This window comes from Sinohyriopsis cumingii, chromosome 3 (assembly GCF_028554795.1).
Source record: "Sinohyriopsis cumingii isolate HCF-2022 chromosome 3, ASM2855479v2, whole genome shotgun sequence".
Taxonomy (NCBI): domain Eukaryota; kingdom Metazoa; phylum Mollusca; class Bivalvia; order Unionida; family Unionidae; genus Sinohyriopsis; species Sinohyriopsis cumingii.
In genome coordinates this window covers 145152523-145293574 of record NC_142963.1, presented here as the reverse complement: position 1 = coordinate 145293574, position 141052 = coordinate 145152523, and the positions used below count along the sequence as shown (strand labels likewise).

The following is a 141052-nucleotide window of genomic DNA, read 5'->3' as shown; positions in this document are numbered from 1 at the left end:
TTTTTAACATAGCTTTAACAACTTTTCAGTCATATCACTACAATGTCTGCAATGTAGCAGTTTATAGTGATGTCTAGCACTGGGGCATCATGCCACAGACATGTAGTATGATGTCCCACCTAGTCACATTATCCTGACACCTGGCCGACCAGTTCTAACACTAACCTCATAATGCTGAGTGCCAAGCGAGGCAGCTGTTAGTACCATTTTTGTAAGTCTTTGGTATGACGTGGCCAGGGATTGAACCCACGACCTCCTACATCCGAGGTGGACATTCTATACACTAGCCCACCGGAGCAGTCGAATGACAAAACTGGACTGTTGAGAGAAACTGGTCCTCTATTATTTTCAGTGATGAGACAATGGTTTTGTAAGATCAGGAAAGGAAGATATTTGTGTGGTGAAAACCTTCAAGGAATGGAAACCAGAATGCTTTGGAATATACAGTAGTCTTTTTTCCAGCATAATCATCTCTTACATGGTTTGGGGTTATATGATGTTTAATGGAGTCAGCCTACTGACACTTTTAAAAGGTATCATCAACTCAGAAAGGTTAATAAATATACTGGATCAGAATCACTGACCTGGTGTTCCAAAAAAGAAAATTCAAATGTGGGTGGGGTGGGGTGGGTTCTTGAATAATGTAATTGTCATCCATGTGCATGTTTCAACGAGAGAAACTCAACTGTTGTAATAGACATTTGGCAGTCAGTAGATCTCACTCGTATAAGACAACTTATAAGTCTTATAAAAGTCTTTACCAATGTACAGGCTGCCATAAAGCAAAGGGAGCAATTACAAAATACCAGATTTTGTATCATTTTCTTATAAATTCCATTGATACATGCTTTTACATGAAAACAACATGAAAATTACGTTAACAACGTCATGTGAAGCAGCTATTTACTGATGATCCTCTACTGTGCGTAAACTCTCCTCCTACCCACCCACCCCCACCCCCACCCCCCTTACGCCCCTAAGATTTTTCAAATAAATGACCATCTGCAGACGTTAAATGGGTAATTCAAATGTAATTTTAAGAGTTTACTCAGCAGGTTTAAAGCCCATAAAACGACCATGAATGAGCTGACAAAATAATGTCATGAAATACACATGGCAGAAAAGTCATCGTACATCAGAGTGAACACCCACCCATCTATAACTTTCAGGCACATATTTGTATATTTAAGTAAGATTTTGATACCTGGAATTGCTAATTCATTCAGTGGCTTATTTCTGAGATTCTCTGGTAATGTACCCATCCAATTTTCGAAGTTTTTACACTCAGCGGAGGCCATTCCTTTCTTAGTGACCGTGCAAGTTTTCTCTCTGACACAACATGGCAAAATGCAAGCCATTGTTTATGAAAGAGTGACAGGCCTTCAAACCATAAGGGGAATAAATCTATAAAAACTGCAAGTTTATTTGAGTGTATTATTTCCCTTTGACCACAAACGGTTAATATCTACTTTCGCAAAATATTAGTATTGTCATCATATTTTTTATTTTATTTTACTGTGACTAATTTTGTGTCTCACTGATTACAAGATGCATATTCCAACATAAACGTATTTAATCTGCAATTAACATTGCTTCTCGCCGATCAATTATGGAAAATCATGCTATCTTTGTCCATAAAAAAAATCTGTGACAAAATAATGGCATCTACATTACGAGCTGAGCTTGAACATTCAATTTTTATATTAAAACTAATATACGGAAATATTTTTTTCTTCACTACTGCCACTGCAGAAGCCTAAAATCAGGCCGAATAACATTTAAATACTTGACCAGTCCTTACTAATCCATAGGTATAGTGTTACGACTGTAGGGTCTTAAACTATGAAACAGAAAGAAGCAAAACCAGCAAGTTTAGTAAAATCATCTAACAATTTAAATCTCTATGTTACCTAATGAAAATGTAGGATTATCATACAGCATTGTGAATTAAATCGAAAATTATCATAAATGTTCTATCACAAGTCCAAAAGTACAGAATGTTTCGAATGAATTCCAAGAGTCTTGAAAGTCTCCATCTTTCGCAATGTTATAATCCAGAATGTCTTTGAATGAATCCTCAATAATCCCAAAGAAGTGTTTTAGTTCGAAATGCCAATGAGCACTTTGTAATTCCAATTAATAATTTAAATAAAAGGTTGCTCTCAAATTATAACTGAACACAACAATAAATTCGGATCATAGATTCACAAAGACTGATATTAGAACAGGAATGCAGACTTGTGTACATAACCTTCATTTGTAGACAAATTGTCACACGACCTATGATGCAACAGAATGCCACGTAATTCCCATGGATGTGGGTCATTTCTAGAAGAAAATTCCATCAAAATGTCAACAAGTTCGCTTCCAGAACATTCTGAGGTGAAAGAGCTATATCGACATGTTGTTTACAAACGATTATTTTCTTCATGTAGAATCTGCAAGCATTGACAAAAGTTAGTTATGTTAATATGTTTACGAATGACCCTATCATAAAGTACACTCTAAAATCATGGATATACATAACAATATACCCAATCATCAATTAATTCTTTGTTTAAACAGAGGTACCCCCCCCCCCAAAAAAAAAAGAAACACACACACACATGCATACATACACACACAACCACTGCGAGTTCGTGTATTTGTCGCCGATGTTGTGCCAATAGTATTCGCACACTCTCCCATTTGTTTGTACTTCACTATGGATTTGAAAAACATCAAGAAATTTCTTTTAAAAATGCACAGAACGTAGTAATTTCGTCCATCAATTTATCATTTCTAACCTGATTATCGCCAGGGGGTCCTAGATGCTGTTAAATTGTTGGCGTTTCGAATTAAACTGGATTTTCTTTAGTATTACGATCGCCATATTTGCATGGGCGAGTCTATGTTTTCAAACAACAGATGTGAACAAATTCAAAGTCTTTGATAATAACAATAATTTAGTAAATTTGGGGTTACTTCTCTTTGAACACGTGTATATGAAAAGTTCATCATTTTTATCTGTTCAATTTTGTTTTGAAATACTAAAACTATTCATTTACTTCGGGAGATTCCATTCGTTTTGAAACACCAATAATTTCACAAAGTTAGGGACCCCGTGGCAACAATCAGGTTATAAATTATAAATTGATGAATGATTGACTAAGTTTTGTGCATTTTTATATCTTTAAGTAGTGGTGGGGGTTTACAGCAAGAAGTGGAGGGGGGCTGAACTAGTTATGGTGTTATGGTGGTGGTGGGGAGAGATTTCTGTATCAATATATTTGGGAACGTGCCGCCGATTTGGGTGCATTTTTCCAGCCTGATGGAACATCAACAGTGTCGTTTGCTTTAATTAAGTGCATGACTGGGTCATCTTCTGAGTTGAATAGGGTAATTACTTCCTTGGGGTTTATCACCTACTAATGTGTGATATAATAAAACAGTAAGGTCACAATTGTAAGGTTACCTTCAAAAATCTGCAGGTCAAGGAATTTAACATAAAAGTAGTACGTAACTGGGTAAATTGTGTAGTTCATGGACAGCAAGCCAAAATCCAAATTTCGGTGATATTTCTTCTGGCGTGGCTATGTCCGTGTGTACGTTTTCATTTTGTATTAGCAATGATAGGTTCATAACGGGTCGCTGTAGAAACGATAGCCAGGATAATATTTTTAAAATCATAATCATTTAGCAATATGTGATACCAAAATAAAAACAAATCAAATCCTTTCCTGGATTTGTGTAATTGAAGTTGTGAATGTCTTCCCTAAATTTACACTACAAACACCGATTACTAAACGTAAGATAAGTTTTATGTTTTTGATGATATCGTCAGAATATAATTATATCATCATCGTCATCTTTTTAGTCGTTGTTTATCATCATCACGCTCGCAATCAAGATCACATGATGACTATCACGACCATACGATTCCCACCAGGATCACATGACCACTAACACAATGACATGATAACTTTACGATTATATGATGACCACCGTGATCACATGATCACCCTTGATTACACTATCACCATCACAGTCACCGTTTCATCAGTAGAAACTTGTATAGACTCTATTCGCTCTTTGAAATGTATAGGAAAACAATACGTTTTGCACACACTCTTGTTTATCAGTGCCAGACAGAAGTGCGCGGTTATATCGGCATTCCGGTTTACAGAGAAATATTTTCCGGTGGTAGTTTTTCACCGTACCGGTACTTCGGTAGTTCCCATCAACAAGGAATGTACGGAAATTGACGAGTAATCTTGTTGCTAATTTAATGACATCAACAGCATGTTTAAATTTTTCATGCCCGATTAAACAAAATTTAATATTATATTTTTATTTTTTTGCAAAACAGTTTAATTTGTCATAAATTCATTTTTGAATATTACAGCTATAATTATATTTTTAATTTTTTTTATCACATGTATGACACGTGGCACACATGACAGCGTCTTAGCCAAATGGGATGTTGTGAAAGATATTCGAGTCAAATCCTTGTGGAAAAATTTTGGACTAAAATCTTTTAATTTTTAGATATTTACGAGCGCATGTTAATGTCTGAAGTACATGCATTCCTTTGTAAGACGGCAAATCAACCATAAATTTTCATGAGAGAAGTTATTTTCTCTTTGAGGTTTACATAATTTGCGTATAATTTGTTTTCTAGCCCTCTCAGACAAATATCTTGCCCGTGTGTTGGCATCCCACTCAAAGTTTCCCTGCCTGTTGTATTATATGATGTCAGCACACTGTCTTTTACAGGATGTCAGCTATAGTTTAAGCTGAATCTTCTCACCTTAGTTACAGTTTTTAGATTATAACTCATGCAATAATCATCATATACATATCAAATTCATCTATTATAACGTACTGACCATTCAGTTTTCGAAGGGAGGGGGCTACGATTTTCCTTTGAGTTGAGATATTTTCTTTTCTTTTATCTCAGTATAATTCGTTATTTTACGGTGATATTTTGCTATAAATGACAGCAATATATTTTTCCATTTATTGACAGACGATTTTTTTTAAAGTGCCAGGCCCCTGCCGCAAACATTAAATTGGTAATGCCACTCAAACCCCACACGCCTATTTACTCGTGGATTTAAAACATACTACCCCTCGATTATTTGCGATTTTGTTCGTACCTATTTGTTTCACCACTGGTGCCAAGACGGAGGACCTGTCGTGTACACGTCCCCTTCGTCGACTTAACAACAAAAATAAACAAAAAAATCTATAAAAACCTCAGACACGTTGGGTCTGTCTCATACAGCGTCAACATGACGTCCCTTCAGTCTCATCTTCCCGTCAAATTGATTCGTGCCTTGTACGGCATCGGTCGCGAAAAAAATCCACAAATATGTGCTCGTGTCTTAGAAGCTAGTCTCAGAGAAGTCTTACGATGGTTTACCGTGGCAGCACGTCAATTACTGCAAGGCATCATTCACATTCCTCATCAAACCAAACGCTTTTTTGAGAGTAACAAAGTAGCCTTGACGCAACTGGCCGATCCCCGCATCAACACTCAAACCAAAAAACAAATCATTTTGAAACCTGGAGGTAGCTGTTCTCTAGGAGGTGTCACCATTCGTTCCCTCTTAAAATGAGATCCCAATGCCCCCAACGTCCTTCCCAAGAAACAATGCCACTCCCAAGAAAGCCAAGCAGACCCAGAAGAAGAAAAAGAGCAGTGGTATCAAGACCAGGTGACAGCAACAGAAAAAGAAAACCCTATAGAAAACGAAAAGCCCACAGAAAAAACCCAGGAAACAGTTTCTTCCCGCAACAGGCCACGACCAAAATCGATATTGACCGAGTCTTCAGTAGCCTCATGTTCGTCCACTTCTCCGTTGCTAGTGATGCCAGCCAAGCCCAATTTGACAACCCGTTCTTCCTCATTTGATGAAACAATGGAAACCCGCGTCTCTAAGAACTTCTCCTTCAGCCGTGACACCCTCCTCCTTTTTAGCTGCAGTGGCAACTCCTCACAAAGTACCTGCCCCCAAAATCAACGTCCAAAAGAGATCATTCATGCTGCAGGGTTTATTGGATTTGTCCAAGCAAGAACTGTCCCGATTTAGTCCGTTGCGAACCCCTGTCATCAAGTTGATACGACGCAAAGACAATCAGTGGCGACGCATTCCAGTATAATAAAAGACCTGCGGTAAAGGACAGGGATCAGTGGTTTTGTGATCCTGAACGTCCAGAGAAGTCCGCTAAAAGTAGTGCACACCACTCTCTGGCTAAAAAAGGAAAGAAAAGGAAAGGACTGCCTCCAAGTTTAGCCAAACATTGGGACATGTTGTCTGTCCTGTCCAAAGCTCCTTCACCCATGCAAAAAAAAAAAACCCTCATTCAAACAGCCTCCAAACACGTCACCGATATCATGTTTGAATGTTGCCTGAATGTCTTGAGAGGCACGATACCTTTGTCTCCACATCAGAAAGAATGCTTAGCCAAGCATCGACACGTTCTTTGCAAAATAGTCCAAAAGAAAATATCCATCCCTCAAAAGAAGAAGTTGTTGGTACAACGCGAAGGAATTTTGCCCATGTTGTTAGGACCCTTGCTGAAAGGAGCATTGGGGACAATGCTGAGAGGACGCATAGGAGCAAGATAATAAAGGACCAAGAAGATAAAAGGGACCGCTGGAGTTAAACTATCTCAAACGTGACCATCGAAATCCGATGTAAGGACGAAAACTGGCCCTAGTGCCTTACAAACGATGGATGGAATACCATCGTTGGCAAGAATAACGGACCCCGCATTTGCCTCTCAATCCTCATTTGACCGAAATGTCTCAGTTGCAACACGAATTGCAATCGTTGATGGATCTCAACGATTTCTTCGTAACAGAAAAACCGCAAAGGTACGGTCAACTGTTGAAACGACTGCAACTCTTTCACCAGATATATATAGACGAAACAGCTCTGACAAATCTGAAAGATTTTAAGACCCTGATGAAAAGTCCATCACCACCACCACCACAAACCTCAGCGGTCAAAACAGCGCCACGAATGCCTGAGGAAGAAGAGGTACGAGAAGTCTTTCAAACACCCTCATCAACTCCCATTCCTAGTAAGACTGAAGCCTCCTTGTTGACCCCTTCTCCCCACTCCCCAACGAGAAGAACTTAAAGCTTGGGTTAAAAGATGATTTTCACTCTTCCTTCGACAGAAGTCAAAAAGAAAGAAGAGAAACCAGAAGTGAAAAAAGAAAGGAAGAACAAAGCCATCCCATTACCAACGACACCACTGCCACCACTACCTTAGACTTCTACTCCCGTGGCACATCGGACACTTAAAGCCGTTTACAAACCACCATTTCGCCCCATCCAAAGTAGTATCAGCGAAGAGTGGGTGACTTATTAAAAAATGGAGAACGTGTTAGCCAGCATCCCATCATGCAAGTAACGGAGGAGTTCAGAAATTGTATCGTGCTGACAAAACTCGTCTGAAAAGTCTCCGTTTACCTCAAGTGCAACGATTGTTACAAGAACAAGCCACGTACACCTTACACAAACCCATTCGACGAAAATTTTCCAGAAGTCGCACCCGAGTGGAGGTCACATATCATCTATGGCAAGCCGATTTAGCCGATGTCTCTCATTTGGCCTACAATCGTGGCTACAAATATTTATTCTGTGTCATCGACGTCTTTTCCAAATTTGCCTGGGTCATACCATTGACTTCCAAAGCGAGCAGTGAGTTAGTGCGAGCCCTCAAACTGGTGTCGAAACAAAGTGGTCATCACTATCTTCGATGGCAAACCGACAAAGGCACATAATTTCAGAACCAAGCTTTCCAAAAGGAATTAAAGAAACGAGACATTCATTTTTTCACCATCGAGAATCCCGAAACCAAAGCCAGCACCGTGGAACGCTTTTCAACGCACCTTGAAAGAAGGCATGTGGAAATATTTTACCCATCAACACGCTCTCAAACACATCAACGTCTAACCGTAACTAATCCAAGCGTACAACCAATCTTTCCATCGGAACATCGGATATGCCCCCAAAGAAGTGACTCCCGACAACGAAGTGACTATTTCTGAGCGCCTGTTTGGTACGTCCCTGACGGTGGCTGTCCCCAAGAACGGTGAAGTGTTGTCAGCAGGAGACTGGGTGCGCAGTGTACGTTATCGAACGCATTCTCGAACGAAGAGCCCGTAAAGTGGGAAAACGCCGTGTCAAAGAAGCCAAAGTGCATTTGAAAGGATGTTCTCCCAGTTTTGATTCTTGGATAGACGCTTCGCAAGCCATCGACTATAAAAAAGTGACCATCATGCCCTTCAACATAGCCTCAACCGCTACCACCGCAGTGACCATTCCTTCACCCAGTTCTTTTCTGCAAGAACTACAAAAGCAACCCTTTGGGTGTGGTGTGGAGGACGTGTGCCTAAAACACAAATCGTCTTTTTCTGCCAAATCTTTGTGTATTGTATCATTGGTGCAGCCATTGCCAGTTTGAGTTTGCAGCAAGAAGACAAACAGTTGTTGATCATTTTACTGAGCAGTTGCATCGGTTACCTTCTTCCCAATCGTTCCCTGAAATACTCCTCTAACGGGAACAACGAGAGTCTTGTGTCCAACAACCAGTCACCACTCTAACAATGACCACAACAGCAATCCTCTTTTAGATACTCCTCTGACATCGAGTGACCCCTCGGACAGCAGCAGAACTCTGGAATTATGAACAACAACAGCAACCGAGTTTACTTAACGTTACCCAGTGACAATTCCATGGAGGTGTTTCACAACAATACTTTGTGTTGTCACACGTCCAAATTACCTCATGCCATCCAGTTAGATCACGAGGCTCATTGGGGACTGGCTTGGGTGGAAATGATTTACCCTACACAAATCAAAAACATCACTGAAACTCAAAACACATTTGCAGGTCGAAATCCTGAACGTCCAATTGCAAGAATAAATAAATAAAATCAGGTTTTCAGGTGAAACAAAGTCAACAAGCAATTCATCATTCAGCATCTACACGTTGAAAATTTCGGCAGGTTATTATTTTAGCGGTGGACATTTGGTGGACACAATTGCTGACAGGTTCGAGGCAGCGTTAGGCAAAGCCCTGAGCAGAGTAAAAAAAGTGCAAAGCTTGAGTTCCATAAAGTGTCTCGTCGCCTACTGATGAAATTTTAGGATATCTAAACACTGTCCATCAGGTTTAATGGTAGACATCCACAGATGGTACCACAGAATCATAGCCGGAAGATCAACTGTAATATGGATTTTTAGCAGATGCCTTCTAATTTACCTAAACTAAACGAAGCCTACGTGCATTTGCATCGTGTCAGGCAAAGCCTGATACTGAAACCTGAAGAGATAGAGAATGTCAGGATGCTGAAAGTAACCGAAGACCTGAAAGAAGAGGTATTCAGAGAGGAAATCAAGAAGGAGGAAGAAGAATGGACGGAGAAGTACAGACTTCTGAAGCAGAGAGAGCAGAGCAACAACAACAGGAACCAGGCAGAGGTTTTGTCGACTGCCGCGTGGACACGAAAGAGTTCTCCTTCTCTTTCAAAAGAAGCAGACCCTATCATGTGGGATAGCCTGCCGCCAGACGGGGACAGAATCTTAAACGATAAAAGATTGTCATAACTCCCCGTCCACAAAAACAGCCCTTTCCAGGGCTACCCAAATACTCTAGAAAAGAGACTATTCCAATTGACAATTGGTTTGAGTATGGAGTAGTGTAACTATAAACACTCACTCATTTACTGATATATGTGTGTATGTGTATGTGAGTATGTTTGTGTTTGTATGCGTTCGCGCACGTTTGTGTGAAAGGTAGAGTGTGTGTTTGTATGCGTTCGCGTATGTTTGTGTGGATAGTATATTTGGGGTTTGTTTTAATCCTCTTCCCTCTGTGTGGATAGTATATTTGGGTTTTTTTTTCTTCTGCCCTCTGTTGTGTGTGTGTGTGTGTGTGTGTGTGTGTAAGCGTTCGCGTACTTTTTTGTGAATAGTAGAGAAAGTGTTTGTATGCGATCGCTTACGTTTGTGTGGATAGTACATTGTTTATTTTTTCTTCTTCCCGTGTGTGGATAGTATATTTTGGGTTTGTATGCGTTCCCGTACGTTTGTGTGAATAGTAGAGTGTGTGCTTGTATGCGTTCGCGTACGTTGGTGTGGATAGTATAATTGGAGTTTGTATGCGTTCGCGTACGTTTGTGTGGATAGTACATTCGTGATTTGTTTTCCATCCCTTCTATGGTGTTTGTGTGTGTATGTGTGTGTTTGTATGCGTTCGCGTCTGTTTGTGTGGATAGTAAATATTGTGTTTGGATGCGTTCGCGTACGTTTATGTGGACAGTGTTTTTTTTCTTCTGTCTCTTTCCTATGTGTGGATAGTATATTTTGGGTTTGTTTTTTCTTCTTCCCTCTGTGGTGTGTGTGTGTGTGTGTGTGTGTGTATGCGTTCACGTACGTTTGTATGGATAGTATATTTGGGGTTTTATTTTCTTCTTCCCGTGTGTGGATAGTAGATTTTTTTTTCTCCCTCGTCCCGTATGTGGACAGTATATTTGGGGTTTGTATGCGTTCGCGTGCGCTTGTGTGGATAGTATATTTGGGGTTTGTTTTTTTCTTCTTCCCTCTGTGGTGTGTGTGTGTGTGTGTGTGTGTGTGCGTTCGCTTACGTTTGTGTGGATAGTAGTGTGTGTGTTTGTATGCGTTCGCTTACGTTTGTATGGATATTATATTTGAGGGTTTTTTTTTCATTTTCCCGTGTGTAGATATTATATTTTGGTTTGTTTTTTCTTCTTCCCTCTGTGGTGTGTGTGTGTGTGTGTGTGTGCGCGCGCGCGTTCCCGTACGTTTGTGTGAATAGTAGAGCGTGTGCTTGGATGCGTTCGCGTACGTTTGTGTGGATATTATATTTGGGGTTTGTATGCGTTCGCGTACGTTTGTGTGGATAGTATATTTCGGGTTTGTATGAAAATAGAAGAAACCCAACAGCCCTTTTTAAGTACCACTCATATGCCTCGAAAATATTTGCTTTCTTGCCTAAATCTTTTTGGTTGGTTGTATTGTTGTTTTTGTGACAGATTGATGTTCATCAATCTATGTCTATGTGTTATATATGTCTATGTCTCAACTGTATTTGTCTCTCCCTAGGGTAGCACGTAGTCAGGTCAGCCGCTTGCAACATTGTTGCCAGTATTCCACCCAATTGAGGTGAGCCTCTTGCTACATTGTTACCAATTTCCAGTACCGTGACGTCACCCACCTGTTCCATTCCTATTGCCCCTATACAACAACTCAACTTTCCCTTGTCGCTATAGTGGCGCAGGGTGATTTCAAAAATGTTGTCGATATAGTGGCCCGGGGTGTGTGTGTGTGTCTTTTAATGCTAATTCCCATTGTCGTTAAAGTGGCCCCATTCGCTACTGATGATTAAGAATCAATATTGTTAAAACTTCTTTTATTAAATTACTATTGAGAAATTAAAATCCCAGGTAGAACTTAGATTGGTTATGAAAGTTTGCTTTCATTGTAAAATCTCAACGAGGTTAAAATAGCAGCGAGGTATACGTTCGAACGAACTCTAACAAAAGCGAAAGCAAAAATGTGAGGGGCTGTAAGTTAAACACAATATACAGCAACAAAAAAATGTACCGACAGATAATAGTGGTGAGACTCAGTTGTCACCGATCTTTGCTCTAAATAAGAAAATATTGGATTTTTCGTCCGTCCCTCCGTCCGTCGCTCTGTCCGTCACGCTATCTTTGGATTTTTCGTCCGTCCGTCGCTCTCTCCGTCACGCTTTCTTTTTCGCTCTGTAACATAAAAAGTGTCTGAGATAAAGAGATGTAACTCGATATACATATACGTCATCGCTAGAATTTGTGTAACTCGATATACATATACGTCATCGCTAGAATTTGTGTAACTCGATATACATATACGTCATCGCTAGAATTTGTGTAACTCGATATATACATATACGTCATCGCTAGAATTTGTGTAACTCGATATACGTATACGTCATCGCTAGAATTTGTGTAACTCGATATACATATACGTCATCGCTAGAATTTGTGTAACTCGATATACATATACGTCATCGCTAGAATTTGTGTAACTCGATATACATATACGTCATCACTAGAATTTGTGTAACTCGATATACATATATGTTATCGCTAGAATTTGTGTTGCGTTTGACATCCGTGGATATTATCTTCAAGTTCAATGTCACTGTTCAATATCTAAAGAATTTTGTTCCTGATGTTTCACTCAAAAGCTGTTTAAGGCACGGAGATGAACACTGGCACACTTATGTTTCTCATTTTGACGGCATGTCATGTACGACGGTCAATGCCATTTTCTTGATCAATGTCACTGATCAGCTGTACCATACATTTATACCCTGTCACCTTTTACTGCCATTTGAGATAGAGCCTTGGAACTTGGTCACTTTTCATGTCTACAGAGTACCTCTAAAGTTCTGTCACAAAGGTGACTGTCATGTTTATTACTGTATACGTTTGATGACCTCGCCGAATTTGCTTGTTTATTTTACATCCATTGCGCAAAACACATTTTGAAAGTTATAAACGCTCACTTGGCGGAGCAGCTTGATATAGTTCTTGAAGTAGAAGAAGTCATGCAGTACGGCCGACCATGGATGAGCGACCACTTATTTTTTTACACAAGTCAGAACAGAAGATCGAACCCAGGATAGCATAGCTGTATACCGAGGGTCGCACCACTGCGAACCACTATGCCCTAGTTGAGTTAGTTAGCTAGGTGGTTGTTGTTTACTTTTGAACTTATTTGGTGTATTCAAAATTTAGAGTTAGCCTGCAAAGAGGAAAAAACTGAATATTTTTCCGTTTGAAGGAGCTTTTTGAGAAAAAAATAACACTATAAGCGTACCCTTATTTTTGTTGCTTAACGTGTTCTAGTTCCAGAACATGTTAATGGCTCAACGGATATTGTTTCTGAAGACTCGTAGCTAGGTTAAATGTCAAATGAGTGCAAAAGACAGTAAAATGACCGCCATGCTTGCTAGTCTGGTTCACTGCATCGAATGCTCCCCGCGCTGCACTCATCTATTAGAAAAGCTGAGTGCAACGCAAGGAGCATACGATGCAGCAAACAAAACTACATACTTGTTGCCATAAATTTGAAATGTTATTAAATTTCATATATCAGCAGTCAGTGTTTGAAGAAGAAAAAAAAAAGAATCATTCATGTGAAGATTGTTAAGCAGACAATATGATCAAGACAGAGGCACAAGCGTGGAAGAAGTTTTAAATGGTTGGTGTGGACCGGATTTGATGATTTTCTACTTGCGTATTTGGCATTACTGTTGTGCAGCTGTAAGACATAAAACAGCACATGTCGGCTAATAGCGAGGTTGCCATGCAATCATTTCTTTATTGTACAACGATAATACTCAGTCATTTGAGATTTCAATATGATATACATTTTGATATGAAAGTGTCTTTTGGGATTTCAGTATCATATACATTTTGATATGAAAGTGTCTTTTGGGATTTCAGTATCATATACATTTTGATATGAAAGTGTCTTTTGACGATTTCAGTATCATATATATTTTGATATGAAAGTGTCTTTTGACGATTTCAGTATCATATATATTTTGATATGAAAGTGTCTTTTGGGATTTCAGTATCATATATATTTTGATATGAAAGTGTCTTTTGAGATTTCATCATAGAACACATTTTTGTTTATGAAAGTGTCTTTTGGGACTTCAATACCATATACATTTTTATATGAAAGTGTCTTTTGAGAAAGTTCTGATGTTTTAGGCAGCTAAATCAATACCATTTACATAATGCCAATTTAGTGTATTTCAAAATATTTGTGAGATATATTTTTTTCACAACGATAATTGTCAAGACCCAAAGTGAAGTCAACAGCTTGAGGACTCCTTTATCAAAATCCTGTTATTACGTGACTGAAAAGTTATGTTACTGTCAGTGATGAAGCAAGGAATAATTACTTTTACATGCATTTGAACTGTAAATATATTGTTCAAGCTACGTAAATTGTTTTCTATACATTACCTTTTGAACTTTGATTAATAAACTATTCTCAGATCAATGATAATTGAAAATTGAAAATATTAAATAAATAAGATTCAGTTATATTTCTTAACTAAAAATCAAAGAGTTTGAATGGGTTGGAGTCTCGGACTCGGCAAACGCAGGTATGCGAGAACGTTTGCCAGTAGTTTCCTGAGGGTCGGTGGTTCTTACCTGGTTTTTCCCTGGTTCTTGTCCACCAGTTATACTAGCCCTCATGTCATGCCTATAGTGAGCTGAAAATGACGTTAACCAACAACAACGTTGCAATATTGTAACCTAGATTAACCTATTGTAATACAGATTAACCTATTGTAACCAAGATTAACATATTGTAACCTAGATTAACCTATTGTAACCAAGATTAACATATTTTAACCTAGATTAACACATTGTAACCTAGATTAACATATTGTAACCTAGATTAACACACTGTAACCTAGATTAAGCTACTGTAACCTAGATTAACCTACTGTAACCTAGATTAACCTACTGTAACCTAGATTAACCTATTTTAACCTAGATTTCGATACTCATCAATTTACTTCAAATTCACACGTACCCATATCTATGTCTTAAATATCAACATCATCCAAACCGTGATTGTTAATAGGATTAATAAAATGATTTTGCAAACATGTGTCAGTTTGATTTACTTCCTTTCAATATTAACCAATGTAAGCAATTAATTACCAGTAAATAATTATACAAGGCGTGCAAGAATGGCCTTGAGAAGTATTTTGCCTTAAAGATTGACTTTAATAGTTAGCAAGTGGCCGGTATCGTGCCATTTATTGTATATCTTTAGACTTTAAACTCTCGTACAGGAGATATGAGAACAGTAAAAATCGAAAGAAACAAAATCGTTCGTCTTTATTGTAGTAAAACCTCGTATAGGATTCAACATTTCTGGACTCCTCTTGTTTATGTTCATTATTATTTCGTCTATAATTACGATATTTCCAGACCAATCATATCTTGAACATTATTAAAATTACTTGACCATTAGGACTGTGAAGACGAGTAGCATACGGCACAGTACACACACTAATTTCATTTTTTTGCACAACATAAATAACGGCACAAGACTGCACTGTGTTCAACTAAAACAGTTTTCATGAATTTAACATGATAGTAACGATGTTAGTATCAAGGAGTACTGAGTATTTGTTTTGCAAGTTTGATCGAGTAAAGGTGTGGTAAAAGATAAATAAGTTAGAAACTATCATACACGAGAATGGTGACTTTTTATATTTGTTTCAAGCTTATATTTTATATTACAATACTGATTTGCATATTGCATTTAATGATGACAACGTATAGATGAGCATAATTAATCCATATAGCAAGTTGAATTAAACAGTGCAATAAATGGAAGAAATAAATTACATATTTTTAATTTCAGTAAATACACATTTGATAAATCTCGCAAAGTTTACAAAATAAATCTATAACGATTTAACAAAAACAATAGGATTTATAATAACAAGCTTAGATTTAAAGCGAAGCATGGTGATTTGGTTTATGAGTGTGTTATTGTAGAAATAACGCAAAATTTAATATATATTTGACATAATAAATATTTTTGGAACGTCCAAATTTGACATATCTGAAATAAAAATAATTTTTTTAAGGATTTAAGAAACGTTGCATATGAATGTTCTGTTGAATTGTTGAAAACACCTGGTTATCAAGCATTAAACATTCTCTGAATATTTGTATGCCGTTTAAAACGAACGAATTAAGTGACAGCGTTGTCTCACCAAAGGTGGATTTGGAAACCAAGACGAAGAGCACGATTTATTACACCCTTAATCCAATTCTGCAAGACTAGTTGCTAACACAAGTATCAATTCAGATGTGGCAATAAGTTAAATGAAAGAAAACAAAAACTGAAATAAGATGAAGTAAAGAAATAGCTAACCGAAGAAATCTTCCAAGAAAAAAACATGAAAGGACAGTTTTTTTAAGAAGAAAAATCGACTCCAAATTTAAAAATTTACTGGGGGAAATGGAAATTGCGTGCTCTTAAAGTTACTCTGAAAAAAACGCATTGTTAACCGAATGGCTTAACAGTACCTTAACAACAAGAATTGGGAGTGTTGAACTCAAACTGGAACCAACACAGGGGTAGGCGTTTTGCTAAAAGCTAATTAATGTTGACAATAACGCTCATCGATAGATCAATATATATGACTTCAGCTGAGCAATCAAAGATATTACGATATCCATTGGAAGCAATGATCTCTCCAAATTCAGTGACTGCAGCATCTTATTGACATGCACAAAACCATGGTTACCTTTTTGGATTGGGACTTGACAGATTCAGCAATATAGTATCAATGATAAATTGGAAAAATTGGACTAGAGGGAAGTAATGCATATATACTTAAAATATTTAAATTTCAGTTTACAGTACAGATACAAACAAATTATTTTCAACGGAATCCTTGTGGTCATTGCTCTTGCAAAAGTCCTGTGACATGGTAGGAGGTGGTATGAAAGACAACGATTTGGAAATCGTTTGCTTCCGGTAGAATGCAATTACTTGCACAATTGGTCAATGTTCAACGAAAAACTGGAATTGCCTCTTTCTATGACTACACTACTAGAGAGATAATCATAAACACAGCATTCAATACAACTTTGACGAACCTTACTTTGGATTATCCTTGAATGAGGATAAAGGATTAATTGATAGTGTTTTAAATATGGATAAAGTGATCTAGAAATATTTGTCCAACTCAGCAATAGATAAAACATCTTAGTGCCTATGCAAGGCCTGCTAAATATGGCTAATTCCAAGTGGTCCTAATTTTGACAAGCGTTTACAAAAGCTAACAAGTATGTTTTTGAGGAGCAACAACAGCACAATAATCATTGACACCCATTGCATCTGACTTGATGTGAGAACTTCTTACGGCAACGTATTGCATGGCATTGGTGATAAATTATCTAACGTCTAACAGCGTATTCATTTTCAAATAAGAAGCAGATAATTACTAAATGAAATGTATGATTATTACGTTTTCCATGTTCAGGTAGACATTCAAAACAATTATTGTGTTTACCGTGTTCAGGTAGACATCCAAAACAATTATTGTGTTTACCGTGCTCAGGTAGACATTCAAAACAATCTATCAATGATGTTTCAGGCACGAATCGTGACAAAGGTAATACGTGTGCTTCACACACAATAAACGAGCTTTCAATTTGCCTCACAACGGGGCAATCTGTGGAGTGAGTAATTGCAACATGACAATCTGTGGAGTGAGTAATTGCATCATGATAATCTTTGGAGTGACTAATTGCAACATGGCAATCTGTGGAGTGACTAATTACAACATGGGAATCTATGGAATGACTAATTGTAACATGACAATATGTTCAGTAATAATTGCAACATGACAATCTCTGGAGTGACTTATTTCAAAAAGACTATGTTTGGGCTGAATTTGATAGAGACTGAATGCAGAATCTTTTATCAACAAAATCGTCATTTTCTATTCAACTTCTCTGTACACAAAAAAAAAAATTAGTTGAGGTGAATAAGTGAGAGTGAAAGAGATGTGGTTGGAGCTACTGGTTTATGTATATCAGGTAACTCATACTTCATGTACGATTAATGAATGTGGCAATATTTGAAAAATAAAGCAACGAATCTAATCAAATTATATTTTAGTGGTAGACATTTGAAGTGACGATCGTAAAAACAACTCTTTCTAATTAAAGATTTTAAAGAGCCTGATAGGATTTTAGTGGAAAGGAAGGATATTATGTGATGTGATGTGATTTGGATTTTTAAAGTAACTTAAAAATAATTTCAGTCATATCGCTACGATGTCTGCAGTGTGGCAGTTGATAGTGATGTCTAGCACTGGGCAATCATGCCGCAGACATGTAGCATGATGTCCCACCCAGTCACATTATCCTGATACCAGGCCGACCAGTCATAACACTAACCTCTTAATGCTGAGCGCCAAGCGAGGCAGCTGTTAGTAACATTTTTATAAGTCTTTGGTATGACTCGGCTGAGGATCGAACCCACGAGGCGGGAAAGGAAAGAAGGAAAAAACGAAAAAATGAAAACTGTTCTTACTGAAAATGATCATATCACAGATGATGTCCAATAAGAGCTTGCATAAATAGAATCAAAGAAACGCAATTTTAAAATGATGTTTGAATTTCACTTTGATTACAGCGTAACGCGTTTACGCTCTCAACAAAACCCACTTATCATACACAAACAGTGCCACTTTTTATGTTTCACATACTATAATTCCATGACCATATTAAATTAATTTCCTGGGAAATATCCACGTGATTAAATAAGCACTCTTTGTACATTTTGAATTCTTAAATCGTATTTATTGCTCACTTTTAAAAAAAAGATTGAAAAAGTTTTCTTTGTCTTTATCAGTCTGCAATGAATAAAGATGTGACCTTTAATATACACAACTCTCAAACCGGGACATCATTTACCGTATCCATGAGAAACACAGAAACTTTCCAATTCATGAAATGAGCTGGATAATCAGTGGTGTCATATACATTGATGTTATTTTTCATGTCATTACTGTATCGGTCGTTAACAGTCCCATTCCGTACCTGTTTTTCAAATCTATTGTTGGAGAATTAGTATAGCTGAGATTTTGATAACACTGTAAATCGATCGTAAATTGATTCGGTAAATTTTAATATCTAGTGTCACATAAATGTATAAATCCATTTATCTATTAAATACATGTACTCGGGTTTCGTTCTTTATGTACAACGATACCCGAGGGTGATTTATGTGTATTGTACAATATTTCGAAACAGTGAGTTCGGTTCATTCTATGCCACAAGTGCGAAGTGCTTTTGATAGAAAAAAAAACCGATATTCATCAAGCGCACAGACGATGTAGGGCTACGTTGTCTGTGTATAAACGCCTCACCGTAGGACGAAATCTTTACACTACGGAAACGTCTTGTCAGTGAGCAGTCTACCTAAGGACTTGCAAATCTTCAGCTGTAGAGGTATGTGACTTACTTATTAATTTCTTATGTATATTATAAGTTATAAATATTGTATTACCACCTTTATTTTTTGTATATTTTCTATGTAACTCCGGCGTGCGTAGTATTATGCAAATATTTTCTATTCTTGTATATGACTTAACAGGAGATCTATATTAGCAATAAAGTTGCATTTTATCAAGGAATGTTTAGTACCATAGGATTCTTATCAGACACAGATAAGTTCACTTCTGAACCTGTTTAATGCTTTGTAATGCTGTGTCGATAATGTAATTTTTATAACTTACCGTATACAACGTCATTACGTGTCAGCGTATATGCCCGTGCCATTCTTAGGACACGGTGTTAGATTTATTTTCAGGTGATCAGAGCTGACCATAGTGATCAGAGCTGACCGTGGCACATGTGGAGCTGATCCATGGTGATAAGAGCTGACCGTGGCAGCTGTGGAGCTGACCATGGTGGTCAGGGTTGACGGGGTACCAGCTGTAGAGGTTCTTATGGTATGTGTTTAGGTTCGAATAAACTGTAACACAATAAAGAGTGAAAACAACAAGCTTTGAAAAATTTAACAAATAATTTATTTCCCTGGAAAATACTGTAAAAATGAAGAAAAACAAAATAACTTACGGTTTTAAGAATCAAATCCAAAAATAATCCAAGAATAATCCACGAATAAAATTATGGAAGTCCTAATAATGAAATGTTCTAGTGAATTCAAGTGTGAGTCCCGACGAAAAATCCAAGATGGAAGGCAATGACGTATGATGTATCTTGTACAGTGTTGTTGTCTACAGTCCCTTGTATAAACACAAGAAATAATACTCCGGTGTTGGAAATCCGAATAAAAGTTTTAAGAAATGTTTTTATTTAAGAATTCTGTATGAGCACTCAAAATATTTACAGAGAAACGAATTAATCTTTTAGAATCCAAATAATCTGAAGAAAAATGAACATATAACTCGAAAATTGGCTACAACAGAAGGAAACGACTTGACATCAAGTGTTTTAAGCCCAGGCTGAGATTATTTCTCTAAATCAATGGTTATACAGTAAGTATGAGACGCAGAATGGGTACCCGTATGAGGGTCACGTGATCATGTTTGCATCACGTACTCTCAACATGGCCATGAAAAAACCCCACTCATTTTACTCTAAGAATATAAAAAAAGTTGTTTCCATCACTAATACTATTTACAACTTTAGGGACACATATCCAATACAGCCTCGATCTCACCCTTATTACTCTCACAATAAAAAAAAATAACTTGTTCACGTGGCTGTTACTAATTTTGAATTAAGGTCGGGAACTAAGTCAGCTTTAAGTATTTACAAATGAACAGTCAAGGTCAAACTATTTTCTGAAAAAAAATTCCAAATCACGTAAACAAGATAATATTATAATAGCATGTAATAGAATTAAAAAATGTAAAGCTGACAAACAAACAACAAAATTAAAATAAATAAAAATTAAATCAGATACAGGTAACAAGGTGACCATAGAAGTTGACCATGACGGCTGTGGTACTGGTCATAGCGGCTGTGGAGCTGATGATGGAGCTGGCGACGGAGCTGGTTGAATGGTGGCCGTGCAGCTGATTGAACAGTGTGTTGCTGGTTGAGTAACAGGAGATCGGGCGTTGCTGACCGATTGGTGGGCGCTGACTGCTTGATTGACTAAGAAATTGAATGGTGGTCGGTGACAATCTGTAATGCTGACTGCTTGATTGACCAGTGTGACTGGTAGCCAAATATGCCAGTGACGGAGTGTTTTGTGTAACTGCACACATGTATTCTTTTAGCTGTGGGCTAATTTTGGGGTTTGTTATAACCAGTGTTTTGGGACTGTGAAGATATTTTGTATGATATATGTCCCATCGTTTCATCATTTTACTATATAAGTAAAGTACATCATTCTTACTGAGTTAAACACATTCTTTTCGTCGTGTGAAATTATCGTGAATCATTTTTACTGTCTGAGTAAAACACATCATTCTTTTCGAAATTACTGCGAATCATTAGTCATGTCCTTGTACTGTGTAAGGTCATTTACTTGTATTCACATTTATGTTACATTATTAGGTTCATGCGGATTATGTTAATTTGTCCAATATTTGGATCTTATACACGCACGTATTAATCATGATTCCTCAATAAACATTGTATTTGTATCACCATCAAAAGTGTTCTGTTATAAATCCGAAATCCATTCCGGTTATCTTGTTACACTTATTCATTAGCAATACTTGTTCAGATGATAGATATATCTAATATTTGACAAATATAGTTTCCTCTGTATATACTTTTACTGTTATTTTCAGGGTTGATGCAGGAAGTAGGGTTGTGAAAGGAAGGCAGGATAGGGGCAGGAAGGTTGGACAGAGCTTTGTCCATCGTATTGCAGTCAAGTCTAATAAACACTTATATAATGATATTAGAAATAAATTATATTTGAAGAAGAAAAAGCTACCATATTTTAAAAATTATAAATGTTTCTGTTTCTATTCTTCTCATAATCTTTGAATTTAATTTTCACGAGAACAAGGCTAATTCACGTAGAAGCAAATAAATGGCACAAAACAGTTCAAATCCTTTTTTTCTTTTTCTGAATCAAAGTCTCGGAAGTGTATATACAAATTATTAGTTGTAGAACCAGTATATTTTAAATTTAACATTCACCATTAGATGATCTAGGCACACATTTGTTTCCAAACGCAAATGGTAAGCATTTTGGAATCTCATTCACTGTATATACTTATTTATTACAACTACATTACAGTACACAGGGCATAGTGGACAATATCAGTCAAGAAAAGTCACTTTGTAATAGTGTTAATGTTTCGAACGTTGTGTGTGTGCGGCAACCACAGGGGCTTGTCTTGTAACGTTGATCTTTCGGCACTTGAAATGGCAATCGTTCTTGTAGTCCTCTGTAACGAACAGAAAGAAATTGTTTGTCCTTTTAATATCAGAGTTGTTTAATTATTGTCGCAACATCTTGTTTATTTTGTTTTTTTTTCCGGTGGGGAAGGAGTATTTATTAAGGTAAATAGGAGGAGAAGTCTATAACTTGCATCTCCATTGAGGATTTAAAAAGAGCACATGCTTGAATGTACGCGTAATGTTACATAACTTCTATTCCTTTCTTGATACAGTCTTCGAAATAAAATTTATATACAAACACCTCAGATATAAAAGCTTACAGTATTGTAATACAATTTCTCTACCAACTATCTACGTGTCTTATTTTAAAATAAAGAAACACAATTGTCAAACAAACAAACGAACAAACAAGTGTTCCCATGCTCATTTTCCTTAAATTTATGCGACGTATTAGAATATTTATTAGGGGTCAATACAATGACTTTTATGATTCACTAGTCCTCAATCGCTTTAACCATTTCCTCATGAGTTTTCTTCCATCAAGCCACAATAGACATGTGATCATAGGTGCCCGCACATATGAGCAAATGAGTGGGTGGGTGGGCACTTACTTGCCCCTACCCCACCCCAGATTCACTTCCAAACATTTTTTGGTCTAAATCCGTAAAACGCAATAGGTGATCACTACATATTTGCAGGGCCACCCACCCACCCCACGAAAATAATTCTGTGGGCGCCTCCGCCTAAGTTATTCTTAATATATATTTTACTAAAAAAATGCTCAAAAAGGGTAACCAATGTAGTAATATTAGGAAGAATCGGAAAAAATAATCACTTTTAACAGACGCCATTGTCTAATTGTAGTGATGATAAATATACCGATATACACACACACAGATATATATATATATATATATATATATATATATATATATATATATATATATATATATATATATATATATATATATATATATATATATATTAGTGAAAATACAAATTAAATTTGATATTTCGCTGACTATTATTGTGAAAGATTTCTAACATGAAATATTTCAACATCAGCATTATACATTTGCGATTTTATTTTAAAACATAACAGTCAATTAATACTTATCAGATGTTCACATGGAATTAAAAGTCACAAATAGCACAAAAAAGTATTCAAAGCATTATAAGACATGCCAGGAAACGTTAACCCTGGAAACAGAAAAGTTTGGAAATACATGTTGACAACCCGGGAAAGGGGAATATTTTGACTACCCTGGAAATGGACAAGTTTTGACATACAATTTAGCTGACAAACTGGAAACGGACTACTTTTGAATACACGTAGCCAACCCTGGAAACACATGAGTGGACTAAAGTGGAAAATAATATTTACTTTAAAACATTTCATCTATCCAACTCACCTACTGAATTAAAGAAAATAATATAAGGTTATCATAAATGAAACAATGAAACATACAAATCAAAAGATTTACGCTAACATATTTACAAGCGGCAGCCCTTTTCAACAGGAAAACACCCCATAATAACAACCCATAAAAACAACCCATAATAACAACCCATAATAACAACCCCTAAGGACAACTTCATACTGAATTTTTCACCTTATCTTCCAAAACTCAGACTTATTAGTTGCTTCGATAAATTTCACCAATTTAATCTAATTTTAGCAAAATATAAACCAATAGTTCATTATACCTACCTACCTATATACCTACCTACCTACCTACCTACCTACATACATACATAAATACATACATACATACATACATACATGCATTGATATATGCATGCATGCATGCATACATTCATACAGCGTTATTATTCCCTTATCTATACTGAAATTGTAATATCCAATTGTATAATGCGTCTTATATTTGTCAATTGAACATGGGGGGGGGGCCGAATTTTGGTACGATTTAGACCAACATTTCTGATTTTGGTTGGGAAAAGCTCGTTTTACTTTGTTTTGCCTTTGTGATTCAGATAGTTTTTGTTCCACAGTCAGACAAAAATTCATTACCTATGAAACAGCACAGCTGCCGAGCATTCCTGATTTGGTTATTTACCTTAAGGTTCGGATACGGCCGTTTATGTAGATGTTCGCAACAACCTTGACTGCAAGGTGCTAATTTCAAAATACATTTTTGACGAAATGTTGCAGAATGCTCCTTTTTCGAGCAAAGAAGACAAAAGTCCTTCCTTACACACTTCAGGTGTAATGTGCGAGTAAATTTCTTCAAGGAAATATTCACAATCCATAATTTCTGAGAATTTAAATGCTTAAGGTGATGCAGGTTTGCAAGATTTTTTAAAGAGAAAGGCGCTACTGGACGCTATATTCTCCTTGCGAATAGCGCCATAATGAATGGTTTATGACTTTCAGAGACTTTGGTTAAATTCTCGTTTCTAAATTGAGAAAACGTGATACCAATGTCTCTTTTCCCTAATGCAGGCGAGACAAAATAATGCTAAAGAGTGGTGAAGTAAATGTTACACAGAAATATCACAGAAATCTCGTATTAATATGTACATCTATATTATGTGCTTAAATTTTGTCCGTGATTGAGGATTGTGCCTACGTGACTTTTGTCATGTTTCTAAAAAGTAAACAAGATGTTTACTTCAATATGAGTTAAAGACCTAGCCTTGTTTATGAGTTAGTTTTTTTTCCGTAGGAAATCTATTACGTCTGAGGTCAAGTAATATTTTTATATAAAGAGATTTGGTAAACACGTATTCATTCGTCTTTCATATCAGTCTTTGGGAATCTATTATCAGAGTTTACCTTTGTGTTGCGATATAATACGAAAATAATTGTTTATTTAAATAATTCATTGGAATTACAAAGTGCTCATTTATTTTTTGGACTTAAACACTACTTTAGGATTACTGAAAACTCATTCAAGGACATTCTGGATTACATCATTGTGGTACATCAGGACATTCAAGACTTATTTTAATTCATTGGGAACATCCGATGTTTTTGGGATTTGGGTTAGGACATTTCGGATTATATGAAATTTAATTCACAATTCTGTTAGTGTCTTTTAAATTTTCACGTTGTAATCTAGGGAAATAAATTATTTGTTGATTTTTCTTAACGTTTTGGTTTCACTTCCTTTCTGTAACGTAGTTTAAGACCTAGAGTCGTTATAGTAATTACAACTAAATTGTTTAAGAAATGACTTAACAAACACAAATCGTACCATAAATTATATTTTATTCAATAAGAACAAACACTTTTTCACGACATTTTTAAAAATCATTTCATAAGGAACCCGTCTACGTCGTGTGATATCTGCCCTGAAAAAATAAAATAAGGAGAATTGATTTGTGTTTGTTCAATCGTTTCTCTCTTACTTTTTTAGATGCATAATTAATAACGCATACAAGAAAGAGTAAAACTTTAACTAATCTTAGACAAAAGAACTGTTACTAAATTAACAGTATTGTGGTTACATACTAAACGAAACATACCGCATCGTGGCACAACAGCCGAAAATTTATTTATATTATCAAAGTGTAGGAACTAACTTATTGGAAATCTACAGCTCAATCCGGTGATTAGTATTAAAGGACCAATAAAACAAATTGCATTATAAATCTATATTTCACTCAGGCTCCAGTTTTGGTTTCATTTTGTGTTTTTTATTTATTTTGCCGTTGTTTTTGTACTGCTGGAAAATTCAGGATATTTACAAACTCGTTGCAGTCTTTTAATTACTGGAGAAAATATGTACATGCATTTAACATTATGTATTATATAGTAGTTACAGAATAGATTTAACCGGTTGTCTTTTCTTTCCCGATTCATAGTAAAACTAATTTAATTGTTAATTTCATTTTGGGAGAAATACCTGGTACAATATTTTTATTTTATTTTATTTGTCTTTCAAAATGAAAGTCAGTAATCAATTTAAAATCTGACATGGTACCTATTTTCATGACAATGACCAAAAGCTTTTATCAGGTACCATCATACGTAAAGAATAACATACGCTTGTCTTCATATGCATACCGTTTTCCCATCCATAAACAACAACGTACGCTTGTCTTCATATGCATACTGATTTCCATGCCTAAAGAACAACGTATGCTTGTCTTCATATGCATACCGACATCCCATTCTCAAAGAGCAACGTACGCTTATCTTTATATATGCATACCGTTTTCCCATGCCTAAAGAACAACGTACGCTTGTCTCTATATGCATGTTTTCTCGTACCGAAAGATCAACCTATGTATTTTCTAAGTGCATCTGCATGGATCAAGATCAAAATACGTGTTTCTTGGTATGTATCATGTATTTCTTTATCTGTATCATGTATCTTCATACCTGAACACCAAGCTACTTCTTTCTTGATTTATATTAAGTATCCTCGCATCCAAAGACCCAATCGGAACATCTCACCTATTTCCGTCAAGTCGAGAAATAACCTCGAGTGTTGTTGTAAGAATATATTTTAATTTTACGGGCTTTGTTTACTCGCCTCTGGCAGAGTGCACCATGTGTGTTGCAACAGAAAGGGACGATGATGTTCCTATTGTGACTTGTTCAGTGGACACAAGTGGTTCAAAATATAGTTCTCAGTGGTGGCGAATTACATCCAAGGTTTCTTTTTTGAACTTGACGGAGAAGGCCGAGAATGTTCCTATGGCTAAAGTACACCTTTTTTTCTTTCTTGAATTGCATCACTTATCCAGCAAACTAAAGATCTACGTACATTTTTCTTATATTGTATCACGTAGCCTCCGTTCTCTAGATCTTGAATGCGTGGTGAGTAATGGGGTCTGCAACACCAGCATCCCATGTGATCTCCCAGTTCCGGATGAATCCGACCTAAGCTCCCGAAACCAAGGATATTTCCCGACCAGCATCTACATAAATCAAGAAACGTTTAGACGATATGGATCTCTTTATAATAACCTGGCTCCACTTCTCATTGGTAGAACCACATCTTATTTTGATATAGTGAGATAGAATTCGTGGTCGAAGCGATGAATGTAACTTTAATAAGCTGTTACAATCAGAAACATTTTCTTCAACCTGTTTGTTACTATGTGCGCCTACGTCACTTTTCCAACAACTTTTATTGATAAAACAAAACGTTTGTTTTCTCTAGAATTATGGATTTTTTGCTGTTGCAATTTTCAAAATAAATTTTTATATTTTAATTCGTTTACGACAAAGTTCCCAACTCTCATACAACCTGCGCTGAACGTCTCAGATGTTAGGTCTCACTGGATAGTTTCGTATTTTGACCCCCCCCCCCCCAGTTTTTAAGGTAGAAGGCATGAACCTAATTATCACAAGCCTAGCATTTATAAATTCACACATAAGCTAAATCTATAATGTGGTTTAGATTTACTTTGAGTTAGGCTTGAAAACAGGTTGGCTTGTTTGTGACTGCCTGTCACAGTTAGATGAGCATTGGAGATCAAATGCGTAACTTGGGCTGCAAATGAGCTACCGACTTGGCTTACGTATTTATGTGTGTCTGCTACAGAGGTAAATATCTAAAAATCTAGATGGTTGTGGGATGATGAAAAGTATGCTAATTTGTTATAGTACTAGTGAACTTTATTCATGCATAAGGCACATACTGATTCTTTTAGCTGCCTTGTCACAGGAAAATATTCAAAATAGCTATTTCTTGTCAAAAATGATTGTAAAACTTAGGAGTTGGTGGCAGTGTTGGTTCAGTATAAAAACCACCAGTTGCATCAGGAATTAACCTGATTACTGCAGTCAACATCTCACATGTATGCTTTCTACAAAAATCATTAGTTTGTTTTTATTTGTATCTTCAGTGTAAAATTATTCTCATTTTTCTGTAATAGATCATTGTTGGATGAAAATTCACCAAATAAACTGTCCAGTGAGACCTTAGCGTGATGTTGTCTTTAGGTGGAGGAAACATGTGATCTTGGAATGAACCACCGACTTTGTAGGTGAGAGTCCGCGTACACCTGCGATCGAACTAGCGCAAACCAAACGCTTTACTGGTGCATTATAAAGGGCAACTTAATTAGATAAGTTTAATTGCTCAATTATCTTAGTATATAATAAGAATATCTTCGAGTGCCTGTATTCCGTATCGAGCACATTTAGATGTAACTCGGGTCTAGCACAGTATTCGACATCTGACTCGTTGGTATGTGATTAGTCATTTAGCTAATCAGATGTCAACACGCGCGCGCGCGCGCGATGACTACGTACCCACAGAGCCGCATGCAGCAGAGAAGTAGACACGTCAACATTAGCAAAGCAGCTGCTGTAGCGGTGATACCAAGTAGTACCTGGCCCCATATCGGTACTGTAAAGAAAGCAGGTATGCAGTTTGATTAAAGAAACATTTAAATCTGTTTCAAGGGTACATCGATAACAATGACACTTGTTCATCGAAAAAACTTTGTTGTGAGTAGCAGTTGAAAAACTTACATGAGTGGTTGTCGTGAGGTATATTGACGATCATCTTTCGTGTGTCAGGGATTCATTAAGATAAATAACAAAAGTGCAAAACTAGTATCTAACTAGCCTTAGATAGGCTAGTTAGATACTAGTTTTGCACTGTTCGTTGTCAGTTTATTGCATATATATATATATATATATATATATATATATATATATATATATATATATATGTGTGTGTGTGTGTGTGTGTGTGTGTGTACTTTGTAGCGGTGATATACTGTGATAAATATTTGTACGTATGAAAAACAAGAGCTTCCGAAACTCTTACTCATTTTATTGACAACTGTATATAAATAACTTATTGCTCTTCTGTTAGTTTTTATTTTCGTGTTTTGTTTTTTCAGTTTGTAACTTTAATACTAGCTGCTTGGTTGCTTGGTTACTTGTTGGATTGATTGTTTGCTCGGTCAGTTGGTTACTTTGTGGGTTGATTGGCTTGTGTCTTTGTTGTCATGCCAAATTCATGTGGATTTTTTTCTTCCAAAACTGGATGCAAGCCAATTTCTTGTAGACACAAATTTTGCAATATGCAGGAATGCAAGCAGATATTCTGGTAACATTACGAGTATCACAGATGCATTGCAAAAGAAGAAAAGAAGAAAGAGAGAATGTAAGAGAGTAAGAATGAACGAATAAAAATAACTTACTCTCTTCTTTATAGATGCATACTGCCGAACCACCTGACACGTTCCAACACATGACTGTCTACAGATTTTTCGCGGAGATTCTTTACAAACCTGCAATGAAGTGAAATTAGGAAATGTAAAGGATAATATTCTTTAACAACCACGACAGTGAACAGATAATGAGTGAAGTTCTTCGAAACGCTTAAACTATACTTCATTATTGCATTTTACCTTCAAAATTGTTTTTAATAATTTGTAATTTGTAACCTAACCAGAAACCGCATGGAACAAAGTTTTTTTTCTTCTTTTTTGTACACAAAGACGTAAAATAAACTCAACAAATACATGACGCACAGTCTATTTTAAACTCAAGACTCACTGCGACATGAGTACATGTACAGTGTTCACGTTGAAGACTAATTTTACGTGACACAGTGACAAGATACGTTGGAAAATGGATGTATCATATAATAATACACAGACCAATCAAACTGGTGTATCAAAAAAAAAAAAAAACAAACAAAATAATTAAAAAAAACAGAGGAAGAGAGAACATAATCGAAACGCAAAGTCATACAATTAATAAAATAAGCGAACGGTACACGGAGATCTTCGGCAATGAAATTTCCCGAAACAAAGTCCCAATTACTATTTAAAATAAACAAAAAGCCATATTCCAAAACAAGTTTGGCCATTTAATTTAATGATTTCAACAAATGAATTATAAGTTTAGGATTGAAGTAAAACAATCATATCAAAGATTTGATGGTGTGACTTGACATGTAAACATGCCGACAATTTGTTCATGTGTTCTCTCTCTCTCTCTCTCTCTCTCTGAATTGATATAAACTTAAACCGTCATTAAACAATCAAGTTCTGCTTGAGGAATACACTATTCTGTAAGGAATTAAACTAATCAAGTTTAGATGCGACCAGTGGTGTCGCTAGCGGGGTGCGGGGGGTGCGGACCGCACCAGGTGACACCATCTCAGAGGGGTGACACCAAAATGAAAAATTGCAAATTTTACAGAGCACACACTGCTCGGTCTAGTCGGATTTCATAACCGATCATAGTTAAATACATGACTAGCAGTGGCGTCGCTAGGGGGATGCGGGGGGTGCGGACTGCACCGGGTGACACCATCAGAGGGTGTGACACCAAAATGACATTACTAAGGATTCTGTATGGCCTGTTACGGAAGGAGGACCATAGGGGTGACACCATGAGCTACCGTACTGGGTGACACCAACCTGAGTGACTCCACTGGATGCGACAGGTAAAATAACTACGAATAGCAGATACATATATTTTGTCATCGTCAAGGATTGAATGGATTTAATTAGCTAACAAAATGAAAACAAAAAAAGAACTGTTCCAAATATATATCCCCTCGATAACACTTCGGGTTAAGAACAATAAATCACTGTTCAGTAATTGATGCAACGCATGTGAATGTCATCTTAAGGCATACACACAGCATCTGGTATTTAATTCGCATGTACTTATTCGAGTGCTTTTACTATTTTGATCTAATGGTAAGGAGTAACTATTATAACGTGGTCATTATAAATTAACATTTTATGTTTTTGAGATGAGAAATCTAAGCATATACCAGCTATACACTTCGCGCTCTCCCCCTCCATCTCTCTCTCTCTCTCTCCTTATATATATAACAAAGATTAAATATTATACTCACCTGTCGGTACACGAATGCAGAATCTGTATAAAGTAAGGGGATGCAATGTTTCCATTATACCGTCATTTTGTATACAAATCTAGCCATGCACTCATCAGTTTAGAAGACAAACTTTAAGGTGAGATGAGAATCCTTACGAATCTAAGACGTGTACCGTGGGATTGGAGTAAATATGTTTATTTACTTTTGTTATTCGGACTCCGTTGATTTAAGAACAATTTACCATTCAGTTGAAGATAAAGCTTTTATTTAATGAAAACTGCAAAGAAATATATCTTTCATTTTATCTCCGGGTTTACAATTAGAACTATAGCAAAGCAAACAGTTTTGTTGGTATGCTTGATAACGACTTGGGTGATGAAGTCAGATGACATGCATTACTAATATACATTTTGGCGAACCCTTTTCAAGAAAATAGCATGCATTATGTGTGTGTAAGTACTTTTTACACAATAGTTTGCACCGATGAACCTTCATATATATATATATATATATATATATATATATATATATATATATATATATATATATATATAGAGAGAGAGAGAGAGAGAGAGAGAGAGAGAGAGAGAGAGAGTTATAAATATACACCAGACAGAAGTGCTATCACAGGATTCCTATAGTAGAATTCTTGATAATATTAGGCAGAATTAATATTTTAATACAAATAATACTATCATACAGGTTAGAGAATTTTTAATTCGTACTATACGGAGATTCGAATCCACGTCCGCGGGTAAACGGAACCCATCGCCTTGCCTGCACACACGAGCCCATATTCCCTCACGACGAAGCACACATCACCACAAAAATGATGCTACTCAATCGTTGTTATATGCACTCGTGTGTAGCAGACACACTCGTATGACGACCTAGTAATTAATTCTCATGTATTTACACAGTCCGTCCGGATTCCTATGAAAGAAATCTAATTACTTTAATTACTTTAAAGACCTTAATTACTAGATCGTCATGCGAGTGTATTGAATGTCAAGGTCACATATGAATGTTAACATTATTTGAAGTGTGCTGTTTGTAACTCTGAATATGATAGAAGTTGTGGCATGGACACTGCTAAACCTTTACACACATGTAAGACATGGACATTGCTAAACCTTTACACATATGTAAGACAAGGACACTGCTAAACCTTTACTTATATGTAAGACAAGGACACTGATAAACCTTTACACATATGTAAGACAAGGACACTGATAAACCTTTACTTATATGTAAGACAAGGACACTGATAAACCTTTGCACATTTGAAAGACATGGACACTGCTAAACCTTTACACATATGTAAGACAAGGACATTGCTAAACCTTTACACATATGTAAGACAAGGACACTGCTAAACCTTTGCACATATCTAAGACAAGAGTGTCAAATTTACCATTTTAATGGCTCTCTTTTAAAGGTCAGAGGTGAACTTTTTTATATTTGTTTGGAACTAAATTAAAATTTGAATGCAGTAATAGATATAACATTTGGTATAGGAGTACATCGTAATTTGAAGTTGTAACTTGAAACGTTCATGGACCTATCTGCAAGGCCAGGTTTCAGGCCTCAGGTCAATATAGCTTTTTGTGTCCAAAACTGTCACACAGAAGCCGTTATTAAAGATCATGGAACGAAAAAATTATCATGTCGCTACCATGTGTATCAGTAGCATGGTCCAATCAGTACATGTTCCAATCAGTAGCATGGTCCAATCAGCAAGATCAAACTGATATTGAAGCTTACTCACTTCTTATGTAGGATCGTAACTCAAAAGTCATTAATTAAACTTATGTTGAACTCATAACTTCTGAATGTGTCATTTGTTTGTCTTGATATTTTTAGCACTATTTTGATCATAGAACACTTCTGATGTCATGTGAATTTATGGTATGACTACTGATACATTTTTGCTCCCATCGTAAATTTGGAAACATTGTGTTAACACTTTATCCATCCATCCTTCTGCTATCATTTACTTTTCCAGCCCATAACTTTGTTACTGGTGGAGAGATTTTTTATGAAATTTTACCATGTATATATATCATGATTAGACGGCGTGTAACAAGCCATATACAGGCCCCTCTGCCACTTGGTTAAGGTCACAGTAATTCAAGGGCAAATTTAATTTTGTGATTTTGTACATTATCTGAAAGATCACTTATAAACTACGGAAGATATTTTCATGAAACTTAAACCAGTAATAAAACAGAATTAAAACTATCATAGCTATGAATTTAGTCTCAAGGTTAAGGTCACGACAACGGAATATATAAATCGGTGACCTATCCCTGTGCAGGTATAACATTTGAACTAATGAAGGTATTTCCATGCACCTTTAGGCTGATATGTATGTATATGGACTTGATAGTGATATGTATATTTATTTTTGCATTATTTGTTAATTAGTTGTTCTTACGTTTTCATTATATACTACTGAAATGCAACATTGTATGTTGGACTTAACCGTATCCAAAATCAAATTTATTTTCTATTTTACATTAAATATTTTTTTTTTAAATTTCATTTTATAAACAACCAGTACACAGCTAAAATATTATCTATGTGAATGGGTTTAAACAGGATGATTATTAATAGAAGTAAACATGTTTATTTCGGTCTGGGTCTGGGTTATTGGAATTCCCCCACAATTTACTTGGTGTACTTGACATAATCCAGGTTCTATATTTAAATTTTTGCAATAAATTTCTATTTATAAGTAAGTTTTTTTTAAACACTGCGAAGTTTCTAGAAGGTTATTTTCCATTAGGTAATTCTTGTTGTTGTTGTAGAAAATGCTAATTGTGACCTGAGGTCAGGAAGAAGACTATATAACCGTGTTACTGAAAGGATTTTTCATTCATGCTTTAAGATCTATCACAATCAATTTGTATTATTGTTCTGACCCGTAATTCGTTTTTAGCTGGAATTTATTTCTTCAAATTGTTTAACTAAATTTGTATTTGTTTCCTCTGGAAATACAGAGTGCTCATATAAAAATATTCTTGGACAGGGACATTCACTGGGATTTATAGTGAAATAAACCTGGAATTACATTACTGTAAATCAACAAAAGACGGTTGTCACTTCAACACTTTACGAACCACCATAGGCACATCAACACCCTCAGTGTTGGATTTAATTTGGACTTCTGCTAAAGTTTATTCAGAGCTTTAAACTAGTATGACTTGTGTCTGTAATTCTAGGTCTTTTGTTATTACATTTTCACTTTGTATTCTAGGGAAATAAATTGTTATTTTAATTTTACAAAGCTTGTTGCTTTTCGTTCTTTTCTGTAGACTCGTAACAATCGTGTCTCCTGTATTTATAGTTATACCCAATCCCCCGAAGGATAAGGTCAAAAACAAGGGACGTCACTGACCCGTTTCCTTACCACGACTGTAACTTTTAACCACTTATCTTGATGAAATTTTGTCGAGCTCTACACCTTATCATTCAGGTTGCATGTTTGTATCTCTAAGGTCAAGGTCATTAGTAGCATAAAAGGGGATGAGATCGTCATATGATATACTCTTCTTGTTACTGAAAGCCACGTGTCACCATTTGGTGAAGTTTTCAAAATTAATATCGTAGATTTTGAGAGGGCTCTTCTTTATGCTGTTACTATCAACCCATGTGACACTAATGTGAAATGTTGGGTGGTCTGTATATGCGCATCTATGCTACCGTTGTAGTGGAATGTTTACCAATTTGATGTACATGCACTTATAACGGTGTAGGGTTAAAACTAAACTAAAGGGAAGATCATGTAGACATGCTGCTTTTCAAAAGATTTCTTTGCGAAAATAACTATCCATAAGTTCAATATGACACTGGTTGTGGTTCCTAAGTATTCTTCACAACAACATATTTCTGAAAATGGATAAGAATTTGAGAAGTGTTCCAAGTTTTATGGAAAGTGAGACATGACACGTACAATGTCATCCTTCATTAATGTATCATCTGCCCTGCATGCATTTATGTAGTGACAGAAACGGAACAAGAGTTAGACATTTTTTGCAACAGCTGTATCAATGGAGAACAAGATACTATCTGTTGAGGGACAAACCATTTATTTTGGAGAGGGGAAGGGTTTCACCTTGGTTTTCTTTCAAACCAGATTCGTTTCAATAACCTCGGGATAATTACTTCTTCAACTTAATTAATTGAATATAATTTTTTTGTCCACTGATGAGAGCAAGAATTGTTATGAGGGGTGGACATTTTTAATTATTGGCGTAAAATATTCCAGCCCTCCACACCTTCTGAAAATTAATGGGCAGTCCCTGAAAATTAATGGGCAGTCCCTGAGTTTAATGGAACAATCTGCAAATTATTATTATTATTTTTTCCATTTTCTTTTATTCCAGTGTTATCCAAGTAAGCCATTCATGATTCTTTTTTAAGTATATTTCATTAACCCTTAGAATTTACTTACTTTTTTGAAAAGTAGTTAAGAATTGCGAGCTGCTCAAAATATTTCCTTTTATAGTTTCATGTCAATAAGCTGTCGGTATATGTGATTTCATATGTCCATCTTTGTGTGTGCGTCCATCGGCTTTCCATGTCCTTGTACTACTACTAGTATCCCTATTTCGTGGACCACGTCCAGGCCACGATATCGTAGCTATCCATGTCCAAGCTGGATCTCCTATACAGGTTAACTTATTAACATTAAACTTTAACTATAGGTGACCTTGGAATTGGTATGTGTTTGTTGTATAGATAAACAAATAGCGGGTTCATCCTTTTATTAATATATTGTACGAGAGAGAGAGAGAGAGAGAGAGAGAGAGAGATAACGTAAACGTTCAATTTAATACACTTTGAGATGATACCCACAATCCCATTACACAAGAAATTACTTGCTTTATTCACTGCTATAAAATTGAGTATAAAAACTGCTTTACATCATGAAGGATGCATTAGTGTGTATTAAAACCCTTTCATTCCATGACGACATTAGTCTTTTATTATCACATAAAGTAATGTGAAAGCATAAACACTCACCTGCGCCTTTTGCGCCTCAGATTACCATTTTGATTTGTCACATGACCATATTAAGCCTCGCTAAGCTCTATATTTGGACGAGGAAAGCCCTGTGTACGTAAAAGTTTAATCGTCTTTAAATGCGATTTTCAGCCTTTTTAGATTGAACACTAGCTTAATTTCAACAATATTAGACATTTCAAACCCAACATAAAGACGAAAGCTAGTAATGTTGAAAATGGTATGTAGTTTTGCTCCTTTAATGCTATCATTAGTATTAGCAGTAGTATTAGTACATACTGAAATAGTAGTATTGGTACATATTGAAATGGTAGTATTGGTACATATTGAAGTAGCAGTATTAGTACATACTGAATTAGTAGTATTGGTACATATTGAAGTAGAAATATTGGTATATATTGCGGTAGTAGTATTGGTACATATTGAAATAGTAACAGTAGTCATGGCACATATTGAAGTAGTAGTATTGGTACATATTGAATTAGTAGTATTAGTACATATTGAAATAGTAACAGTAGTATTGGCATATATTGAAGTAGTAGTAGTAGTACATATTGCAATAGTAACAGTAGTATTGGCACATAGTGAAGTAGTAGTATTGATATATATTGAAGTAGTAGTATTATTATAAATTGAAATAGTAACAGTAGTATGGGTACCTATTAAAGTAGTAATAATGGTGCATATTGAAGTAGTAGTATTGGTATATATTGAAGTAGTAGCATTGGTATATAATAAAGTAGTATTATTAATACCTATTGAAATACTAACAATATTATTGGTACGTATTGAAGAAGTAATATTGGTATATATTGAAGAAGTGGTATTGGTACATATTAAAGTAGCAGTATTAGTACATATTGAAATAGCAACAGTAGTATTAGTATATATTGAAGTAGTGGTATTTGTATATTGAAGTAGTAGTATTAGTACATACTGAAATAGTAGTATTGGTAGATAATGAAGTAGTAGCATTGGTAAATATTGAAGTAGAATTAATACATATTGAAATAATATTATCAGTACATAGTAAAGTAGTAGCATTGGCACATATTGAAGTAGTAGTATTTGTATACATCAAAGTAGTAGCATTGGTATATATTGAAGTAGTAGTATTAGTACGCATTGAAATAGTAGTATTAATATTCACTAAGGTAGTATTTATGGTACATATTGAAGTAGTAGTATTGGTATATATTGAAGTCGTAGGATTAGTACATATTAAAATAGTAACAGTAATATTGGCACATACTGAAGTAGTAGTATTGGTACATATTGAAGTAGCAGCATTAGTATATATTGAAGTAGTAGTATTAATACATATTTAAATAGTAACAGTAGTATTAGTACATACTGAAGTAGTACTATTGGAACATATTGAAGTAGTAGAATTGGTATATAGAATTAGTAGTATTAGTACATATTGAAATAGTAGCAGTAGTATTGGTATATATTGAAACAGTAGTATTGGTACATATTGAAGTAGTAGTGTTAGTACATACGGAACAGTAGTATTGGTATATATATATATATATATATATATATATATATATATATATATATATATATATATATATATATAGGTAGGTAGTAATAGTGTTAGTACATATTGAAGTAGTAACAGTAGTATTATTACATATTGAAGTAGTAACAGACGTATTGGTACCTATTGAAATAGTAATATTAGTATTTGTACATAATGAAGTAGTAATATTAGTACATATTGAAATATTATCAGTATTATTGGTACATATTGAAGTTGTAGTATTAGTACATATTGAAATAGTAACCGTAGTATTGGTACATATTGAAGTAGTAATAGTAGTATTGGTACATATTGAAGTAGTAATAGTATTAATGGTACATAGTGAAGTAGTACAATTGGTACACATTTAATTATTATTATTGTTAAATTTTGAATTAGTAATATTTGTACATATTGAAGTAGTATTTTTGGTACATATTAAAGTAGTAGTATTAGTGCATATTGAAGTAGTAACAGTAGTATTGGTACATATTGAAGTAGAAACAGTAGTATTGGTACATATTGAAGTAGCAGTAATTTGGGTCTACTGAATTATTAGAAGTAGTAATGGTATTTCGATGGAGGTATTTTTTATGTGGAAACTGGGAATATTACCATTTCGACCTAAGCTCTTCTATTTCTCATCTCTAGTCACACATATATGCACATTAAGGGATCTTTTGATCTGTAATTTCTCCAAAGTGAGTTTATCGGTATGCGATTATATTGCAAACAACATGCAATAATCACTGAAAACCCTATTCCGTATTTCAGAAGGAGAAAATAAAAACAACACAAAACCTTGCTTTTATTTCTCTCTGTTTTCCACAAAACTACATACTCTCTGCATAATGATAGGTCAGACAAAAGACAAATAAAAACCGCAATAATTGCATAAACATTTAGGAACAAACATACCAGCTGATTTCTATGTAGTAAGCCAGTCGCATGAAGCATGGTAAAATACATATAGAAAGTAAGTAACTGTCACCTACTTCTGTCCGGAGTGGTTAACAATGACAGAGAAAATTGTCAGACCACATTTCACGAAACAGCATTTGAAAAGCCAATATCACACACACACACACACACACGCGCGCGCGCGCGCGCGCGCGAAATCGAAAACCCAGTCTGCCCGTAAAAATTTTGTTATAGGGAATTCTAAACAACGTTGACCAATCCTGAAGCCATCTAGATTTAAAGCATTGCATAATCATATCCGCGCTTAAGGTAGTTAGAGCTTAGATCTGCGGCTTTTGTAAAATTGTAGTTTTCAGCTTTTCATGAGGCCAATTGACCAAACTTAACAAAGCAATTAATTTAGATGAATTTCAAGCGTATAGACATTTCAATAATAATAATAATAACTGTATAATCCTACATACTTATATATATATCAGTTAAAACTTACTCCTATGTAAATATTTACAAAAATGACCTATAATACTAGGGGATGACGTCATTAATATAAAACATTACAAACGTTGATAATAAACTTCTCTTTATCCATCATTTTTTGAAAACATATTGTAATCCACGTATTATAACTCATCGCATATGCAAATTTTGTTGCGTCCTTATTCCTACAAACCGTGTTAAAGTACTCGTTTTCAGCAAGAAATAGAGAAAGAAAGGTACATTATTTCCTCTTCCAATGTGTAACATAAGAAAGAACAAAAAATAGAGCACGTCAGTACTTAGAACACACAAAAAGATCGCAATACAACCTTGGGAACGGTAATGGAGATGTTTAAGAAGCATAAAAGGAAAACATCATACATATTTAAGGGTTATAGAAAAAATACACAAGAGTATACAGCATCTGTAATATATTTAACTGTCTATAACATTTTACATTTTGGAATATCGGGTGTCATTCAAACTCCTTTTGGGCCACAGACAACTTCCCAATTCCGTATTGGATGCGTATGCGGCAGCCATTTCGGTTCACTGGCGTTAACTCTTTCTGATCCGGGTTTCTCAACCACGCTAGCTATAGGGACGACCTTAACTGACCTGTTGGCTTTCACTTCGGATTGCAACCTAGGCTGGTCATTTGCCTCGACCAAGAAAAGCCTCGGCCTTTGCTGAAAGACATGATTTCAAACAATCTAAATTTAATTTTCTTGTAGCCAAAGTGTGATGCCGTTAACGCCCCTCTTAAATCCCGCCGTTGTTTGAAGTTTGTCCTCCTTGATGTCTGTATCGCTAGTCATCTATCCCTCTGTCATTTCTTTCTTTCCTTCATTTTTTATTGCAAGAGTCACATTTTTGCACGAAACCTTCTTTATGCAAATGAGAATGATTTATTCTGAAGTACTATCAATGAATGCAAAGTTCTTGCTTGATGAAGCGACATTTGAATAAAATGAAAATATAATAATTGGTATTTTTCTCAAGAATGTTTATTAAATATGCATTACGAACTTTAAGTAAATAATTGCCGTGTCCTCAAATGAAAAAGCTGATTGAAAAAGATACATATGAATGTGTAATAAATTAAATATCTCTCTCTCTCTCTCTCTCTCTCTCTCTCTCCAGCCCAACAAAGCTCGAAAAAACAAACAAAAAATGAAAATGATGGTATGACAAGGTGTTCACTGTTTTGTAATAAGTGTTTACTCACCAAAAAATACTTTGGTGCTGGTTTTGGCTCATAGTGCCTAAACGTCTGCAAGAAACAAAGTTAAGAAACACAACTGTTATACTAGTGAAAACTGATATTACACTGCCTGATCAAACCATGACTGATAATACACTGTCTGATAATACACTGACTGATAATACCATGACCGATAATACACTGTCCTATAACACAAGGACTGATAATACACTGATTGATAACACACTGACTGATAATAGACTGCCTGATAATACAGTGATTGATAATACACTGACTGATAATGCGTCGACCGATAATACACTGTCTGATAACACTGGACAACAAATTTTTACAAAAGTCATGTTACTGAAATAAAATTAGTCAATTCTTATCAATTTTTATGTGCTGAACACGAATATGACAGTCAAATTGCAAAATTGGCTCTAGTTTTTTTGTAATCTGCAAGAAATTAATGTTTACATAACGAAATGCATTCCAATAGTAAAAGGTCAACTGTAATAGCCTACCTATAAAAAATCAAGTCATTGACTACATCTTAGATTTCTTCGCCTGTCTCTTGTACAGCTGTTCGGGAGCATCTCTGAGGAGTGTCCAGCAGTAGTCAGCCAGCATTGTAGTGGACCATTTTCCCTGGTATCTTTGTTCCATTGTTGCGATATCTTGATGAAAACGTTCGCCGTGTTCATCACTAACAATACCACAGTTGCTAAGAAAGAAATCCAAATGGGAATGAAGGAAGTGAATCTTTAGAGACATATTGCAGCCAAGTTTCTTATACTTCATCAACATGTCTTCTACTAGTTCCTTATAGTTTTCTGCCCTAACATTTCCGAGGAAGTTTGTAGAAACTAGGCGAAAAGCATTCCATGCTTGTTTCGCGTCACCTTCCAGCAAGTTGTTGAACCGGTCATCTTTGAAAAGCTCTCGAATCTGAGGACCCACAAAAACTCCCTCTTTAATCTTTGCTTCGCTGAGTCGAGGGAATTTTTCATGCAGGTATCGGAATGCTGGCAAAGTCCGGTCAATGGCTTTCACGAAGTTCTTCATCAAACCTAGTTTGATGTGAAGGGGTGGTAGCAAGATTTTCTGAGCCTCAACCAGAGCTGGGTGTTGGATATTCTTCTCTCCAATGGCTACATTCTGCCTGTGAGTCCATTCCTTCCTCATGTAGTGCATTTCCCTTGCTCGGCTATCCCACTCGCATAAGAAACACATGTATTTTGTATATCCTTGCTGCAGTCCCATTGAAAGGACAACTACCTTCAAATCACCACAGAGGTGCCAGCTGTACTTGTTATACTCAATGGAATTCAATAGCTGCCTTAAGTTATCGTATGTCTCTTTCATGTGGACAGCATACGCTACTGGAATAGATGGAAGAATGTTTCCATTGTGCAAAAGCACAGCCTTGAGACTCAGTTTCGAAGAGTCCACAAATAGTCTCCATTCTTGTGGGTCATGAGTGATTTTTAAAGCATTCATGAGGCCCTCAATATCGGAACAGAATATCAGATTACTTTCCTTTCTGAAGAAAGGCTCCAATTGCTGGTGGCGCTTTCGATATGCAGTAATTGTGACATCTTCTTCTAGAAGATTCCATTGTTGGAGTCTTGATCCTAGCAATTCTGCCTTGTTCTTTGATAAGTCCAAATCACGAATCAGGTCATTTAGTTCTTCCTGTGTTATTCTGTGTGGGGTTGATGATGCACCACAGTGAAAATCTGGATCACTGCATGCTGATGGACCAGGAGAAGAACAGGTCGACTCACCTTTGTCTTCGTCAGATGAATCAAGAGAATATTCTGCTGGAGGTTCTGGAATAGGAAGTCCCTCACCATGTGGAACTGGTCTCAATGCAGACGGAATGTTTGGGTAGACTATTCTCGACTTCTTTCGCTTCGTTATTCCGCCGGAAAGAGGAGGAACCAAGCAGAAGTAACAGTCATTTAGGTGGTTGCTTGGCTCTCTCCACACCATTGGGACTGCAAACGGCATTGATGACCTTTTGCAATTCAACCACTGTGAAAGCTGTGTTGTACATGTAGCACAGCATATATGCGGAGCCCAAGGCTTGTCTTGGTCACCAACCTTGCATCCGAAGTAAAGATGATATGCCTTCTTCACTTGAGAATTGATACTTTTCTTCTGGTTGGCAAATGTCACTTCCCCACAAATATAGCAAAAATTGTCCGCGGTATTAACACACTTTCGAGGCATTACTGTTCTTTATTGTACGTAAATGGATAAAATAATAAGTTTTATGTAACAGTAGCTTGAACTGTCTCGCACAACGTCTAAAATATTTTAAATGCTGAACCTATCTGATTGGGCTTTATATAGTACACTGCTTACGTCAGCTTCAGCAGCCGCCTGGCATTAGTATAATAGGCCTACACATGTATAGTACACTGCTGACGTCAACTTACTTCAGCAGCCGCATGGCATTAGTATTGCATTGCATCAGAAAATGATGCAATCAACTGTGGATGATGTGAGCATGATGGTATTATGCAATGTTACATCATTATTCCGGATGTTGCTGCAGTCCTACTGGAGAAATTTACACAGTGAAACATAGAAAATGAGGTATATGAATATCTTCAAAACGAGAGCCAATACAAATTTTTCACGGTTATATTCGTGTTCGGCACACCAAAATACTACAGATTAGGGCCTTTTCAAGTCAGTAATGATTTCACTGTTGACCAGTGTAATACACTGTCTGATAATACCATGGCTGATAATACACTGATTGATAATACACTGCCTGATAATACATGATTGATAATACACTGACTGATAATATACCGACTGATAAAACACTGACTGATAATACACTGTCTGATAATACCATGACCGATAATACACTGACTGATAATACATTGCCTGATAATAAATGATTGATAACACACAAAATGAAAATACCATGGCTGATAATACACTGGCTGATAATACCATGACTGATAATACACTGTCCGATAATACACGGATTGAAAATACACTGACTGATCATGCACTGATTGATAACACACTGACTGATAATACACTGCCTGATAATACACTGATTGATAATACGCTGACTGATAATACACCGACTGATAATACACTGTCTGATAATACACTGCCTGATAATACCATGGCTGATAATACACTGATTGATAATACACTGCCTGATAATACATGATTGATAATACACTGACTGATAATATACCGACTGATAACACACTGACTGATAATACACTGTCTGATAATACCATGACCGATAATACACTGACTGATAATACATTGCCTGATAATAAATGATTGATAACACACAAAATGAAAATACCATGGCTGATAATACACTGGCTGATAATGCCATGACTGATAATACACTGTCCGATAATACACGGATTGAAAATACACTGACTGATCATGCACTGATTGATAACACACTGACTGATAATACACTGCCTGATAATACACTGATTGATAATACGCTGACTGATAATACACCGACTGATAATACACTGTCTGATAATACACTGCCTGATAATACCATGGCTGATAATACACTGATGGATAATACACTGCCTGATAATACATGATTGATAATACACTGACTGATAATATACCGACTGATAACACACTGAGTGATAATACACTGCCTGATAATGCCATGACCGATAATACACTGACTGATAATACATTGACTGATAACACACTAACTGATAACACACAAAATGATAATACCATGGCTGATAATACAATGACTGATAATACCATGACATATAATACACTGACTGATAATGGAATGACTGATAATACACTGGCTGATAATACCATGACTGATAATACACTGTCCGATAATACACGGATTGAAAATACACTGACTGATCATACACTGATTGATAACACACTGACTGATAATACACTGCCTGATAATACACTGATTGATAATACGCTGACTGATAATACACCGACTGATAATACACTGTCTGATAATACACTGCCTGATAAAATCATGACTGATAAAACACGTTCTGATAATACCATGACTGATAATACACTGACTGATAATAAACTGAATGATACTACCGTGACTGATAACACACTGATTTATATTACCATGACTGATAATACACTGCCTGATAATACACTGATAATACCGTGACTGATAATACAATGTCTGACAATACACTGACTATCTGATAATACACTAACTGATAATACACTTACTGATAATAAACTGTCTGATAATACCATAACTGGTAATACACTGACTGATAAACCATGAATGATAATACACTAACTCATAATACACTGACTGATAATACACTGATTGATAATACACTGACTAATAATACACTAACTGATAATACCATGACCGACAATACACTGACTGATAGTACCATGTCTGATAATACACTGACTGATAATATACTGTCTGATAATACACTGACTGATAATACACTGTCTAATAATATGCCGACTGATAATTGACTGATTATACATTGATTGATATTACTCTGACTGACAAAACACTGACTGACTAAACACTGTCTGATAATGCACTAACTGATAATACACTGACTGTCTGATAATACAGTCTGATAAAACACTGACCGATAATACACTTACTGATAATACACTGTCTGATAATACGCCGACTGACAATACACTGATTGATAATACACTGCTTGATATTACTCTGACTGACAATACACTGACTGATAATACACTATATAATAATACACTGACTGTCTGATAATACACTGACTGATAATACACTGAATGTCTGTTAACACAGTCTGATAATACCATGAGTGATAATACACTGCCTGATATTACACTGCCTGATAATACACTGACTGATAATACACTTTCTAATAACACACTGACTGTCTGATAATACACTAAATGATAATACACTGTCTGATACTACAGTGACTGATAATACACTGACTGATAATACATTATCTGACAACACACTGACTGTCTGATAATACACTAACTGATAACACACTGCCTGATAATACACTGACTGATAATACACTTTCTGATAACACACTGACTGTCTGATAATACACTAACTGATAATACACTGTCTGATACTACAGTGACTGATAATACACTGACTGATAATACATTATCTGACAACACACTGACTGTCTGATAATACACTAACTGATAACACACTGCCTGATAATACACTGACTGATAATACACTTTCTGATAACACACTGACTGTCTGATAATACACTAAGTGATAATACATCTGATAACACACTGTCTGATAATACACTGATTGTCTGATACTAAAAATAAACTGACTGATAATACACTGACTGATAATACACTTAATGATATTACACTGATAATACACTGACTGGTGATACACTGACTGACTTACTTTTTTTTAAGTTGTGAAAGCAGTAAAATATTGCAAGGATTAATAAATATTTTATATTAGTTTAACAATGCAGATTGACAGTATACACTCAGGTTCATTTGCTTAAGATTTCCAATAGCAGTGTACTAGACTTTTTTCTAAAAAATATTTCCGTTACTACTAAAATTCCCTCAATCATTTATCAAAATGTAGCAACTGAATAGGCAAACTGATGACTTGGGTTATTCGAAATATTATTTTGATTCTTCACAGTACCAACGTTTGTTTTAATATTATACTCGGGTATTTAGATTTAGGAAGACACGTGAGTGACATTTTCGCAATGTGGTTTGGTGGATAGAATGTGATTATACAGCTGCAAAATACAGAGAGAGAGAGAGAGAGGGTAGTACGTGGGGGTGGGAAGAGAGCGATATTTACCCGTCCCCTTGGATTTGATGAAGCCAATACGTATTGTCCGTTGTTCGTATTGTATTCGGATGTTTTATTGCTCTTCCTTCCGCAGCAACTAGTTTGATCTGAATTACTAGACTGAGCATGCGTGCCAACTGATCGAAAGGTGGACGATTTAATGCAACTATGTATAAAAATTAAATGTGAGCATTGAGTAAATCGTTTTTATTCAGTCGAATTTTGAATGCAGTTTCGATACCCTATTACAGATGCTTAAAACCAAAACCAAAATAATTGAATCAGTGCTATAAAATATTAAAATACAAAAAACTGTACTCGAAATAATATGGACCCTGAAATACACAGAATAAATGTACATTCAAATGGCCCCCATAGGTACCCATTGAATACATTTACATTCAAATGGCCCTCATAGGTAGCCATTGAATACATTTACATTCAAATGGCCCTCATAGGTACCCACTGAATACATTTACATTCAAATGGCCCTCATAGGTACCCACTGAATACATTTTAACGAGTAGCATAAGTAAGCCTAGACCAGTAAATAAATAAACCAAAGTTTGATAATAACAAGTTTGGATTTGATGAGAATTTGTCCATGACAGGTTTTTGCATGACTGGTCGCGTTCGATGACGTGTACAGCTTATTTGTAACTATCTTTACTTATGTTCGGTATCAATTGTCACCATGTATAAAGTAAATAGTTGAGTATGAATAAAAGAAGAACAAGGACAAAAACAAAATTCTCGGGCATCCATCCCTATGACACCGTCGTAACACTCCATCCATCCCTATGACACCGTCGTAACACTCCATCCATCCCTATGACACCGTCGTAACACTCCATCCATCCCTATGACACCGTCGTAACACTCCATCCATCCCTATGACACCGTCGTAACACTCCATCCATCCCTATGCAGCTGACACCGTCGTAACACTCCATCCATCCCTATGACACCGTCGTAACACTCCATCCATCCCTATGCAGCTGACACCATCGTAACACTCCATCAATCCCTATGCAGCTGACACCGTCGTAACACTCCATCCATCCCTATGACACCGTCGTAACACTCCATCCATCCCTATGCAGCTGACACCGTCGTAACACTCCATCCATCCCTATGCAGCTGACACCGTCGTAACACTCCATCCATCCCTATGCAGCTGACACCGTCGTAACACTCAAACCATCCCTATGCAGCTGACACCGTCGTAACACTCCAACCACTACGCTTATTACACCATGCTTTTTTAAGTGCCTTAACACGAAAGTAATCAATTTTACGTCATTTACATTTCGGTGAAGAATATATATATATATATATATATATATATATATATATATATATATATATATATATATATATATATATATATATATATATATAAAATCTCGAAAGCACGTTCAAATAGTGTTTTATAATTTCCTTCTTCAGAAAGTAAAATGCATAGGTATTCTTATGTGAACTTTGGTAATCGTTACGTTAAAGTCGAAATAAACTCCCTATACATTTTACAACTTGACAAAAATTGCTCTTTTTAAAGCCTGAGAAAGTGTATGCAAAATATCTCGGCCGGTTTCGTTGTCTTCATGTATAGCTTTTGAGTTCAGTGATATATTTCTCTGACGATAAAATGTTCATTGCGTTCACTTTACCTTTACCTACCCACACATGCGCAGTACTGCCAGCAGGCACAGTGCCAGCAGCAGAAGTCCTAGTGCGGCTGTACTTACGCCTATTAGTATTAGCAACCATTCTGGAACTGCAGACAGTAAGAGAAATTATGTTTAAATATCGAATTATCTAATTATTAAAATGATCTTTTTTTTTCAAACTTAAGAATTTGTTTAGTTTCTTTATAAATAAATCAACGGATGCATCTGTGTGAAAACGAGATGGTTGATGTTGATTTGGATAAACTAGCTTAACCCGATATTGTTTCAAAACAACTTTATTTTACAGGATTCATAAAGTTATGAAGCTTGCAAGTAGATTAAACTTAACGACCGTAGTGAAGCAAAGGCCGTTCATGCGCATTGTGTACTCGATTTTCAAACTTTATAACTTCTTGAAACTTGTCAAATATGAAGTGATATTTATCCAGTCAAAAATTGCTGTTTTAACCATTGTCATGGCCGACAAGAAGGGCTCATGAATATGCAAGTCTTTCCTTTCTGGCGTTATTTTCGAGCTCCCCGAGTCACGTGATGCGATATAAATCAAGCAAAATGATTGTTACAAGAGCTAGGTAACATGTAACAATTCTATTGGAAGTTTTATCAATGCTTTAAACGGCAGATTAAAGCGCATTCTGATTTGGAAGACAATTACTAAACAAAAATCTTAAATAGCGGATAAATTAAAATATTAGATTTTCTTTGTTAAACTCAGAATCCATGTAGATCTCTCTGTCTCTCTCTGTCTCTCTCAAACAAATCAAAACCAGCATACAATGAAGTTTTCAAAGACATTTGAGAATATAAATACATACGTTGTCCTTCATTTACATCTACAGGTGAATTGACATCCACATTAACAGTTATCTGTGTTATGTTGCTAGTCATCTTAACTCAGTCAGAAAATTAACACCTGAAAACATCAGAGAAAAATGAATAAAGGTAATTAGTATTTGTAACAGCTCTTTAAATTATAGTCGAACCTTCCTGATTCGGCTACTGGCTATTTCGGACCCCTGCCCACTGTAGTCCACCCCAGCCTTATTATCATGAAATAAAACCGACCATTTCGGTTTTTCTTTTATGACCGGACAACACAGGATCCACACAAACTTCCCCACAGATAGCGTCGTCGCTTATCTCGGAACTCCACTGCCACTACAGATTTTTAAAGTCTAGGATTTGCATAAAAGCATCTTCTTGTTATTATCTTATTTTCCAAGTTATTCGCAAATATTAAGCAAACAATAAACATACATAAATTACAGGCCTTGACACAACAACAGGACCGGATTAAGGGGTTCACGTGCCCTGGTCCCTCCCCCCATTCATGGGGACCCCTGATTAATTACATTTGTTTAAATAAACTATAAAATTGGTCTTAACCGTCTAAAATTTGTGTATTTAAATAGCTATAATAATTACACACATATAAAGGACAGTTTAAGGACTGATTTCAGGATGTATTTGTAAGTAGTAAGGGGGATAGGATTAGCGTCAATGGGAATTAGCATTAAAAACACCCTTGGGTCACTTTAGCGTCAAGGGAAATTTAACATGGAGAAAAATCGTGGGTAGGATTAGCGTCAAGTGAAATTAACATGGGGAAAAAATCGTGGGTCGGTTTAGCGTCAAGGGAAATTGAACATGGGATTTTTTTTTTTAAAAAAAAAAAGGGGGGTAGGCAATTGAAAGGATATCTCTTTTCGAGATATATGGCTGGCCCTGAAAAGGGCCTTTGGGTTTTCTTCTTCTGCTTCTAAGTTCTTCTTTTCCTCCACCAACTTCTTATTTTATCTCCAACACTCTTTCTCTTCTTTTTTTTCTCCTCCTCTTCTTTCTTCTCTTCCTCCTCTTCTTTCTTCCTCTTCTCATTTTCTTCTTCTTTTTCAACTTTTTCGTTCCATGTTCTTATTCTTATCTTTTCCTCTTCATCCTCCTTCTCCTCCTTTATTTCCTTCATCACACCACTGATCATGTCCTTTGCTTTTCTTAAGTTGTTAATTTCCATTTTTACTCTATGCGGACTATAAGAATAGTGGTCTTCAACGAGTCGTACGAGCATTTGTTCTATCATGCCCAAATTGTCAAGGACGTCTTGCAATGATTGAAATTTATCCAGGTGGTTTGAAGCCATCTTCTATGTAGAATGGTTTGAACGACGAATACTGTGGGTTCTTATACTTAAAGCGCGTACGTGAAGGAAAACATCCCCCTAAAAAACATAAAATCTATCTTACCTAGATCATGACCAAACAACGCGCGGACGTGAAGGAAAACATCCCCCAACTTTTTTCATTTCATATAATATAACCCAAACTATACTCTCCACATTTGCTAAGAAACAATAAAGAAACCCATAATCTACTATTCTCACAAACATACCTTTACTCTTACAAACACAAACACACTAACACATACCCTCACAATTTTTTAAAAAAGAGTTAGTGTTTATATTCACACTACTCTACCTACACGCACTGGCAAATTAATAGTTATTTCTTTTCTAGAGTATTGGGTAGCCCTGAAAAGGGCTGTTTTTTTGAACTCCTGATGCACCTATCTAATGGTTGCACCTTCCTGGCCTGGCGCCACACACGCATCTTCTTCCCCAGTCTTCTTTCACCTTTCTTCTGGGGAGCGCAGAGGGAGGATGATTCGCTTCAACACCCCAATCCTCTGTCTCGGGAATACTGAACGACATCCTCTCTTCTCTTTTCTTTTCCTCTTCTTCCCTCTCTCTTCTCTCCTCCTCTTCCTTCTTTACTCTTGCTTCTTCTACTATAGCCTCCGCTGATAGTTCGTTTACTATGCGCCTGGCATATTCCAGGTGCATCTGGAGTTCTAACAGTTTCACTATTCTGCTATTCATTCTTCTGGCTGTGTTGATCAATCAACAAGGGTAGCTAGACTGCCCAACGAGTTTCAATTTATAGTGAAAGCGCGGACGTGATGGAAAACATCCCCCTAATAACATAAAATTGATCTTACCTAGATCGTGACCAAAAAACAACAACAACAACGCGCGGACCTAAAAGAAACACTCACTCACTTTTTATGCTACCCATCACTATTTTAAATTTTTTTATAAATCACTTCAATAGACTATCCACATACGCAAAGCAATCCAATCTAACCCCAAATATACACCTCAAACAGCCCCCCCAAAAAAACAAACATCATTTTAATCTACTATCCACACCAACCTACTTTATCACTTACAAACACAAACACACTAACACATACCCTCACAATTTTTTAAAAAAGAGTTAGTGTTTATTTTCACACTACTCTACCTACACACATTGGCAAATCGATCGTTATTTCTTTTCTAGAGTATTGGGTAGCCCTGAAAAGGGCTGTTTTTTTGTTTTGCTATGGCATTCTTTTTTTAGTTTCTAAGAATGCGATGTCCTCTGAGGATTGACTTTCTGGCGATAGGTCTGCTTCTTCGGAAAGAGAAGAAGAACTCTTTGGTGTCGATACGACAATCGACAAAGCCTCTGTCAGCTTCAGGTTGTTGCTGCTGCTGTTGCTGTTGTTGCTGCTGTTGCTGCTGTCTCTGAAGTCTGTACTTCTCTGTCCATTCTTCTTTCTCCCTGTTCATTTCTTCTCTGAAGAGCTCTTCTATCAGGTCTTCAGTGATTTTTAACATTCTCACATTCTCTATTTCTTCTGGTTTCGGTATCAGACTGTGTCTGACCCTATGCAAATTCACGTAGGCTTCGTTGAGCTTAGCTAGTTTGGAGCACATCTTCGTAGGAGGATGAGTCAACAATGGATGGTTAGACTGGAAACAACCCCGGTTCTTAAAGTCAAAGCGCGGACGTGAAGGAAAACATCCCACACGGTTTTCGAGCCGCAACGTTCATGAGAGGGATAGTAAGAAATGAAAGAGCATCAATCCAACATTCTTATAGCTAAACAAAAGACAAAGGCATTTTTTTCAAAACACAACATTTTTTATTCAAAAATCACTTAACACTAAACAACAACATTTCTAACATTTTTAACAATAATCCAACACTATAACATCAAACAATTTTTTTCAAATCACAAACATTTTTTTCTCAATGGACCATCTACTTTAAACAGGGCTGACAACGTTGTGAATGAAATTGTGATTTCCACTGTTGGAAATCATTAGGCCATTGATGGACACTACGTTTCCTAGCTTGAGACAAAAAATAAGCATAATGGTCACAAAACCATCGATCTACTTTCACATCATTTCTAGCAGAAGAACGAGGATCGAAATGAGTCACTAAATGTTCTAAGGAATAGCCCAGGCTGCGATGATGCAGAAAATACACACAATATTGTCCACACACCAAGGAATCTGTGCCTTGTAATTTCACATTATTGAATCGGGTGGTTTGAGCATTTCTTCTCATAAAGTCGATGATATCGTCTTCCAAAGGGGGCAATCCGTACGAATCGAAATATTCCGCACATCCTTCTTGAGGAAAGTAGACGGCTACCCAGTGGGTTCCTGGGAGATGACTGTCGTCCCTGTTGATCACGTAAGCTTGATGGTCTTTAGGTTTGCGATGAGGGAGTTCATCTTTAGCACAGACGACAGGATTCCAAGAAGCCGTATACGAACTGTGGTTCAAAAGGTAATAAAGTTCCCAGGTATCCATTTGTGTTGTTTTCTTCTTCACAGGTAATAATAAGTCGTCAATTCGATCCTGACTTTTTGCTTGAAAATGTCTGACGAATAAACGGTTATTCGTTCTGTTTCCTCACTCTGATTCAGGAGAGCTTCGATACGATGGATCTCTTGAGTGGTTAATGGTGGACAAGAATGTTCACGCAAGTCTTTATACCACTGGTGCAACACGTCTTTGTTCGAGATGAGACTCCAACCTTCGTCCAGATACTCGTCCAATTTTTCTTCTTGACTCAACATCAGGCATTTATCGTGTTGAATTTGACTGGGATGATCGTTTTGACATCCATAACAATTTTTCTTGATCAATTCCGTCATTTTATCGACCAAGTGTTTGGCAAAACAGGAGACTAAATGCGCTTCTTGTTCTGGCCATCGGGACTTCATCATGATCACTTCTTCTTCTTTTTCCACGGTCTCCTTACATTCCATGTCCAAAGTTTCTCCACTAGGTAAAGAGGGATAACAGTCTTCCATGGCTTCTAGTAATCTAGAATGACTTCTCTCAAACTATTGATTTCTATGGTATTATCAAATTCGGCATACAGGATGACGTTCACCGTTACATCAGGGTCTCGGTTTGCAAACTGAATTTCCACACGAATCTGGCCGGATTTTATAGGGTGGAAATGTCCCTCGTCGCTGCCTTGGTCTGGAGTGAAATCGAAAGCCCACAAAGCATAACCTCCTGCGTAATCCTCGTACGTAATGCCGTGACTGGTGTTGGTTCCTAACTGGCCGGTGGCTTCGTACAGGGACAAGTACGATCTCAAGTAATTCTTCTTCTCAAAGTCAGGTTCGAAAGGTCGGGTACACAAGGTCTTGCCATCGCGACTGACTTCGATCTTGGACACGCCAAAGTGTTGAAAGTAGAAAGGATTTTTTTCGACAGCTCCGTTGAAGGCTGTATTCTCGACGATACCAACGATCAAACGTTTGGGTAACTGTCCTTGGAACAGATGATCTTCGATCATGGATCGCTGTCCCTTGGGAATGGTGAAGGTTTTCACTTCCACGCGTCGTATGGGATACTTGGCGGTCGTTCTGCTCAACGTCTGACTGATGTCGTTTCCCACTTTAGGTAACACTTCCACACGGCGTACGTAGAGCCTGGCTTCCTCGATGACAGTTTTGCAAACAGTAGTACCTATCAAATGGAAAGCGGCACTGCTACGATTCAGTCTCAGGCGAACATTCACCCCGTTTAGCAAATATTTCTCTTGCAACCACATGTCCAGATGTAAACGATCCATCAGTTCTAAACTTTGTCCGTTTTTGATTTTGTCTCTTCGTTCTACAAATCCGTCATTGTTTGGTGTTTTGCTTGCATCAGTTTCGAATCTTTCAAACTGGCCTGCTTCGTCAGCTTCCCATAGCACACAGGCATTGAGATGAGTGTTCTTGGCATCTATTCCGTACGTCAAGAGATTTTCCAGGTACGCTCGATAAGGGTAAGTATCCATGCTGCTGCTGACCAGTTTGTTGTTCAAGTACAAGTCCACTCCGCTAAACAAGGAATGCATGAAATTGTTGACGGGAGCTATTACCTCATCGCCATCTAGGGTCGAATTGTCCTCATCGACAACTTTGACTTTCAAGTACAAGTAACTGCTATTCAGATCGATGTAATCTTCGGGCTGTCCTTTGATTTCAAACTCGATGGGAGCTGAGGCTGTCAATGAGGAGACGAGGTGAAATTCCACCCACTGGGATTCTTGCATCGTCATCATGGTGGGGGGCATGGCAAACAGATCCAGTTCCGTCTTGGAACAGGCGCATGACTCTCGGTGCATCATTTTTTTGTTCTGTTCTTTCTCAATAATCGAAAACGTCTAAGTCTCGAACGGTTCTTCTTTTCTTGGCCTTTCTCGCTTGAAGTCTGGTGAAAGGGTGTTTTCTTCGTCGTCTCTTTCTGCCTTGTCCTTGCTGAATGCCTGACTCGGTAGCGTGCAGGGCATTTATAGGTGTGTCTCGTCGGCCCAAAATGTCTTTGCCCGTTTGCAGCAAGACATTTTTGCCTGCCCTCATGAAGGCTTCTTTAGGGTTTTGTTTGTCGATGATAACATTTTGGAGAAATTCTTTGCCTTGTGTCAGTGCCGCATCTTTCAAGGCGTGCAATCCGCGTGTCACCATCGGTTTCAACACCGGAGCCACCGAACGAAAGGCCGATTTTAACATATCTCCTAAACCGTGTCCTCGCTGTCGAGCAACCCCTCGGTACACTGGATACATGACTTACGAATCGTGAGAAAACCGTTTTCGAAAATGGAGTTTCACCGTGACTTTTCCTTTGGTGAATGGAATATTTTGTCCCAAATCTCCTTTTATAGTAATGTTGACCGTGTCCAAATACGACTTGCTGACAGGCAAATAGTGAGGATGGACAAATTCGCGGTGGACGTGGTAAGTGTTTCCACCTTCCTCGTCAGCGTTTGCGGCAGAATCCACTTTGAAAGGAATGACACGCAGTAACGGCACGGAGGTGTGTCCCACCACGTTGTATTCCACCACATCAGAGTACACGAACATCAAATTCAGTCCTTGGTTCAGTTCTACCGGGGTACGAAAATACTTGGCAAAAGAATCGTTGTCGTAAATGACTGGTAATTCGGGTTGTGTTTTTTGTTCTACTTTCTTCCTCAGCTCCATGTCACCGCCCAACATGTCAAACAATTCAGGACAAAATAAGAAAGACATGATTTTGGGCCCCTCAGGAAATTTTATCAGGAAGCGACGAGCTGTTTTGTGGTACTCCAGGGTGACACTTTTTTTGACACTTTCCAAAGCTTTCAGAAACACACCATTAAACCTGGTGGCTATGGTGTTGACCAAATGTTGACCACTAAAATAATAGCCTGGGGGAATGAACAAGTGATAGGTGGTCCACTTTAGATTTGGTGTACGGGTTTTCTTGTCATATTTGCTATGGGTATCCATCCACTGTTGCAATTGCTCGTCATGAACTTCCACATCAAATTTATTTGATTGGGAAGGACATTGAGGACTTGGGTCGGGTGAATCATTTCCACTAAAGCCACTTCCCAATGGGCTTCGTGATCTAAGGGGATGGCTTGAGGTAATTTGGCCGTGTAACAGCACAACGTGTTGTGGGGAAACACCTCCATGGAACTGTCACTGGGTAAGGTTAAGTAAAATTGGTTTTGGTGACTCATAATTCCAGAGTTCTGTGGCTGTCCGAGGGGATATTACTGGACGTCAGAGGCGTGTCTCCGTCTAGAATGGGGTTCTGGTTGTGGTTGGAATGGTGACTGGCACTGGCACTGGACACAACGTTCCCGTTCGAGGAGAATTTCAGGGAGGGATTGGGAAGCAGGTAACCGATGCAACTGCTCAATAAAATGGTCCACAATTGTTTGTCTCCTTGTTGCAAACTCAAATTGGCAATGGCTGCCCCGATGACACAATACACCACGAAGATTTGGCAGAAAAAGACGATTTGCGTTTTAGGCACACGTTCTCCACACCACACCCACAAGGGTTGTTTTTGTAAATCTTGCACAGAAGAACTAGGGGAAGAAGGAGTGGTCGACGTAGCTGCGTCTGTTGTGTGAAAGGGCATGATGGTCACTTCTTTTTATAGTCGATGACTTGCGAAGCGTCGATCCAAGAATCGAAACTGGGTGGATATCCTTTCCAACGTACTTTGACTTCTTTGACACGTCGTTTGCCCACTTTACGGGTTCTGCGTTCGAGAATGCTTTCGATGTCGTACACGTCGTCTTCTTTTTTGGTGACACGTTGTAACTCGGGCAAATAAAACGTTCCTTTGAGTACTTCTCCGTTCATGTCTTCCAATTTATAGACGGTAGGATGACGACCATGCACTCGTCCAGTGACGCGAAACAATTCGGTCGTCCAGTTAGGTAAGTAACCTTTGTCGAAAGTGCGTTTGGTTTTGCCAATGCGCACCCAATCTCCTACGGCCAACATTCCACTTTTCTCGGGGACAGCCCTCGTCGGGGACGTACCAAACAGACGCTCAAACACCAACACTTCGTTGTCGGGAGTCACGTCTTGCGGGGCACGTCCGATGCTTTGATGGTAAGATTGGTTGTACGCTTGCACCAGGTGCGGTAAGATGTCGATGTACTTCAGAGTGTGGTGATGCGTAAAATATTTCCACATGCGTTCTTTCAAAGTGCGTTGAAAACGTTCCACGAGGCTGGCTTTGGTTTCGGGATTCTCGGTGGTAAAAAAATGAATGTCACGTTTCTTTAATTCTTTTTGGAAAGCTTGGTTCAGAAATTCGGTGCCTTTGTCCGTTTGCCATCGAAGAGGGTGACGACCGCTTTGTTTCAACACCCGTTGCAGGGCTCGCACTAACTCGCTGCTCGATTTGGAAGTCAAGGGCACGACCCAGGCAAATTTGGAAAAGACGTCGATGACACAAAACAAATATTTGTAGCCACGATTGTAGCTGGCCAAATGAGAGACATCGGCTAAATCGGCTTGCCATTGATGATCGATGCCTTCCACTCGGGTGCGACTTCTGGCAAACTTGCGTCGAATGGGTTTGTGTAAAGTGTAGGTAGCTTGTTCTTGTAACCATCGTTGCACTTGAGGTAAACGGAGACTTTTCAGTCGCGTTTTGGCAGCACGATACAATTTTTGAACTCCTGCGTAACCTGCAGGATGGGAGGGATCGTAGTAAATGCTGGCTAAGACTTTTTCCATTTTTTTGTGTTGATTGGTGTCTTAATAAGGCACCCACTCTTGGAAGAGGCTACTCTTTTTCTCTTGGGGTATTTTCTTGGATTGCAAGACTTTGCGTGTGCGACCGGCAATAGGTGTCGAAGAGGAGGAGGATGTCTGAGCAGGGGATATCGGTTCTTGTTTCACTTCTGTCTTCACTTTCTTTTTCTCTTGTGAGGAAGAAGGGGTGGCCATCATCTTTTTAATCCATCCAATTCTGGAGGTAGGTGGTGTTGTTAACTTGCGTACTTTTTCTGGTGGAGTTTGAAACCCTTCCTCTTCTTCTTCTCCTTTTTCTGTCTTGGTCACGGGTACTGGTGGTACTGGTACTGGTACTGGTTCTGGTGATGGTGCTGGACTTTTCATCAAGGTCTTAAAATCTTTCAGAGTGGGTAAAGCTGTTTCGTCTAAAGCTTTCTGGTGAAAGAGTTGCAATCTTTGCAAGAGTTGACCGTACTTTTGCGATTTTTCTGTTTCGGACAAATCTTGGCGATCCATCAAGGATTGCAATTCGTGTTGTAACTGGGACATCTTGCTCAAATTGGGATTGGGAGGTAAATGCGGGGTGCGTTGTTCTTGCCACCGATGGTATTCCATCCATCGTTTGTAAGGCACTAAAGCTAGTTTTCGTCCTTCCATGGGGTTGTCAGCGGTCGATTCTGAGATCTTGGGACTTCCGAGGGCCTTTCTATCTTGCTCCCACCAGTCCTCCCAACATGGTTCCCAAGACTCCTTTCAGTATGGGGCCTAACAAGAGAGGTAAAATGCCTCCACGTTGGACCAACATCTTCTTTTTTTGACGAATGGGAATTTTCTTTTGAACCATTTGGCGAAGAACGTGACGATGTTTGCCTAGGCATTGTTTCTGGTGTTTGGACAAAGGGATCGTGCCTTTCAAAACGTTCAAACAACATTCGCACACGGTATCGATGACCTCTTTGGAGGCCGTTTGAATGAGTTTTTTTCGTAGGGGTGGAGAAGCTTTGGACAGGACAGATAACAGGTCCCCATGTTTGGCTAAACGTGGTGGCAGTCCTTTCCTTTTCTTTCCTTGGGGTTTTCTGGAGGGTGACATCTTTGAGTCTTCAGGAGCACCGAAAAAACACTGATACCCGATTTGGTCACAGGTCTTTTTTATACTGGAACGCGTCGCCACTGATTGTCTTTACGTCGTATCAGTTTGAGGACAGGCATGACACGTCGTGCAGGGGTACGCAACGGACTAAATCGAGCCAGTTCTTGCTTGGACAAATCCAGTAAACTTTGTAACATGCCCGATCTTTCATGGACTTTGATTTTGGGAGAAGGTACTTTGTGAGCAGCAGCCACTGCCGCTAAATGGGAGGGTCCTGCCACTGGGGAAGTTCTTTTGGGGGTCATCAACGGAGAAGTTCTTGGTGTGATCAACGTCTCCAAGTACTCTTCAGTTCCTGGTGACATCAACGGAGAAGTGGATAAACGTGAGGCTGCCGGAGACGCAGTCACTGCTGTGGCAGGTCGTGGTTTGCGAGTGTAAGGTTGCGTCCTGGCCGAAGTGCCTCTCTTGCGACTAGTTTTCTTCTGTGGACTTTTCTTTTTCTGAGGACTTTTTCTCTGTTTCTTTTTCTGGGGGCTTCTTTTCTTTTTCCGGGGTGGTGTCTGGTAAGAGGAGGGTCCTGCCACTGGAGAAGTTATTCTTCTTGGGGACCTGGTCTTTTTCTTTTTCTTCTTGGGGCTTCGTTGGACTTTTGTCTTGGGGATAACTTTGGGGGCATTAGGATCCCATCTTAAGAGTGAGCGAATGATGACCCCTCCTAGAGTACCACTCCCTCCAGGTTTCAAAATGATTTGTTTTTTGGTTTGAGTGTCGATGCGGGGATCGGCCAGTTGGACCAAAGCGACTTTGTTTCGATCGAAAAAGCGTTTGGTTTGATGAGGAATCTGAATGATTCCTTGGAGTAATTGACGTGCCGTCACCGTGAACCATCGTAAGACTTCTTTGAGACTAGCTTCTAAGACACGAGCTCGTGTTTGTGGATCTTTTTCTCGACTGATGCCATACAAGGCACGAATCAATTTGACGGGAGGATGCGACTGAAGGGACGTCATGTTCACACTGTGTGTGACAGACGAAAAAGGGTCTGAGGTTTTTATAGATTTTTTTTTCATGGGGAGTGAAATGAAGTCGAGGACGGAGACGTGTACAGGACAGGCCCTCCGTCTTGGCACCAGTGGTGAAACAAGTGGGTACGAAATCGCAAATCCTCGGGAGTCGTAGGTTTCAAATCGACGAGTAAATAGGCGTGTGGCGTTTGAGTGGCATCGTCGTACGCCTGAGTCAGCCAAGGCGTTCCTAACTGTTTAGCTAAGACTTGCACTTGCGATTTATCTCGAGGGCTTTTAAACAAGACCACGTAATGCGCATTGAGACTGATGGTGCGATGGGCTTTACTTTGTTGAAACAAATTTTGGGTGATGTAAACGACACTGGCATTACGGTGATGCCCTTTGCGCGTGAACCACAATTTAATTTCTTCTTCGTCTTCTCCTAACATGTCGTCGAAAATGACCAAATGGGTTTGACGGGAGTCAGAGACGATGCCGTCGTCTTCTTTAGGAATGCCTTCCACAAACACGATGGAATCTCCTTGACTTTCTCGCAAGAGACTGTACGCCGATTGCCACTCTTTGTAACACCACACGATCCGTTGAGGTGGCCGATCGATCAAATGATGTTTATGTTCGATCAAACGTTTGACGAATTCGGTTTTGCCAGAACCGCTAGGTCCAGCAATGAGCATGTTAAAGGGATGGCGAAGATACAAAGCCTCCCAACTGGCACGATCTAAGTGTTCGTCGATGACTTTGACAGTAGAGGAAGAGGGAGCAGAGACAGTAGAGGTAGCCATGGTGTGAGAAATGTCACTTGTGACACGAAAACAAACAAGACAAGAGTTTATATACTTTTTCAGAACACGTTTATTGAATGTTTTTTTTTCAAACATGAATACGAAAGACAAAAATACATAAAAGCCAAAGGCTTAAGTACAACAATAAAAGGCACATGATAACTATGAACGTGGAATAAACACAAGTGTCTGTACAACAATCACATGTTTTGGGTAATGTTCTAACCAGTTCTATAGTAGGGGGTAAGGTCACACAAGTGTCCTCCCGAAAGGGTCTTTCAGGCCTGTCCACGACAGTCCTGTCCTGGGTGACGGGTTCTTCTGGCACCGTCACTAACACGGGTTGAAAAGTAACTTTTTTCCTTGAACAACTCTCGTGGATACTGGGCCACTTCTTGGGTCCAAGCCTCAAAACCCCATTCTTTCCAGGCACGGACATCTGTCCAATGGGGATGTAAGTCACAAGCTACACACACATCGTCATACACGTCTTGGGTAGCTAAAAGTTGACGAATCTTTTTTTCCTGTTGAGGTCGAGAAGTATCCAGATGAAAACGCAAGGCTTTGAGCAAAAGGAGTTTTTCGTGACCATTTAAGGCCATTGAGGTGGTAAGTACTGATCGTAAAGAGTCCACAAAGAATCGGCTGGTAAACGAAATCCCAGAAAACAAGTCACTAAGACACACACCACTTGTCGTCCCAAATTGAATGGATACAGTTGTTGTAATAATTGATGGTAATGATCCACGGTTTGAATATGGTCATTGAGTTCCTTCCACGGAATCTGTTGGATGACATACGACATAAGTCGTGGCATAACAGCCTGTTTTTATAGTCTCTTTGTTTCGAAAAGAATACACGTACTTTCTAGCCAGAGATCTTCGTTCTCCAGTTGGGAATGTAAATCTTGCATACTGTAACCGAAACGTTAGAGTTCGATTAGAAGTTTCCTCTTCCGCTAAGTAGATTCCACGTAACAAATGTTGGTAATCCTTTACCTTGTCTTCTTCAATGGGTTGCTCTAGGTGAATCTCGAAGTAACCAAAATGATCAACACGTGAATCATCGGGGGCCTGGAAGTATTGAACAAGGTCTGACCACTGAAACAATTTCTGACGAATCAGTTCTCTTATACCATTCAGGTACCAGTGGTTAAAGATCTGGTGACGTAACGGATGCAGTTGTTCTTTACGTTTCACTTGTATTTTCACCAGCTCTCGGTAAATGCGTTCTCTCAACTCCACAGGCAAAGCACGAATGTTCTCTTGTAAAGTATCCATGAACAGATTATTATGGTAAGAAGTTACTTCAATGTCTCGGTCCCACTAAGGGTAAGTAATGACAATTCGGTGACCATCGAGCATGTTCAACGTAGGCCGAATCTTGCGGTTCCCAGTGGTGAAGTGACACACCGCAACTGAAGCACTTGACTTTATCTCCTTCGCCCAAGTAGAAAAATCCGGCTCTGGCTAATTCTTCGGGGGTCGGTCCTCCCAGATACTTAGGCCATTTTCCTTTGAACGATTGAAGACGATTTTCAAAGTCGCAGTATTCCGACAAACGCACAGGAAACGAATATTCGTTTTTCACAGGTTCGTTTCGATGAGGGTTGAGTGACATGGGCAGGAGTTTGCTCAGGGCTGGATGACATCCGTAGAGGGGTAGACGTGAAGGTGAACATTCCCCTTTAAAACGAAACCCAGTAAAATGTCCAAGAGGACGAGCGGCATCGCTTTCGCATCCCACAGGTTTGACACGCACAGCATCACTTTCCATGATAGGGGTAGGGACACTAAAGTTCCCATGATGCTTTACGGCATCGCTCAGGTCACAAGGTACAGCATCGTATCCATCGCAAGGCTCACAATCGCACTCATCTGCAAACTCCGTTACGCAATTACAATGGTAACCACATGGACAATCGCAGTTTCCTTCCGGACATTTTCCGTCGCAATGCATGGGTCTTATCCATCCAATATTAGTCACACTAGAGGAAGATACAACTTTTTTACAATCCCCAAACTGGAACGATGCCTCTTTCAAAGTATTCATCTTGTTCGCTCGGTCTTGGTAGTCACAATGAACTATCGATCTTGCCTAGGGTTCCATTTTTTATATACAGACCAATACCGACGTGACCGTACGGCAACGTAAAGTGATTGGGAAGTCGCACTCGCTTCTGGTACACGATTTAATAGACTTTTTCCAAGGGCCGACTGACGATGTAGTGAGTGGGTAAACGTACAATCTTGTTCGGTTGATAGGTGGTCACTTTAAAGTTTCCATCCTCTCCCGATTGCAAGGCTTCTTTCAATACCCCAAAATTGACCACTCGACTGGTACGATGATTCAGAGTCAATCCTTTCACTTTGCACGTCGTGTGCACTTCTCCTTGTTTGTCCCGGTATTCGTAGCCGTAATTTTTGGGACCACCACTGACGAAACTTAGAATCTTGTCGTCGGGATGCTCGTCTGTCCAGGCTCCTAAACGGTCTCCTTCGATGTCAGGGTGATGTTGAATCGGGTGATGGATGTAAATGCAACTGTCCGTGTCAAAGTACAGGACGCGTTCTTCTAACAGTTCTAAAGCTTCGTACAATTTTAAGCGAGCATGAGCTGTCACGTAAGCCGCAATGATGACATTTCCAAAAGGGTCGTCTTGTACAAAGTCCAGATCTTCTTCGTAATTGACCAAGATCAAATTCTCGCGAACGACGTCCACGTATTTCATGTATTTGGTTTTGTCGTGAATCATTTGGAAGTAGCGGGAAGGTTCTGTCAAATATTCCGTCTTGGGTAAACACGGTCGTTGTGCCATTTTACCCCACAAGCAATTTAACATCACTTTGGCAAACGATCGCCTACCTTCGTTTTTCTCGATGTGGTCTAAAGTGATGCCTTCTTGTTCGTAGTATTTCTCTTTGAATTTTATTTGGTCTTCGGGAGTGTGACACCAGGACGGATAGCCGCTGGCTTCTTGTTTCAGTTTCAAAAAGGCATCCACGTAGTCGGCGAAAATGCCTTTCTGAGTAGGGTCACCCTTGCGGTATTGTTGTGTCTTGGGAAAGTGGCAAATTTCGTACACTTCTAACAGTTGGTATCCCATGTCCAGAGCTTTGAACAATTCTACGCTGACCCAGGTTCCCGTCAAGGCCCGTTCTTCCTGGCTGTGATGGCAAGGTTGGTCCTGGTTGCACGTTTTGGCACAAGTACGGCACAAGGGAAACATCAGTTTGCCTTGACAATGGTGAGGTAAGACGGGATGGTATAGGTTCGTGGGAGGCAAAACTTTACACTTGATCAAGCCTTCGTATTGTCGAATGTTTTTCAGGTCGATGTGTTCCGTCAGCAATTGCGGGTGCCCTACAGGAAAGCGACAATATTTGTACACGTAGGGATACAGCGAACACACGTCCAAGTATTTGATTTCTTCTCCTTTCTCTTCGTCGGCTTGGTACAGCAAACAGGTGGCATTGGTCCTTCCTCCGTACAAACTATCCCTCGGGTTTATGGGGTCCATCAGCTTGTAACTTTCCACGGCACGTTTAAACTCGGGATCGATTTTCAAACGGTGATCGTATTCGTGTTCCCACATTTCCACCACTTGGTATCCTTGCTGTTCTAACTTTAGGCGCCGCTGACAAGTGTCCTGGTACAGGTCTTCCATGGTCCGTTGTAAAAACTGATTTTTAGTGTCACGGTCAGGGTAACAGACGGGACATCCGTGAAATAAGCAACCGTTAAACTCGTACACGATCTTGGGGTTTTCTAAGTCCCAGCCATCAACCGAATACGTTCCGATGGTCTTTTCGCCCCCTCCGTTGAGGGCATGCTGAATCCATTTGTCTTCCTTGTCGCACAAGTAATGTAACCAACGTAGGGCTTTGACCGAGTATTGACGTTTGACATAGTGGGTCGTTTGAGGACTGATGACAGCCACGGTGTTTTCAGGCATGAATCGTTGGCGGTACACTAAGGAACACGCTTTGGCAATGGTGCAAGCTTCTTTCAAAGGATCGACCCCTCCGTGTTCCATGAACAGTTCTCGAAATTTTCCACAGCAACGCCGTAAAATGTCCACGTCGGAACGACAATACTTTAGCATTTCTTCCTGAAAGTTGAAGGGGTCCGAGGCGTGAGCCTGGTACCAAGCGTAGAAAGCTTCTCGTTGTTCGGTACGCATGTTGTCGGGGTCGTAATAGTGAGCCTCTGGTAAATGGGGTAGAACAGCATGTTGGTTGGCTTCCGTATTGAAAAAGTGTGGAAAGTACCCTTTAGCCATTTCTGTCATTCCAAACGTTTTAGGCATTCGACTCAAAGGCATGGCCAAGTAACTCATCGAATCTTTAAACTGTACTTGTCCCACTTTCATGAAAATGATTTTGGCTCCGTTCAAAGTCACTTTAGGACGCTCGGTGCCTTGTTCCGTATAGTACCTCAAAAGAAACTGTCCATCGTATCCGGAGAAATTGTGAGCCATCACCGTGGCATGGCGATGACAATCTCGGTAACGTTCGATGTCCTCTTTGCTCCACGTCTTGTCGACGGGGTCTAAGACCCATTGGGCAAAATCGGCTAACGTGTTCGGTCCCCGAAAGATTTTTTCACGCCCTCCAGGAATCTTGCTGCAGTGAGGGCAATGACTGAAGATAGGTTCTTGAATACACTTCTCGCACGCTCGATGAGCCACGCAGAAATTAGGAATGTGAATGCCAGTCTCTTGCATGCATTCGAAATCGAAAAAGATGAAATTGCCTTTCTTCTTGTGACCGTCCTCTTTCTCTGGTGGGGGTTGGTATTTTTGCATGTAACATTGGTGTTCCAAGTCCACGATGTGGTGACAAATGTGACATTTTTTCTTTCCTGAACATACGTGTGTCTTGGTATTATTGGTACGTATGACTTGTTCACACGTAGGGCACAATCTCAGGAGTTGACAAGCACATTTCTTCTGTGAATCTTGCGTCTTCAGATGTTGTTGGTAACAGGTAGGGCTGACAAACGTGCGCAGACAAGTTGAACAAGGCACTGGTTCTTCGCTCAGACAGGGTGAAGAGGCCAAACATCCTGGGCATTTCGATCCACAATGCTTGTGTTGCTCTCGATTGTTATAACCACGGTCACATTTCTCACAATAATAAACATATCCCAGGAATCCAGTGATACTGGTAATGGTATCGAAATGTTCATCGTGATGATAAAGGTGAATGTATTTTCCATCCTTAAAATCTTGGCCTCGAAACAACAGAGGTCCACGCACTTCTTGAGGGTGCACTTTCAAGGTGTAGCGTGGAGCTAGGACATCTTGCAATTTTTGCATTTCAGGACTGCCACAGGGTGTGTCTTTGGACAGGCCAGCTTGTTGCAACAGGAGTTCTGCTTCGTTTCGTTGTTTGGCTCGGTCGGATTGTTGAATATTTTTCCAGGTTCTTTTCCATTCTACCGTGTCGTTCTTGTTGGCATAGGTTCGTCCCACCACGATGGCACGGGCTAAACACATCTGGTCTTGAGGGTTGTGAATTTGGACGAGGCTCTTTTTGGTACTGCGAACTTTCACCAATAACACCTTATTGCGTTGTCCAGTCCCTTGAGGAAGAGAGACGTGAGCCATTTTCAGTGTGGCTTTACCATCGGTGATGTCAAACTGGTCATTAGATTGTTGTACGTGTTGAATCTTGTCCATGATTTTGGAAGGGGTTAGTTCTGCGGGTCTGCTAAACTCGATCCAAACAGGGGATTTCAAACCGTCGTGATCTATGGATAGTGTCAAGCGATCGTCTTCTTTGGGTTGACATTGTCGCTTGAGTGAAGTGAGCAAAGAATCCCACATCTCGGTGATGAACCCTTCTGCTTTCTCCAAGGGTACGTCGGACTTGAAATCTTTAAACTTCACCGTGTAGGTGTAAGCCGTGGTTCTAAATTTTCTAGAGGAGCGCTTTTCCGTCTCTCGAATGGAATAGTATTTTTCAGGGTTGAGTAAGGGTGACGAACTTGGTTTAGAGGGTTCGGATTCTGGTTCACTCATGTCCTCTTCAAAATCACTGGCATGAATTTGTGCCAAGATTTCAGCCCTGGTACGAGGCGATAGATCACGTTTCTGCCTCTTACTTTCTTTTTCTTTCCTCTCAAATGAATAGGATCGTTTCATCTTGAGTGAAAAACGTCAAATGACTCAAGTTCAAACACCATAGACTAATTTATAGTCATGGCAGACTAGCGTATATAAAAGGGTGTGTCTTGTTCTTTCACTATTCATTTCACTCTCAAGCCGAGCACAACGATGGAAGAGACTAACCAAATCGAACGTTTCGTCAGAGCTTTGCGAGGGGTCATTAGAAAATTCTCTTTAGACCAGCCTACGGACTACTCTCCTTCCTTTCGAGATAAAAGTCAGGATACTTGCTATATCTGTCAGAAGAAAGGGCATTGGTCTTCAGAATGTCCAGACCGTCAAAAAAGAAAAAAAACAGGGGATAAAAAAGACAAAAGTCAAGATACCTGTTATTATTGTAAAGAAAAAGGACATTGGTCTCCAGATTGCCCAAAAAAGAAACAAGAGGAGTCAGAAGAAAAGAGGAATTCTTCAGAAGAAGAGAGGGATTCTTCGGAAGAAGAGAGGGATTCCTCAGAGGAAGAAGAGGAAGAAAAAAGACAATTCTATTTACAAGAGGCAAAGAAACAGGAGAAGAAGAAAAGAAGAAGGGAAGAAAATGAGGAAAAGACGGTGAAAAAATTCAAAAAACAGAGAGACTAAACAAGGAGACAGAAGAAGTCAATGAACTTTTTATTAAAGTGTTCTGTTGTGAATTGTGAATTGGATTGTAAAAAAATGGAGAAAAGAATAAATGAATGATATAAGGTAAGTGTCTTTGAGTTTTGATTTTAAAATAAGAACGTACACTCACGCACTCATACACAGACACGTACTATAAGGGTAAAATGGGCTGTTGAATATTTTTTTGAGTTATTGGCAATTTGAAATTGTATATCTTTTCGAGAAATGTGGCTGGCCCTGAAAAGGGCCTTTTATTATTTCGGTGCAGGGGTGAGTTTAACCAATCAACTTTAACTGCCTTATGCCTTTACCACGGCCAAGGCCTACTTCTGAACTGCGTAATGTTGATGATTGGGTTGAAATCACTAAGGGTGGTACGGTAGGCTTAGTCACAGGGTTGGCGTGTTTAGCTCGGGAAGGTCGTATTCTCTTCGGTCGTGATAAAGAAGTCTGATACATTTGTTTCAGACTTCTTAACTCCAACAGTACCGTAGCCGTTTGATTTTCACCCTCTTGTTTCTTTGCTGCTACTTCTTCTTGCTGTTGCTGCTGTTGTTTTTTTCTTACCTCTTCTTCTTGCTGCTGTTGCTGTAGGAGAAAAACTTGTTCGGCTTCCTTTTGTCGATGTATAAATTTCTCCAATTCTTCTTTCTGTCTCTGTCTAAAATTCTCCACGTGCGGTAATGAAGAAGGTAACGAAGGTTCCGGAACAAATTCTTGCGAGGAGAGAAAATCCACAAAATCCCAATTCACCTCTTCTGAAAGTAAGTCCGGGTTCCCTTGGGCGGTCTCCCCTGTTGGTGCACCCCATTGGATCGTTTTCTGAGTTTCCGTCATGTTGAATCACTGTCGCATAGATTGACTGCACACAAGCGCTAGCGAATCTATATTGACTACGTGACGTCACAGACTGCTCTCTTCGGATTGGATGCGGGCTGACTGAATTCTGTAACGCGTGTTCGGATTGGTGAATGAACTCAATCCGTTTCAATCCTTTCTGTCCCTATAAATAAGCGCAGTTCACTGCATTGATTCACCTATTCTCGGAGCCTCAACATGTGGACCGACGTTGAATCTTCAACCCTTGTGTCAACAATGATGTTCAGGACGGACATGCTCATGTATGTCCGATCCAAGTGGACCGTTGTCCACAGGACCAGCAGCAGCCTGTGGATAAGAAGAGTCTATATAGAGAGACAAGGTTGCCTCAAGAGGACTCTGATGTATGGCCCTGCTGTAAGACGAAGTTTGAGGACAAGAAGATGTCGCAAATGCCCTTTATGTTAAGGGCATATTAACATAAACCAAAGGCCCTTTTCAGGGCCAGCCATATATCTCGAAAAGAGATAGCCTTTCAATTGCCTACCCCTTTTTTTTTTAAAAAAAAAAAATCCCATGTTCAATTTCCCTTGACGCTAAACCGACCCACGATTTTTTCCCCATGTTAATTTCCCTTGACGCTAATCCTACCCACGATTTTTCTCCATGTTAAATTTCCCTTGACGCTAAAGTGACCCAAGGGTGTTTTTAATGCTAATTCCCATTGACGCTAATCCTACCCCCCTTACTACTTTTGTATATATATATATATATATATATATATATATATATATATATATATATATATATATATATATATATATATATATATATATATATATATATATATATATATATACATATATATATATATATATATATATATATATATATATATATAAGGCCCGTCCTATCTTAAGTGCCGTCCACCACCCCAGCCTTAACTAGGCCCTGAACAACAGATATAACACTGCATGGTTTACTTATCAACTTGTCGTCCCTAGACAAATTCAATCCAAAAAACAGCTTAAATGAGGGAACAAAATGAAGCTGACAAAAAGGTGAAACGGTCTGGGCATTGAGTGGTCATTGTTCTCTGACATCATATGGGGAGCATTTTGAGGTTCTACTGCATATCTTATAAGAGATATCCATAACACATTATATATATATATATATATATATATATATATATATATATATATATATATATATATATATATATATATATATATATATAACATCTTATATAGAGGCCGACCGAAACTAAATTTCTGGTTTCGGCCGAAAACGAAACCAGACCGAAAGCTATAAATTGACTTTCGGCCGAAACCGAAGCCGAAACCGCAAGTTTGACTACACCTTCGGCCGAAACCGAAAGATAAACCGAAGTTGCCGAACACAAGATTTATTAAATAGGCCTGGGTCATGATGCAATGCTACACTTCAACAACTGAGTAGGGTAACATGTCGACAACGGTCAAGTCCATGATGCACTTATCAATTCTCTGAACTGCAACGTGGTCATCAGGCCAGACCATTCTGCTCTCGACCATTGATGTCAAGGACGTCTGCACAAAATTCGGTAATGGATGTTTAGTCGCTTTCCCTTCCATCATCATCTTTTTCGAGGCACGCTCTGCTCCGTCGTCCATGGACCTCTTGAGATACGTACCATGGAGCTCCTTGTGGCAGCTGGCCAGATGAACTTTCAAGCCTGAAACTGTCTGAAGTCTTGGTTCATCGCTGCCAAGTAATAACAGTTTGTTGCATTCTTTGCACTGCGCCTTGCTTGCATCAGAGTCGATTTTTGTGAAGTACTCCCACACTGCATTTTTCGACATTCTTTGCGGTGGTTAACTATTCCGTTTATTATTAACTTCAATTTTCTACTTCACACAGATTAATTTGCTACAGTTTAACTAACTGAAATTATCAATATTGTGAGACTTCGAAATCTCTGTATTCAACACGCGAGTAGACTGAAATGCAACAGTGCCTAGAATTGCCTAGCGCCGACTGAACGGCCGACAAGCAGAGTAAGAGACGCAGCACTAGCGTTGCATTCTGAAAGTTAAGATAGATCTTCGGCTGATGACCGAAAGTCAATATCAGTTTCGGCCGAAACCGAAAGCAAACCGAAAGCTAACTTTTTGGCTTCGGCCGAAACAGAAACTATGCCGAAAGAGGCCATTTGCCAACTTTCGGCGCCGAAACCGAAACCGAATTTCGGTCGGCCTCTAATCTTATATATGACCATGATTTAGAGATGTCCATAACACCCCATACATGTCCCTGATTTAGAGATAACCATAACACTTTTTATTTAAGTCCCTGATTCATTCAGTTTTAATACTGATATCCATAATACCATATTTAATATTGCCCATAATCAATTCAATTGTAATAGAGATATCCATAATATCTTATATAATTATGCCCCTAATTAATTTAATTATAATCGAGATATCCATAACACCCTATGTATGTCCCTGATTCATTCAAGCAATTAAAGTCTTTGTTATAAAGCAGGACAGAGGCATCAAATATAGATGTCTCTAATCTGGATAAGGGAGATTTTTGCCATTTTAATCAAACATGTCATCTAAACGGGATTTTTTTAATTAAAATTACGAATAGTAATGCCTTTAGGTAAAATGCCATTTGGATATACCATCTAAAACAAAATAAAATGCTCATATTTCGATATGTAAAACTTTCTTAAACATTTGCTAATGAAAATTAAATGGAATAATTCCAATATTGCAAGTGACTATTAATGAAATTAATTAATTAATTACAAATTGTTATTGAATTCTTTTTGTTTCATAAAAGTAACTGGTGAAACTATTAATGGAAGAAATGAACAAGAAAAATAATAATATTTCTATAAGATCTGAAAACTTCAGGCACTCTTGGTTTTAGGAAAATATAAATATATACACATTCACCAAAAGGTATTCATATTGTCTTTATTTGTTTGTGAGTCCTTTTATAAAATAGAAATATATACACATTCACATATCCACCCCCACCCCCACCAAAAAGTATTCATATTGTCTTTATTTGTTTGTGAGTTCTTTTATAAAATAGAAATATATACACATTCACATATCTACCCCTACCTTCACCAAAAAGTATTCATATTGTCTTTATTTGTTTGTGAGTCCTTTTATAAAATAGAAATTTAGTGTGAATATAATGTCTCTAAAACGCATAAATATAGAAATATCTCTGATGATGGTATTTACAACCCAAAAAGTACTTTAAAACATATAAATTCAACAGATATACTGAGAAACAAATTTAAGTTTAAAACAATTTTTAAAAAATGTTAATCATTTCGCATAGATCTCTTTTTCCACATTACACCAAAGATAAGAACACACACACACACACACACACACACACACACACACACTGATTCTGAGTAAATTAATTCTTACCCTGGAGTGAGTACAGGATGCAGAAATTGCTCTGAATGTGTAGCGGCGTATCCTCTAACAAACTTCAAATAATAAATGAAAAACAAATACTATACGATAAATTTCAATATGTTACAAATAATGTTGACAAGCTGGTACAATATTTTACAATCAGCCATGCAAACAAGCTCCTTGAAATTTTAAACAGTTTGGAAACGTCTCACTTATTTATTTATTTCAGAGGTAGACCAGAGATGAAAACGGATATTATTGTTTATAAATTCAGATTTATTTGAAGAGAGCTATTACATCGTAGTAGGTACATTCAAGAGGAAGTTTATTTTCTTATCTGTTTAACTTGACCTTATAAAATTCATATCTCTTTTAAGTGTCAAGTATGAACAATACTGCTTTAAATCTGCAAGCAAAGTGAGAGGACTCTAGAACGTCATGCAAGTTTACAAAAGAGTACTTTTTCCTCGATTTTCCTCAATTATTTAAATTACAACTGTCGGATCTTTTTCTCTTGGAATAGTTAATAATATATTGAATCTTTAGCGGGAAAAAACTGGTCGAGAAAACAACATGTTTGAAACATATAAATTAAAAATTGATCAAAGAGTACTTGGAGAGAGAGACAGAGAGAGAGAGAGAGCACGGAGGGGCAAGGAGGTGGTTGTCCCACCCCGCCCCGCCCCTGTGGATTTCACCTCTAAAATATATTTTGGCCTACATCCATGAAACGTAATAGCTGACCACTTCAGGTTTGCCCCACTCCACCCACCCTTGTAAAAAACAAATTGTGGGCGCCATGAAGGGGGGGGGTGTCGGTGGGTGGGGTGGGGGGTGAAAAGGGGCTATAATTTGTCTGGTAAGCTGAGCTTAGTCATCTACCCTTAGCAACAACGCACGAAAAACAACGCCTATTCGTTGATGTGGTGATGGTTTGAGCTGTGGGCTACTTTGCAGGAGTATGTGATCAGTTAGATGTCAGACTGTGTGTCAAGTTGTTAACAAGGCCACCAGACCAATTTCATCCGGAAAGGAGCAACTTCGATGGGATCTAATTTGAGGGCTGAGTTTGACCTTCTGACTGATATTGGATTTAAGGTTTGTGCGGCCAGTTAGCCACATGGACTAAGACCACAATTATTACTTCTGGGTCGGTACCCAATAATGTGGTCCCAGTCTATTTTATGGCATGTCTTCTTCTCTCATTTTGGTGATGATACATGATGTAGATTTAGCATTCTTGGTATTGAATTAAATCAATTGTTTTCTTCCTTATAATACGTGCATTATAATGCGGCTTTTCTTTTATGTATTTCGACGACAATGCACGATGAGTAATGAGTAAAACATGTGACCCAATGCACATTGTGTTGCTTACAGTCCATCCTCTAAAAACAATGCCGGTTAACCTGTGACAAGAACTTCACTGAGAGTTCATCTTTGAAGGTACTTTAGATTAACATATGCTTTCTTAGGATTTGGACACAGTGGAAAGTTCAGTACTGACAAACAAATGTATTGATTATATAGGGAAAATAATTCTGAGCTGGGTCCATATACGAGTGTGGCTCGATTTCGTACTGACAAAAAAATGTATTCATTATATAGGAAAAATAATTCTGATCCGGGTTCATATACGAGTGTGACTCGATTTAGTACTGACAAACAAATGTATTGATTATATAGGAAAAATAATTCTGATCTGGGTCCATATACGAGTGTGGCTCGGTTTAGTACTGACAAACAAATGTATTGATTATATAGGAAAAATAATTCTGAGCTGGGTCCATATACGAGTGTGACTCGATTTAGTATTGACAAACAAATGTATTGATTATATAGGAAAAATAATTCTGATCTGGGTCCATATACGAGTGTGGCTCGGTTTAGTACTGACAAACAAATGTATTGATTATATAGGAAAACTAATTCTGATCAGGGTCCATAAACCACTGTGTCTCTACTTAGTACTGACAAATAAATGAATTGATTATATAGGAAAAATAATTCTGATCTGGGTCCATATACGAGTGTGGCTCGGTTTAGTACTGACAAACAAATGTATTGATTATACAGGGAAAAATAATTCTGATCTGGGTCCATATACGACTGTAGCTCGGTTGTCTCTTACAGCTCAGTCTCACCACGAACTGACGTTACTGCAAAAACGAAGTGGCGCGGTAAAATTATCGCAAGGTATAAAACAAAGAATTACGCCCATTGAAATGAAAAGAATCGCTTGTTAGCTCAGACAAGTGGTTTTTGTAATTTATTGCAGCTTTTTTGAAAATAAAATGGGACGTGCTATATAGACCATTAGAATACTTCTGCATTTCAATCAAATGCAAATCTATACTTGGCAAAACTGCTATATACAACACTTTAACTAAATCTGTCCAGACCAAAGACAAAATCTGATATTTCTCACGCTTTTCACCTGCTTTAATCAGTTAATTGAAAGGTCGCTATATTGGTGTGTCAATTTCATAATGATACCAGACAACAAGATTTCCCAGCACGTGATCAGTTGGTCTGGTCATCCTGTGTATTTTTTTATTAAAAGAAATCCTTTTGCAGTCTGTGATTTCTAAGTCGCTGAATTCATTTTAAATATACTGGATGTAATTTAGATATCAACAAAGACAAACAGCAAAAACAGAACAAATTATTCGTCTATATCTACCATGAACAGTAAGAATGGTTCACTATTTTATGGTTAAAGCATGAATACGCACGTTCAGAGTGAGCATTTAAAAAATTGACTCCGAGCGTCATCAGGCTTTAGATTCTTCCGAAATATGCGAAGGGTTATAAAAGTTTAACATAATCTAGTCACTTGTTTCGATCACTTCAGTTTATCAATTCATCCAATTTTGAGTCGACGTGCAAGCAAGACTGTTTCAAGACTAAAAATTATTTCCATTTTATCAGTGCGTTAAGAATGACTTAATATCTATCTGTTCGCTCCATCGTTGCAAAGAAATTTTATTGCAATTGTTGCAACCAAGCAAATCTATCTGCCGTTTTTATCAAGTGTGTACATATTACCAACACTTGATCATAAACCAATTTATTATCGAACATAAGTACTTATGTCATTCGTATCTATTAGAAATTTGTATTTAAAATTGGACCAAGGTATGTAAGCATAATAAAAATCAAATTTGTATTAACATGATCCTATATTAGGAAATCTCTTTACGTTCCTCAGTCAATGTTTCACTTTATTTTCCTGTCTTTCCAATACACTTACAAAAATCGTTATCAATTGAAAGGCTATTCATTGCATAAAAGATATGACTTAGAATTATAATATTACAGATCAAATAGCTTTTTTGTTTAGCATTACTTCTGTTGGATATGAATAATAATTTAGAAGTTTATAAAAAATTGACATTTCAGGACTGCATAACAAAAGCTTAGTTTCATTAAAAACCCTTTGACAATTGAAATAAAGATTTCCAATAATCTGAATAACTCTTATTACGAATAGATCCTTATAAGAAACGTGAAATAAATTGTATCACATTTTATTTCATTATTCCAAATATTGTTCCGAAGGTCACGATGAATGTTTATTTATATCGATTCAAAGGATAGGGAATATAAGTAATAAAGGCGGTAAATTATTTGATGTCAGCTGAGTTCAATGTCCGTTTTACTTTATCTGGTGATCTGATATTTGTAAATACCAAAGATCTGAAAAGATTCTTTATATCTGATATTTTCGAAATGCCAGTGGTGTTACAGCGTCAAAAAACTGATCGGTAATTAGTTTCTTCAATTGATTGATGTCTGCATATTAGAAAAAGTCTGTAATACACTAACAAATCAGGCAGAATTACACAAACTGGGGCGTGGGGTGGGGTTGGAGCAATGTTACCACCACGTTAAAGATACCATGCGAAAGGTAGATATATACATACTGTGAATTTAAATGATGCAAACGACGTCATTTTCCTGTTATAGTAACACTTTTCAGTAAGAAACAGAGAAAGCTTGTTATAATAAGTTAAACGAATCAGTCACTTCTCCACAACTAAATATCGGGATCCGCCGATAGGCAGAAAGATACATACATACATACATACATACATACATACGTACGTACGTACGTACGTACGTACATACATACATACATACATACATAGATACATACATACATACATACATACATACATACATACATACATACATAGAGAAATAAATATACATAATTTGATTGAACTGAGATAGCTAAATAGATAGAATTGAATTGAATTGAGGTGGACAGAGAAATAGAAGACATAAGTGAAATGAATTGAAGATTTATTTTACTTACATGTTATTAATCGTCTATTTTAATGTAAGTTATCATGCGAATATTTTGTGTGAGTCTTAAGGATGATCATTTATTCATTCCTTATTTTTGTTAGGAAGCAGGTACTCCATTTCCCAAAGACATTTATTCCATCGCTTTTAAGTGGTGTCGCTTTCCTTATTCTGCACATTTTATTTTGACAGTTTTTTTGTGTCATTTATTTTGACAGATTATTCAAACCACTTCTGTGTGACGTTATTGTTTTGCTAATGACTGTAATATAACACATCACTCATAGCATGCCGATAAAAATTTAAATGGTGAGAGGCAATTATACTCAGCTACAAAAGTAAGGCGCACTCGCTTATAAGTCGAATCCAGCTGTAAACTGCAGAGACTCAGATATGCCGTCGTATAGGCGGATATTTGTTATGGCAGACTGGGGTCTGTGCTGTTCGAAAGTTCAACACGACTCACCATTATAGGAGTGTTCATCCTAAATAAATATAATCATTCGGCCATCTATTTAACGAGAGAGAGAGAGAGAGAGAGAGAGAGAGAGACAGAGACAGAGAGAGAGAGAGACAGAGAGAGAGACAGAGAAGAGAAGAGAGATATATGAACGGATGGAATTGTGAGTTGGTAGATGAAGGATTGATTGCAGTTTCATTTGTCTCCTGAGAATGATTCACTGTCTAATAAATATGTACTCGGCTTATTACTATGTTTTACTTCCGACGCCCATGCTTCTAACATCACGAGTCGCTATATAAATAAGGTGGATTGTTATGTTTGATATGTACGAAGCTTGATTCATGTGAAATAATGAGCTCTGGAAAAAAATGATTTCTAAATTAGGATGCAGAGGAATAATTATTAATTAGAATATATAATCCTGCGTCTTCTTTTATTTTTTTATTTTCTACATCATGCTCTTCTTGTTCTTCTCTTCTTCTTCATCATCTACTTATTCTTGTTTTCTTCTCCGTCTCCTCCCCCTCCTTCGTCTTCTTCTTCTCATTATTATTATTATTATTATTATTATTCACACAACGCATGTTTCATTAGCTCCGTATTTCGCAAGCACTAATTTGCAATACGCTCTTTCTTCTCGTCTCTGCATTTAGATATTTTTCGTTTTTTTTAATGTTTTCCCCCCATCTGCCAAGCGGGGTTTTACCAAAGCTGATTACACCGGTGCAGCCTGAGATAAGTAAACAACTTTATAGAGAGGACTCGTATTACGGTGGCAATGGCTTTAAGGACAACACTAAATCTCACATTAAGGCGCTGATATAAATTAGAGTAATATTATACAAGAAATATTTTATCAGTTCATAAATACAATGACCTCCGGCTCAATGATATACGGATTAAGGGATATAGATAATGCACCCACCCCCACCCACCCCACCAAGACATGTTTAGATGAATCAAAGAACGACCATATATTACAGCATTATAACAGTTTTAAGATGCTTTAATTGCTAACATTTCTTAGTATTATCCGTGTCATTTAATATATATATATATATATATATATATATATATATATATATATAAAGAGAGAGAGAGAGAGAGAGTTTTCAATTTATTTTATCCCCTTCTGCTTTGAAAGTGTGTACAGGCATCGGCAGGCTTCAATCAATATCTCCCATTTTAGTATAATTACAGTGTCTCTAGTGTCGTATACAATTACAAAACACTACCGATTCATAAGTGACAAAATCAGAACAAAGGTTGACATGAACAAGAATCTGTCAGCGACATAAATTATTATTTAAATATTATAACGATATATATATTGTATTACTTCATTTATTCATCGGTATACAAAATAACACCCGAACATCATATGTCTCTTGAATATTTAAACAATATGGCGTCTAACATTTCCTTATTGAAATAATCGATGGCTTAAAAGTAGTTAGAATTCTTGCGTTTTTACAAAGGTGTAGATATGTTTACTCGACAGTTTATGTTCCATTCCTTCAGATGTTTGGAATTCCAGTCGCCTTACTGGGGAACTCAATATTGCTTGCTCAGATTTGTCATACAAACAAATCACATTCACACTTTGTACACATGTTTTTATTTTAGCAGTCACCGGTAACAATTACATATCGAGCGTATAAGTGTGCATATTGGTTGGTTTGGATTGGGGTTTTTGTTTTGGTGGTATTTTACGGCACATCAACACAAGAAGGTTATTTTGTGCAGCGGTAAATGTAGTAAAGTTCCTTGTCAAAGAATACACTGGGATAGCTGACCCAGACTGATCCAATGAAAGGATTCTAACCCGAGTCCTTTATAGAAATTTTATTGTCGTTTAATCCGTTGTAAAGGTATTTCGTTGCACGCTATTGACTGAAAGATAAGATTATTTCCAAGGCTGTCATTAAATAAATCACAAAATAAGTGTTGTGTATCTGATATCTTATAATGTATCGCTTTACAAAGGATATAACGGGGTTTGTAAATTGTGATTAAAGTAGGTACACCACCACCACCACTAGCAACAAACAGCAACAACAACAATACTAATGATGATGATGATGAGGATGAGGATGATGATGATGATGAGTACCGACGAGTGATCTGCTAACCAATAACCAGTTATTTATTATCCATCACTCAATCATCTACTATCCATCAACCCGTTATTTGCTGTCAACACCAAGTTATCTAATATCTACCAACCAGTCACCAACTATCCACCAAAACGTTATCTATCCCTTCCAAAAAAGTAACGTCCCTTACCAGCATAAGACTATATGATCCCTCTAATGAACTGATTTAGAAAGCATGTATCTTTTTTTGTAAGGCCCCTTAGTACCTCCCTTGGTAATATATCTACTCTACCAGTATATTTAAAAATAAAATAAAACTACCTTCAGTGTCTCCACTCCGTCAACTTTCTTTACCCCATCTTCAATCGAACAAACTTGATTTGTGTTCGATCACACGTTCGACAAATTCTGATTTGCCTAAACCAGTAGGTTCATCCATCAGGGATGGCGAAGTTACAGGGCAATCCAACTTTGACGAGCTGACCTTTCGTCAAGCATTTTGAGAATTAAAGATGTTAGCCAGCCATAACAATTGTATGTAGAATTCTGACATTTCATCAGTGATACAATTTTATGTACTTTATGCATTTAATATTTTTATAGCGTAACAGCAAGAAAAAAATCGTCAAATTTCACAAATACAAAGTACATGTTTTTCTTTTCTTTAGTCATTCACACACAGTGTATTTAGTATTATCAGCAACCTTTTAGATTCATGCATCGAATCCAAGACATTTCCAGTCATGCGCATATTTCCATTGATTGCTCTAGCCAACATACTATAAATACTTTTTGTTTAGTATGAGGATTATATACAGTACGACGTGTCCTTTTCACACGGAGGTACGCAACCTTACTTCATCACTATTCGCAACACTTAACACAGTGTGTTTTTAGGGAAAAATTGGTACTCATGTATGTTTATGTACTGTTTATAAATAAGCAACAAGGAATCTGCTGGTAAACGAAATGCTTAAGAATTTTGTCTATCTAGCTGTAAATATGTTTGTCATATACAGGATTGCTTACACACACTATACCTACAAACATACTGGTGTACTATCACACAAGAAGGGTTTAAGTTTTATTTTGTTGTGTGGAAGACATAGACATGAACAAACATGAAAGATATGGCTTGGCAATGAGTAAATATTATATCTGTTTCTCAGAGAATATGGTTGTCACGAAACTTACTTTGGGGCTTTGAAAAATATGTATTTACTTGACACCATCAGCTACAACTGCCTTACATCTTTTCCATATCCAAGGCCAACTCTTGCTGTGTTGGTAGTAGTGGCAGTGGTTGTGGTTACTGACGTCTGTGTAATGGTGGGTTTAGGTGTTTGTATCTTTCTCTTATGTTTCTCCCAAAATGTTTGATACATTTCTCACGTGTTTTAACTCTGCCATAAATGCCTTGTAAGACACTAACAGTTTTGTTTTTACTCTATCTCTGTTCACTGATAAAAAGTTTCATTTTCTCCTCGTATTGCTCTCTCTCTCTCTCTCTCTCTCTCTCTCTCTCTCTCTCCTTGCTGTATAACAAAAGTTTGTTATTCTTTTTTGGCGTTGTAAACACATCATTACACATAATCCATCCATTCATCCATCCTTCCATCTATACATCTATACACAACTTCTCTCTCGCACAGATACACAAATGCACACACACTGAGTTCACTAAAGAATGACTTAGATTTAAATTATAATGGTATTTATTACGCATTAAGATACCTCTGCATCAAAAACTCCAATCATTTAATAATAATAATAATAATAATAATAATAATAATAATAATAATAATACGTTTTTATGAGTGTATTTTAGATAAACCAGGGCGTTATCTTTTGTTCCTGTCTTAAAAGGAATGGAAAAACTCACACCATTTCATCACAAAAAATATTAGCTTGATTTCAACATTAGTTATTTTAAATGTAGTAGAAATGCAATATAGGACAAATTTTAACATGATCAAAAATCCGCTAGTTTGTTTGCCCTGGAAATGCAATATAAAAGAAAGAAAAACAAATCCGTGATAAAAAATACACCATTTATTGAAACTCTCACACACGGAGTCAAGTAGAAAATTGGAGAGTATGCGACATTAATTCGTACTGGCGGAATGAAAGCAAGATCTGGGCTGCGTTCCCTATGTGGGAAAACAAGTGATGACCGTATTTACCCATTTAAATGAATTGTCCCTTAACCTTCAACGACAGAACCCATTTGGTTGAAAATCTATTTTCATATATGCCTCCAGAGATTTACCGTGATTTCTGCGATCACTTAGATGCTGATATGCTGATTATATAGCTTGGTGGTTTCAACAATATTCCAGAACGATTGGAACTCGAGTCATGGATTAATGTGATAAGACAATCTACCAAGTATTTCATTAAAAGTCGAGTCATGGATTAATGTGATAAGACTATCCACGAAGTATTTCATTAAGATAAAGTTAAATATATTCGATTGATCAGATAATTTACTCAGAATATAATGCAAGAAATAATTGTATTAAACTATTTTTGTTGTGTTTTATTTTGAACGTTATATCGTCATAAGCTGACAAATGTTGTAAATTAGCGATTTTAGAACTAAACACAGAAAAAAGAATATGTCTGATGGATATTATATGATTCAAGATGAAACAATATCTCAGTTAATAAAAACGCAAAACAAGCGAATGTAAATTATTTGCTGAGTAAAGGGTCTAGCTTATTAACACTACTGACACAAAAACGGCGGCCGACCAGGCCAGGCCGGTGCAAAAGTCGAGCCTGAACTCATCTAAAAAACAACTCCGTAGCTCTAGCCTTCCCGTCTAACCCGGTCCACCGTCCCATACCCCATTACTGAGAAAATGACCAAGTCAAGTAATTGCATTATAACCTTTACCTCGATCTGATCAGAATTTAAATTAAACACATTTACATTTTAATTTTTAAGCTCAGTCCCCTCTTAAACATTTTTCAGGATGCCAAAAATGACGTATGCCACGTGAAATTCTGAGTTCATGTTTCATGTTTTATTTATTATTTATTTTCTTCTTGCTCTATGTCATTATATTGGGTCATCATCAGAACGGAAAAGAAACTTTTTAAAATTCATTTTACTGATAATTTTAAACTTGTCGCAAACTGATTGTTGATTCATGGGTATCCATTTACTTTAAATGGTGTCTTTGTTACTCTGTAATTACTAGACAGAATGCTGAAAATAGCTTATTTCTATGGAGACTGATATATTTGGTTAATATAGGTATTTCATGTTCAATGAATCAAAATCATCTGTATTGATTTTTGCTCTGTTCCTTGACCGCTCCAGTGGCCTAAGTGATTAGAGCGTCCGCCTCGGACGCGGGAGTTCGCGGGTACGAACCCCGGCCGAGTCATACCAAAAGCCTTTAAGAAATGGTACTAACAGCTGCCTTGCTAGGCGCTCAGTATTAGGCGGTTAGTGTTAGGATTGGTCGGATTGGTGTCAGGATTCATGTGACTGGGTGGGACATGATGCTACATGTCTGCGGCACGATGCCCCAATACTAGACAATGCTATAAGCTGCCACATTGAGACATGTTAGCGATATGGCTGACAAATTGTTAAAAATCCAAATCACCGACAGTTCTGTTCTTTAATCTACATTAAATGCTCTTACAACAGGGAGCAAAAAGAGTATGAACCACGATTATGACATCTAAATTTCAGGTTAGAGCGTGACACATTTGAACACTTCTTGGGCTATATGGTGAAAAGTGACATCCCAAGGACACATTTGAACACTTCTTGGGCGATATAATGAAAAGTGCCAGCCCAAGGAAACAACGAGGTAGACGATCTGCTTTGTCGCTTTACCACTGAGCTAGCGTAAAACAACTTGATTACGTGTTGCTATTGACACCAAATAACATCAAACGGAATTTAAGCATTGCATCATTACTAATATTCATCTTGACACATTAATAAAATTTGAACATTTGTAGGTAGCTTTCGAAAATTGGATATCATCCAAGACGGTACCGTCCCTATCTGGAACTGATACTAAATTATATGCGCTTTGTTTGATTTTTGTCACTCTTGTTTCAAAGCCTAAATAAAAGTTCCATTGATCATTAAGAAAGGAAGGAAAGCGGATATATTATTTTGTCATGTTAGTATAGTTTAGTAACGGATTCGATTGATCTGAGTGATTTAAATTATACAATGGCAAGAACAAGGACGAAAACCGGTCATGTTATAAAATATTTTCCAACTGAACGTGGAACGAGCTAATGCAAATCAATAAATAATGATTTTTCTTGAACTTTTAAAATATATGTTTGAAACACCTTGTAAAATCGTTAACTCCAGTGAGTGAATAACCATAAAGAGACTTCGAAATGTGAGACAGACAGAGAGATATAAACAGAAACAGAGAGACAGAGAGATATAAACAGAAACAGAGAGACAGAGACAGATGTTGGTAAATATTGGCTAAATGTACCTATGACAGTAAAATATAGTTAAACTACCTCTTCAGTTTACGAATGTTCATGTAACAAAATTTCGCGTTAACGCATTTAAATATTTTTATACCCTATTTCATTATGCATACTAAATTTTGGCTATAAAACGAAAGCATGATAAGTCGGATATGATTAAATTGCCCGCCCTGCCAATCATCCTTGGCGCATCCAATGACCAGTTTTGTTCATGTACTGTATTGTTTGCTGTGTACACTATACCAGTGAATCATCGCTGGTCGATGTCCAATAGTGCCGCTTCTCTTTCTTTTCATTCTTTTTCCTTTATTCCTTTATATTGTATGCTTTAATTAGCACCGCCCATTTCAAATTAATTCATATTCATTATAATGGTATGTATAATTAATTTATATTGTGTCTGCTTTCCTCCATTGCTATTATGTTACGTATGTCTATATTGTATGATTGACCTTAGTCAGTAATTGAGTTTAAGGCCTACCTGACAAAATATTACAACATATTATATAGCTAACATTTTTATACGATTTTAGATTACATATTAAGATCATTATTACTGGAGGTAAACAAATTTACTTGAATCTGAATTTAGGATATTAGTTTTTCACTTGGAAATTCTTGATCTTGTTGACAGCTTAGAATGTTCTAGAAATAAACATTTTACCCTCATCCTGGTCTTCATATTGTGACTTAGGTTTTTATATAAGGTAAAAGTAATAGTCAATATTTGAGAGGATTTATTTATTTAAATTTTTCACTGGAATTACAAAGTGCTAAATATTTTCGGACTATATCACTATTTTGGGATTATTGTGTATGCATTTAAGGACATTTTCGATTTTATTATTGTGATAAACCAAGACTACTGGTACATCAGCACATTCAAAATTGGAATACATTCGGAACAAAACTGGAAATCATTCGGAATGCTCTATACTTTTCGACCATTTGGGATTTAATTCACTGTACTCTAAGTTCTTTTTAAATTTTAACTTTGTATTATAGGGAAATAAATTATTTATTGAAGTGAACAACACTTGCTGGTTTTCGCTCTTTTCTGTTACTTAGTTTAAGACCATAGAGTTGTAACAATAACAAACAAAGTGATTTACTTTTGGGTAAGAAGAGTTGCAAATTTGAGTTTTTATTCGTTTTTTCTCTAAAGCTTATTCTGATTGCTCTTTCATTTGATGAGTATAAAAATATCTGAAATATTATGAAATCAATAATACGTCATGAGTTTTTATCAACGTGAAATGGTGATGGTGTAATCTAGATTTAAAAGTTTTAAACTGAAAAAAGAAATATCTTTGAACAATGACTTCATTTAAATAAACATTAAAGCTCTTAAAAGCATTTATTGTTCAATCTCTAAATTCAGATGGATTCTTTCTGGGCCAAAATAAATATATATACTTTAAAGTGTCTTTCTGAAATACATAAAGCAAGAATTAGAAGGATACATGCAAACAAATTTGACAATTAGGGGTCTCTAGTGACCTATTGAGTTTGAACATGGAACAACCTTTATATGTGATGAATATACAATGTTTAACTCAACACGGGTATGATTTTGCAGATAATCGATTGTTCCTCAACCTTCGAAGATAGCATGATGCTATCTGTGTCATATATTATCTCTTTGCTAGACGGTGAAAAGCATGATTACAAATTGTCCAGATTTAAAGACACCAACTTTCTTAATGATACAAATAAGTTGATAAAAGCAATAAAAGTTGATTTTTATGACAACAAAATTATTTTAGTGTGCGCATGCACTTGTACCCAGCTTAAACTGTCAAACCTGTAACATAAGCCACACTCGATACAGTGGGTTACCTCCCTTTTGGAAAGATTTATGCCATCAGAGAGAAAATCTTACGTTTAGATACGCACATCACATCCATTTCATACTCCAATTTCTGTACTATTTTTGGTCAAAAGGATTTTGTTCCGAATTCGAACATTTTACCGAATATGCAGGAAGATAATGTCGGGAATTTCTTCTTTGCAGAGAAAGAGCACAAGGCTGGCGACGTTACAAGGTAGTACGCAGACGTCACAATATACAAATAACGTCACAATGACGGACATCTGAACCACCTTACGTAGTGTGGTTGCTTATACCTCGTTTTTGTTTTGATTCAGTCTATAATATAAAATCAAGTATAGGATCCAGGATCCAGTCAAGGTAGTAGTGTATTCATGCGCAAAGACGATATACAAAGGTTTAGTTGACCCTAGGGTCAAAAAGGTCTTCTCACAGCAATATATTCTGACGGGGTATGAGCTGTGATGAGAGTAATTATATGCTAAAAAAATAAAGTCTCAGCCTCAAACTGGTTAATAAATGACGTAATTTGCACTGCAGTGACGTCATTCCCATAATGATAAATGTGGAAACTCCTCTGCTTCGAACTACAATGATTTATTAGCAGTGGCATCCTAAGGGTAAACGGCGCCCAGGGCGACGATGATGGCCCCGCCAAAGATTTTCCTGCAATTTAGTTTTTATTATTTGTTTTAGCGCCCCAAGACTTCTGGTGCCCGGAGCAACCGCACGTCCGCCCCCTCCCCTTAGTATGATATTGTTCATTAGCAGCTTTATTATATCGAGGGGTGAAAAGTAATCCTTTTTGCACTTATTTTAAAAGATGGCGGTTGAATTTTATCTGCAGTTCACAAATATGGAAAGTGTGTGGTCAGCGACTACCTCGCATTGCACTGAGACTGAAAGAAGTTTCCTCATGAATAATTTGTTGAGGACTCTTGCTATCATGATGGCGAATTCAAGAAAACAAGACAATCTTGGGAAATATTGATTCTGGTGATGTGTATCGGCATATGCTTTTACCAAATGATATGCAGTAATTTGACCTTTACCACTCCGGGACGATAAAATGTTCGTCCTTCACCAGTCTTATCTCAGCTATTTTATACATTTGATGACATTGAACACACCTTTTTCAAAATTTAACTGCTTGAATATATACATCAGCTTGTGGCAAAAAGACGATTTACATTTTTTTTTCCTTCTTCCTTTTTTGTTGGGATTTTCTTTATTGGTTTTTATCGATTTCCCTTCCACATCTCAGTACCTCAGAACACATTTACAGCATTATTGTTGTTTTTTGGGTGGGGTGGGGTGGGTAAGTTATTTTCTACCGAGGTTTGAATAGAAGTACCGTTAGTGTCGAATCACTGGATTAATAAAGAAAAAAACTGCAAATAAACCGAGATTCGAAATTTGGAAGAAAGAAATTTAATCAGTGAATATAAACAAGAATAAATATTTTATTTATTGTATATATATACTAAAATGAAGGCAAGACATTTCTTAGTTTGGCATTTACTAGAAGTGCAGTAAACTTGGAAGTAGATCACCTTGTTTCGTCAGACTAAATCATTTAGACCAAATAAATTGATACATTCATACTCATGTATCCACGATTTCGACTTGTTTTCACTCGTGTGTACATAGAGAACAGCCAATTACATTTTTTACTCGTGTGTACATAGAGAACAGCCAATGACTTGTTTTTACTCCTGTGTACATAGAGAACAGCCAATGACATTTTTTTAAAATCCTGTTTACATAGAGAACATCCAGTGACATGTTTTTACTCGTGATTTTCATTGATGCTTTTCGAGATCATGTCAGGACATGTCAGCACAGGAGGACAATCAACTACTGCTTGTATAGTAGATGTAATCCTAGCATGTGTAATCTTTCGCTTGATCTCATTTTTAAACTAGCTTTATGACAAACAAGTAAATGCTGGAGAGCAATAAGTACAACATCTTATAAATGCTTTTCAATCCCTGTGTGTTCAAACTAAATATGTATTACTGCAAGTGCAAACCTAGCTCGTGCTCAATTCAACAGGCTTTAAAATAAAACAAGAAAAGCTGGAGGGTGGGTTTCGAGCGACATTTAGTTACCGCTTAACAAAACGATAATCAATTTCTGGACGGAACCACAGTTCCAACGTAGATATTGATGTAAAATCCAACAAACGGTCATGCAAGCATGTACACAGAGAAATAATATGGTTGCATCGATTGTCGACCCGACCGCAGAAATTCCGAACATCACAAACAAGAGTTGTTACAATCGGTTTGTCCAAATTTAAACCATATTCTTCCATATTTAAAGTATACAGGCAAATATAAGCTCGACTTTGGAAACTTCTGATTATTTCACCATCCTGATGTTTCCGTTTGAGTTCGGATTATTTAAGTTCCACTGTAGATACAATTAATAATGGTATTGGTTTTAGACGCAATGCAAATTAACTAAAATGGAACGACAATTTAACGTAGATTAAAACCAAGCAATGCAATTAGTTACACATCCAGGTCAATTATCTTTTTTTTGCTGTCGGAGCTATTTAATACAATAATTTATTTTATCTCCCATTGTACACCATATTGGAAGGCATTGAAAAGGGTTTTTCTACGTATGCTCTGTCAGATCAATTCCCTATTACAGAACAGAAATATATACCCTAGCAGTTTATCTGATCAGTTTTTCATTGACGCTCTTCGATATCATGTCAGATTGCATTTGTTATATACACTAAGATGTTTCACATTAAAATTATTTGATTTGAAAGCAATTAAATAAAAAAATATACAGCTTTCTCTCCAACATGCTGGACAAGAACATAAAGCCATTTTCGCTGAAATTGTACAGTGTACTGCACTTGTTAAAGACTACGAATACATGATGTTATTATATTCTGCTCGTTATGAAGTCTCTTTTATTTGGTGCTAGTGTTTATGTCTCGAACGGGGTTGGTGTGGGGCATCCATGTGTGAACTTCCTTGGCTGGCCGGACTTTCTTTTCCAGTATAACTGTATCGTCTGGAGAATTTACCACCCTAATAGGACCATGCTTTGTTTGAACGGTATGTATCTGAAAGACGAGGTTGAATATGTTTACAAAGCACAAAATATGATTGAAAATATGCAAAACAATTCGTAAGACGACAATGTGAAATGAATTAAATAGGCAATTCATGTAAATAAGAACGAAAGTGAATAATCAAGTGAGCGAGTAAGTAGGCATGTAAGTAATTGTGTTAGTATATAACTAAGGTGTTGGTATGTAAGTAAGAGTGTTAATATGTAAGTAAGGGAGTCAGTATGTAATAAAGCTTGTTAGAACGTAAATAAAGGAGTTAGTATATACGTTAAGGTGTTTGTAATTAAATGTGTTAGTATGTAAGTACGAGTATTAGAATGCAAGTAAAGGTGTTAGTATGTAAGTAAGGGTGTTAGTATGTAAGTAAAGGTGTTAGTATGTAAGTAAGGAGTTAATATGTAAATAAGGGTGTTAGTATGTAAGTAAATGTGTTAGTATGTAAGTAAGGAGTTAATATGTAAATAAGGGTATTAGTATGTAAGTAAACGTGTTGCTATGTTACCAAAGATGTTTGTACGTAAGTAAAGGTATTTGATAAAGGTGTTAGTATGCAAACAAAAGTGTTAGTATGTAAGTAAAGGTGTTAACATGTAAGTAAATGTAAGTAAGGAGTTGATATGTAAATAAAGGAATTAGTATTTAAGTAAACGTGTTGCTATGTAAGTAAAGGTGTTAGTATATAAGTAACGTTGATAGTACGTACGTAGAGGTGTTCGTATGTAAGTAAGGTTGTTCGCATGCAAGTAAGGAGTTAATGTTTAAGCAAGGGGATTAGAATGTAAGTAAGTTTGTTAGTATGTAAGTAATTTTTTCGCATGCAAGTAAAGAGTTAGTGTGTAATCAAGGGAATTCGTATGTAAGTAATGGTGTTAGTATGTGAGTAAGTGTGTTAGTATGCAAGTAAGGAGTTATTATGCGAGTAAGGGTGTTAGTATGTAAGTAAGGGTGTTAGTATGCAAGTAAGGAGTTATTATGTAAGTAAGGGTGTTAGTATGTAAGTAAGGAGTTATTATGTAAGTAAGGGTGTTAGTATGTAAGTAAGGGTGTTAGTATGTAAGTAAGGGTGTTAGTATGTAAGTAAGGGTGTTACTATGCAAGTAAGGGTGTTAGTATGTAAGTAAGGGTGTTAGTATGTAAGTAACGGTGTTACTATGCAAGTAAGGGTGTTAGTATGTAAGTAAGGGTGTTAGTATGTAAGTAAGGGTGTTACTATGCAAGTAAGGGTGTTAGTATGTAAGTAAGGGTGTTAGTATGCAAGTAAGGAGTTATTATGTAAGTAAGGGTGTTAGTATGTAAGTAAGGAGTTATTATGTAAGTAAGGGTGTTACTATGCAAGTAAGGGTGTTAGTATGTAAGTAAGGGTGTTAGTATGCAAGTAAGGAGTTATTATGTAAGTAAGGGTGTTAGTATGTAAGTAAGGAGTTATTATGTAAGTAAGGGTGTTACTATGCAAGTAAGGGTGTTAGTATGTAAGTAAGGGTGTTAGTATGTAAGTAAGGGTGTTACTATGCAAGTAAGGGTGTTAGTATGTAAGTAAGGGTGTTACTATGCAAGTAAGGGTGTTACTATGCAAGTAAGGGTGTTAGTATGTAAGTAATGAGTTATTATGCAAGTAAGGGTGTACGTATGCAAGTAAGTAAGGTTGTTCGCATGCAAGTAACGACTTAGTTTGGAAGTAAGAGAATTGGTATGTACGTAAGGGAGTTGGAATGTAAGTAAGGTTGTTGTAAATAAATAGGTAAACAATAATGGTGTGCATGTGTGTATGATCACATATTGAATGTTACGCATCACCTGTTCATTCATCCAAATCAATTTCTCTCTCAGTCAATCCAGAAATAAAGGCTGACAATAATATGTAGTCCCGATCATTTATCCATCCCACGATAGAAGTAGATTTTATTAAATATATAATTTATTAAGTCTTTTACAAAATGAAGACTCTAACTGTAACTGTTTTCCACACATAGTAAAATATGTCAGGCCATAAATGTACAAGGGAAATTTTAGTTCCATGATCATTATCTGCACAAGAAAAGAGATACATTCCGCAAGGTGATACAGGTGTCTTTACCTGAATATATATGTACCTCAAGATACATTCCGCAAGGTGATACATGTGTCTTAACATGAATATACATGTACCTCAAGATACATTCCGCAAGGTGATACAGGTGTCTTTACATGAATATACATGTACCTCAAGATACATTCCGCAAGGTGATATAGGTGTCTTTACATGAATATACATGTACATCAAGATACATTCCGCAAGGTGATACAGGTGTCTTTACATGAATATATATGTACCTCAAGTAGATTCGACAAGATGCAAACCCGTATGTTTATTATAATATTATTAGATTATAAATGCTCGTACCTTTTTGTTGGTCAGCTGGTAGTAACCGTTCTCAAGCTCCTCCAGGACATAGACTGGGGATGTTTGTTTTCGTCTGCAGCAACCGCCCGAGCGTTCCTCAGAAGGAGACTGCTTAAGGCAACTGTGAAATAATGATACTTCTGAGAATTATGACAAGCGTTATTAATATTCTCCTATTTATTGTTATTGTCCTAATTTAAAACCTTATAATTGCATTGTTGCTGTCCTCATTTAAAGCGTTACAGTTAGATGGAATCATACTCTGAATTACAGTTACATTAGATGCAGTCATACAATGAATTACAGTTAAGCTAGATGGAATTAATTGTGAAAAGTTAGGGGTTAACAACACATTACTTCTATTAGGTTTATTCTCCCTGGGTGTACACAGAGGTTTTTCAAGATAATCCGCATTTTTAGGCATATGTAAGTAGGCTGGTAGAAATAGCATGATATTTTTTTTGTAAGTCATCGAGTACTGATGTTATTTTTTTTAAAAATTAAATGATTTTATGAAAATAGTGAGTGTAAGCAATTTGAATGAAGTAAGGAAACAAATATTCACACTAGTGGATTATCTGTCAAGCAGATTCTAAGCGTATGTTTTCTGTTTTAAACGTACTGTTATTATAGATAACTTACAACCAAGTTATGAATAAAATCTCAGTATAAAAAATTTCATGCCGCCCGTATTAATTCTATTCAAACATATCATGTCACCCGTATTAACACTATCAAAAATTTCATGCCACCCGTATTAATTCTATTCAAGCATATCATGTCACCCGTATTAACACTATCAAAAATTTCATGCCACCCGTATTAATTCTATTCAAGCATATCATGACACCCGTATTAACACTATACAAAATTTCATGCCGCCCGTATTAATTCTATTCAAGCATATCATGTCGCCCGTATTAACACTATCAAAAATTTCATGCCACCTGTATTAATTATATTCAAGCATATCATGTCGCCCATATTAACACTATTCAAATTTTTATTTCGCCCGTATAAACAGTGGCGTCATTAGGGTTGGTGTCACCCAGTGAGGTAATTCATGGTGTCATGTCCATGGACCTCCTTCCGTAAAAGACCATGCATAATCCTTATTAATGTAATTTTGGTGTCACCCCCTCTGATGGTGTCACCCTGCGCGGTCCGCACCCCCACCCCCCGCACACCTCTAGTAACACCACTGCGTATAAACACTATTTAAAACATTACATTAGGTTTGCGAGACACTCTTTATCCATATTCACTCGTGTAAAAAACAGGCATGTCGAAAAATTCTTGAGATGGCTGATTGGTTTTGGTTTTGTGGGGTTAAACGTCTTTGTTTCGGCTGAACATGGCGGACAGTTTGTTTCATGAAAGTTAAGATTGAGAAGATCCCGGGTAGAACCACCGACCCACATGAGCAGAAGTAAAATGTGAGTGATCTGTAAAAGCTAGCGCCTTAGACCGATTCGTCTCACAAGGTTTTGAAGAAAACAAATGGCACAGGACTTAGCTCGAAGTTACACTGTAGGTGGCTCTTCAAATTTAATGTAAATTCCTTAAAGGTTAACCCAGAATTATATCTCCTTTTCTTCAATCCGTTTTTGACCATCATATCGTCGTACTCAGTAGAAATCAAAGATCTTGACTACATATGGTATTAAATTGTCTAGACGAACGTTTTATTTGTTTTTGCAGTCATATGTCCCCCCAATGCGTAACTTTCTTTTGGTTTCACCGACATAATGCTATTTACAACTGCAAACCTACGCTACACAGATCAGACGGGGCTTTGTTTGTTTGTTTGCTTGCTTTTTTAATCACATTAAATATGTTGTTTAATTTTAAAATACTACTTACAACAATTGGATTCATACTTTTGAAACAACTTGATTTATCGATACTCTTAAGTTTTGATCTTACTAAATGCCCCATATGTGCTCTTTGCATTTATAAGCTGAAACATAATTTATAAGTTGTAGCCTAATTTATAAGCTGTAACCTAATTTACAAGCTGTAACCTAATTTACAAAATGTAACCTAATTTATAAGCTGTAACCTAATTTATAAGCTGTAACCTAATTTACAAGCTGTAACCTAATTTATAAAATGTAACCTAATTTATAAGCTCTAACCTAATTTAAAGCTCTAACCTAAGTGCTTGTGCCAAATTATTCAGGAAATTTTAATTGATATCACTAAAATTTTGTCTAGCATACTTTGATGCAAACCGTGCGTATTCTGTTTGTATTTTATTATACAGAAATTTTACATAATTAAAGCATCCGTACGTTTTATATTTTATCTCGATGTACGTTATGTTTGCATTTTTTGTGCAATTTAGTTTTTCATGGAGCTTTTAATTGGCAAAATGTAGTCGCTATTGTGTTTCGGTGCCTTTAAAATCTACCGCACACTTGCACACTATTAGAATTAACAATCAAAGGAATTGTTTCTTGTGTTTTGCCGTGAATATTGATTCATCTTAATGCCACAAATGTTATTGTCCTCCGTTCCCTGATTTTGTATTCTCTTTCTGACATCTTGCGTAAAGTCTGTATTTGGCATTTATCACCTGAAAGTTATGAGAGACAGACAGACAGGCAGAGACAAAGAGAGAGACAGAGACGGAGACAGACAGACGGACAGACAGAGACAGACAGACGCAAAGAGAGATGTCGTTAGGTTCGTGAATAAAAGAAATTACATACCCAATACAGTACAATATTGCAAAGATAACGAGGAGTAGAATAAGAACACAGATTGCAGAAACTGCTAACAGTATGGCAACTTGAATCGTGTAAGGCACTGCAATAATAATAATAATAATAATAATAATGATGATGTTAATGATCTCAAAAGTACTGTCATTAATGATATTTATTTAATTATTTCATGAATTACATAATAAAAATTGAAATACAACAAAACGATATGAATTTCTAACTGGTGCATGTGGTCTTAAACTAAGTTACAGAAAGCGAAACCAAACATTTTAGTAAAATTAACAAATAATTTATTTATGTAAGTTATAACGTCAAATTTAAGAGGAACTTGTCCAAAAGTATGCAGTGCTTTGAATTAATTCCAAGTCTCGAATGTGCTGATGTACCAATAGTCGTATTGATTATGTTGACTGACCAACAGTCTTGATGTATCACAGCGTCATAATCCCGAATGTCTTTGAATGAGTCCTCAATAATCTCAAATCAGTGTTTTAGTCCAAAAGTCAATGTACACTGTAATTCCAATGATAATAAATGATTCCTGTCAAATAATATCTGAGTACATCCAACAATGATTTTTCAGTCTGAACATAAAGTAGGAATTATTAATTTTATTGACAAAAACCTGATATCAAAACATAAAATGCAATAAAATGACCAGAATGTGACTCAGAAAGGACTTAAAATGCGATAGAGATTCCCAATACTTGGAGAATTGTTTTTATCTTATAAGATGCGAAAAGTCCAAGTTGTGGCAGTTTTAGTTTGAGAGAGAGAGAGAGAGAGAGAGAGAGAGAGAGAGAAATGATGTCGCTTGACATCATGTGGAATGTGGAGCGGAGCCACTGTGTCTCAAACACATTCTTTGCCTCAGCAATGTAATGTTCCTGACACACTTAGTCTGTTTCACTGATCTAAGAAAAAAAAAAACAGTATGAACTTGCTAGGTATACAGCTTTTACATACATTATGTTCTACGCGTTGTCAAAAGAGCTTCGCGAAATGGAAATTTGCCGAAGAAGATTCTTTCACAAAAACATGCGCATCTTCAATTTGCAATAAATTCATATTGTTTTAGTTAGCTTTTCGCTCACAGCCAAAAACATCTCTGTGATACATTAGCATATGTTTTGTTTGGGGGGGGGGGGTAACAGTAATTTTGGCAAAATGTCTGCACAAATGATATACATGAAATGCTTCTGTAACTTTTGATTAAAATCTCAGTAACTGAGTAATAATTTCTGACAACTTAATAGAATTGGATATGAATTACTTACGTTCCTGTCCATCGTTGACAGTCACTACAGAATCAAGTTCAATATGGGAAGAATTGTTGTAGCTTATGGAACTCATTTCTGTCCGTGAATACTTTCCGTAACAAAATTGCTCTTACTGTAATATTAGATCAAAGCTATTCCTGTAATAGTCACACAAAGTTGAATACGTTGTAGCGTCTCTGGAACACAAAGCTGAATACCTTTACAGCGTCTCTGGAAGAGCGAAGTGTACCAGATATATATTTCAAGCAGCGGATATACCCAATCAAACGCAAAATTTGTATTTAAAAAATTCAGCACGGAGAGAGTTCAACAATTTAAACCTTACAGTTTTAGAAGATTTCACTATCTGAGCACATTTGAAATCCTTCGTACTGAAACTTTTAAGCCAACTACTTTTAATTCAAATTAAAATACCGAAGCAAATAAAATAAATAAGCCGATACGAGTGCTTTAGCCTTATATCTGAAGAAAACAAACGACACTAAAAGCAACGCACCTTTAAACGGAAATTCGGTATGTTTACTGCTAATTAAATTCGTCAGACGCACGTGTAGATTTTCTCGTCTTACACAAATCACCTTCTCTATTTCCTATCGATACCCTTTACCCTTTAACTAGACTTATCAGATCCATTATATCTTAGATATATCCGTTTTATCGTCTGGTATTATAAATTAAACATTTCACGCTCAAATTCTAATATAAACCTATCTCACTTAAGATCTAATATCAAGGGTGTGGGGTACTTTAAATTCTGGTAGAAATACCTGGCTGTGTTTTCACCACTTTATGTAATTAATCATTTACTCAACGGTTTAATACGGACGCAACCGATTGGAAAGTTTCATTGTAGGTTTTATAACCTTGTTACCGACGTCCGATGGATCATAAATCACAGGTCTCCTCTACAGGTAATATACAAGACTGAATAAGAATCCAAATGCAAATATATTGGAGGATGTACTATGTGACAAATTTTGTGCAAACCCCATTTCCATTAACCACCCGCCCAAAAACAACAACCAAAAATGCAAAACAGTATCAACAACAACAACAAAACACTACGTTGTTTTGATCGTAGTAAATACATTTTCAAAAGTATGGTCGTCGGGCAATTAAAAAGTAACGTGTTCAAAACTTGATGATATGGAAGAGGGTAAGGTTGGAATGGGGGTGGCGTTTCTCGGCTGGATTTGGTCTTGGGCTGGTCCTAGTTTTAGACTAACACATCATGGATATACTGTTTCTGAATATGCCAGCAGTGAGAAAGAACAAATAGTTTTTCAAATAGATTTCATATTAAATGAAGGTATAGTGCCTTGTTTAATAAATGAAGACATATGAGTTATAAAATAATGAGTCGATTCCTTTTTTTCCTGCTAAAACATTACACACATTACAGGATCTAGTATAGGTTGTACAGAATTATAAACATTTTTCTATACTTGATGAAATTCAGATGACCTACATTTATACGTGTACCAAGTTATTTTTCTTGTAGAAATCCTCCTCACATTGTAATATATACGACATTTTAAAATGCAGTGCGTAACACATGCACGAGAGCGATAACACGGTCTCTTTGCTTTTCTGTGGTAAAACCTAGATCCATTGATCAAACTTGTGCGATTAACTGTAGGTTCGTAACTAGTTCTTTCCCTAGAGTGTTCCTGTTTTCTAAATCTCCTACATCTCGTGCTGACGTAAATGACCTGAGATTTGCAGATGATCTGTTTACAATAATCAATAAATAATAAAAAAAATAAATAAATCAATAAATCCATAGGATACATTAAGTCCGTACCATGGTCTTTGGTAGGACTTAATATCAGTTCGCCTTTATGCAAATGACGTAACATCAACCATTTTATAGGAGACTATTGCTTCGAATTATTTTTTATTGCCACTTTGATTCGGACTGTTGACGAGGTATATCGTTTTAACTGCAGTAAAATACATGAAAAAAACTTATTTTCCCAATCCTATTAAAGAATAACAAAACTTATATTTATGATTGTGGCGGTTAAACTTGAAAGGTGATTTAATTAATCGAACCAAAACAATACAAAAAACACACAAAAAAAACCAATAAAAAAAAAAACAACAAAAAAAAAACCCCAACAAACAAATGGGGCTGTTTTTGTGTGATCAAACTGTGGTTTACGTTTACAAGTCTGGTCTTATGAATGAAACTGCCTTTAATTGTAAAACCGATTTAAAAATTAATGTTTATGTCAACAGAGATTACACTTTAAAGAAGACTAAAGTAGTCTAATCCAACCAACAAAAATTAAAGTAAACCAAAAATTGTGTTTATGTTTCATCAAACTTTGGAATAGGTTTGCAAGTGTGATTGTTATCAAAATAATATACTTTAAACTTCCGAATTATAACAAATCAACAGGATTATGTCGGCTTGCAGAAGCAGAACATGTACTTTCTGATATTTGACCTACTTTAAGTACGATTTCGTAGTTCCATTAGTTTTAATTATGTCATAAAATCAACAGTGTTATAATCTTTATAAAACAAAACAAAACAAAAAAGGAAACTGAAGATACCATGTTTGTGTATGTGTATGTGCGTGTGTGTGTGATTAGGATTTGTAAAGTAGCTTTAACAATTTTTAGTCATCTCACTATGATGTCTGCAGTGTGTCAGTTTATAGTGATGTCTAACATTGGGGCATCATGCTGCAGATATGTAACAAGATGTCCCACCCAGTCACATTATCCTGACACCAGGCCTACCAGTCCTAACACTAACCTCTTAATGCTGAACGCCTAGCGAGGCAACTGTTAGTACCATTTTTGTAAGTCTTTGGTATGACTCGGCCGGGTTTGAACCCACGACCTCCCGCTTCCGAGGCGGACGCTCTGACCACTAGGCTACCGGCGCGTTCTACCATGTTTGTTGATGCTGTCCAATTCTTCTCTTTTGGATGTGACGGCCATTCTAGCAGAAATGTCATTATTTGTTTGTTTGTAGGATATCCAATTATTTGAAAATGTTTGCGAACTAATATATTTCAAACAAACATGACAATAAATAAAAAAATAAATAAATAAATAAATAAATAAATAAGCCAAAGGTAGTGTTTTCTTACTTTAAACCTTATTAATAACTGGTCAGTACATATTAGTATCAATTTAACGATTGTCACGTTCAACGTGTCATTAAGTACAATTTCGACATATGTGAAAATAATGATTTATATATGTCTACTAAGAGAGGTTAAGTGTAAATTTGAATTGGTTTTATTAACTTATCTGTTAGAATTGAGTTAATTGCGTTTCTCATGATCTTGTATAGCTCTTTTCAATGTAGTCTATTTAATAATCATCAATTTTCAACACGTCATAATAGAGCTAACCTGCATTCTCACTAGGATGGTTGTATCAATATTTGAGTTTAAAGTCCTTAACGGTGCTCGGAATATAATGCTCGGCTTTACTGCCTCGTCTTAACTGCGTAGAATGGATTGTTACCTAATACACTGAAAACTATTTCTTGTTAAGTGTTACAGGTCAAAAACTGAAAGATTGGATAATAAAACGCGATCAAAAGAGAAGTAGGGAACGTAGTGTCACGACGTGCGTAACAAATGACGAAGAGACTGTTGATCCAATATCTTCAATGGTCTTGTTACCATGAAGACATACATACTAGTAGACAGACACTAAGTTCTGAAAAATTGCATTGCTGAATGTACCCCTTCGGTTTTGGAGATGCGAATGTTTATAGACCTTGGGTTTTGGAAATGCGAATGTTTACAGCCCTTTGGTTTTGGAAGTGCGAATGTTTAGAGCTCTTGGGATTTGGAAATGCGAATGTTTGTAGCTATTGGGTTTTGGAAATGAGAATGTTTACAACCCTTGGGCTTTGGAAATGCGAATGTTTACAGCCCTTGGGTTTTGGAAATGCGAATGTTTACAGCTCTTGGGGTTTGGAAAAACGAATGTTTATAGTTCTTGGGTTTTGAAAATGCGAATGTTTATAGCCCTTGGGTTTTGCAGATGTGAACGTTATGATGAAAACATTTGTTATGTGAAAATTATCTTTTTTTGACATACCAATTTCTTGTAAGAATACACTAGATACAATGTATGCAGATAATATAATTAGTAACGTGACAAGGTGTATAGAAGCTTTAAAAGATATATTTGCTTAATTTTCACCTTTTTGTTCATATATGATCTTCAGTTTTGGAAAACAAATAAAGCACAAAAGGGCCAGAAGGTAGGACTGAATTATGCTTATCAAACTGTAAAGAAGTGCAGTGTACAATTTACAGTTACGTCAACAATTGTTTCGATAACAATTTAAGAATATAAGATTAGTAATTAATCTATGGGTCTGCTTCTTCACAATGAAAGACTGCAATAATACGTTTTCATAAGCTTTAATGACACTGCGAATCAGTTTTAGTCTTACAAGTCATAAAAGCATTGATAAAAAAGGCATTATTTTACAAAATAAATATCGCAATGGTTAAGATTACGAACTCTATTCATTATTGTATCTCCCAATTGTAAAATTTTCTTGAAATAAAGTCCCCAATGACACTTATGTCAGTTTTATTGGCACATCCTAATAGAATCTTTCATTATGATCCAGTGTAGGATAAGACCAGTCCATCAGAGGATCAGAATTTTGCGTAAGACACTAGGCTTTCCCGAGGTCCTTAATTTTCCATGCCGTTACTAAAGCACAATGAAGGATACCTTTTCTCACATTCCTGAACGAAAGGTGAAGGTCAACGTCAAAAGTGCCTATTGCGAATGCTGATAAAATTTCTACCAGGCGAAAACTATCTTAGCGACTTTGTAAGAAACATTTCGGAGCGGTCACAATAAATTTGAAAACAGATACTTGGAAACAAATTTCACAATTAGCCACCCTTACTACATCAAATTATTGGCTCAAAACAAGACAATATTCAGAAAAATCATTAGCCCACCCCTAAGATGATGACGATATGAAGTACGTCGGAGTGTGGCACGTATATCACAAGTGTAGCTTCATCGAATGTTATTGATGCCATTATGGATTTGAAGTCATTTTGCAGCACACTGTAAGAGCTATTCATGGCGGCCAGCATAACTGGTGGAAGAAGAACCCGGGAAAATCCCGGTAAGAACAACCGACCTACGGGAAGCAACTGGCAACGTTTCTCACATACCCACGTTGGCCGAGAATAAGACACGGACCCACTCGGACAGATGTACGATGGCGGTGATCGCCAAAGACGAGCGCTTTAGACCACTCGGCCACCAGAATGTCCAAAATGTCATACTAAGCAGCCTTGAAAGTAAGCCTACCCAAAAATAGTCTACAAAGTTTCTTTGAGCAGTAGAACCTTTTTGACACCATGGCCACTGAAAAATGTTTTTTCTTGAAGCCGAGGGCCGCAGCAGAAAACTGAAAAGCAACGACTATATAGCTGCTCGAGCTCTGGCGGGCCATTTAAAATCAGCCAGTGGGCCGCGGGTTGGACAGCACTGCAGTGGAATCTAGAGATATAACCTTCATGGGTCGGTATAGATCGGTTCCACAGATCAGATTTTCGAGTCAAAGAGGTTTAATGAGATTATTAAAATTTTGCCAGATTTGAAGTACCAGTCTGAATTATCTCTAGTGTTTATATTCTCACCGGTGTTCAAGGCGTCGAGATTGCTCTGTATTTAGGCTAAGTGTATTCTGTATGCATGGATGAAGCAATGTCATTCAAAACTGTGTGAAAATTCAATCCAAATATGAGACATAGTCATTCGAAACTGTGTGAAAATCAAATCCAAATATGAGACACAGTCATTTGAAACTGAAAATTCAATCCAAAGATGAGACACAGTCATTCAAAACTGTGTGAAAATTCAATCCAAATACGAGACATAGTCATTCGAAACTGTGTGAAAATCCAATCCAAATATGAGACACAGACATTCGAAACTGTGAAAATTCAATCCAAATATGAGACACAGTCATTCGAATCTGTATGACAATTCAATCCAAAGATGAGAAAACGTATCTTCATTATTGCTTAATTACAACGATACAGAGTTTGAAAGTTATTTCAAAATTTCGTTTTGCGCATCTACGATTTCAGTTACAAAATAATCTGTTTTGTTTTTGTTTTCCTATTGATTTAGAAGTTTTCTCAAAAGAAGAACGACGTTTAAAATGCGCCGACAGTACTTATACAGATCTACCCGTATACTGTTTGACAATATCTGCGAGTGAAAGTTTTCATATACATGTACTGCGCTAAAATTTTTAAAAAGTATAGTATATAATGGCTTAATCGGTCTGCACACTGTATTATAGCATGGCCTAATCGCAGAGCACACTGTATTATAGGATGGCCTAATCGGTCTGCACACTGTATTATAGCATGGCCTAATCAATCTGCACACTGTATTATAGCATGGCCTAATCGCAGAGCACACTGTATTATAGCATGGCCTAATCAATCTGCACACTGTATTATAGCATGGCCTAATCAGTCTGCACACTGTATTATAGCATGGCCTAATCAGTCTGCACACTGTATTAAAGGATGGCCTAATCAGTCTGCACACTGTATTAAAGGATGGCCTAATCGGTCTGCACACTGTATTATAGGATGGCTTAATCGGTCTGCAAACTGTTTTATATGATGGCTTAATCGGTCTGCACACTGTTTTATATGATGGCCGAAACAGTCTGCACACTGTATTATGGGATGGCTTAAGCGGTCCGCACATTGTATTATAGGATGGCCTAATTGGTGTGCACACTGTATTATTAGGATGGCCTTATCGGTCTGCACATTGTATTATAGGATGGCCTAATCGGTCTGCACACTGTATTATATGATGACTTAATCGGTCTGCACACTGCATTATACGTTGGCCTAATCGGTCTGCACACTGTATTATACAATGGCTTAATCGGTCTGCACACTGTTTTATATGATGGCCGAAACAGTCTGCACACTGTATTATGGGATGGCTTAAGCGGTCCGCACATTGTATTATAGGATAGCCTAATCGGTGTGCACACTGTATTATTAGGATGGCCTAATCGGTCTGCACATTGTATTATAGGATGGCTTAATCGGTCTGCAAACTGTTTTATATGATGGCCGAAACAGTCTGCACACTGTATTATGGGATGGCTTAGGCGGTCCGCACATTGTATTATAGGATAGCCAAATCGGTGTGCACACTGTATTATTAGGATGGCCTAATCGGTCTGCACATTGTATTATAGGATGACTTAATCGGTTTGCACACTGCATTATACGTTGGCCTAATCGGTCTGTACACTGTATACGATGGTCTAATCGGTCTGTACACTGTATGGATATCGATCGTAAAGTCTCTGCATAGTTCAAGATTAGAACATACACCACCTGAGCACTCCTTTTTTCCCCAACCCATGTATTGTCGACATAAATATTTACATTCGTACAGAACCCGTTTGATCCATCAGATATGTTTATATTTCGGTTCTTGTTAAAGGCACACAACAAATTTGTATCATTACAGCAAAATACCAGCCGTCGAGACATGCCATATAAGTTAGCGGAACTTGTAAATAAACTAAAAGTGATTTAAAAAAGAAGACAATATTAAAGTTAAAACCATATGTAAGCAGCATTTTTTTAAATATTGGAGTGTAATCATATTTTATTGGATTTTTTATATATAAAGAAAACAAGGCAACAACGTGAGAACTCATGCTTCGCAGATTCCGTCGGCCTATTGATAAAGCAATAAACAAAGCAAAATCAAATATAATAATGATTATTATAGGATGATGCCAAAGTTTGAATTTGATAAATTTAAAAGTTGATGTAGACCGCGATAAGATATGAGTCATTCCGAACTGCATTATTTGAAGGGTTTTGCTTTAAACAAGGGCTATTAAACTATGGGAAAGTATTTCTTCACTTGATAATATCCTGGTGCTCGGTTTGAATCAGTGTTAGAAATCTGTACCAATAGAAAATTCGACCTTAATGACCGAGGTTATCCCTATTATAAATCAATAACCTGACGTCCGTTTATTGAAAAGTGGCTTGCTGAGATATTTATAACAATCTCTCGATACTTTAACGGATAAATAAAATACTGAAACGCCATTATTACTAGTTTTCGAAAAAATTTGTAAATGAAATTTATTATAGCACATTTTGAAAACTTTTCTAACAAAATTGTCCGTAGATAAAGCTAAGGTTTTCACGCGTCATTTTTATGTTATATGAACACATGCAAGAATACAATTTCAGTCCTGTGAAACAATAAGCTTTCAGAAACGAGGCAGGTGACGCTTTGTAGAACAGAAAGAAAAAGCAACGCATCCATAATTTTAATATACGGGTCAAAAGTGAAACCATTCGGAAAACTCAGACGTTATCCGCCGTCAAGTGTATATTGTAAACTACAATTAAGTGCAATAAGGCTTTTTTTAATGACATTTTTATTCTCTGTAAGATATCAATAACTGTGATTTTATTGTATATATTACAGGAGCTAAACGGGTAAGTATTGAGTAAATATCTTCAAAAAAACTAATATCGTCTCTGATTGAATTTTGATTGATTCAAAACAGAGATGACATTCAAGATCCAAATGATGGAATGGTCAATCTCTTTTGCCATATAGGTAAAACGCTGGGTATTACATGAGCACAATCTCAAGAAGTCGATCGAGATAGGTTAACATACGTTCTCTCCATGACAGAAGTATGATTGTCAGTTTCCCTTACATGGATTGAATGTCCCAGGGTGAGCTATACAATTTCTGCAATGCATATTTAGTGTGATATCATTTCATAACAAATTGCTATTAATTGAACAGTTTTTCAATTCGATTTTTTCGTATGTAGAGTCATTGTGCAACGGATTACACAGATTGATCAAACATACTTTAAATACATTTTTCTATTAAAACTCAATTTAGAAATGATCCATTCAATTACTGCAGTGTACATGCCTTTAAATATAGCAGTTAGACTAAATAAACAGCAATACAAATACGGTGTATTGCAAAGTTTCTTTTATAGCATGCTCATTCAGTATTTCTTGATCGATAATGCCTTCCAGTGATTTAGTTCCGTGACATTACAACACCTTTCCACCTTCATTTATGTGAGTAAACACCGTTGTTAAAATTAGGACAGAAATTACTTAAATAAATTTAAATAAAATAAAAATAAAAATTGAATACAAATTAGTTCATGCATATTTGCTAAAATACAAATAACAATGGAAGATAGGTAAAGCATAGTAGCAACAAATCGCAGCAGGGTTAATACTAATTAATTGTTTTCCACGACAAGTATGTGTACATTTACTTCCAATTTCTAATTCGATTAGATTCAAAATGCTACTCACTTATAGAAAAGAAGACTTTAAAATAGTGCAATTGGAGTGAATCATATTGAGAAAATTGCATTCAAGTATCATTGTTAGTGACAATACAATGTGAGTATTTTTTATATTTTCAATAATAAAATACCTAGAACATTTCTTGTGACCGACAAAATATTTGTTATCTTACACTGTGTAATTGTTTGTCTTCATTCTTCAGCATAGTGCAGGACGTAGTAAATATTCGTCAAAGACGGTTTTAAAGTAAATAATGGTAATAAAGTAATCTGCATTTTGTTCACAGGCACAGAGAGAGAGAGAGAGAGAGAGAGAGAGAGAGAGAGAGAGAGAGAGAGAGAGAGAGAGAGAATGAATTTAACACGTTTTTCTAACCTCACTAAAGCAATTATTGGATTTCTAAAACCGTTGAAGAATATTCGAAGGGTCTCGATTTCAAGACAACCGAGTGGTGGCAATTTTCCAATTGTTGACTCGACGCTGAGTAATTTGACCTCGCTCTGATAAGGGGCTATAGATTATCTACAATCATTGACATGTCACTCAACGGGTATACAAGGTGGATGAGAAAATTCACAAATTACCGTATAAATGTCTCTTTTGAACACTTACTTTGGAGCGGAAGCTAAAATTATTTGTACTCTTTCAGCAAGTAAACAAGATTTCTTACGTCAAGACTCTTTATTCAGTGTCATGGCTATTTGTACTTTATAAATCGTGACTGAAATTGTCGAATACAAATATATTTGTCTAGAAATGAAATATAATTGAAAATAGAAACGACTGTTATTAAGTCAATATATTTTATTATTTAACAGGAGGCTGGTTGCTTGCTTGCTTGTTTAGTTGAATTTTAAAATCGCTTTCAAAACATTTCGTGCACAGAAAAAGGAAACCAAAGGCACACCGAGTCAGATCGCCCTGGCTGGTATCCAAACACTACAGAAGAAGAACATGAAGAAGAAGTGTGTGTGTGTGTGTGTGATATTTTGGAATTTTAAAGTAGCTTTTAAAAAATTTCAGTCATATCGCTACCATGTCTGCAGTGTGGCATTTTTTTGTGATATCTAGCATTGGGGGTCATGCCGCAGACAGGTAGCATCATGCCCCACCCAGTCACATTATCCTGACACCAGACCGACCAGTCCTAACACTAACCTCTTAACGCTGAGTGCCAAGCGAGGCGGCTGCTAGTACCATTTTTAAGTCTTTCTTATGACTCGGTCGGTGTTCGAACCCACGACCTCCCTTATCCGAGGCGGACGCCCTAACCACGTAGACTATCGGAGCGCTCAAAAGAAGAAGAAGAAGTAGAAGAAGAAACGAAAGATGTTGTGTGTTCCAAATCACTCGAGGAAAAGGGTAATCATGTTAAATGACGTTCTTTTCGAACACGCTCAGACTCACGCACATACATATGTATGGTTACTGAAACCGCGTCAGACTCCAAATAAAGTTGTCCTATAGTATTAACCGTTACTGCATGAAGTTTCTTTAACATCTTTCAACGTTTATAGATTCTGACCCATTTACTGCCTTGTTTGTTCCGACTCCTCACTTGCTGTTAACTGTTCATCACATGGATGCCAATTAAGAAACTTGTTTTCTTTCTTCATAGTTTGTTTTTAATGATCCAAGGCTTAGATCTGTTTAAATTTCCTAACAGTATGTACTGCCCTACACTGTGTGTTCGTATCTATGTGTGTGTGTTTTCCGTCCTTTGAGTTCGGGGATGAACACGTGTGGACGTGAGTGGCTCATCAGGCCAATTCATGCTCTGAACTGTTTGTGGAACACTGGACAGGAGATGTTGCTTATGTTTGCTTGATCAAAAGAGGGTGTGTTACAGTTCTGCTATTGTCGTTGTTTGCTTGATCAAAAGAGGGTGTGTTGCAGTTCTGCTATTGTCGTTGTTTGCTTGATCAAAAGAGGGTGTGTTACAGTTCTGCTATTGTTGTTGTTTGGTTGATTAAAAGAGGGTGTGTTACAGTTCTGCTATTGTTGTTGTTAAGTGTACAACAAATACGAAATTATGTAGGAGATTAAGGTCAGGAATGCTAATTACAGATAATTGAATTGATAGCTGAGAGTGTGAAGTCCACTTCGGTCTGTCTGAGAGAGAGAGAGAGAGAGAGAGAGAGAGAGAGAGAGAGAGAGGAGAAAATATATAGAAAAAAATTATCAGAGAGACAATGAAACGTGTACAATGATGAAAAGTGAAATATTATATGAACATCGATACAAATCACTAATGGAATATTAAAACATTTATTTAAACGAAACATGATGTCACTCTTTTATTACATTTAACAATTTATCAAGTAAGATTTTTTCCATTCCTTTATTAGGACATGCTCTGTTTTATTCCACACATGGAACATGGATGTACAGTGTATGTGTTATATCTATATCTATCTATTTTTATGTATATTTGATTTAATTTTTATTTGATTTAATTAAATTATTTGTTCGTTAGTTTTAATTTTTTTAATTCCATTACCTGCTATTGTAATGTAACCTTATTTACTGGATTGATATTGTTCAGTTCTGAATGTTTTTGACGTAAACAGCTAATAATAGAAACTGTATCTAATGCTGACCTAGTTTCTGACCTTGATTCAGAAACCAGTAAGAGTTGTAGTAAACAACTCTTTTTTTATTTCTTTCTCAGAGTAAGATTCATAAAGAGGATTCGAGGCCACACTTGGAGTACGTGACAAATAACATGTATCAATTAGGTTTTTTGTTCAGAGGATTGACCCACATCCGGGCATCTGTTCTGCGTTGTAGCTAGATTTCTTGTTGATGTTTTGAGAAATAATTGTCATTCTTGCCATAACACTTGAGAAGTTAAAGTGTTATATGTTGTAACCAGCTGTTGGGCTAATTATTTTATTTTATTTTAAAGAAAAGTGATTCTTTTTCCTAATCATACATACATACATACATACATACATACATACATACATACATATACATGCATATATATATGATCCAATTCATTGACGGAGCCTTTGTTCGCGACAGAAGTTCACATTTGAGGGAAAGTTTCCGTTACAATTAAAATTACAAAGTTTTGTTTCTATTTTTCAGAATCATGCTGACAGCAGTTGATACTGTCACTTCGACCACGCGAACAGTCCTATCTTCTCTAGCTGATTGAAAACAGATGTCACATACACTGCTGGAATTCGTGTTTAAAAATTCGATTGCATAATAAAAATTATTTTAATTTTAATTTTAATTTTAATTAGGAAAATTGAATAATCTCTTTTGCTTAGCAGCCGATATTCCTCGAAATTTAAATTTTTTTCTTCAGATTTTTATATTGTCACATTGAACAAAATTGATGACGTCGAGCGACATGGAAAAATAGTGCTGTCCGGATACAAGTATATTACTAGCTACAAAAATTGCAAAATTTACACACAAAAAGGAAATCTACATAACTCTTCCCCGAAATTTGAAGAGAATGCAAGGCTTACAAGCAAACTTCAAGTTCCTTTACTTCACTATTTCATATCCACAATTAAAATTTACTTTCGAAAATAAATACAACAGTGTATATAATATAGCCGTGTATATAATATAGATCTGTAAAGCTGCATATAATGCCTCATAACACAACAGATTTAAATTTAGTAGACAAACCAAGAGATAACAAACAAAGTGTGTTTAAATTACATTTATATAAGTAATAACACTGTATATCTTTTTACAGCAAAAAAAAAAAAAAACGTTCAATTACAGGGATTACATATTGAATTTGCAATGTCTGATTAAGATGAAAATACCATGACCCTGACAATAGTATATGGTTATGACCCTTTACCTGTTTTAATGTGGTAAAAAAAACAATAAAAAAACAACAACACTAAATCACCAGCACAAATAGAAAATACAAGGAATATTCTTTTTTTTAAAGAGAGATGTGAAATTCATTTGCATCTAGCAGTTGTTGCTTGAATGTAGTGTGATATTCTATCAACTTGCATAATTAATTAATTAATTAATTAATTAATTAATTAATTAATTAATAATAATAATAATAATAATAATAATAATAATAATAATAATAATAAATCAGGCTCAAAATCAGTTCACAGCCACGAAGGCCACATATATGAAAGAGCTGTTTAATTCCAGGCAGGGCAGAGTGCTCTTATTTTGTGCTGGTATTGATGCTCCGGACCGGGTTTGCATGTGGCATCCATCCACCGACCACCTTTGCTGGCGGACGTACAGCGTTCTCAACAACATTAACGAATCTGGTTCTTGGCGGTGATAAGGAATCAGGTCCATTAGTCTAAAGTAAATAAATAAATAAATAAATAAATAAACATTACCTCTCCATGGACTATGATGGAGAAATTTAGAGTATGAAATCGCCACCTGAAATTCCCATAATATTACAGTGAACATACGAAAATAAAGTGTACTTCAAAACACATGTACGTGGTCTTTTATTCTTGCGTGATTGGACAGGCTCCTGCTAACTTGACATGGAGAGTTTCTCTGGTGCCATGTGTAATGAAAATTAGAACTATTAATTACTTTAGATATAATGTAACTATTCCATCGTGCTCCTGAAAACATTGGCAAACTGCAAACTGTGTATTATTATTGTATTGTAGTGATATTCTCAAACATTGAATATATATATATATATATATATATATATATATATATATATATATATATATATATATATATATATATATATATATATATATATATATATATAGATAGATAGATAGATAGATAGATAGATATAGGCACACAAACAGTTGTAATTATCCATGTAACATCAATCAAACACCTGTCTGCTAAGTGCTTGGAGCTACTCTCTTGTACTCCGATAATCCTTTGTATATGGAAATATGAGGATGATCTCTCTGACAATTTGTAGTGAATTGACATAAACTGCGTCATTAGCATTCATAGTGGGTCAATAATTATATTTTTCTCTTTCACTTTGCCGCCTCCCTTACTAAAGAGTTTGTCCAATCGACAGTCCAGGCAGTGGCTGCAAGAAGGAATGTGCATTGTATTTTCGTGTCATGGATGAATAAACAGACGAATAAAATCGAGCTCAGTCAATGTCACTTCACTCTCAACCTTTTGCTAGGTAAGACAACTTCTAAACACTTACAAGTTCAGTCATTTTTGATGGCGACTGTACTTCCCCATTATAAGAACCACGATCGACAGAGAAAGCGGTGTAGCTTCGCTGTCCGCCTCCGCAGCAGCAACGATCATCTGAACCCAAGACATAGTAACGTCTCTTACATCTAGCGGGCAAAACAATTAGATATAACATTAAGAATATTCGGACTATATCTAAATATCTAAACGAATTTGCTTGTTAAAAAAATAAAAATAAAGAGCTTTGTTAAAGTGAAATGTTTCTTTTTTTCTCTCGTTCCTTGTGACAGCTAATGATATTTAGTAGAGATCAAAAAGCTCCGAATAGGACTTTTCAATAAGTTAATTACTTCCCTTGGATGGGGGCGCTGTCATCACTTAATCAATTTCCGGGGGCTGTCTTTATCAACTTTGATTATATATTATTACAATGAAATTTCTAAACGATGATTAAAGTTTTTAAAATAATTCATGTTTATATATAAGGTTATAATTAACTATATATTATGCAGCGGATTTATGGCTCCAAATTCTTTTTCGTCTCAGCATTAATATTAAGTGTGGCCCTCATTGATGATGTTATTTCCATCCGTGAAATCCAATGGCAGTTTCCGTCCAATTTCTTTTCTTCTCATTAAAATTGTTCTATCAATTCCTGAGTCGAAAAAGTATGTTTAACAGTTGTGTTTTTTTGTAAGCAAACTACTACATCTGTATGCATTAAAATTTTTCTTAGCAGCTTATTGTTTTCTTATTTCAGCAAATTATCTGAAATTGATAAAGTCAGTGAAAATAATAAATTTTATTGCGTGAGGCTCGTCATTTTTTTGCTTAGATATACCAACATTTTCCGAGTTTCATTTCTAAATGAGAACCTGTGATTTGTCGAATGGAACTTTGTTAAAATAGTAAATTCCTTTCTCGCATACATATTAAAAAGAGTTCAAAATTGAAAGATTTTAAAAATATCATAAAGTTTTAATGGTATGGTAAAATCTTGAATGCCAAGTTTGTATATATTGATCTTTCGGTTCATTCTAACTGGGTTTGTTTTAGCCAGTCACTTGAGGGGAATATCTGAGATGACCATACATTATACGGACGCAAATCCCATAGAATGTGTTTGAGAAAAGGAAAATAATTTAAAATTGCATATAATAGCAGCATGCGTACCAAAGTGTAGTACAAGAATTTTGAAATGTTTCTTATTTTTCCAGTAACTAATCCAGCCCAAAATATAATAGCTCTATTTCTGAGAGAACCTACAGATTTAGCCACACAACTTATACAATGAAATACATTTAAAAAAAAAAATAGAGCTGAAAGAAATCAGTGTGAGTGCATCAATAACAAAATTATCGCTAGAAATCAATGTGAGTGCATCAATAACAAAATTATAGCTAGAAATCAATGTGAGTACATCAATAACAAAATTATCGCTAGAAATCAATGTGAGTGCATCAATAACAAAATTATCGCTAGAAATCAGTGTGAGTGCATCAATAACAAAATTATCGCTAGAAATCAGTGTGAGTGTATCAATAACAAAATTATCGCTAGAAATCAGTGTGAGTGCATCAATAACAAAATTATCGCTAGAAATCAGTGTGAGTGCATCAATAACAAAATTATCGCTAGAAATCAGTGTGAGTGCATCAATAACAAAATTATCGCTAGAAATCAGTGTGAGTGCATCAATAACAAAATTATCGCTAGAAATCAGTGTGAGTGTATCAATAACAAAATTATCGCTAGAAATCAGTGTGAGTGCATCAATAACAAAATTATCGCTAGAAATCAGTGTGAGTGTATCAATAACAAAATTATCGCTAGAAATCAGTGTGAGTGTATCAATAACAAAATTATCGCTAGAAATCAGTGTGAGTGCATCAATAACAAAATTATCGCTAGAAATCAGTGTGAGTGCATCAATAACAAAATTATCGCTAGAACCCAAAATCTCACATTCATATAGCAATATCGGCAAAATAGGATTATCAAGACTGATTTACAAAATGTTTCACTTGCAATTTTCTTTATTCTTTTTAATAGGATAAAAGGGTGCACCCTTGTTTTAGCTTATTCAGTGATTCTCACTTCTGCCGAATTAAATGAGTTTTTGTTTATAAAAATTAAGGCCTGAGGATAAATACTGATCAAATATCTCCAATGATGTGTTACCATATACAAAATAGAGACGTTTAAAATCGCCTTGAACAATATAAAGTTAATATTTTCCCAATAATATATATATATATATATATATATATATATATATATATATATATATATATATATATATATATATATATATATATATATATATATATATATATATATATATATATATATATATATATATATATTCTCGTAATAATGTTTTCCGCAGATCGTTTTAGTCATCTGCATAAAATGAATTAATTTGTGAAAGTGCGGCTAAGTTATTCAATACATTTCATCAAAATCTGGGTGATTTAACTTCATACTGTTCTGAGCAGGAACAATTCCTTAAAACGGACCACAAAAAAGGTCCCCATAATAGGTCCTAATTCGTGTACTACATAATTTTAAAGTCGTGTATGCTTATTTATCTACAGGACAGTCAACTAATTTGCAACATGAAGGTGACAATCGATAGATCTAGCTGACCTTATGGTTTAAATGTTATATGCTAAAGTATTCTGTGGTGGCAGATATGTCATTGTAAAATTTATAAGGTGATAACTCATAATTCGTTAAGGGCCGATTTTTTGTGTTATGATGGGAGATAATGATACAGTCTTGGACATAGAATTGAAGAAAAGACACCTATGATGAACAATCAAGATTAAAATATAAATAAGTAAGTAAATAAATAAATAAATAAATAAATAAATAAATAAATCAAATTTTAAATCTTAAATAGTCTGAAACATTTGTTTCACGCTATGGACACCCGATCGCACGTAGTGACTTGCAAACTAAAACCCTGTTCCCTCACCAACATTCTGCTGTATTTAACGAGGTGCAGTAACAACAACAACAACAACAACAAAGGATTATAAGGAAAACGAGCTTCATGTGTGTATTATATACTCACCCACATAGCTGGAGAAGGCAAAAGAGAGTTGCAATTAAAAAGAACAATCCGACTACAAGAATCGCTGCACCCACGATGTAGTAGAACCAGTCTGGAACTAAGAATCGTGTATATCATGACTTATTTCCAACGTACAATTAACACTAAGTTATTATTTTTTCATATATACTAGTTTAAAAGCATCTTAACTGGACAACAAACGTCACCGATGAAATCTCATTCATTTCGTTTCTATTACGACGTGCGAACATTTATAATTATATGGTCCGTAATTAACCCTTAACAAACAGCTTTTAGACGCACTTCGAACCAATTTTAAACAGCTAACTTAATAAGAAGTAATTTATAAAAACGTATTACTTAGTGTACCGACCGTGATACAGTTTCGATAGATTGTATCAGTATTCGCGAATTTTAATATATTAATATGTTACATTTAAAAACGTATTTTACGCGTTGAAAAATATTTGGAAATATGCTAAGTAACTGATTCTTAGAAAATACTACAACTTCAACATGTCTGATTTTACTCTCTCTCACTATGTCTCTATTTGTTGTTGAGTGAAATGATTCAGAAGACGAAAACACAAATAAAATGCAATGAAAACGGAATTACTTGTATGTGTACTCTGGCAGCTGTCCAAAGTAACAGTGTTCCTCACGACGACGTCCGTTGTCTTAACGCAGTTCGGCGTGTAATCCCAGGCGCCATTAATGCACGTGGTGTACGGTTTGCCAGACATTGAGTAACCGCTCGTGCAGGCGAAAACTGCTAAGCTGTTATCGTTGTAGGGACCAGTCGTGACGATGGTTCCACCGGTGATACTTGCAGGATCCGTGCAAGCAGCCATTGTCTGAAGAAAATGAAAGAATAAAACTTTTTGTATGGAACACACACACACACGCACGCACGCACGCATGCACGCACACACACGCACGTACGCACTCATGCACAGATACTATTGCCAATCTAGAGAATTGTTACAAAATTTATATGAATATGGCAGTCTCCGAATAAGCTTTACATTATAGATTTCAAATGTTTGTATCTTAGAAATATTGATAACATCGACTTTGGCTGGTTACAAACGACTTTGGCTGGCTCCAGACGACTTTGGCTACTTTCAGACGACTTTGGCTGGCTCCAGACGACTTTGGCTGCTTGCAGACGACTTTGGCTGGCTCCAGACGACTTTGGCTGTTTACAGACGACTTTGGCTGGCTCCAAACAACTTTGGCTGATTACAGACGACTTTGGCTGGCTCCATACGACTTTGGCCGGTTACAGACGCCTGCTTGCATAGGAGATTTGTTTGGAAAAAGGCCCGCATAGCTCAAAATCAAGATGAACACAGTTGCAGATTCTTCTATTGTTATTTGGGCCCAACGCCATTTTTCAGCGCATGATAGTCCATACATGGCCGCCAGTATAACTGTTGAAGGAAAAACCCGTTAAAACCCCGGTAAAAACCACCGACCAACGGCAAGCTACAGGCAAGCTTTCTCACATATTCTCAGTGGCCGAGTCCGAGACTCTAATCTACACGGACAGAGGTATGAAGGCAGTGATCATAAGGCGATCGCTTTAGACCACTCGGACACCCGGTCATCGATGTTTCTTCAGATTGCAAATTGTAGTTGCTTTAATGGACTTAAGATTGTTTTCAGATTTTTCAATAAATGTTAGCATCCATGACCGAAGTCGTGTATTTCACTTTCTTTCAATACACAACATATTTTTTCAGTCAACATATGTGTTCTCCAGTGATTATATATCTGCAGAGAATAGTTACTTTAAGAAGGAAGGCTGATGACATTTGATGTAATAGCTGAAACTAGAAATCAGAGTAAATAAATGGGGTAAATATTTCGATTTTTAAAAGAAACGAATTATCCATTTAATTATGCAGTAATAATAATAATAATAATAATAATAACCCTGTGTCTAGGTAACTGCTCAGTGTATTTCTTATCAAAGATCCGTTTGACGATATAATTTATTAAAGAAATAATTGAAAAGAGTAATCACGGCTTAGAATGATGAGAAAGATGACAAAATTAATGACAGCTTAGAATGATAACAAAGAAAAAGAAACATTCAAAAACATCAGAAATAAAATGACTAAAATACCGATGAAAAATTAGAATATGCTTAGAATTATATGATTTAAAATAAAATTCAAATTCTATTTAAGTTACATTACTTACTTTCCGTAAATATAAATCCCAGTGAATATCAGTATATCAAAGTCTTGATAACAGCGTTAATCCGTGTCGTTAGTGGAAGGATCTCTTTTTCTCGGCCAAAGTAGTCTTTCAAGGCTTACATCAAAAGACGAAATGAATGACTCTTGTCTTTCTCACTTCTTTTGACGTTATGTGCCAAGTGTTACGAAAGGAACTGATTTCCGGACTATCCACGTTGTTTCAGCTCTTAAAAGTGTAGCCAAAAAAGGTTATTGCGTGTTTGTCTGAAATTTGGATTATTCGTGTCTAATTCTTTAATAAGGTCTAACATTTCGTTTCTAGGGTCAGATATACACAATCACGAAAACCTTGAATAACTCTCTTTTGTCTCCGATACCATATATACTCATGTACTGCTCATGCGCACTACACCCCACCCCACCCCCAATAAACCCGCTAAGAACCAGAACTGGCGTGAAATCAAACGTTATTAGTTTTTCTTTCGATACGAATCTAAGGCAGTAATGATTCATCTGCCGCGTATTATGCGTCGACAGATCTAGGTTTATAATGTCTGCAGATGCGTCGACAGATCTAGGTTTATAATGTCTGCAGATAAGTGCGCACACCACACATACTTAGATGGTTTATATACGTGATATTCGAGCGTACTACTCAAACAAAATGACAACGACGACAGTATGATATAAGGCTGTATCGTTGTATAGCATATCCTTGAAAACTGAAAAGCGCGTTTTGACAAGAATTGTGAAATTAGCAATATAAATATAATTTTAACTAGTGCCATGGTTTAAATACACATTTTTGTTCTTACTCATTTTCCCTTCAAGCACAGAGGTACGTTATGTAATCAATGCATACTAAAACTAAAATAATTAATCTGAGGTTTTGCGCAACATTTAAACTAAATCTCTCTCTCTCTCTCTCTCTCTCTCTCTCTCGTAAATAATTGTTGAAATATGACAACACAATGCAAAACTGTTTTTAAATTTATTTATTTTTGAACTAGTCAGTTAGATTTTGACTCTCGTTCAGTCCCTGTCAAAGGTAACTACAAAACAAAGATGATGAAAACAATAAAGAAAAAAAAAGGAGAAGAAAACATTGATTTTACTAAACGTTACATGATTACGGATCTAAAAGAAACATTTTTCGCAATGGTAGATACCGACACCAGTTTGACAGCAGTGCTGGATTAAGGGTCCTAAGCACTAAAACTATTATGGTCCCCCCCATTCCTACAAAATGTGAAGCTTAAAAAAAAACAATATTAAAAGCTAAAATGGTGGGGAAAATGCCAGTGTTGCCATCATTCCAAATCAAAATACTCTTATACACAGATCGAAATGGTAATATAATCCATTCAATTTTATCAGGAACAATTAATTTTAGTTTTTTTCTGGTGCCATGTTGGGCTGGTGTGAGAGAGAGAGAGAGAGAGAGAGAGAGAGAGAGAGAGAGAGAGAGAGAGATGTTAGAGAATTTTTAATTCGTCCTATATTGAGATTCGAATCCGGGTCACGGATTATAACAGACATCACCTTGCCTGCCTGCACCAAGCTCACATACTCCCAAATAGGAAAGAACCTTGTCGCGGATATAGGTATTTACGTGTAGCAGACACTGGCATGGAGAACTAGTAAGTGACTTTCACCTAAGTATACAGCCACTCCGGATTCCTGTGACCAATCAATGCGCAAAGCGGTTACTAGTAATACAGAATGTTATAAATATACACAGGAAAGAATGGAAAGTGTTTTCTGTGGAGAAATAATACTATCGTACAAGTTCAGTCAGTTATATTTGGCCTTAATTGAGATTAGAACCCGGATCTGCCGGTTATGGCACCAATCGCCTTGTCTGTACGCACCAGCATGTTAGAGGAATCCCGAGTGACTGTATATTTCGATGAGAGTTAATTACTGGGTTGCCGCACAAATGTGTAAACTTTGCACAAATGCTCATATTCAATGTTCCATAAATTGTGGGTATGTGAACCAAGCAGAGTAGGAATTGGGGTTGGTTCATGCAGGCAATTCGATGCATGCCATACCACGCAAACCAAGGTTCAAATCTCAGTAGGGGGCGAATGAAAAGTTGTTTATTACGCATGATCTTTCTCCATATCTATTTTAACTTCATACTGTTGGGTCCAGAGATAACACTTTTCGCTCGTTGTTATATATAAACCTGCGAAGTAGGTCAGCGGTTATTGCATCTAACAAAGAAGGCTGACTATATCAAGAGTCGAGATAAGTATCGGTAGACTGCTCCGGTGTCCTAAGTGGTTAGAACATCAACCTCGGATGCGAAAGGACGCGGGTTCGAACCCCGGCCGAGACTTATGAAAATTTTACTATTAGCTACCTCGATGGGCGCTCAGCACTAAGGGCTTAGTGTTAGGACTAGTCGGCCTGGTGTCAAGATAATATCACGGGGTGGGACATGATGCCATATGTTTGTGGCATAATGCTCCAGTGCTAGAAGTTGCTATAAACTGCTACACTGCAGCGATTTGACTTGAACTGTTAAATCTGCGTAAAAAAAAGACAAAACAAAACACAAACGCTGCATCGGTTTGGTATTCTGAAACGCAGTTTCGAAAATCCCCAAGTTGCGAAATCGAAAGGGAGGTCACGTGATCGTGTTTATATCACGTACGCCTAACATAACCCTGACGAAAACCAAACGTTTTACTCCAAGAAATAAATTTTTTAAAACAAATTGTTTAAATCTTAAACAACGTAGTCCCATCATGACCTCGACAACAACCAATCATTTTAAATTAAAAATAGAACTTATTTATGTGGCTACTGCTAACTTTGCATCAAGGTCAGGATCCAGGTCAACACCTGGTGTGTACTAAAATGAACGGTTAAAGTCACACTATTTATGGAAAAGTATGAGTTCCGGAAACAGAACTACATTATTTTGACATATAATGAAAAATAAAAGATTTTAAAACTTACAAACAATGAAATCAGATATAATTAAATCAAATATACATAACACACTTGTTTCCTTTGAAATCCAACGCACAAATCAAGAGCACCTGATAAACATATTATTTTTTTAATTTAGGTTCTAATGCTGCCGTCTATTCAAAGCTAGCAACATTACTTATTGGCTAGCAGCTCTAGTAAATGTCATTTATAAAATTAAAGTAGAACGGTTTTCTTAGTAGATACAGTAGGATGCAGTAGTACCTCATTGGCTCAATCAGTGTGTTGATATCTTAAGTTTACTGGTCAGTTGGGTGTCTATCTATGTATCTATGTATCTATCTATCTATCTGGACAGAGATTATGAATATCAGAGGGTACAGTATGATTGACATATATACAGTAATTGTTTCCTTGAAAATGAAAGGAATACAAATACTCTGGTGACAAGCTGCTAGCGCGAGAATACACAGTCAATGAAGTCAAATATTGGTTATCTCTTTAAGGGTATTTGTGCTTATATTAAAGGGGCGAGTGCTACACTCTGTAAACATACGAAGACTGACTATGTTTACACTAGAACAAGAAGCTGTTTTTGAAAATTTAATAATTTTCCTCTTGAATGGTTGACATCTTTCATGTTCAATACCCGCACTGATTACGGGATATAAACAGTGTCGCATCAGAAATGTGCATAGCTCATCAGAAAAGAAAAGGAAAAAAAAATAAACCTCAAGGAAACTATATAAAAAACAACTTTCAAAGGGAACCTCCTTCCCCCCTCTCTCATCGTGACACGTAGTAATTATAAGAAAAGCTCCATAACAACACCCTATCTCTCCCCCTAACAGGCTTCTCCGCGATAACACTTTATTAAGTGAAGGGCGTCAATAATACCTACGTAAACCATATTTGAAAAGTATCGGATATATCTCTTGTGTAATAGATTATAAAGTAGAAAAGAATGCTCTAAACCAGGCAGAATTAATATTGAATACTTCTATCAGAGTGTAAGTAGCACCATTCCACATCTAAGGTGTACATAGGAATGTTCAATGGCGACATAGTACCAAACAGTGTAGTAAAAAATGCACCATATAAATAAACGTTATATTCATTCATATTGCATAGAAAAATGCAAATATTTGGATTCCACGGCAAGATATTGGCAAATCAGATATGCTAATACACGAATAATCGAGTGAAATTGATGTTTTATATGATTTTTGACAGATAAACCAAACAGGTGGGCATTCGTGCAAGCAGGCATGGGCGGAGATAATTTTATGAAAGGGATTGGAGCAGGAGTACAAACAAATAATAAATCCATTGTAGTACTTCTTGTATCAGGGACGATGTATAGCGCTGTATTAAATATAGTTGCACGTATATCAGAGTTCAAGGTGATCCTTGAAACATATGAAACACTCAACAATCATTTGTGCATGTTTATTACAGTGTGTGTGTGTGTGTGTGTGTGTGTGTGTGTATTTTTAACGTAGCTTTAACAATTTCTCAGGTGTCTGCGGTGAGGCAGTTTATAGTGATTTCTAGCATTGGGGCATCATGTCGCAGACATATAGCATGATGTCCCAACCAGTCACATTATCCTGACACCAGGCTGACCAGTCCTAACACTAACCTATTCATGCTATTCTTACGTACTCAACATAAAGATATTATTTATGTTATTCATCCAATATCTACTCAGCATAGAGACTATTCATGCTATTCATCCCACACCAACTCGACATAAAAAGACTATTCATGCTATTCATCCCACACCAACTCAGCATAGAGACTATTCATGCTATTCATCCCACGCCAACTCGACATAAAAAAGACTATTCATACTATTCATCCCACACCAACTCAACATATAGACTATTCATGCTATTCATCCCACGCCAACTCGACATAAAAAAGACTATTCATGCTATTCATCCCACGCCTATTCAACACAAAAAGACTATTCATCCCACACCCACTCAACATGTAAAGATTATTCGTGCTATTGATCCCAGACGGATTCAACAAAAAGAGAATATTCATGCTATTTATCCCACAATTACTCAACATAGATACTTTTCATGACATTCACCCCACAACTACTCAACATAAAAAGACGATTAATGCTTAGACTACTCGACCATCCTGCCCGCTGCCACTAGAATTTGAAACAAAAGAGATTCTTTCTTTTCACTCATTTGCCTCGATGGAAAATTTAACATGGGTGACATGGGGTTTATAGGAACAAAAGAGTTTATTAGGACAGAAGAGTTTTAAAAGGACAAAAGGGTTTATGGGGACAAACAAAACATACACAATCAAACAAACAAATACTTATAAGACAAAATATTTTGGCAAGAGTAGAGAGTATATCTTTTCGAGGCAAATAAGTGGCCCTGAAAAGGATCGATGAGTTTCTTCTTCTGTTCCCTCCAGCTATTTCACCATGTTCTCAGTCTTTGGTGGAAATTCCTCTTCTTACCGTTCTCAGATCTCCGGAGAAGTCAGTGGAGGGGAGGAATATTCACTCATGCCTTTATACCACTCAAGCAACACTTTCTCTTCCGAAATGAGGTCGCAAGCGTCATCCACATACTCTTACAATTTTTCCTCTTGGCTCATCTTGGTTTATCATGTTGAATCTGACTGGGATGATAGCTTTGACATCCACAATGTTCGTGGGTCAGAGCTGTAATCTTTTTTTGAGCCACGTGTTTATCAAAACAGGAGACTAAATTTTTTTCTTGTTCTGGCCATCTCTACTCTTTGTCGTTTTCTTTTGTAGCATTTCATTTTCCTGTTTTTTTGGTTCAAATATATCCGCTTCTCCCATCTGCAAAAAGGTCCTGCATTCCAAAGAAGGTATGTATTTTTCCATAGCTTCTGATAGTCTACAATCACTTCTCTCAAGTTGTTGATTTTCAGCGTATTTCCTTTTGCATACAAGATAACGTACATCTGAAAATGAGGTTCGTATAGATTTACCGGATTTTATAGGGTAAAAATGTCCTTCGTCGCTGCCTTGGTCAGGAGTGAAATCAAAAGTACGTGTCCAAACTGTACGCAGGTTTGTTCTGGAAAGATTTGCATGGAGCAAACTTGCAAATTTTAATAAACAGATGAGATTATATCATCCATCAGTATCAGCACAGATTTCGGGGTGGGTGGGGCTGATTTATCTGACTAGTCAACGACGAGATGGGATACAATTCTACACATTTTGATTATTGCATCGTCATTCTGACCTGGAACATGCACAAGAATCTCGGTGCGTTAATTTCTCTAATAATCAGACATGACTAGTTCTCCGGCTGTTCTTTCTTTACTAATTTTTCTCGCAACGTGTTTATGAGCTCTGTTAGACTTTAATTTTTAAAAATTTAATTATATGCTATTGTAATGTAACTTTGTTTGTCGGACTTGATCTTGTCCGAAATCAAGTTAATATTTTTTCGATTAAGAAATCTTTCGATGTCGTACACTTCGTTTTGGTCACTTATTGGTTACAACAACGCGGACAGGTAGAAAGTTCTTTTTAACACTTCACCTTTCATATCTTTCAATTTATAGACCGGAGGATGGTGTCCACGCATTCGTCCAATGACACAAAACGATTCGGTGGTCCAGTTTCGTAAATAACCATTTCCAGGTGTGTTTGAGTTTTCCAATGCGCACCCAATTTCCATTCGTTAAGAGGCCACGTTTCTTGGGGGCAGTAGGGGACGTTCCAAACAAACGCTCAAGCACGACAACTTCGTTGTTGGCGGTCACTTGTTCGGGGGCGCATCCGTTGCTCCGATGGTAAGATTGCTTGTCAGTTTTGACTAAACGCGTTTAAACCTAGATGTACTTGAGTGTGTGCTGATGCGTAAAATATTTCCTCTTGAGTTCTTTTAAAGCACGTTGAAAACGTTCCAAGATGCCAGCTTTGGTTTCGGGATTTTCTATGGCAAAAGGAATGGATGTCCACTTTCTGCAATTCATTTTGGAAAGCTTGGTTCATAAATTTAGTGCCTTTGTTTGTTTGCCATCGGAGATGGTGACAACCGCGTTGTTTGAAAACCAGTTTTCAGGCTCAGACTAACTCGAAGCTCGTTTTGGAAGTTAAAGGCACGACACAGGCAAATTACGGAAAAGACGTCGCTAGCATAAAAAAATATTTGTAGCCGCAATTGTATGTGGTCAAATGAGAGACATTGGCAAAATCGGCCTGCAGTTGATGATTTATACACTCCACTTCGTCTTCCGGAACATTTTTGTCAAATTGGTTTGTCCAGCGTGTACGTGGCTTGTTTTTGTTACCTTCGTTGCACGTGGGGTAACAGTACACTTTGCAGCTGAGTTTTGGGAGCACGATCTTCTCGTTGGGAGGAGGAAGAGTCAACGGGGACGCTGAATTCTTACTAGAATTGGGAGCCTACGGCATTTTAAAGACTTCTCTCGCGTCTTCTTTATCTGGCATCCATGTGGCCGCGTCTGTCTTAGTCACTGGTGGTGGTGATGATTGGCTTTTCATCATGGCCTTGAAATCTTTCAGAGTCAGTTTAGCTGTTTCGTCTAAAGATTTTTGGCGAAGGAGTTAAAGACATTGCAAGATTTTACCGTACTATGGCGATTTTTCCGTTTCTGACAAATCGGCGAGACCCCTCGATGACAATGACTCTAATTAGTGTTGGAACTGTGACATCTCGGTCAGATTAGGATTGGGAGGTAAACCAACATTTTTCCAGTCGCGTACATTGTTTCAGTTGGGGTGTAGGTCACAAGCTACACTCACATCTTCGTAAGCATCCACGGTCGATAAAGTGTGCACATTTAAAGCAGCAGCCATGATGTTTTTGCAGATACTGTTCATAAACATAAGCTTAAAATGGCCATGATGTTTTTGCAGAAACTGTTCGTAACTATTAAGTTGAAAAGGTGAAGATACTTTTGCAGGAACTGTTCGTAAATAGTCCGCATGGAGTCTGATGGCAAACGAAAGGACAGAAAAGTAGTCACTAACACACACACACCACATGGCGTCCAAAAGTAATGGGAAAAGGTTCTTGTGAAAGGTTTTGGTAATCCTCCAAGGTCTGAATGCTGTCATTGACTTCCTTCTACGGAATATGTTGCAACGCTACTGATAAAGCTCATGGTATGGTGGTACGCTTTTATACCCTCGTTTCTATTGGTGATATAAATAGTGTCCTCCAAGAATCAGTCTTATTCCACTCGTCGTCGCAGGGTCTTGGCCAGTATCCTCGTTTATTGGTAGTATCTATCATCCAAAAATCAGTCCTTGTATACTTTGGAAAATAGTTTTAAGAAGAAATGGATGAATGACGTTGCGTTATCTTTTAGCCTGTAATTTGACAAACTTTTTATAAATGCGTTCACTCGGCTCCGGATACAGATTTTGAATGTGTTCTTCTAACCTAGTTATTCACAGTAATGTCTTTCTTTAATAGATGTTCTTTTTGCACATAGCCTTTTTTACTTTAGTGTCAAACTGAAATGTTTTAGTCACTCAATCACACACCATTCGTCGCAGTACTACTTCTTGTAAACGTTTGTTTTGTTTTAAACCTCTAAGCCTTCCTTTGAAATTCTGTGTAGTATTATCACCTGTTAAGTAGAAGTCGTAGTATCCAAAACCTTCTGAATCTCGGATAGTCAGTGTTAAACCAGTTGAACGTTTGGAATCGACTTTCAAAGTCGCAGCACCCAGGCGAAGCCACATGTAACGAGTATTCTTCTTTGACAGGTGCATTTGGATGAGGTGGTGGTGATACCCGAAGTAGTTTATTGAGGCATGGGTGAGATCCCTCGGCTGGTAGACAAACGGTATCACGTTGACTATGAAAGCCAGTAAAAAGGCAAGGTGGCATTACTTTCGCATTCGTATCGTTTTACACACACAATATTGCTTTCTACTGTGGTAGAGAAGTTGTTATGTCGTGCAGAATCGAAGATGTCACAGGGTACAGCACCGATGTCATCGTAAGGCACAGCATCGCACTCGAGTTTCCCGCTAAAGTTGAATCCCTCGTTCACTTGTGACTGTGTAAATTGATTCATCTTTCTAGCTCTGTATTTCTTTTCGTAAATAAGATGTCGGTCTTGGTAATCTTCCCATTTATATACCGGGGCAATATTGGCGTGTCCTACGGTAAAGTAAAGTGGTTGTGAAATGGAGTTCGCTTCTGGTAGACGATTTAATACAATTTTTCCAATGGGCGAATGGCGATTTCGTGAGGTGTTAGGAGTACAATTTTGTGCGGCTGATAGTAGGTCACTCTGAAGTGTTGATCCTCTCCAGATTGCAAAGCTTCTTTCAGCACACCAAAGTTGACCAGGTAACTCGTTCTATGATTCAGCGTCAATAATTTGACTCTGCTGTGGGTTTGAAATTATCCGCATTTGACTAGGTATTCTTAGCCGTAATGTTTATGACCGCCGCTAGGAAAACTCAGAATCTTATTTACACGTCCTTCATTCAATCACCATGGGAAAAAGTGTACAAGTTTTAATTGGTTTGACAATCGTTGACTAGTCTCTCTTTCTTAGAAATGTTGATGGCCCTTAAAAGGACGCTTGGGTGTCTGTTTTTAACAAACTCTTGGACTGGACGCAATGAGCTTTAACTGCCTTATACTCTTGCCAGGGCCAAGTCCTACTTCTTTACCTACTACTGTGGGTGATTTGGTAGCGATCACTACTGCTGATGGCCTCTCAGGGGTAGCCAGCGTAGAGACTGGGCTGTCACAGTCCATCTTATTTCCTTTGCACTTTCTTTTCTCTTCTTCCTCTCGTGTTTTCTAAATCCTCCCTGTGCTGTTTCTTTTGGATGACAAAGGGTTGTTTAATTCTTCTTTCTGTTTCTGTTTAAAATCCTGTAGCTGAGGTAAGAAAGGAGAAGGCGATGAAAGCTCTGATGCAGGCACAAATTCTTGCAAAGAAAATACGAAAATCGTCTAAATCCCAATTTAAAGCATTCTCTTCAGGAAGCATAACCGTGTTTATTTTGGTAGCTGCTTACCCGTCTTCATCGTAGGTGCACCCTTATAAATCGTCTTCGTAGTTATCACCATGTTCCAACTATGATTCACCGATTGGCTGAGCACGGACGCTAGCTTGCCTATATATTGCATGTGACGTCATACATAGTTCTCATATTTGAAGAGACACTCCACGCTCTGAGTAAATTTTGTAACGCGCGTTTAGACTGGTGAAATATCAATCTGTTTCGATCCAGCCTTAGACTATAAATACAAACGGCTCGCCTCGAGGATTCATCTGTTCTCGTGGCAAAATGTGGACAATGGTTGAGTCGTCTGGAACTGATATCGTAGAAGTTCTGCAAACTGTAAATGAAACATTGGCCTTAGTGCATTTAGGCAATATTTGCATTTTCATTTTATGTACAGTATGAGCTTCGCTCACCCGATCTATTTCTTGGATGAGTGAATAATTGTTTCTTCTTATGTGAAGGTTTTGACTTTAACAAGAGAATAAAAACATGCGTGACTGAGATAATTATTTCTTTACCAAACGGATAGATAATGATGAGGGGCATTTCCAGGAAGATGTACTGGAAATATATACATCTGGAAACTGGAAAACATACCAACCATGCAAGAAGTTTCAGCTTTCCTCACAATCCATAATCTGATAGACCAAGCACTGACGCTGAATAGAGTGGGGAACTCCAGAAATTTCCTCCTACGACCCTAGCTTCAAAACCAATCCTGCCTTGCGGAACCATTGAAATTATTCGACAAAAGGTTTTAATCAAGCAGCCAACATCAATAATGATGCTAGTCAAAAATAGAATGAGGAACCGACCTCTTGAAATACCTTTAAAAATCACAGTGCAATGTTTGGAGAAATCAAATACGTGACAGAACTAACAATCGTTTCCAAAGTAGTACAATGGATTACAACAATACAATCGACGATGCGGAACGATGACCAGGAACAACATGAAGAAACAGAATCAAGAGGTACAACACCGACGATGTACCAAAACAACAGAAAAGAATTACCCAATCAAGGTGCAGAGGGCGGAAACGAGAATGTGGAAAGAAATAAGGGAAACAAGGAAAGCATAGAAGAAACAGAATACAGAAATACAAGACCGACGCCGCGCGAAAACACTAGAAAAGGAATTACCCATTACAGGTACAGACAGCAGAAATGAGAACGTGGAAGTTAATTAGGAAAGTAAACAAAGGTCAGAAGTAAAAGAAAAAATGTTACCTAGAAACAAAGAACTGACACAAGAAGCTACGAAAAGGGGAAAGGAAAAACAAATTTGACGGGTATAAAGCGCAAATACCATTTAGCCCAACAACACCGGAAACAAAAGTAAGGTCTGTAAGAGAACCAGAATCCAAAACAGGAAAGACTCCAAAGAGATCACCAATTAGAAAGAGATTGACCGACCAAAGAAGGGGAAAAAAAATGACGGATCATATCTGCAAGCTGACAGTACTGAGTTCAGAGGGAAATACAGACTGAAATATGTATAAATATAGATCATATATTAAACATACATGTAAAGCAAAACAACGAAATATAGGTTAAAATAAAATCCACTTTGGTAGGCCCCCGTACGTGCCATCGGAAGAGAGACTCACACACGTATATCAACTGGTTTTGGTCTACAAACTCCAACGGCTCTTTTTATAGCCACTCACTTACTTTCAAAAGATATACTCTTCTACTCTTGCTAATTTTGTTTGTCTTTGCTTTGTATAGGTAAACGATTGTTTGTCTATGTTTTGTTTGTCCCCATAAACCCTTTGGTCCCTATCAAACTCTTCTGTCCCTAAACACAGTTTTGTTCCTATAAACCTCGTGATGTCACCCATGTTAAACTTCCCATTGTCCATATACATCTTTTTACCCCCTGCTTTTCAATGTTAAGTCCGATTGACCCCTAGTGCCCAAAGTGCCATTCTCATGGTAAATTCCCAGTGCCCCCCCCCCCCCCCCCCCCGTGCTATTCCTATGTTCAGCTCTCAATGTCCCCTTAGTGCATCCTCCCTTGTAAATGTCCCATTGTCCCTATAAATCCTTTCCATAATTTTCAATGGGAAGTCCCATGTCCCCCACGTGCCCCAAATATCTACTCATCTGTGTTAACCATTTTTGGTTAACCAGCCCAAAGGCCCTTTTCAGGGCGACCCACATCTCTCCGAACAGAAATATTATTCAGTCATTGCCAAACTATTGTGTTCATGTCTGTTTGTGTAAGTCTATTAACAATTAAAACCTAACCCTAAATATGTGCTAATATGTTTGTGTATGTGTGAGCACTCCTTCCTTTGAGTGTGATAATATGTTTGTGTATGTGTGAGCACTCCTTCTTTTGTGTGTGATATTATGTTTGTGTATGTGTGAGCTCTCCTATCCCTTGGTTAGTAGATAACTATATGTTAGTCGTTCAAAAAGGTGTGGTGGATTGTAAGTACGGAGTGTTGGAGTGGTAAGTACAAGATGGCCGTTATCGCTTAACCGGCTATTTTTGTGCTGTTTTTTCATGATATATGTGCTTGTTGCCTGTCTTCGTTTACGTTATTGTGTTTATCATGAATTGGCTGTTCAGTTCGTATGTGTTTTTTCATCTCCTTGTTTTGGAAACGAGAACAATTAGACTTTTTCTCAGCTGTCTTGCTCCACTGCTACAACTTCCTTTGTTGTTGAACAAACCGCCATCATGTGATACTCGCCAGTCAACCCATTTATGCTATGATAGACCCTCATTAATTGCCTTAAATGACCACCCCTTGGCTCTCCACACTACATTGTGCTCTAGATTAAACGAACTGGGACTACATTCATCATTACCTAAATGTAAACAGAAGCGAAAAAAGAAACGTTGTTTCAAAGCTGGGCGGCGTAGAACAGGACAAAGAATTCCAGTTATCTCCCTTATGCCCTTTCCGGTTCAACTATTTAAAAATTCGACCTTTAATTTAGATAACTTAATTCAAATTCCTATTAAATTCTCAACCTTTGTGTTAACAGTCCAAGAGATACCTCTGCGTATTGCATTATTCAATGCCCAATCAGTAGGACCATCGGAAAAGAGCAAAGAAATAGTTAATTTTATCAACAATCAGAATACAGACGTCTTTTTCCTGACCGAAACATGGCTGAAACATCAGGCGATGAGCCCAAGTGCGCGGATCTAACACACACCAGTTACTCCATCAAGTCGTTCCCCCGCCACTCTCGCGGAGGTGGAATTGCTGATCACAAAGAACTCCATGATCAAACGTCTTAACCACACCACAACTTTCAATTTCTACCACACATCGTTTGAACTAGTCCAAACCACACTTACACTGGAACAAAGATCAGTCCATTTTTTCTGCCTGTACCGCCCTCCTCGTAGTAGAAAAAACAAGCTGATTGAATCTCTCCTTTTGGAGCAGGTTCCGAATCTCTTGGAGTATGGAAATTCGAAAGGTGGCAACCTGATTATTCTTGGAGATTTCAACTTTCACTTTGCCTGTCCAGGAAACCCAAACACATCAAAACTCCGAGATTCTATTAATGTTTTCAACCTCAAAGAGTCGGTTAACCGACCCAAACATAAACATGGTCACATTTTAGACTAGATTCTTCATAGACCGGATGATAATATTCTACGTTCCTCCCTGGTATCCCACGAGATTGCATCAGATCACCCTGGCATTATGTGCCATCTTTACGTCTTAGTCCCTAACTCTCCACCTTTATTTGCTACTAAGAGAAACCTCCGTATGATAAATAGAACCAAACTAATGCAAGACATCCAAGCAAACCTAACAACTTGCCTACCTCCTACAGCAGAACAACTCGATAACTGCCTGTGTTCGTTGCTCGACAAACACGCCCCAGCCAACAAGTGCAGAGTATCAATTCAAAAGTGTTATCCATGGTACAGCAATGTTAGGGACCAGCTTCGCACTGCTAAAAGAGACCGCTGTAAAGCTTAGAGGATTTTACTTTCCTCCAGACTCACTATTCATGAGCAAATCTATGAAGACGCTAAGAAGAACGTCACAAACATATTCCATGCAGCGAAATCAGCCCACTACACTAATAAGATCATGAAAAGTTCCAGCTGCGAAGAGCTCTTCGAGATTACTAACAAGCTAATGTCAAGGAACAAATGTACACCCATTCCAACAACTTCCTCTCTAGTCGACCTTTCGGACCTGTTTGCAAATTTCACAATTTTAATTGACTCGTCGTCACCATATAGTTGGGATACAGAATTTGAGCGGCAACCATTAACAGCATTTGAACCTGTCTCTATGGATTTAGTACGTACATTCGTGATGAAGAGTGCTCCAAAGTCGCGTGAACTTGATCCAATTCCAACATCACTGCTGCTTGAGTCTTAGATCCAGTATTGCCATCACTAACTCATGTTATTAATACATCTCTCCATCAATTTTCAAAACTGCCATTGTAAAGCCTCTGCTGCAGAAACCAACACTCGACCATAACGATTTAAAGAACTGTCGCCCAGTTTCTAATCTCCCATTCATATAAAAAATCTTAGAAAAGGTTTTTCTATCCCAGCTTGTATCTCATCTGAATTCAAAAGGTCCTCTTAGCCATGTACAATCTGCATATCGCCCTTGCTACAGTACTGAAACTACTCTTCTAAAAGTAGTTAATGACATTCACTCTGTCTTGGGTAGCGGAAAGATTACAGTCCTCACTTTCCGTGATTTGTCTGCAGCATTTGACACAATAGACCATGATATATTACTTCATAATCTACAGCATGTATTTAGCATTCATAATACAGCCTGACTGTGGTTCAGGTCCTACTTGGTCAACATGACACAAATTGTGTCTGCAAATGGTATACACTCCAGTCCAGTTGATCTATATTGTGGTGTTCCACAGGAGTGTGTTCTTCATTATATACACTCAGCCGCTCTCAGATGTCATAGATCATCACCCAGTGTCTCACCAATTGTACGCTGATGACACGCAAATATACAAAGCTAGCCACCCAACTGAAGTTGATGCTGCCATTCAAGGTGTAGAGAGGCGCATTGCTGATGTGAAATCAAGGATGACATGGAACAAGCTGCAGATGAATGATAATAAAACTGTGGACATTCTGATCACATCACAAAGACTTTATCAGTCACAGCCTTTACCTCAAACAATAAATATCAGCAACACCAACATTAAATTCACACAGTCAGTACGAAACCTAGGTGTCACTCTGGACAGTACTCTCACATTGCACCAACATGTCATTGAGCATATGCAAGGCTGCATATCCTGAGCTGAGACGCATCAGCTCCATTCGCAAATATCTTCAGTTCATTTCCACTTAAACACTTGTACGTTCATTACTACTTTCAAGACTGCACTATTGCAACTTAATTCTGTCTGGTTCATCTCAATATCTACTTGAGAAACTTCAAAAGCTCAAAACACAGCTGGTCGGATCATACTTAGAGTACACGATCAGAGCACACCTCCCCGCTGCTCTGTACCCTACACTCGCTATCCATTCGGTCCAGAATCAAACACAGAAGTTGTTCTCTGTGCTACGTTTCACTGTCGGACTGTAGTCCAACATACCTATCCGACCTCACCCATGTGTACACACCAGCAAGATACTTACGCTTCTCTTCTGACAATCGTATACTCAATATTCCCACTATGAAAACGAAGTCATATGGACAACGTTCTTTTGCATACCAGGGCCCAGCAACGTGGAATGAATTGCCCACTGAACTTAGACACAAATTCAAAGTTATCCCATTCCAGAGTGCTCTTAAAATACACTTATTTCGACTGCAAGAACAAACTTAAAGACCTAATAATGTGTTCTACCTTAAATATTTATACCATATATTTTAAAATATTTTTTAATTTCATGTTTTTGTTTTTGGGTAATAATATCGTTATGTTTTTTATGTTACATGTGTTGTCTAATGTTGTAAAGCTCTTAGAGCTTCTAAAGATTAGGCGCTATACAAAGTCCTCATTATTATTATTATTATTATTATTGGAGAGTAGATGACTGAGTGTTGGTCATTATCACTAAAAATGGTGTACTTTGCTCATATTACGTGACCTCTTGTACTGATACAGCCGCATCGTACTATAATAAGTTTGGAGTATGCGCACTTGCATATAGCTCTCCAGTTCAAGAATTGCTTAGATTTGTGTGGTCACTTGTTTGATTATAGGAAGTCGGTGCTTGGGAAAACAGTCCTCAGCCTGAATGGTTATCCAATTACTAGGGCCAAACGTCACAGAGTCACGTGTTGGTGAGATTTCATGATGGCATAGTTTACTTTTAGTGAGTTCAGGTTAGAACCGCTTTAGTGTCCCTGGGTTCAGTAATCCTTATTAAAATCTAATTGTGTGGACCGATTGTGTGACTTAATGTGCAGTATCAATGATTGGGGACTGCTAAATTGCTCAGTAAAATAACTGAGAAGGGACTGTACCGTCATCTGGTGGCGCCGTTTACTGTTGCTATGATGGTAAATATCGTGTACGGGGGAGATGAGGCTTAAAATCCTGATTTGACTGACCTAATGTAGTGCAGGAGAAATAGTTCCCTGTATTAGCTGGTTGAGATGTATATTTCCACGGAGTGAAATACAGCAGCAGGGGGGGGCGAATCCGACATTTTGTCCAATCGTCATTTGGCTTAATTAATACTTTCTGCACTCAGCGGATCCGGTGTCGTCAGCGCCTGGTAAAAAAAAAACGACGTCGTCGTCGAGGGGATCGTCCGGACGTCATTTGGTTTAATTAACACCTTCTGCGCGTCGATCCCAGCGTCGTCAGCGTCCGGTAAGCACATCGACGACCGCGTCGATGTCATCGCCCCCCCTGCTGCTATGATCTTACAAACAGAGTGATCACTAACTCCTCCTCTTGTAAATCAATTAGGTTATTTGACTGATCGGTAATTCTAAAATTAATTCTCGTTAAAAACCGATTATGGCATCGCATATAGACCGGATTAATCGGACTCTCAACGATTAAAAATCCCGGAGGGGCTGTTGGTGAAAACGAATAAAGGATATATCCCTGTTGAGCTTGATTTGATTGCGTGGTATCCACCTGGTAACTCCCTTCGATAACATCACACACTAGATTAATCGCTATCACCGATGCGATATTTACGTTGTACGGGGCAATATGCCTACCACCATCTCCGTTATCGTGTTTGAGGATATAAGTTGATGGATCGAGAAAATCATTAAGAGACTTTCTTAGTTCTGGCGCGTTGTATCCTGGAAACTTGAAATCGGGTAAATCGGCTTCTGTGATATTATACTCGGTTAGGAATTTTTGTTTACTACCATCGCTGTTATCGGATATCATTTTAACGACTCGTTCATTGATATATTCCATGTCTGATATAAGTTGATTTAACACCTCAACGTGTTTTCGTTCTTTTGTTTCCCGTAGCTGTTCTAGTTGTAATTGGTAATAATGATTAATCTCGGCAAACATATCAGTGATATCACTTAAAATAAATGTTAATATGGCGACCGATTCAGTAGTTTTCTTATGCTGAAAATACCACTGCATGATATTCCTGTGTTGAAATAAAAACCAACTGGGTGATAACGTGCTTTTTATAATAGATAAATTATCTAGATACCGGGGGGTAATTTCATGATACGATTGCTCATTCGTGTGCAAGTCCGCGGGTGGATTCTTAGGCCATCCTAGTATGGTTCTTATTGAACTGTTATAAATATCAACCATATACCCCGGTGTGTTTATTTCAATCGTCGACGATAACGTCGGTTCATGAACCGTAATAGCGATTTTTGATTCCTTTCCTGTGATCGATTTTATCCTGCGCTGAAATTCTCCATTGATTTGTTCTATTTGGTATGACCCAGTTGGTATTGTAACCTCATTCCAGTCTGGGGTCCCATCGGGCTTATTTGTCCACGCAAAAACCAGCGAGTTATTAGGTTGTTGTCCGTTAAATGCGTCCGCTCGGATATTAGGCCAACTGTGATATACTCGCAATTTTGCCAGCGCTATTTCCTTTACTGGAACCGGCGATGGGAAGTTCACACTGAATTCGGGTTTCGTTGACGTTATCGATATCATATTTGTTTGTACCGGAGTGGTGTTCTCCGCGATCCGCTGAAGTAATTGAGACCCTTCGGGGTTCAGCGACATTATTATTATTCGTTGTTTTTAGTGTCTAATTTCAACAACCAGGTGGTTCCGGCTTCCAGTTAAAAATCCTCGATTTTTGACATCGCGGAGCTATACAACTGGACCATCGTGGAGAATTCGACATCGGATATGAACAAATTATCAATCGATAACGAGATTAACCCGGATAATTTCGAGTACGCGTCGGATACTATTTGATGTTTTACTGTATACTCGTCGAGTTTTTTCTGAAAACACGATGATATCTTTTTAGTGATTGCGTTGGCGACTCCAGCAATTGTTGTCATCGCGGAGATAGCGATTGGAACAGCGATCGGGGCTATCGTGGTCACCGTGGATAAAATAACACCGGTACCGGCTACTATACCCGATACCGAGTACACGACCGCGTCGATGGTGGTTATTTTTCTGCGGTATTTTTTTATTTTTGCGCGGTATTGTTCGGAAAGCGTTTTCAAATTCGCGGAGAATTCTTTTGCGGTATCGAATCGATATTGATGTGACGTCGGTGATACCTCTGATTCAATTACCCTGGTGGTCATTTTTATTTTAAAAGAGCTAATGTTTTTAATTAATTAGATTCGCTACAAATTCCACATACCATGTGATGTTTGTCCTAAATAGACTGCTATCAACGGCCTTAATTACAAACCGTTCAATTGTATTCTTGTCAATGATTGTTGACACTGTATTGTTAAACCCGGATGAACTCGACGATGATATACTAAACTGCATCGCCGAAATCAATGTCAATCGATAAATGCCCTTAACAGTTGCGGTGATATCTACTGTATTCTGTGTAGGAGTCCAATCGAATGATCCATGCCGAATTGTGTATACTATGTTGATGATGTTCTCATGAGGGATTTTTATTTTTTCGAATTGCTCTGCTACTCTCCGTAGTCCGTCTTTAATCGCTTCAACATCAGTTCTGATTGTTCCTATTTCCTGTGTATGCCCGTCTATACTTTTTTTGTTCGCTGTAACCTTAGTAATGATTGTTTTTATTTCCTGTGTGTGCCCGTCGATATTTTGTTTGCTCACTGCAGTATTAACAGCGAGTGTATTTATTTTCCTTATCTGCGTGTCTATATGCCCCATGTTCTCTTTAACCACGGCACTGAGCGTTCCTATTTCCCCTGTATGCGCGGCTATATTCTCTTTGTTCGCATCAACCTCGGTTCTGAGCTTTACTATTTCCCTTACATGCGCGGCTATATTCTCTTTGTTCGCTTCAACCTCGGTTTTGAGCGTTGCTATTTTCCCTGCATGCGCGTCTATATTCTCTTTGTTCGCTTCAACCTCGGTTTTGATTGTTTTTATTTCCTGTCCATACGCAGTGATATCATTTATAGTTGTTGTAATCTCATCCAGCTTGGTATTTTTTTTACCAAAGAATTTATCAAAGTTGTTATCGATCCTGTTAAGATTTTTTCGCAACGTGTAAAATTGACCCGACAGCGTTGTAAACTCCGAAATAGTATTTTTTATTGTTGCAAGATTCGGTTCGGTTACCGTCGGGGTCCCAAAAAAACTAGCGGTAGTGAGCTGTATATCGGTGATAGATTTTTTCACCTGCGCGTCAAGTTCGGTCACCGATTTATCCAACCTTGCAAAACCGTCTCGGATTAATGTTATCGTCGATAGATGTTCACCCGGTTTGAGTCGTCCGTCGCTGGTATACAACGCGATAGTGTCCTCGGCGGCATCACGCCGTCGTGTTAAAACGTCATCCAGCGACACATTACTGGATTTCAATTTACCCTGGCGGTCTTGAAATACAACTATTTCGCCCGGGTCGACACTGGTTAAATTCAACGTATCAGCGATTTCATCCTCGATTAGTTTTTTTATGTCATCGGTGGCGGGCGTTTCCGTGGACTTTTTCAGCGCCGAAACCGGTCGTTCCCAGATATCAATCATCGTTATTGTAAAAAAAAACGGCGTTTCTAATTAACCCGCCGGGCCTCTACGACCCCACTAGTGTATTCGTTTACAACCACATGAGGTGGTTTTCGCGATGATGAAATCGCCGCGAGTACGTTCAATACCTCACGGCCGCATATCGGCGGGTCGCTTAACTGCTGTGTTGGCAGCGTGGAATAAAAAACCCGGGCTGAACACGCCCGGGCTGAACACACCCGGATATACCGCATGAACTCTTTCGGCGGAGCTAACCCGTATGAATCAAAATAGACGATCGCACGCGGATCAATCGCGTATGCAACCCAATGAGTTCCCGCTCCGGAGGACCCATCGAGGTTAATTATGCCTGTTTCAATATTCCTTGGCGCCGCCGGTAATTGATCCCTCATAAAAACACCCCTGAAGTTTTTTTATCGCTAGCGCGTTTGCGGCGTCTATTAAATCAAAATTAGACATGGGAGTCATTGACTGCTGAGTCAATAAACGGTTCCCGGTAGTCTTAGACCCTTTCCCGAGTACCATGAATACGGGGTTCCCGGTAGTCTTAGACCCTTTCCGGCTACGGGTCGTTTTTTTTTATAGCCTTTCCCGGTTGCCTTTTTCAGTGCCATTCCCGCCGCGGTACCAACGGCTCCTAACGCCGCCGCCTTAGCCACTGCTGGTGCGGCCGCGGCAATCAACGCCGGAATCGCAGCTAACAGCGGAAATATCCCACCGGTCTTTTCCATGTTTTTAATTGCTGCGGCTGAGAAATCTATTTGAACACCCTTTTTATTCTTCATCGCATTATTGAAATGTTTTATTTGACGTGCCGTCAACGATATCTTATGATTACCACCTGCCATCTGTGACGGCTTCAGCGTTATTGTGGTTCCGCATTGTTTAGCCGACTTTGATCGTAATTTTTTGACTTGACCATCAGTCAACTCTACACTGACGACACTATACGACATTTTATTGTAAACGCGTTTGTGCTTTCAATTACATGTTTTCCACTGGCGCATCAACGATTCTCATTCGTCCACCAACACCTTCCAACAGCATTGATTTATCGCTGAGAATGACAGCAACCGCTCTGTAATTAACACCACCCGGGGCTATACGAGCTCGGAAGTGTATATCAACGACGGATTGTCTCGTTAAATCAAGATGTTCCAATGAAAAATAATAAATCGGATACAGTTTTTTAAAATCAAGTTGTGATATTTGCAAACCAGTGTCGACGTTTTGATCACGACCCATGTATGACAGCAATCGATGGTACACACGTGCGACATGGTTGTCGCCGTAATTAAGCTGTATATCCTCGGATGGTTCCTGTTGTCCGTTTATTCTCAGCGAAACATCCCCGACTCCTAATTGATCAAATATCATATGGCTGCGTTCTTGACTGCCCAATCGTTCCCTATTCTGTAGTGCTATGAATATATGACGCGGGGCTAAAACACCCTGTTTTGATGCCAGGTGCCATGTAAACGTATCAGCGACGTTATCCTCTTTAGCATCAGTTGTTACCGCTAGCCAACTCAACAACGATTTTCCTCCCTGTTCCATAAATGATAACAATCGTGCTTCCGTGGTAACTGATGGAGTCAACACCGGCATCCACAATGCCATTTTAGTTAAAACGACTTTACCGGCAGTAACGCCAGCAGCACGCCATATTGCATTGTTATCATCGCCCCTTCGCGTCAGCGCGATTGTATGCTTAGCCCCATAGATAACTTTTCTAACATTTCTGCAGAATCCAAATATGTGATGGAGTGGAATCGCGCATGAAAACTTTCGGCGTGGTCTTTGCAACATTGTTACTCGTGCTGCGAATCCCATATTGTAATTATCGTTAAGACTTTTTATAACAGTGAAATCAGCGCCTGGTCTTGCTCTGCGGTCTGGGTTATTTGCTTCAGCCTGTGGGTCAGTTGCGGTATCTCTTTCCACCAGCACGTTGATGTACTGAAAATGGTCAGCGTTATCGGTGGTGTCCTTTGCAAACATCATAGATGGGCCCGCCGATCTTGCATAATCATCCGAGTATCTCGCTAACCCAATTATCGTTGTTGCAACATCAACCTCGCGTTCTATTGATTCAATTTCTCGCCCGTCAATAAGATATCTGGCGCTCTCAAATAACGCCATGATACCGTTGTTAACGAAGCCAACTCGAACACGATCGTCATCTGCGTATGGTGCATTATCGGCGGCATTTGTCACGAGTTCTCCCTCAATTTCGATAAACGCTTCACATGGCAGAAAGTATCTACTGGTATCTTGGACTTGAAGTTCAATTCGCGATCGTAGGTCGGGTTGCGCTGCATAATAAGAATAATATTGATAATCGCGGACAGAATCATCCCTGCGCACTGGGGCATCCATATCAAACGCGGGATCAGCGGTTCGCGCAAACATTTTATTATTTATCATGTTGATGTTTTCAATTGCGATTTTCTTTGAATTCTGTTTAAGACCACTCCCCCGCTATTGCGTTCATGGGCGCGTTGGTGGACGACTGAGCCGCCAACGACTCTAGTTTTTCTTCCACGGCGTTATTTATTACTTTACTGACATTTGCAGGCATCACCGTCGTTGATGGCATCACCGGTGGTTTCTGTTTTTTTCTTGAAAATCTCTTGGATTTCACCAACGACATTAGTTTGTCCTTTGCTGCAGAAAGCGCCTTTCCGGCAACTTCTCCAATAGCACTAATACCCTTATCACGAATAACATTAATAGCCTTCATTCCTAATTGTTTGGCTAACGGCGCTACTTTTGGAGCCATTCTTGTAAATAACCCCGCAATGGTGCTACCGAGACCATCTCCATAGTACGCGCGGTAAACAGGCAATCGCGAGTTTACCACGTAGACGAGTACTGGTTTATCGTGGTTGTAGTGTATGATCATCTTTATTATAAAAACACCGGTTTTTCAATTAGTGATTGTGATCACCACCCCCCCCCCCCTTTCCCACCGCCGTGTGGAAAACCGGAATAAATTTTATCAAAATTTCCTTGGGTTTTTGCCCTCGATAAAAATCCGGTTTTTTCTTGATTTTTGGTCATTTTTTGTTGCCTATAGTCGTTTTTTTTCGATTTTTCAGCAAAAACATCGATTTCCTGGGGTTTTTGCCCTCGAAAAACGACCAAAAACGACCAAAAACGGTCAAAATTGACGCGGATTTACAATATTATATAATTTTGCAAACGGTTGACATGTGTGGCGGGTTAGTTTTGTAAAACATTTTTTACTCTGACCAGTTTCCATCGATGGGGGAACTGTCATAGTTCTTATGAATAATTATTTTGACATTTCCTCCTGTGGAAAACCGGAATAAATTTTATCAAAATTTCCTTGGGTTTTTGCCCTCGATACAAATCCGGTTTTTTCTTGATTTTTAGTCATTTTTTGTTGCCTATAGTCGTTTTTTTCTCGATTTTTCAGAAAAACATCGATTTCCTGGGGTTTTTGCCCTCAAAAAATGGCCAAAAACAGTCAAAAAACGGTTAAAAATTAACAAAAACGATAATTTTATAATTTTTTTAATCATCCACGAGTTCGTCTATGAGCGTTCGATACGCACTAACGTCCATGATACCGCCCGTAAATAACCGCCTGCAAATATCAGCGGCCTCATTGATTATTTCCGGAGAGTTATTTCCGGCTCGTTTTCCTCCGATTAGTACCTCTAGCCGTGATATATCACTGAGAACACTGTTAGGACAGGTAACGCCGTAGGATTCTTTACCAACAGAGTATCCTTTTCCTTTTTTTAGTTTTACCCTTTTTTCAACTTCCTTGTGGAATGCGTCGTAATCGGGACCATCACCACGTAGTAATACATCTTTATGTTTACTCGCTAAATACACTATTCTTGTCCAATCCTTTAACGACTTTATATTTTTCTCGTAACCGCTATTGATATGCTCCTTATCTCGTGTTTTCTTAGCAAAATTGTTGGCAGCAAAATCAATTAATTCTTCCCTCCTGCTGCTGAGGTCTCTAATTTGATCTATTGTGGACTTTCTAAGCACATTACGGGGTATACCCCTCCCTTTCTCTTTTTCTTCCGGTGTTTCTTCCGGTGTTTCTTCCGGTATTTCTTCTTCTGGTTCTCTTGCGGTAGCACCTAGTTCTTCTTCGTCGGCCATTGTAACATAAGGTTCTTGTGGTTCGGTTATAGCGAGTGGTGGTGGCCTCCGTGTTGTAGCAGCCGCTATTTTTGCAGGGAGTGTTTCTAAAGACCTTTTTGTTTGTTCGGTCTGAGCCGCTATCTTTTCAAGCGCATCGAGGACGGGTACAGTTGCCGCCGTAACATCTTTGGTCGCTTTAGTTACCGGGGCAAAGAGTTGTTCGCTTCCAACAGTAAAATCGGTTTGTAGTTGCTGCCACGTTTGAAGTTGCTCTCGGACCCTGTCTCGTAACGGTATGAACTTTCTAAGCGCTGCTAGCCGCTCTCTGGCTAGCCGAGTAGTGAGTGATTCACCTACCATTATTGCAATTGCGAAGCAATTTCTAATTTCTCGCCGGAGTTTTCGTCTATAATCCTTCTAATGTTTTTGATCTTACTAGAAATCTCCCGGCGTCGTTCATAAACACGTCCGAGTTTTTTTCGTATTATTTCAACGGCAGTAAATAGTCCAATGAATGCATTTGCGTCATTGTGGTACAAGTTTTCATTAATCGTATGTTGTAATCGTTTTATAAAAAAGTACTCGCGGGCCAGGGTAAAACGCCCCCGTTTCGATTGTTCGTTAATAATTTCATACTCGGATAATATTTTTTCACTGTCGAGACCATCAGATAATTCAATTCCTTGATTTTTTAATTTTGAAATCTCGGCTAATATATTATTGATGTCTTCGATATTCATTATTCCTATAAAACATTTTGTTTTTAAATAAAAAAAAAATGAAACCCCCGTGTATCAATTCCGAAGGTGTTTAATAATTCGTTTTCTTCCGGAACAGACAATAACGTTTCACACTGTCATGGCGACTTCGTCAGCGTCATGGGCGCCGGTGACTTCGTATCTATATATAAAAATCGAATTCTGTGGCCCGTCCTTTTTGAGATCGCTGTTTTAGTTATATTCTCTGCAACATCTCGAACTGAGGCTCTACAAATATCGAAATATTTTCCCGCCTCATTCATCGACTGAAATATTTTTTCTTCGTGCGTTGATGTATCAAACGATTTGACGCCCCTTGCTTGCTTTGAAAACTTGCCAGTTTGGCCTTTTTTATTGTTTTCACTCTGAGAGATGGCTTGCAGGTTTGTAAGAGAATTATCAGTCTTATTATTATTAATATGATCAATAACGAGACCGTCGTTGATCAGTCCGTTAAATGCTTCAAATACCACCCTGTGAACAAGATAAATTTTCCCCCCGGCACCAAATATCAAATACCCGTGATTATTTACGGTACCAACCGGCTTCTTCAGTCTACGATTTCTAACAATGCCGTCGCGAGACGCCTCGTAATTGACGAGCAGGGGATGCGACTGAAATTCTCGGTCCATTTGTATAATAATACTATTTGTCTAATTTATTATTTGGTTTAATTATAAATCTTTCAACGTAGTCCTGGGGGGTTTTGATGACGAAGTCGGCGGTAGGGTCAATGACGGCGTTTTTAATTCGCTTGTCATAATAGCGTTTTAGTTCCCTGTATCGCTTTCCGCCACAATTGATACACAACTGCGATTTTCCTCTTACACCGACGTGGCAAACCAGGCACGGGAGGGGGCCAAGAGAACCATTACGAACGCTTTGTAAATGATACCCGCAGAATTCACCTCTACATGATTTATTGCACGGGGTTGTCGACCCAATCATCAACCATTTGCAGTGATTCATTATACTATATTCTTTCATTTAAATACTTGTTTTAATTATATGGATGAGTTCGAGAGATTAGCAGCAATTAAGCCCTGGAAAAATATTAAGTTCAATCTCGATAGAGTCCTCAAGGGCGCACCAAAAGCGTTAATAAACGATAGAACCCTGTTGAGTAAAATACGCGATTGTATCAATGAATTCAAGCGTGATGGTGCATCCCATAGTTGGTCAACATTTCGAATTGATGGCGTTGTTGATGCTACCATGAACGACAACCGCGCAGCAACGATAATATCACAACTTGACGGTAAAAAGTATTTCTTCAGAGTAAAATTCATTGTCCGGGTGGAATCAGGTGATTGGATCATACGTGATAAATTTGAACCAGTTCTCAGCGACAAGAAAACAGTCATTGTTAGCCGCGACTCCAAGCCGGGGCTGTTAACCGGAATTGACAGACCATACTATGAACGAGCATATCCTGAAACAGCAGTTGTTTATGGAATATACCCGTTAAATAAGAAACCTGATATCGGAAAACTGAAACCAATGAAACAGTCAACGGGGATAAATTGTGTAGCAGAACGAGTAATAGAGCATTTTACAAATGCGTGTCGAGGAAACAAATTGACTGATTTACGACGTAGCAAAATTAACCAGTGGGAACTAACCGTAAAAGAGCGTGGAGCAACCATCAGCGACATAGCGAGATTAGAAACATCGCTGAGATTTCCAATAACCGTTACAACGATAACCGGTGAAGTATTATACGAATCAAAGTACAAATCAAATGGGGCCCCAATCAAAATTATTGATCATAACGAACACGCATGGACGCCCGCGATCACAGTGTTTCCACGGGATAGAACGGTAAAGTATATCCCGGGGGAAATTATACAAGATGGTTTTCTCGCGGAGAGGAAACTATTTGATGCTATCGCTTATTTGTGTAAAAACGACCCTGTATCAGTGTGGTTACTTCGCAGCGCTGATACCTTTGATCAGTTTGTAAGACCAAACGGTGAATTATATCGCACTGAAGCATTTCACAACAGGATGAAAAAAACCGCCATAGAATTTGAGGAGCATGATGAACAACTGCTAACAAATTGTTTTACGATTCCATCGGTTGTAGCTCATGTTGCAGCAAGGCAAAATGCGTGGAGTCCAACGCGCAAGGAATTTCTACCGGATGTACAATCCAGTTGTTTGGAATACTATCACGGTGGACTATGGAACACTAAATACAACCGCGACGCTATGATTTCCGTTGATATGTTTGCCTGTTATCCAGCGAGTTTTCTCGGGTATGGATCCGCCGCTGAGTATTTCAAACGATTTGGACACCCCAGACATGAAATGACTCGTGTTGCTATTAATGGACCACTGCCTGATTTTGATTTAACCGGATTCGCTCGCGTAGCATCATTTGAGTTCGCGGCAGGACTTCATCGCTGTTGTTATATTTGGATCGGTAGACACATGGCTGAAAAGAAGTGGTTGCCAATAGCGCTGCTACGGTATATGATTGATTGTAAAATGCTAGTTTCGTTGATTGTCAGTGACGCGATTATATCATATCGGGCGCAGACTGAAGTCTGGTTACCAGAACCAGAGCGTCTAGATAGCATAATTGACGAATCCAGAAAACACATCGATGCCGACGAGGAATATATCGTCGAATGGTCCAAAAAGATATTCAACCAACGAAACCACGAGGCAAAAGATCTCGGTAGAAGAATAATCGGTAAGTTCACACAAGGTGGAAAAAACTGCGACTACAAACGATATTGCTCACGGCTGATTATAGATGACGCAGAATATGATTTCGTAATCAAGGACGCAGTGGCGAAAAATAGATACGTGAACTGCGAAACAGCTTTCTTGTCCAATGGAACAAGGTTGGGTACAGTTGTTACCTACAGCGATGGAGACAGCCCGGCATACCCGCA

At 37.5% G+C, this 141052-nt stretch overlaps 4 protein-coding genes across 5 annotated transcripts in view; all 4 read right to left on the bottom strand.

Moving 5' to 3' along the window:
* The window catches only part of LOC149804073 (PI-PLC X domain-containing protein 3-like), an 11575-nt gene extending 10217 nt beyond the window's left edge, over window positions 1–1358 (bottom strand). The window contains exon 1 of the mRNA XM_089953976.1: window positions 1205–1358. Within this exon, the coding sequence (XP_089810102.1) occupies window positions 1205–1358 (154 nt within the window). The remainder of the gene's footprint in view (window positions 1–1204) is intronic.
* A 20157-nt stretch (window positions 1359–21515) lies between these two features.
* LOC149804072 (uncharacterized) lies at window positions 21516–30926 on the bottom strand. Of its 2 annotated transcripts, none has more exons than XM_089953974.1 (5): window positions 30780–30926; window positions 29104–29193; window positions 28202–28298; window positions 26706–26859; window positions 21516–22016 (listed from the first exon to the last, which is right to left on the bottom strand). In XM_089953974.1, the coding sequence occupies exons 2-5, from the start codon at window positions 29153–29155 to the stop codon at window positions 21903–21905; spliced, it is 417 nt and encodes a 138-aa protein (XP_089810100.1). In that variant the 5' UTR covers window positions 29156–29193; window positions 30780–30926; the 3' UTR covers window positions 21516–21902. The 2 variants fall into 2 exon arrangements, with proteins under 2 accessions (XP_089810100.1, XP_089810101.1); XM_089953975.1 differs by lacking the exon at window positions 21516–22016 and adding an exon at window positions 25185–25284.
* Window positions 30927–37751: 6825 nt separating this feature from the next.
* On the bottom strand, window positions 37752–70863 carry LOC149804071 (uncharacterized). The gene is made up of 6 exons (XM_089951473.1): window positions 70745–70863; window positions 48247–48344; window positions 47421–47517; window positions 45750–45906; window positions 39941–39985; window positions 37752–39401 (listed from the first exon to the last, which is right to left on the bottom strand). The coding sequence occupies exons 2-6, from the start codon at window positions 48317–48319 to the stop codon at window positions 39192–39194; spliced, it is 582 nt and encodes a 193-aa protein (XP_089807599.1). The 5' UTR covers window positions 48320–48344; window positions 70745–70863; the 3' UTR covers window positions 37752–39191.
* A 14502-nt stretch (window positions 70864–85365) lies between these two features.
* LOC149804070 (uncharacterized) lies at window positions 85366–113500 on the bottom strand. Its single transcript, XM_089954034.1, has 9 exons — window positions 113210–113500; window positions 111618–111855; window positions 111002–111098; window positions 107930–108068; window positions 106943–107083; window positions 93402–93510; window positions 92110–92206; window positions 89396–89516; window positions 85366–87006 (listed from the first exon to the last, which is right to left on the bottom strand). Exons 2-9 carry the CDS (start codon window positions 111850–111852, stop codon window positions 86851–86853), a joined length of 1095 nt encoding a protein of 364 aa, XP_089810160.1. The 5' UTR covers window positions 111853–111855; window positions 113210–113500; the 3' UTR covers window positions 85366–86850.
* Between the last annotated feature and the right edge of the window lie 27552 nt (window positions 113501–141052).

Excerpts from the sequence above, each read along its gene's own strand:
- LOC149804070 (XM_089954034.1), bottom strand. The coding sequence starts at position 111,852 with ATGGCTGCTTGCACGGATCCTGCAAGTATCACCGGTGGAACCATCGTC. Across the intron at positions 108,069-111,001 it reads TGCCTTCTCCAGCTATGTGG|ATGTAAGAGACGTTACTATG; the intron begins GTGAGTATATAA and ends TTTGCCCGCTAG. Across the intron at positions 107,084-107,929 it reads CATCAAAAATGACTGAACTT|ACTAATGGACCTGATTCCTT; the intron begins GTAAGTGTTTAG and ends TATTTACTTTAG.
- LOC149804072 (XM_089953974.1), bottom strand. The coding sequence starts at position 29,155 with ATGTGTTGGAACGTGTCAGGTGGTTCGGCAGTATGCATCTATAAAGAA. Across the intron at positions 28,299-29,103 it reads ATGCATCTATAAAGAAGAGA|TACCGATATGGGGCCAGGTA; the intron begins GTAAGTTATTTT and ends CTTTCTTTACAG. Across the intron at positions 26,860-28,201 it reads TGCTGCATGCGGCTCTGTGG|ATGCTGGTCGGGAAATATCC; the intron begins GTACGTAGTCAT and ends TGATTTATGTAG.
- LOC149804071 (XM_089951473.1), bottom strand. The coding sequence starts at position 48,319 with ATGACTAGCAACATAACACAGATAACTGTTAATGTGGATGTCAATTCA. Across the intron at positions 45,907-47,420 it reads GCAGTACTGCGCATGTGTGG|TTGCATTAAATCGTCCACCT; the intron begins GTAGGTAAAGGT and ends TTTTATACATAG. Across the intron at positions 39,986-45,749 it reads CATCAAATCCAAGGGGACGG|ACGTTTAGGCACTATGAGCC; the intron begins GTAAATATCGCT and ends TGTTTCTTGCAG.